Genomic DNA, 105,341 nt, shown 5'->3' with positions numbered 1-105,341 from the left:
CTTTTTCAATTTTAATAGGTAATCAGTTACATTAGCAATAAACAATATGTATATCGTATCATGTTTCAAGTCAAATAATATGCAGTCGATGCACTAAGAAATTTTCCATAGCAACTTATATGTTGAATTGAAAATATATTTCTGAACTGACTTTCACTAGATAATCTATACACAACAAATACAACATATATTTTCAAGGCCAATTTAGCTACGGTCACACCCGAGGGTAATTCAGGTCTTGGTTTTCTTTTGCTGCCAATTTGTTTCTTTTTTTTTAAGAAATCAACCAAAAAAGAATTACCCATTAATATATGATTTCCGTTGCATACGTAAATTTCTCAAAACAGAAATATTTTTAAAGCAAGCTGTTCATTTTTGCAGCTTAGCGATCTTTCCATGCACATTTAAGGATAATTTTGAAAAAATAAATACATTCAAGTTGACATATGATCAAACTGCTCAAAAATTCTAACTACCAAAGATATTATATTCCAAGATTTTGGTATCAGCTGCCATATATCCTCCAAACCACATCCACAATCCTTTGGATTTAAATAATAGTTTATTTCTATACAATGTCATCACACAATCGTTTCGATAGCCATTAATAGGTTAACTCTTATTCTTACGGCGATTTAAATAAAAATATCTAAATTGACTAAATCTTCAAAAAAGAAAGTTCAGCTATGTCTTAGTACTGTCCTTTTCTGTTTCCTTTTGATTAGTCGGACTTTTCTTAGATGAACCAAAAGTAGACTCGGGAGAAAATTTGAGGAACACCAGTGCCGTTGCTACCATAATCAAAAACAGTAATATTTCATTTTGGGTCATGAGTCGTCCATCTTTTTCCTGTTTCTTGGTACGATTATATTTTTCCTTGGCATTTTGGCGTCGTTGAAACGTATTGGCATAATGTATGCGAGACCATTCATCCAGATTGTAGATGGGCGAACGCCCGTCACTGTCGGCGACCGTGGATTTTGTAAAGCGTGATTTGTAGAATTTTGTCGATGGATCATCTTCTTCTTCCGGTTCTGCGCCTCTCATTGATTCCTCGGGTCGTTCGGTTGTTGTGTGTATTACACCTTGGAAATATTAAACAAATTTGTTGTCAGATATTTTCACATGAAAATGTTAGTAATGAAGCGAAAAGATACCTTTGTCGTATAGCCTCCGTAGTTTATAGTTGCCCAACACCTCGTAGGCTTGTGTTATCTCTCTGAATTTCAAAGCTGCCGAATCACTTCCTTGGTTCTTGTCTGGATGGTACAACATCGAGAGACGATAATAAGCAGCTTTGATTTCAGTTTGCGTTGCTTTCCGTGATATACCCAAGACATCGTAGTGATCTGCAAGCAGTGTGCTGCTGGTCGATATCTTCGCCCTTTGAAGAAGCCAACAATGCCTTGAGGAAGTGGACAACATGGTCCATTTAGTTATTTATTTGTTGTGTTGGGCTGGCTTCTCGTAGTTGTTTTGTTTGTTATATCATTTTCATTGCCAAGTTCAAAACAGAAATCAGCTGCTGTGACACGAGCCCCAGCTGATGGATGATAAACATTGGAGAGTTGGCATTTGTCGTAACAGGGTTACCATGGCAATAATTTAGAATATTTTGTAGACTTATAGACGCTCTGGAAAGGGGAATCAACGTTCCGTCGTGGGAGTTGCTTGTGAGGCGATTTTCATCGTTTGCAATGTGTCCCTGTTTCCAACAACTTAGGGCCATGTCGGAGAGACAAAACATATGTACTTTATATTGATATAACTCATAATTAATTTTGTTAGTCAGACATTCAATTATCAGCGCAAAAAACCGTTACAGAAATATTTAGACCCAACGCAATTCGCTCTTTTTTACTAGAATTTTATACCGCCTTTGTTCATTTGTGCCCCTTTTTATAACTTATCGAAGAACTCATGACTCAGACCCAAGATAATAAATATAATCTAAATAAGCGTAAAATTCTAAATTCTGAGGATTAGCGATGGCCGTGTGCCTGTCTTTTGTAATCACCTTATTTTTGGAACGAATTGAGCTAATCTTCGTATAGCCTCTATACAGGGTGAGATAAAAAACTCCAACAAAGTCAAACGCCATAACTTTTAATTTTTTTAAATATTATTGGATGAAGGCAAAAATGTCAGAAATAGCATCAAATTTTACAATAAGTTTAGATTTGTTGAAATTGGTCACCTTTGCCATGAATTATGGAATTCAAACGGACAATGAAACCGTCACACGCTGCTCGAATGTTGCTCTGCGGTCTCGGCGAAGCGCTTGCTTGAGGTGATCGACACTTTGCTATTTTTTAGTGCCAACCTTGTTTTCCAAAATACTCCAGACACAATAGTCCAACGGTTTGGTATCCGGAGATTTTTGTGGCCATTGTGCGCTGGAAATGAAGCGAGCAACTGCATTTTGTAACCATTCTTAGGTGGCGCGTGCTGAGTGCGATGGTGCTGAGTTGTCCAAGGTCTGCGGCCAAAATGTTTGCGTGCCCAAGGCTTTAATACACCCTCCAGATAATTTTTGCGATAATATTCCGTATTTATTCTGATGCCACGGTAGATTTATACGAGCGGAGAGCGACTATCGGCTGTTATGGCGGCCCACACCATCACCATGGCCGGCGCTTGAGTTCTGGTGGCCAAACGAAGGTGCACATTTTCAGCTGGCTTCTTTGGCAAGTAAACACGATCATTTTGTTTGTTTACAAACTTCAGGACAACAAATGTTTTCTCATCGGAGAAAACCAAATTCGGCAATTCAACGCTTTCGGCCAAGCGAAGCAACTCTTTAGTTCTTTTGAGTCAATTTTCTTTCCGTTGCGGTGTAAGTTCTTGCACTTTTTGAAATTTCAATGGAATATTGCGAGCCATCCAGCTCACTAGCCATTTTTCGGCCACTGCGACGTGGGTTTCGATCAAGTCGGTTCTTTACTTCTCGAACCATTTCTGCTGATGTTGCTGTTTTCTTCCTTCCACTTCCTTGACATCGGCCTACGCTACCAGTTTCACGGTAACGAGCGATGGTACGGGACACAAAAGATTTATTCACATTTAAATGCTGAAGTGCTCTAACGATAGCCACTTGTCGTTTTCCAGCCAAATACAACGAAATCACACTATCACGCTTGCATTTCATCACAAATAACTTTTTTTCTGGAAGATTCTCACCAAAATGCTTTTGTACGGTTGTAAACCATATATTTCACTGGAATAATTTTAACAGCTGTCTCCCAATAGTCGGTATTTTTATTGTATTAGAGATATTATAGATCGGAATTGTTTCCAATTTCGTATTTAAAGTTCATAACGGGTACTACTGGCTCTGACAAAAAAAAAATCGTATGCAGACCCACTTCTTCGTATAGCCACCATATAACAATTCCTTCTGCTATTCGGTATATTGATGATATTAGCGATATTATTCAAAGAAATGGGTTTCAGAATGAGCGATAGTTTCAAAATGTTGTGAAGGTTGTGCTCTGGATAAATCGAACCTTGGTCGGGAGTCCCTGATAATTATAATTCTATTTGTAAACCCAACTGCTGTTGAATAGACACATATTTGTGGTTGATGAGGTTCTACTTTCACATTCTGATAAACTTAAATCATGGCAGAAGAATCCAGGTAGATGCATCAACGCTTGGGAGCATTGATATGTCAAAAAAAATTATATGTTTTTTTCAAATATAAGTAGATTTTTATATGTTTTTTTATACTACGTCAGTCGGAGGCTATTATAATTCGCGTTTTTCAAAAATTTTTACATATTAAGACAATTTTTCATTAAACATTTTAAATTCCAAAAGTGGTTTGACAGTTCATTGGTCCAGCAGCTGTGTCGACGCCTCTACCTATATTCTTCTACCATGACTTAAATTTAATATATGCTAAACTTTTTATACCCCCTTCGTAATTTTATTGGCACAATAGAATCTCAGCTGATTAACACCTGCGATTCTCTGTCGCAAGTAAACAATTGTTGCATCTGACATAATAAAAAAATCGCGATTCGCTACCCAGAGGTATTGGGAACGTATTACAGACGAAATAAATAGAAGGGGGAAGTAATAATGGCTTTTAGAATACAAAAAACCGTTGCATTACTCTACGATTCAATTCTACAAAACACAAAACGCCTCTGTCATAAAACCGCCATAAATGCAAGGCAAGAGACCAAAACCGAATATGTCTTTGACGATGAAGTTCTGCTTTCCAAGGAAAATCAGCAGAGGTGTTTGGAAAAAATGAAAGCCTCAGCACCAATAGGTGTTCAATTAAAGGGAAATCAAAATGAAAAGTCCTTCGCCGCAGTACTGATAGCAATTTGTACCGACGAGAATGGGTAGGTTTAGCTAAAAAGTTTTCACCCATATTCCAAATGCAGACAAAGTCCAAAGCTTATTTTTCCCTTTTCTAATTTTCCAGGAGAAATCCTTCGATACTCTACACAAGAAGAGCGCGAACACTGAGAAGGCACATGCGACAAATATCCTTCCCCGGAGGTATACAAGATGAAAATGAAGACTTCATTACATGTGCCCTAAGAGAGACCGAAGAAGAAGTGGGTCTGTGTCGGAGTCGAGTGGAAATCTGGGGTACAGGAAGTTTAATGAAACCTCCCCATACTGCTGCCATAATGCCAGTAATTGGCTCTGTTAGGAATTTCAAGGAAAGTGAACTGAAATTAAATGTTGACGAAGTAGAAGAAGCCTTCACTGTGCCCATTAGTCGTTTGGCCCATCCCCAAACACTGCACTATACACAATTCAAGAGTGGCTACTCTGCGCCGGTGTTTATTGTTGACGATAAGAAAATCTGGGGCATAACAGGTTTTCTAACAAATGCCTTTCTCAATTGCTTCCTTCCACCAGAAATGAACTATTTGAAAAATCGCGTAAAATACATTAGACCTGTAAAAGTAAGTGGCGACAAGAAGTAATGAACAAATTGGAATTGCCATTCAAATTTAGCTAAATTGTTATATAAAGTTTTGTACAAAAAAAGTAGCAAAATATATTTGTTTTAATGTGTTCAATATATAGTACTACCTGACGATTTTTTAGAAGGCAATATGGCAAAAAGTAAAATTCAAGTTGTTACAATACATACATCTATACAATGAAAAAAGTTTAAAAAACCTCATTTCGAAAAATGATGTTTTAAATGTTGTAGATTTAAATGAATCGGATGTGTTTTCTTTTGTTGGGTTCGTGGGATGATATGCTATTTTAAGCTCTGTTCCAGATTCTGCAAAAGTCTACTATTTTTAAAATTATTCTCGATACCATAAAAGGGAAATCGGTTATCGCAGTAAAAATTTGTACTACATTCTTGCAGGTCTGGAACAGACCATTGAATGAAAGCCGTCGAATGAGCAGCTGTGGACATTGTATAACTGATGTATTCTCATATTTCTGATTTGGTTCTTCGACATTACACCAACAAAATTAAATTATTATCGATATTTCCGATGTTATGTAAGAAGGAGTACTTCAAAGTGAAACGTTTTTATTGCATCAGTGGTTTTTTGACAGCATTTTATGTCTCGGTATAACCAAGTTTTGTTAGTCATACGAAATATATCAGATTCATGAAGAATGTATCCAAGACAAAAATATTTAAAACTTTTGAAATGTTACAGCCTTGCGAAAATAGCATTAAAGTTTCACATATGCAGAAATTCTTCTCTTAAGGTACTGAGATAGGTTCCATATCTGCATATTTCCAATTAATATTGAGATCCTAATACCTAGTTGAAACAAACGGAATGGAGTGCATCTGTCTATATATTCAGACCAATACATGTTGCAAGAAGCCGCTTGTGTCGGATTTTACAATGCGGCATTCTTTGCAATGACATTGGGAAAATAGAAAGCAGACTACCTGACAATGATATACCCTCCACCTTGAAAAGGAGGGTATTAACTTTGCCATTCCGTTTGTACGAATTCCGTCCGTCTATCAAATTATTATTTATGTTATTTGACAAAAATTGGGAGAACAATTTGTATTGTGTTTGGGATGATTAGAATTGAAAATGAGATATATATAGCTCCGGTGGCGAAACATTGTATGTATATGTCCAAGATTTTGTATAGCCCCCGTATAAAGGTACCTCCCAATATTTGATTTTGATGATTTTTGCCACATTTTCCCCACGGATTTGGTAAAATTGCTATTTATAGATCAAAATAGGTTGAATCTCCGGTGGCGAAACAGTGTATGTATAGCTCTACGTTTTGGTATAGCACCCAATATCAACGGTATTTTAATGATTTGTGCCACATTTTTCCACGGATTTGTCTAAAAATTGGTATTTGTAGTTCATAATGGGTTCTAGCTTCGATGGCAAAAAAATTATTTTTTTTTATTTTGATAATCCTAATCTCATTTACTCGCGAAACTTTAAAATTTGGTATTTGAGAAGATTTTGCAGATTAAAATTCTTGAAGTATAAAATTGTCTATAGAGGTTCCCGTTTTGATATGTCTCCCATACAACTGCCTCATCCACTTTATGGTTTTTTGATAAGTTTAATTTTATTATCCAAACGGTCTTACTGGTATATGCAGCTTAAGTGGAACGTGCTTGAATTCAGATACTTTTATATAAAAAGTTTTCTTTACCCAATGGTGGAAGGTATTAAAAGTTCGGCCTGGCTGAACTTAATGTTTTTTTACTAGTTTCCAATTCACTGGAGAATTGGTTTAAGTCTTCAAAGAAAAGACCAAGGCGATTTGGTATGACGAATCATTATGCAGGGTAACAAAACTAATTTGAGAGGATATTTGGAACCGATCTCCCCATGTTTGTCTCAATTCAATTATGTGGATAACTTCACGAAAGTTATCAAAGAAATACACGAGACATTGTTGACCTCCGTTTACTATCGTTTAATGGTGTAAACACAGTGATTACTTACGTATGCTGGACCCATACTTTCTTTTAGGTGGTAGTATTTACAATTTAAAAGGGACCGAGAACGAATGCTTAGTGGAATCCATGAGGTGAAATAAAAAAATTTATGAAACGATGTCCCTTTATAAAAAATGCCAATCTACTTGGCCATAAAAAGATCTTTTCCCTCACACTCTTTAAATAATTTGTTAATTGAAATAAATAAATGACAAAAACTTACCGAATAAAAATAACAAATTTATGCCACCGATTCCTTTTTCCTACTTTTTTTTCAAGTATTTCAATATTTTGCACATTTGCAGTCATTATTCGGACACAATGAAACATGATTCGAGGCAGGCAAAGCAATAGTTTTTTTAATCCATAACTTTCCGATTTCACAGACACTAATCATCACACATCGTAACACATTTTTGTTTTATTTTATATTTTTTAGCGGGAAAGCTCCAAATGTCAAGCCTTTCAGCTACAACAACAACGAATTAATACCACCGATTCCACAAAACTTTTTCACAAGTAATTTTGCACTTTTCCAGTCATTATTTCGACAAAATTTATCATGATTCTTATCACACTAATCATCACACACCGAAAAATGTTTTTCTTTTCAATATTTATTTTCTTTTCTTTTTAAGCGGGAAAGCTCCAACTTTACTGGCTTTTCAAATCCGTTGAAAACTAACAACTTGAGCAAACTCCAATGGCAATTTGCAGTATGCATTGCCGCCGTTAATATGGAAGCATTATGAGTTCGATGTCGATGAATTATTAAATTTACGTTTTTATACAGAGTTGCCATTACATTGAGAATGGATAAAGGTAAAGTAGATGCTGCTGGGTTGGCATGAGAATTTAAAAGAATTTTAATATTCGTATACGGGGAAATTAACGGAAAAGGAGCGCTTTTTTTGGAAAACAGGGGAATGAAGGAGAGTAATTACATTTTATGTGCGGCCTCTCTCTCCTGAAAACTTATGACTACTAGATGACTGCATTCTTTATTAACTTATGTATATTTAAAACAACAGCTTAATAAATCAAATACATCCGAGCACAGAATCAATCTGGTACATATCTCCAAAAATGTAACCGAAACTTTGGGATTTTCCAATTTTTGCGCAAATACTTGGTGAGATGAAAAAACCGCAACCAACTTCAGACTGCTGTCATTACCAAGTCACTTGTCCGACAGCTGTTACAATTATTCCAGTGACAGCTCATTATATGGTACAAAAACATTTTAGTGTGAATTTTCCGGAAAAAAATATTGATGGAATTCAAGCGTGATAGTGTGATTTCTTTATATTTGGCTGGAAAACCACAAGTGGCTATCGTTAGAGCACTCCAGCATTTAAATGTGAATAAATTTTTTGTGTCTCGTACCATCGCCCGTCAAGGAAGTGGACGGAAGAAAACAGCAGCAGCAGAAATGGTTCGAAAAGTTCGATCGCGTTGCAGTGGTCAAAAAATGGCTCGTGAACTGTACATATCGCAATATTCCATTCGGCAAATATTGAAAAATGAGCTCGGGGTAAAGCCATTGAAATTCCAAATAGTGCAAGAACTTACACCGCAACAGAAAGAAAATAGACTCAAAAGAACTAAAGAGTTGCTTGGCTTGGCCGAAAGTGGTGAACTGCCGAATTTGGTTTTCTCCGATGTAAACAAACAAAATGATCGTGTTTACTTTCCAAAGAGGTCAGCTGAAAATGTGCACCTTCGGTTTGCCACCAGAACTCAAGAACCGGCAATGGCGATGGTGTGGGCCGCCATAACTGCCGATGGTCGCTCTCCACTCGTATTAATCGACCGTGGCATCAGAATAAATGCCGTATATTATAGCGAAAATATTCTGGAGGGTGTATTAAAGCCTTGGACACACAAACATTTTGACCGCAGACCTTGGACATTGGACAGGACTCAGCACCATCGCACTCAACACGCGCCATCCAAGTATGGTTACAAAATGAGGTTTCTCGCTTCATTTCAAGCGCCAAAAAAGTCCTAAGTGTCGATCACCTCAAACAAGCGCTTCGCCGGGGATGGGCCAAAATACCGCAGAGCAACATTTAGGCAGCGTGTGACGGTTTCATTGGCCATTTGAAGGCCATAATTCTTGCCAAAGTTGACCAATTCGAACAAATCTAAACTTATTCTAAAATTTCATGCTATTTTTTGCTTTCATTCAATAAAATTAAAAAAATATGTAAAAATTATGGCGTTTGACTTTGTTGCAGTTTTTTTATCTCACCCTGTATATGAAGTGTTAATCCAAGCGTAATGAAACAATACCAATTATTTTATTAGTATCAAATATAAGAAATACTTTATTTTTGTTTGTTTTGAAATTGTATGTGTATATACAAAAAAATTATATGCAATTATATTTTTTTCTTTAAATAAATTTATATGAATTAAAAAAAATGTATATGTTAAAAAAACACACTTTTTGTTAGTACAAATGCGAATAGAATGGTCATTGTTATTTAAACTGTTTTAGATACTGTCAAGAGTCCATGTTTCAACTGCCAAATAGGAAAATGTAATTACATATTGAAACTTCATTCAAAATTTATAATCAGCTTATTTATCCATTTGGAAGATTCAGTGAGCTAAGGAGGAACATTATTAGATGTAATAAAAAAACACACTTCAACTTAATACATATTAACAAAAATATTGAAAAAAAAAAAAAACAAAATCAAGGTCGCTTTCTTTCAAAAAATTATTGATATGGACGATACATAGCGCCCGAAAACTAATATCTTGTTCAAAATTAAGATATTTTAAAAAATATATTTATTTATGTAATTGTGATAATCTTGTCAGTTTTGCACTATTCAAAAAGTGGGTGGAGGGGGGAGGATTTTGTAAAAATTAAACAAAATTTTAATTAAATTAAGCAAGAGCAAAAAAATAGAATAGAAATTAAAATAAAACAAATAATTATTAAGAATTTGTAGAATACTCGTAGTTGCAAGAGCAGCACGGCGGTGCGCACTGTTTGGATTGAATAGAGACAAGTAAGTGTGGTATACTACAAAATAACTTCTTATTCAGATATATCGATTGGAATGGATGTGGTGAAGGTGGGTGTTTCCAACTCTTCGTGCTTCTTCATTTTCAACATTTGTTGCAATTTGTAGTGATTGATGATATCCTGATCGGCCGGACACGATTGAGTGAAGGCATCCAATTGATACATATGGTACATGTATCGCCACAGAGCGGTGTAATGAGTCTGAAAAAAAGGTGAAAAGAAGGAAACAAATTTATCAACGAGTACATAATAATATGATTTTAAATATAGTTTTAACTAGTTTTATTGATATGTGTAGATATTGAATGTTGGAGATGAATGAAATAATATGGGTTTTTGGGCACCAAAGTAGACTTTTCCGCTTGTCTTTCAATTACATCCCATTAAGGTCATGGTCAAGAAAAAAATTAAATTCATAATAGTATCGATCGGTTTGAAAAGATTTTGATTTTCTTTGAGCGTGTTGTTTTTCAAAATATTGAAGAAATGGTCCGATATCTCTTATTTTCATAACAGCTCTTGTGTTGATGGAATTATTGAGATGTACCAAGAATGTAATCGGATGTTAATTTTGCGTTTTATGCGCTTCATGGATACTTAAAATGTTGAGCCTTTATGGGAGCGATACCACAAGAAGTGGACCGATATATCCCATATTCACACCAGACCTTGGGCTAATGAAAATATTGTGATGTGTGTAATTTGAAGAGAACCAGATACTTATATCGGATTTTATGATCGTTTTGGTTTTTCAATATTGTAACCCTTTGTGGGGGAGGTACAAGAAGGAATGGTCCGATCTCTACCATCTTTACATGAGATCTTGTGTTGATGGAAATATTGAGATGTGCCAAGTCTGAATGAAATCAGATGGCTATTTCGTGTTTCATGAGCTTCATGAATACTCAAAATGTTGACCCTTTGTGGGGGAGGTACCAGAAGGAGTGGACCGATATATCCCATCTTCACACTAGACCTGGGTTAAAAAAAATATTGAGGTATGTATAGTTTGAAGAGAAATATATGCTTATATCGGATTTTATGATCGTTTTCGTAATTTAAAATGAAAACCCTTTTTGGGCAAGGTACAAGAAGGAATGGTCCGATCTCTACCATCGTTATAACAGATCTTGTGTTAATGGTAATATTGAGATGTTCCAAGCCTGAATGGAATCGGATGTTACTTTCGTCTTTTATGAGCTTCATGAATATTCACAATTTTGGCCCTTTGTGGTGGGAGGAACCAGTAGGAGTGGACCGATATTGCCCACCTCCGAAATCGATCTAAGTTAGACAATAATATTACGATGTACCAACTTTGGACCATATCGGATACTCCCTTCGAGAGTTATCGTGCTAGATCGACTCCAAATGTTCTGAAACGGATTTGGTCCAAAGAGACCTAGGGTCTAAAACCGTTATTTCGACTAGACACGTTTTGACCTATCAAATGGTATATACCCTCTGTAGCCATATGGCTGAGGGTATAAAAACAACGATTAGCTGGATATAGGTTCTCCGACATTGTGTATTTTTTCATGGTCATAGACAGAGAAAGCAAACAAGTACGAAAACAATTTGCAGAATGTTGCTTCTTTTTTCCACTTGATGAGAAATTTCTGAGCTCAGCAATAAGTAATTAAAACAACCTATAATCTATACCGATCCTTCCAGGTACTCTACAAAAATATTTGAACAAAAAATGGAAATAAAATAACCATTTATATTCCTTAAATCGTTGGAAAATTTTAAATAATAATCCAGGAAAAGCATAACAAGTAGAGAAAGATGAAAATGTTTATAAGTGCGGTTGTAAAATTTAGAAGAATTTTAGTTTTATGCAATTCTTTGGCTCCTCTTCAATTAAGCTCTCGTCACTTGGGTAAAAAAGTTTTTGTCATAAAGTTATTTTTAAAATAACTTCTGGGGAGAATATCTCCGACAAAAAACAAGGGAACTGATGAGGATTGGTGGCTCTTTCCAAAATGTAGATATTCCCTACCTTACCCCCTGGTAAACATTACCATCGTTCTCCACAAATAAACAAACGTTGTTTGTATAAAAACAACAATAACAATCCCTTTATCCCTTTAGCCTGACCATTTTGCAACAACAAAATTTTATGGCATCCCGAACAAACAAGCCAACATTGTTCTACCAAAGTATTTGATGCCAAAGATGAAGTTGAACCATTAGATCAAGTAATTCCAGTCTATATACTTTTAGGCGAAAGTGCAAGGCCGTGGTAGCTGCACCACGGAGGAAGCCAATTTTACAACTTGACCTTGCCTTTTGCAAGTTTTTTTGGAAGTTGACATAGAAGCAAATCATTTATTCTCGAAATATGGAGAAGAGAATCTGTCTTTCATGACTCTATGTTCAGTTCAATGACCATGTTAACCTGTACTAGGGGTGAATATCTTTCCCACAAGAAATACTTAATTGCGAATACTTACGGGTATTTCAAAATCTACGAAATATTTTCCAGCCACTCGAATGTGTTGCAGACGTGGCATTAGTTCACAATCGAAACAGCACATGGTGTCGCCAGTTAGGAAACGTGTGTTGCGATTGGCCAGATGATCGTTGATCTTCTTCAAATGTGAAAGTAAGGCATTGTTTTTAGCTTCATCCTTCTTGACCAACATCAGCTTAAGTTTGACATACAGATTTTCAATGAGTGTGGCAACTTCCTTGTCCTGTAAAAATGGGAAAGTAATTCGTTTAGTTTTGAATAAAATTAAAAAATATGATCTGTGTAATATTTACCTGTACAAAAAGATTATATCCACCAGGGATACTTTTCATGATGTGCCTTTCGATTTTGTCATTCTCCAAAATGGCCAAACCGTTGTCAATTAGAATTGGCGGATGAGTTGCCTCGAAATTCGTGCGGAAATCTGGTGGTGGTTTTTGCATATCAACTGTGGTCACTTTTAGGCTGATTGTCTTCAATTCGGCCAACAAATACAGGTCCATAAAGTATTCCTGACAGAACAGACATGCTCCTTTGCGACGTCCGTCGATTGTGGAAGCCTAAAATGAATATTGGAAGCAAGTTAGAAAATATCAGTCGGGGCCAATTTAAAAATTTTTTAGATTTATTTTTTGAATGTTTCACCCTTTAAAGGAAATCATTGATACGTCAATTTTCGCAGTTGAAGTAAGTGTGGGTTAAAATCTGTGTTTAATTTATATGCAATATATTATTTTAGAAATTATCACCATTTTTGTGGTGAGATTATGAGAAAAAGATTTGCACTAGATCTTATATTAGTAGAAAAAGTAAGATGGATAGAAAGAATAAGTTTGAAGAATCGAACAATTATTTCAAAATTTTTGAAGATTGTAATTATTCTTCAAAATGTTTTATTTTTGGTGGGGAAGGTATCAGAAAGAGTGGACTTACATATTCCGTATTCACTCTAGACCAAGAGTTGGTAGAATTAAAATTAGCGAAACGTAATTTTTATACCCTCAGCCATATGGCTTAAGATAGAGCCAAAATGTGCCTCATCGTAATAACGGTTTTAAACCCTAGGTCTCTTGCGTCCAAATCCGTTTCAGAACATTTGGAGTCGATCTAGCGATGTCCGTCCGTCTGTCTGGCTGGTGCGCACAATAAATCTCCAAGGGCGAATCCGATTTAATCCAAACTTGGTACATCGTAATATTATCGTTTTAAACTTAGATCGAGTTCGGAGATGGACAATATCGGTCCACTCCTTCTGGTACCTCCCCCACAAAAGGTCAAACTATTCAAAGAAAATAATTTACTGCACAGAAAGAGAAAGGATAATCCGACTTGGCTCCAACTTTGCAAACCCTAATATTTGCATCAGTGCTAGGTCAGGTGCGAAAATGGACAATGCCGGTCCCCTCTATCAAGTACCTCCCCCACAAAGGGTAAAAGTTTTGAGTAACGAAAACGATCATAAAATCCGTAATAAGCACCCGGTTTTCAAATTACGAACACCAGAATATTTTTATTAAGTCAAGGTCTGGTGTGAAAATGGGATATATCGGTCTACTCTAAGGGTGGAGTACTCTAAGGTGAAGTAACCATGAAGCTCACAAAATGTCGGAAAACCGACAGATAATATTTTACTTGTTTTTATTGTTTTTTTTTTTTACAAAAGTTCTGGTGTTTCAAAATGTAGACTTTTTGTTTCGCTAAAATTGACATATGCCTACTTCCTAGGCTTTATATAAAATTTATATTTTTTCTGAAAATATTGTACTTTTGTGGGGTTGTCACGGAAGGAGTGGGCCAATTTGACTCATCTTCGAACTGGATTTAAGTTTGACAAAAATACTCTAGTATGCCAGGTTTGGACTGAATCGACTTTAAATGTGCTGAAACTGACTTTGTCATGGGTCTAAAATCTATCAAATATGTAGTCAAAAGACTTAAGGTATAATTAGAGTTATAAAATAGGGCGAACAAACCAGAAATTGTACAATGGGGTCAAACTGCACATATGAGTTCACCGATGCAAGCCATTACAAGAAGCCATGCCATGAGTTCCTCTTCTCAACTAAAAAATGGAATAATTGAATTACATTTCCTAAAAACTAGGTGACGGATCTATCAAGTTTTCGAAATGATATTATTGAAATACCAAAATTCAAACTGACTTCGACCCTTACCCAGAGTTAGAAACGGGAAAACAAAACAAAAAGCAAACAAAAATAGGAACTAATAGAAAAAATATTGTTGTACAACAATCGTTGCATAAGTACAACCATTTCAAATGCATACCATCGCTCTAATTATAAACATGATGATGGATGAGTAGTGGCTGAATGGGTGGGTGTGTGGGGGATCAGTCATTGTGGGCATTACTTATAGGTATGGTGGAGGTGGAAAATAACAAAAAATTCAATTATGCACGTGGCATTGGTTATGGGGATTCTAACGATGTACTGATAACTGTTTATTTCAAAACTGTCTCCATATGACCAACAGTGTCAAGGATCGAAATTAGAACTTAAAAAAAATAAATAAATAAATAAATAAAAATAACCCAAAACAAAATTCTATCCTGCAGTCTTTTGACTTTGAATGTCATCCAAACGTGCATATTGTAAAAATAAAAATATTGTAGTTTTTCTTTGCTTTAAATGAACTTCTCAAAAAAATGGCACATTCTTGATGACATCATCATCATCACCATTCATCCATCAGCATAATAACTGTTTGTTTTTTTCTTCGGTTCAATATTGTATTTCAAGTGCCAAGAAATTATTAATAAAGAAGTCAATGGACATATGTGTTGGTGTATGTGTGTTACGCCAGCCACTCCAATGCTGTGCTGGGTTTGAAGTGCGGCGTTGATAAACATTCCATAAAACTTTTCATTTCAATCTTGTTATATAGCTGCTTGCTATATCATCATATATGGGTTTACCTATTTCATATCCATAATTTTGCATTCATCTCATCTAAAAATGATCTTTTCATCAACAAACAAGCCAGCAAATATTGGTCACGTGATTTTGAATATTTATTTTTTGTCCGGTTCATCTCATTTCCTTATTTGTTTGTTTTGCCATTTCTATATTCTTAGTTCGTTGCTTGTTTTGTATCAATGAGAAAAAATATCTGTTGAGTTCGTTTACTTAGCACAACGGTCCCCCCATCGCCACTACCCTCCTTCCTTCCTCCGTCACAGTCACAGTCAATAGTCATCACCACTCGCATCACATTTTAATGATGTCATATGACATTAGCAAAGGGTTAGAAATTCTAAAATGTTTGCATGCCTCGTCTCTACCAACTGGCCATTACCAATACATTCAGCCGTACACACCACATGTGTAACACAATTGTTATTATTTTTTTTTTCAAGTTCTATCTTGAAAATATGGATGGATAAAAACTAATTAATTGAATTACTATCAGCAATGTTTCTGTTTTTTTTTTGTGATTTGCGTGGAAAATAGATTTGAAGAACTATTTGATGTATTACTACAGTGAGGCTCATCAAATTACGAAAAATCAAAAACTGAAAAATATAAAAGTAAACACATGAAAAGAACAATAACTTCTAAATTAATTATAAAGTAAGACATTTCAATCACCTTAGTTTTCAGGATTTCTTTGCTAAATAAAAAAATAAACACTAAACTTTCTTTATAGCTTAGACTTGTTGAAAACATTAAAAACAGATATGTTAGGAGATATGCCTCAAATGTTTCAATACTGCCTCTCTAAAGCCAGCGTTTTCAAAAGTAGTACAACTCAAGCATTTTATGGTGTACCTAACCTATAATAAGAATCCAATGCTCATATTCACAACGGGTTCAACTTCCGAGTTATGACTTCATAAAATGCATATATGCAAGACATATATTAGAAAACCGGTCAAACTGTGCTATTTGACTTCCTGCAATTGTCTGATGTTTTTTCAATTTGTTGATGGAATTTGTGTGTTCACAAAAAAAATTAAAAGACAAAAAGTAAAATAGTATCAGTCGGTTTTGCCGACAGATGTATAGCCCCAGCCTTGAGTTATGATTATTCAAATTGTTGACCCTTTATGGGGGAGGTTCCGAAGCAGTTGGCCAATATTGATCCTTTCATATCTGAATTAAGACTGATATAAATATTACAACCTGCTAGATTTGGACTATAACGACTACTTCCTATACTCTATATAGAAGATATGTGCGATTTTTTGGAATATGTGGAAATATGCGTGAGGTGCCAGATATGGTGGACCGAAGTATGCATACATTATAAATAAATATATTACATATTCATATCAGATTTCTGGTTAAAAGAGAAATATTCAGTTATGACAAGTTGTAAAGAATCGCCGATTTGTTTCGCAAGTTATGACATAAGATATAAGCATATAAGTAAGAAATTGTGACCTTTGGTGATTGAGGTACTAGAAGGGGTTGACAAAAAAATTATTCGTGATGGAATTCAAGCGTGATAGTGTGATTTCTTTATATTGGCTGGAAGACCACAAGTGGCTATCATTAAAGCACTCCAGCATTTAAATGTGAATAAATATTTTGTGTCTCGTATCATAGCTCGTTATCGTGATACTGGTAGCGTAGCTCGAAGTTAAGGAAGTGGACGGAAAACGGAAGACAACGACATCGACAGAAATGGCTCGAAAAGTAAATAAGCGACTTGATCGAAACCCGCGTCGCAGTGGCCGAAAAATGACTCTTGAGCTGAAGATATCGCAATATTCCATTCGGCAAATATTGAAAAATGAGCTCGGGGTAAAGCCATTGAAATTCCTAAAAGTGCAAGAACTTACACCGCAACGGAAAAAGAAGGCTCAAAAGAGCTAAAGAGTTGCTTCGCTTGGCCGAAAACGGTGAACTGCCGAATTTGGTTTGTCCAGCAGTTTAAAAACAAACAAAATGATATTGTTTACTTGCCAAAGAGGTCAGAACTCAAGCGCCGGCCATGTTGATGGTACATCATAATAAATGCCGAATATGCAAAATGAGGTTCCTCGCTTCATTTCCAGCTCACAACGGCCACCAAAATCTTCGGATACCAATCCGTTGGACTATTGTGTCTGTAGTATTTTGAAAAGCGAGGTTAGCACTAAAAAATACCAAAGTGTTGATCACCTCAAGCAAGCGCTTCGCCGGAAATGGGCCAAAATACCGCAAAACAACATTCGGGCAGCGTGTGAAGGCCATAATTCGTGCCAAAGGTGACCAATTCGAACAAATCTAAACTTATTTTAAAATTTGATGATATTTCCAATATTTTTTGCTTTCATTCAATAAAATTTAAAAAAATATAAAAAATATGGCGTTTGACTTTGTTGGAATTTTTTTTATCTCAACCTGTATACCCTCTCTAGCATATGGCTGAAGATATAAAATTGTATTTTGCATATTTTTAGACCGCTATTGCGGAATTTAATGTACTTTTGCGAAAACATATATTTAAAATCAGTTCTATGTTTGGAATTAAGAAATATTGATTTTTTGTCCTGAAATGTAAAAAGCTACTACTCCATAAGATCAAGAGAAGGCTATTTTTAAATAGAAAATATAAATTAAATAGAATACCCTAATACTTATTTTTTAATCGAAGGAGTCTACCCCTTTCCTCTTCTATGTGCCATGGTTTTATGAAAGGTCTAAGGACTGGCATCCATACCTTAACTTTTCCCAATGTGATAAATTTTATTACATTTGCATCAGCTGGTAAAAAAAACCTTTCCTAGCAAGTCGGCCGCATCAACGGATATGTAAGTCAGTCGTCTTGGGAAATATCATATTTTTAGTTTATGCACATGCTGTATCTGTTTCTGTGGCTATGTCTATTTTGGGAATTTGCGTTTTATTTGCTGCAGTCATTATTTTTATGAATGACGAGTGACTCAGGTAAAATAAACAAATCAAAACACAACTAACAAAAAATAAGAAATAATAAAACAAAATAAACACAAATATTAAAAACTTAGTGGATACTTGTCGTTGTGTATGTGTGTGTTTGTGTTCAAGTTTGCAATGTTTATAATTGGCATTTTGCTAAACTTAAAAAGAATTGCAAGATGAGTAACAAGTGTTTGTGACCATACCAGGCGCTTTTTGTATGTCAGTTCAAAATTTTATGCGAATAAATTAAATAGCACTTGTAGTAGACAAGCTTTTGTTGGCTACTTAGCCGCGCACGTTAAATCATTATGACTTAATATTTCTGTTCAGCGCTGATTCGCTAAAATCCGTAAGCAATAATTAGTTGGCCATAAAGCAGTCACATTTTCGTCAAATTTTGAAATTTCAAAAAATTTTAATTGGATGTAGGAGTTTAGGATGCAATAAATATTATTAAAATAAAATTAACTATGTTTAGACGACGTTAATGTAAACGGTCCGACTTTTTTATAAACTACACAATGTAAAAAGTTTACTCATGTCCATTAGGGCTATATATAGCATTATATGAAGGTTATATCATATTTGTACAAGATTTAATGTACCCACAAAGAACCCAGACTTAAAAGTTACAGATGATTTGCTTAGATATTGGGGCTGTAATCTTCGAAATACCGAAAATCAGGAGGTACCGTTATATGAGGAATATACCAAAAAGTGGGTCAGTGCTCTGTATGTGGGTATCCTGCATATCCCTAACGATCCTCAGGTCCGTTCTCATAAACTGCAACTCTTTTCAGTGAGTTTTGATTGATCGCCTTCGACATATTGACAAAAGTAATTTACAGCTTGCCGCCATGTCTTTTTATTTTTTTATTGAATTTCGCGATTTTGGTGCCTAGAGAATTCAACAACACTTCTATTTTATCAATGGAGACAACGCTCTGTCTTCCTTATACCTCAACAGTCACCCAAAGCATGGACTTGTCGGTGTTTACCGACGATGTCGAATTTTTTGGGAGTAACCCGTCACTAGCGGTCGAAGCATGGACTACTTCCTCGTGAGAGAGGGTGATTTCCCAAAGGTTTACAGTGGTACTGTCCTGATTCAGCCTTAAATGTCCCACAGTAATTTGGTGGATTGCTTGCTGCTGTCTGGTCTTACTGTCGTTTATTACGTCCAGTGCCAGAGCATTGCCGGCTTCCAAGCTTCCCGCCCGTTCCGTCCTGCTTGTGGTAGTAGATGATCCTGAATCACTTCCCTAATCTGATATTAAGGATTCTTTGTTGAGATGGAGGTACACTTCACAATGTGAAACCAGCATTAGCTTAAGCAGAATTTTGTTGTTTTTTGGAATGGGTTTAATAATTTGTCTCCCATACATCCCTGTGAAGGAACTGTGATTGACCATGACGTAGCCTCCATATTATGGCATGGCCTCGGAAACTTAACCTGATATTCATTAGGTATCAACGAAGCACCGTTAGGATACACTCGGTACTCTGACTGCAAACATGTAACACTGATAAACAAGTGGTCGTATTTCACGCCAAGGGTTAGGTGGCCCAGGACATAGCAATATAGTGGGGAATGAAGGAACTGGTAGTTAGCTCGATACGGATCCTAGTCCATTGATAAGACTTAAACCAGCTAAACAATAAGCTATCATGTCAGCTGCTTCATAAAATCTCTCATCGAAGAAGCTGGAACTTGGAAACCGGTTGCAGGTTATCTAAGGCCCATCTGACCGATAATCTCTTTGAAAAAACAAAACCCCTTCCATCACTTTATGGGTCTGATCATACAATCAGTACACTGGTAACTGCAGTATCAAATATCTGAACCCAAGATGGGACAAGTGTTCCTAACTTCTGCAGACTATGTGAAGATGAAGAAGAGATAGAGACAATTGAACATCTACTTTACAGATGTCCCATGTTTTCCAAAAAGAGATATAGGCTTTTTGGCAGGTGGGATATCCTTTTTCAAGTTTGCCAAAGGTATTACCTGGCTAAGTAGACCACCACTATGCTAACTAGTATTCCGTCTATTAATCTTTTTTTTTCATTCTCGCTTCTATATCTCTACTATCCCAAAAAATGTCTTTTTTCCTAGGTCTCCGAAAGAAGCAGTTGTCGAATAAGTGTAGCCGCTCATCTTTAAAGCAAACCAAAGATAGGGCCCTCTTCCTTCTATAATATAAATCAACCTCTGTGTGGGGTTCATAGTGAAACAGGAGTTTGGTGAGTAGGTTTGGCTTGGTAGTTAAAGAGGTTTAACGTGTTCTGTAGACCTGTGCCACATGTTGGACAGGTGCTCTGCGGGCGGAGGTTGCCTACCACCAGATGGTGATTGGGATAACACAAAAGCAAGTTCTGTATCGACAGCATTTTATGTTTTCAGTGAATACAAAGTCCTTTTTGATTCCTTTCCACGTCTTTGCCTGAGTTCTCATTATTACCAACCAATTACTTTTCGAGATAAGCTAATGCTGATTAATTTAATTACACTTAATTTAAAAAAGTAAGAAATCGAATGTTTGAAGGATGTTTGAATTAAAATTTGTACACAAAAATCACCCTGTAAGCCCCAAGATTTCTAAATTTTTAATATCAGTACACAGATACTGGATTGCCCTACAATCTAATCACCCAAGTCGTTCTATTTTTAAAACTTTGACAAATTTTCCAAATTTAGCAATGATAAATTCAAATATGCCTTCAATTGTATCATCATCCCACACCACTTCCTCAACTTCTAATAACAGGGTTTAATATAACATCGAGCGGAATAGTTTCGTCTTTTCCAATCAAATTAATTTGAGTTCAAGACAACACATAATTGCATTGTTGTTCTTTTAGTTTGTTTGACTGATAACGAACGGCGAACAATACAAACTCCAATAGATACATGCATATTTTTCTAATATTTTTTTGTAGTTTGTGTTTTTTTTTCATTTCTGGAGCAATCAACAACAAAAACAAACACACTTCTCCCTAGAAATAAGAATGAGGTAAGAAAATATTTCCCATATGTAGCTATGTATGTTCTTCTTTCAAGATTATATTTACTGTACAATAGTGGAGGAACAGCAAATATACTCGAACAATAATGGTAAGTAAGGTGGTGGTATAGCTGCAAATGGGTTGAGATAAGATAGATTTTTTTCTAATAGTATACAAATTATGTATGTGTGAGTGTGTGTGTATGTGAGGAAAGTGTTGATAGTTACGTGCGTGTAGCGTTATTACTTTATGTTGGGTCGATATTTCTTTCGTTCGTTTGTTCAATGTTATTGCCCCGCCAATTGTCGTAGCCATTCATTCGGCAATATGAAATAATTAAAAGCCGCTATTGATAATATGGACGTGAAGTATGCAGAGTATTATGCCCAAAAAGAGTTTATTATATGATATGGGACCAAATAAGGTTTTTATTTTACGATAGTTGCCAGTTTTTTTTTTTTTGGCGCCTCCAACAAAAATTGTGTAATATTTATATATTTGCAAATATTAAAATGTTTTTGTTGGAGGTCTTATATTTGCATGGTCATGGTTCGAGTCAAGGTATATTTAGTAAGGTATAAATGACAATCAGTTGCTTTTCTAGATTTTCTTTGCTGTGATATTAGAATTTCAATTGCAATCTCCCAATATATATAGGAAAACTCGGTTAGCGTAGCAACATTTGCAGTTTCGAGGCATTTCCGAGCTCTATAGATATATGGTACCAAACACCATTGGCGTCGAATGCATATTACGAATGTCGAGGACTTACACACCAAATCGGATGAAACCTATATATGGTGATTTTTTCGAGATTCAATGTACTTGCTTCTAGAATTCGTTCGGATATGCCAAATTTCAGGTCATTTGGACTGATATTGGGTATATGAACCCCGAAATCGGTATATATGGGAGCTATATCCAAATCTGAACCGATCTTAATAAAAATAGGCGGAGGTATTTCTAGGCTGTATCTGTTATGTGGTACCAAATATCATTGTTGTCGAATGCATATTACAAATGTGAGGATTTTCGCCGAATTTGATGTAGTTGCTTCTAGACTAAATTCGCTGGGAGGTGCCAAAATTCAGGTCATTTGGAATGATATTAGCCATTTGGTGCACAATTATCCCAAAATCGGTTGAAGATATATATGGGAGCTCTATCTAAATTTAAACCGATTCTCACCAATTTCAATAGAGTATGTCCTTGGGCCACACAAATATTGTTTGCGAAACTTCATCTCAATCGGATAATAAGTTCGAATTGCATTTTGTTCACAAGAATACAAGGACAGACGGACGAACGAACTGACAAGCATTATTCGACTCCATATAGTGATTCTATGGAGAGCCTCAAAAGTAACTATGGGTCTATCCCCCTTCCCAAACAAATCCCCGTTACAAACAAATGCTCAAAAACATAAAACCCTTACAACTATGAGGTGTAGAATATAAACATCCTGGTTCGAAGTATGGCACATATTAATAAGGTGTTGTTGTAACAGCTTCAATGTTTTTGTTTTGTTTCTGGTAAACCGGTTCTAGCTCTTGGCTTGACAGTGCAAATAAAGAGGTTCAGCGTATTGTGTGGGCCTGTAACACAAGCCAGGCAGAAATTTCGCACGTTTGTTTCAATTCGTGCCTAATACGAAATGAGACGACTGCACCATCCAAAACCTATTTGCGCCCTGGTTTTTCTACGCAACTAACGTTCTTAAGCTGCATGGATGGGGTGGGCTCCGAGAACGGCATTCACACTATAACTATGGATGGTATATGTGACTACATCAATATGCATGTCACTTAGACCTGCCTGATAGGTTTCTTCATCTAAAGGCTCTCTCTTATATCGTTGCACCTCCCTCTCAGGATCATGTATGTCCGTCCTGACATACATGGGTTAGGAAGATCTATGCACCATATGATAGTGTGGATGACTCCCATGATAACACCCAAGTAGCTACTGCAACAAAAGTATATGGTTATGCTGACGTAAGAGAAGGACATTTGCCTCATGTAGATGGTCCAGTGGTGTCAAGAGGAAGTACCCTGTTGCAGTTCTCAGGTTAGCATTCTGGCAGGGCTGGATGTTCTTCCAGATTTATATTTGCAGACTGAGGCCGCACAGCTGACCACAGACCGAATTATAGCGTTATAAGAGGTGAAAAAGATCTACTTATTGCACCGCACGATCTACCAGCCAGTCCCTTGTGAACCTTGTTCCTACTTCGCATTTGATTTGCATATGTTCTCATATCCTCAACCTTTATGGAAAAGTGTGACCGTTGGTAATTATTTAATTTAAATGTTTAGTGGATGATCGAACAAATTTAAATGTTGTCTATATTCTTGGGATATGAACATGACAGGATTAAGAGTCTTAAAAAACCTGTGGAAAACTGTAACATACTTCGAACACCAACAAGGGATTGCTATAGAAGACTATGAGACCAGTTTGAATGGGTATGCAATTTGAGATATTTACAGACCCCTGAATGCATACAGACCCTGAATGCATAATAAAAACTCTAGAATGCTTGAGTGTAAATCAAATGAGCTTCATGTTTTGTTTACGGTTATAAAATTTCCAATTCATAACCTGCATTTGCCATTTCGTCACCCACATCTTTTTTTATAGAACACATTTTAATACACTATTGCAAATAAAAATTGCAAAATCACTGATAACGCTAATACGACGACCGATCAAAAAAAAAAAAATTTTTAATAACTGTGGGACATTGTAGTATACCGACCCAATGATGTTATCAAAACTCTGATAGACAAATATATGCCTTATCGGAAAGAATATTCCAGAAAAAGTTAGTCACGGTTTGAGAATGACTGTTGTCCAGACATATTTTTGGGAATACCCCAATTTGTAATCAATCTTGGTATTTGTAAGCAGTTGTAAAATCACATATTTTCTATTTTTTATGACAATTAAAGATTGCAAACTTTTATTGCCTATTTTTATCAAATTACAGCTGATTTAAAAATTGGAAATAAACCCTTTTGAAATGTGGGAAGCAAGAAGGTATCGTTGTATGGGTATTATATTAAACATTCAATATTTTTGTGCGAGAAATTAATCTAACCACAAGAACCCAGAGATGACAAAGAAAAGCTGAATTGGTTGGAAAATAGGACCAAGAATATTTTAGAAATTGTGAATGATGTTATCTAAAAATATTCATAGCAATTCCTCAAAGATATTCATGATGTTTGAAAAATTAAATATTTTGCGAAAATTTCGAAAGAATTGAGGACATCAAAATCTATAGATTCAAAACCCGCATGAAAAATCTTGTAAATTTTTTAGAATGAAAAATAGCAATTGTAAAGCTAAGTATGCATCATCATATCACCACTGGACTGGAGAGGTGTCAACAATTTATAAGAATATCCCTGCGATGTAAAAAAGATAAATAAGAAATATCCTCCAGTTCAGCACTGCCAGATAATTAATTGTAAATGACATGAAAATCTAAGGACGTGGCCCAATTAACAAAAAATACTGAGGTGAGGTTACAAGGTCTTGGTATAGCAGTTACTTGGTGCAATAAAATCAATTTTTTAGTAGAGATACGATCTAGATTTTTAGCAATATAAACTAAACCGAAAACCAAAGTACTACCAAGCATTCCCGATACAGTGGTGACCCTCTATTCACGTAGTCTTTTTGAAGATTCAGCCACCGAAGCCAATGCGTACTTTTAGTACAACGCAGTGGAAAAATATTCAGTCCTGCCAGAATGCCGCCCTTAGAACTGCAACAGGGTGCCTTCTCATGACACCTGTCGACCATCTACATGGGGAGCCAAAGTTCTTTACAGTGCGGCAACATAATAAAATGTCAATGCAATAACTGCTGGTGGATAGGCAATTCCGCCCAGGCACGTAAGGAAAGACCTTCATTATCTAGAGAGGTACAGAGGTAAGAGAGAGCCTCTAGATCAACAGGTCTATGAAGTTTGACTGAGTAGTATTCACACCGGAGACCATACCCCTCCCATCGCAGCTGAAGAGCGAAAGCTGTCCTGACAAACCCGAGTAGTTTTGGTTCAATTAAGATCCGGATGTTGCAGCCACTTCAATTCCTATTGGGCCCGGATCGACAGCGATGTGGAGAACATCTGCCCAGCTTGTGACACAGGTTCACATGTCAACTAATTCCAGGTCACCTAACTCCAGTCTGGGTGTGGACCCGTACAGGTTGCAGCCTTTTTGAGACTGAACTTAGAGGCAGAACCCGAAATCGAACACAGCAGTATGAGCTACTACAACAACAACTCAGGTGAGGTTATAAGGTCTGGGTGGAGCAGTAACTTGGTGTAACAAAATCAATATTTTAGTAGTGGTACGCTCTAGATCTTTAGCTATATAAAACAAACCGAAACCCAAAGCACTATCAAGTGGACCCCATGCAGTGGTGACCCCCCTATACAGGCAGTCTTTCTGCAGATTCAGCCGCCAAGGCCAATAATGAATCTAAAGGCCGAGACCAGCCACGAAACTAAGAACGTCGTCTGCTTAAACAAAATTTCTTCAGGATATTGTAGTCATAGCACCAAATTGATAAAAAGACAGCAGAGATTTCCAAACATATTTTTTTAATTTCTGATGGAATTTTTGGTATTTTCTAAATTGCCGTTGAAAACTTAAGAATTTGAAATGATGTCTTTTAGGAATTTTTAATAGAATTTCTAAATTTCCGGTTTTACAGTTAACCATGGGGTAGCTCGAATTTTACAATTGGTAAAGAGCTCACAACAGGTATTTAAAATTGGATAAAAACTTGGCAACTTGCGACAGTTAAAGACCTTTCTAACAAAAAAAACTTTTAGCAAAGGTATCCCTTGATAAGCTTTCTATCCAAAAATGGGTATTTTGGAATATTAAATTCTAGGGATGAAATTCATTAAAACATTAAAATCTAACATAAAAATACCCTCGTACGTAGTAACAAACTTCAAACGCCAATGATCATCATCACTGCGCCCTAAAACTTCGGATGTGATGAATGTATCGATTGTCTGTCTTCATAATTGGCAATATTCACATTGAATGATGAACGAACGTCAGCTTCAATTTAAGGTAAATTGTCTTTGTACAGCATAACAAGTTTTATGCTGTGAACTTTCACTTTCTCCTCTCTAACTACAAATGGAAACATAACAGCAGCAGCGGCAGCAACGGACAGCAACAACAACACCATCCACATGAAAACAAAGAAGAGGAATGCAACACGAAAATCTTCATTTGTTGTAGCACACAATAGCTGGCGTACAAACAACAGACAGACGGACGGACGGACAACATCTATGTATGGCTTGACAAATATTGTGATCACGCCGCAAACGCCGTAGAAGATCAACGAAGGAAAGTGGGGTGAGGGAGTGGAGTCGAGGGGGAGGAGGAGGAACAGTAACAAAATATTAAAAGCGTTCAGAAACATGGCCAACAACGAATACTTGTTTATGAAAACACATCAACAACAGCAGAAGTCAAGCGCTGCCAACAGCAACAACAACATGGACTTCTAATGCAGGCCCACGGCACACACAACGACAGAATACTGCTACGTTAATAAATGTTTTCTTCTTTTGCCAGATTGCATTCATGCTCGTAGCTGTCCTCGTTGGCATTTGTAGTTTTTTTTTTTTTCTGTTTCTCTCCAAACGCTTGGTAGGAATTCAAATTTGCATATCTAAATGGAAATCATGTGTCACATGTGAAATGAGAACATCAAATTGAAACGGATATTTACACAGCGTCGTTATTTTCGTTGGTTCGTTCGTTTGTTTGTTTGACGAAATTTCGGGACTTTTGAAGTGTGGAATAGCAAAGCTTCTACTATGACGCATAGCTCAAAACCGTATTCTGCAATGGCCAAAGAATGTGTTAAAACAAGCGTTACATATTTAGCTGAAGAAATACGCCTAAAAGAAAACGATAAATAAGTAAAACAAACATTGGACCTCTCCCCTTCCTGAAAGAAAATAACAGTGACGTTGAAATGGCCGCTATTTGTTTGCTCAGCGTCGTCGTAGTCACCGCCGTCTTCATCGTCGATAAAAAACAATTATCTTGGAATACACATAACGATGTTTGCTATCACTTTTAAAAAGAAAAGACGTGACAGTCAGGTGGCCGTAGGGTGTGCCAGCCAGTCATAGCTGCTTCTGGTGCTGCTGCCGTCGCTACAGCCCATATCATCATCTAATAGGTAATGCCTCTTGATCTGGGCAAAGCAGCCGAAGAGGGGGAGTGCTAAAGAAATGTACAAAGCACACATTTGGGAGATACCACAGGAAACCTGTTTTTCCTACTATTTGCTTAAATTGTTAGACGGTTAGTTGGACATTATGACTGTCATTCAGCAACATCGTCTTTATGATTATCCCAAATCCAAAAAAACTTTTTTCTTTTGGTTCCATCAACATCTTTCGTTGTCGCAATAGATGTCTCCACATATCCACTAGTCTTCACCCAAAGTTGTACCGATAATCCCCCACATACACACACTCACACATAGTCTCTGGCAATTGCAAACGCACCACTGCTAAATTGTGTATAACAATTCTCGCCTCTAAAATGTTAACAACTTTTGCAAATTCAATATTTCTTATTTTTTGAAATGCTGTGTGCGACACGGTATCAGCAAGTAGTAGCAACAACAACTACATGTACAAACCTTAATTATCAATTCAATCTCTGGTACTTCGCTAGTTCCATTGGTCTCTTGAAGTTCTGCCTCCGACATGATTACTTTTGCTCACGTTTCTTGTTTCAAAAATATATTTATATTTAATTAAGCTGGATTTCTTTGCGGTTTTTGTTATTGTTTTCTGACGACGCAATGCAATAGAATTTTTCAAATTATATTAATATTCGACGACGACACGAACCGACCGACGACACATCCAACCACGAAGAAAAGCACAAAAAACAAGTACGACAATAGGGATACGTAAGTCGATTTTCGATAGAACGATTAATCGGATTTATAAATCGTTTAAACGATTAGACATGTAGAAGAATAAGCAGGGATCTGTTATTCGATTTTTTTTTCTCGCTTCAAAAGACATCGATGTTGCACTTATCGAATCAAAAATCTACTATACTTGTAATTTTTGCAAGTTTTTACTATAAAACTGTTTCTGTCCACGAATATATAGTTTTAGACTTACCTGCCAAGCAAATCATTTAGAGATTTTTCTAGTTTGAAGAAAGTGAAATATTTTGCAACGATAACCGATTTTTCCTTTATGATATCGAAAAAAATGCAAAACTAGATTCTTGCAGGTTCTGAAACAGAGCATTTGCTATTATCAAACAAAAAATAATAAATAAATAAAATTTATTAATTCAAGAGGATCAATGAAAAATGTGATTCATTCATGTGAGATTAAATAAATATTCTACCTTAAATTGACTTACTTTTTGAGGGGAAATATTTGAGAATACATAGAACAAATACATCTTAACGACTTTTATATTTTCTTCACATATTTTACTTACTTATATATTTTCGTACAGACAAATCATTGGTTTGTTTTCCAAAAAATTAGTAAAATTCAAATATTTATAATTTCGGTAATTAATAATTTTTTACTCTCAGAGAGGGTATATATCATACGGCCAAAACGTGCTTCATCGAAATAACGTTTATAGACACTAGGTCTCTTTGGACCAAATCCGTTTCAGGAGTCGATCTAGAGATGTCCGTCCGTCCGCCCATCTGTCTGTCAGTATGGCTGGGATAATTCTCGAAGGGAGTATCCGATTTGATCCAAACTTGGTATATCGTAATATTATTGCCAAATTTAGATCGAGTTCGGAGATGGGTAATATGAGTCCACTCCTTCTGGTACTTCCCCCACAAAATGTCCACATTTTCAAAGAAAATAATATACTGCACAGGAAGAGAAAGGATAATCCTCCAATTTTGCAAATCTTACAGCCTGTTCCACGATGTCGAAAGAACACGTTCGCACAACTTTTACACGACAAACAGCTGATTTCTGTTCCACTAAAATCCATCAGAACGAAAATTTGCACGAAAATCAAAGCGAACGAAAACGTAAGCGTTTCAGTGTAATTTTGCGTTCCACTATCTTTTTTCTTTCGTACGCATGCGAACACAAATGTCAAAATCAGTCACTTGTGTGTTTGGTGTCGAATGATAAAAATTAAGGAAAATTGTTTTAACATAAACATTTCTTGATTGAAAATGGAAAGAAAAATGTAAGTAAAAATAATAAATGCAATTTAATCTGTGAACAACAAATATATATTTTTTTATTTTCTCAATTCCAGCACGAAAAAACTACACAGCTGCGGGCAATAGTTGAGTATATGGGGGAGAATCCTAAGTTCGCCAGAGGAGTGCCAATTTTTGGAAGCAGCAGGCAATCCCATGAAGACCACTGGAAGACACAAACCTAGAAAAAATCATTTTTTTATTATTTTAAAAATGTAAAAATACAATCATACTTACTGGTTGTTAGGTACTTCAAATAAATTCGAAGCATCTCTTAAATGCCTCCGTGGGACAATTTGAACCTCCTCCTCATCATCCATAAAAAATAGGGCTACAGAAATATTCATTTTTTTCTTTTTTAAGAACACAAATAATCTGAACACAATCACTAGAAATTTTGTTTTGTTTGTTTATTTACAATTTGTTTGTTTACAACTGAACTGTCAGTTGAGACAGAGCCACTGCTGCATTTTCGCGTTTATATTAGACATTTGGCGCTTTTTTTTGCCTTATTTCGCGATTAATTTTGCCAAAAAATATTTTGCAACACTGAATCACGTAAGGCTATGCGAAAGAAAGAACGAAAGTTAGTGGAACGCATTCTTATGCGAAAGTGAGTGAGTAGCCTTCGTTCGCACAAATTTTCTTTCGAGATCGTGGAACAGGCTGTTAATATTTAAATCAGTTTTAGGTCAGGTGGGAAAATTGGCAATAACGGGCATCTCCATTAAGTACCTCACCCACAAACGGTCATCATCCGATTCCATTCAGACTCGCCACATCTCAATATTTCAATCAACACAAGTTATGTTATAAAGATGGTAGATATCTTACCATTCCTACTGGTACCTCCCCCACAAAGAGTCAAAGTTTTAAATAACCAAAACGATCATAAAATCCAAAAAAAGCATCCTGTTCTCTTCAAATTACACACATCAAAATATTTCTACTAATCCAAGGTCTGGACCATTTCTTCTGGCACCTCCCCCATATAGGGCTCAAAATTTTTGAAAAAAAAAAAAACAAAATTCTCAACGAAAGCGAAATAAGCATCCAACTCTCTTCAAATTTCACACATCCAAAAATTTTTTCTAACGTAAGATCTGTTGGGAAGATGATATATATCTTTAACTTTCCAGTACTTTACAACTTGATATATCCAAATATTTTTCTTTTTTTCTCTGATATGAATATGTACTTTATTGAAATTTATGATTTCGCATAAAATTGGATATAAATATACGATTTCCGTTAATTTTTGCACATACCAATATTTTTACCCATATTAGTTGTGTTCCAGAACCTGCAAATTAGTACTAATTAGCACTAATTCTGCTACAACGCGTTCCCGTACTCAAAAACTAGCAAAACTTGCATCTCTCTCGAGAAAAAAATGGCGCTGAGTGGTGCACATTTCTGCTTGTTTTAGCTACATGAATTTGGCCGAGCAGAAATGTGCATATTGTAAATTTGACATTTAATTGGCAGGGCTAACAAGGTTGAAAAATGTATTGATACATTTCAATAAAGAAAATGATCAACTTGAAAACTAAAAAAAAAAAAATAATATTTGTCGTGCAGAAAACAAAAAGAGAAAATATGGAGCAACTGATGTATTCACTTTTGGATGATTCCAGCAGTGAAGAGGACTGGCTGAATGAGGAATCAGATTATTAATTATTATTATATATTATTAATTTTAACTTATCGTCTTCAATACTCATTTTTTAAATGTTGGCGCTCTTTTCACTAAGGTTTCACCAGTCCGATTTAGTCTGTTTACTTTTGGAATTTTGAATTTTGACATTTTATCGCATTTCTGCTAATTTTCCGTTCCCTTATTTTTTGAACAAACCTAAATGAGAATGACATTTCGAACTGTTCTCTCTTCTGCTAGTTTTACTACTAAACAAGTACTGGAACACAACTATTGTATGAAGTATGAAAATTGTATGCTTTGGTTCGTAAAAAAAACAAAGGAGCTTAGGGTCAAAATCGAACTAAGTCAACCTTAAACTACTTTGTTCTTTTACAAAAAAACCCAGCCGATGATTTAAGCCAGTCAAAAAGTCTTTTATGTACTCTCATCTTTTCTCTCTTATAAAGAAGCTGTTGGATAATTGCTGCAGGAAAAATAACCAGGCAGACATAATCTAGCAGCTGCCAATGGCCTCCCTTTTTGTATTTTTTGTTCATTTACTACTGCCATCTCTTGATTACAAATTTAACTAAAATTATTTGGCATTGTCATATTAAAGGCATTGCCATCTAAAACTTTTGAAATAAATATTTCAAGTAGTTAATAAATACAGTTACATGTGTGTCTAAGAAGAGGTGCACAAAATGGAAAAGAGATAATTTGAAAGAAAACTTATACTGATCAACTTAAAAGTTGGAAAAATGCTAATATCAACTCCAATATTATGCTCAGTAGACATCACTTTTAAAAAAAAAACTATTTTTTATACAAATTGCACCTTTTTCTTTTTTGATAATAAAGATCAGGGTAACTAACACTGCCTTTACACGGTGGCATTTTTATCAATTCTATTTTAAAATTTCTGCGTAAATCTTTGCGCCTTTACACGGTGGCATTTTATGATATTAGTGCTTGACATTTTATTTTATTCAGTATTTCGTATAGAGCTAATTGTTTGTAACAGATATTTATAAAGAAGTGATTTAAAATTAAATGTGTGAATCTAAAGAAGAAATGATGGAAAAAATTATTGAGCTGTTAAATATTGTATTATTAATTTTATTTTAACTTTCTTTTTTACTTTTTAATACTTCCAATTAATTTTCATATAATTCACTATACAATTCAATCACTAAAAACATAACATCACAATAAAAGAAACGCATCAAAAATTACAATAAAGAAACGATATGAAATGTCAAAATCATAAAAAATTCGGAAGAAGCAAAAAGAGAAATGCAAAGAAAATGGCATGTATCCCTGTCTCTCTACACCTTTTACCAACAAAAAAATGGCATGGTTAAAAAATGTCACCGTGTAAAGGCAGTGTAACAGTTAATATATTTCATATGTGTCTATGGTTCACTTAATTATATCTTCAGTAAAAATAATCCCTAGATTATGAAAATTATTATGAAAATAATGCATTCAGAAAGTAGATACTCTAATTATTAAATATAATGACATCGATTTGACCAGTGGCGTGGCTGCCACTTACTCGCTCACTTTGCGGTCCCACTCTATATAGGTCAAAGTACAATAACAAAAACAAAAGTCATGGCTCAGTGCTACCGATTTTATTTCAAGTCATCACACCCCAATAAAACTATCTTCATTAGCCAATCACAAATGATTGTCAAAGTGGCAAAAATAGCAAAAAATTGTTAACAAAAAAACAAAAGAAAAACAATAACACAACAAAATAAAATAAACAAAGTCGTAAAGATATTTTTAGAATAGTATTTTTAAGCGAGAGAATGGAAACAAATTCGCAAAAAAAGACGACAGCAAACATTGCTGACGTCGCTGTTGCTAAATAGGACAGCAAACAGCATATTTATGGAACTTTAATCGGCATGAACATACATACATGTACATACATATGATTATGCATACATACATACACACATCTATTTCATCGAAGGACAGAGACAATACCGGAAGAATGATGGGCCAAATGCTATGGCGACATAATTGGGTGCTGGGGAAATTGGCATAACATGTAAAAATATACACAGAAGGAAAATAAAGTATTTAAATATATACTATAATATGTCTACATATGTACTGGCATATATATTTTTATAATAAATAATTCATTGAGAGAATAACCAATACAAATATTTTGAAATTGGAATAACATATTTTCATTTACACTGACCAACACAAAAATCACCATAAAATATATTTTTGGGTACATTTTTTTTTGAAATTGATACCTTTAACCGGTTCGTATCGGAAAATAAATGGTGATTTTTTTATGAGCAATACAAAGATTTTTCAAAAAAATAAAAAAAAATCAGAAAAATATTCCAAATCTTTTTTGGAATTGCTATTACGGTTCATATAATTTAATGTTTGAACATTATTTCATACAAAGGTTTATCGCGGCTCCACCTCAAATGGTCCATCCGCTCAGTCCTAATTTGGCATAATCTTCCCAACATTTCGGTCGGCATCCCACAAAAAATGCGTCAATTGAAGCGGCCTTGTCTGTATAGACATGAGCTGTAACAAACATGAGCTAACGCCACAAAAATATATCTACAAGCGTTTAATCACATGATCTAAGCGCCGAATTGACCTGGTCCAAATGTGAAATAAAATGTCCTCCGAACTCACCGCTCAATAAGTCCATTCCTACGAGTGCTGGAGGCCATGATATACCGTCTTACATGTTACGCAAGTTAATCGCCTGCATTTTTGGCAAAAAAAAAAAAAAAAAAGAAAAAACAAGTAAAAAAGCTGTAAGTTCGGCCGGGCCGAACTTTGAATACCCTCCACCATTTGGTACAAATTTGGCAAAATTCTGTTAAAATCTTAAAAATACCGAATGTAGCCGTATATTAGGGTCTATACGACGACGTGGACCTACATAGGCAACTTTTGTCATAAGCTATTACAATATTCAAAAGCGAAGCCGTATATTAGGGTCTATACGACGACGTGGACCTGCATAGACAATTTTTTGTCATAGGCAGTAGTATCCATTACGAACTTCATAAACCGCACCAAACTGTGACTTTTTCATTGGTATCTTTTGCAAGGCTAATCTTCAGTCCTAATTCGTCAATTCTTCATATCTACGTACCCATTGAGCCAAAAATGCGCATTGTAGCTTCGTGGAACTATCGCGCTTTGAAATTTCTTAGCAGAGCCTGAATTTTGATAATAAAATTCAATGTTTTGCAAGTGTTGTTCGTTTGTAAGATGATTTATGGTTAAATTATAGACCCAACTGAAGATGTTTTACAGTGAAATAAAACACGAATTGGAAAAACAATCAGAGAGGAAGCAGAATCTTCGAATTTCGAAAACATTAAAGTTGTGCTCGTTTTGAGTGATTTCTCCCACAACCACTTTGAAATCTCCTACAAATTTAGAAAAATCGCTAATTTTAGAATTCCGAATAAACAAATTATGTGCTAAGTTATACTCGAGTTGTGCTAACTTATGGCGTTAAAATTTTTCTCCATATTCTTCAACGTTTAAAAAAAAATTTAGAAAAAAATTGAATTGTTAATTTTTAGGGGAAAATCTATAAACAAATACGAATATGAATTTTTGGAATTAAAAGTTAGATTTTGTTCCTCCTTTCAAATCGAAAATTGAATGTTTTTGGTACATTATCTCTCTGGAAGGGAGTATCAGATTTGACCAAAATTTTGTACATCATAATATTATTGTCAAACTTAGATCGAGTTCGGAGATGGGCAATATCGACCCACTCCTTCTGGTACCTCCCTCACAAAATCTCAATATTTTTTAAAGAAAATAATTTGCTGCACAGAAAGAGAAACGATTATTCGGCTTCGGTCCAACTTTCCAAATGCAAATATTTGAATCCGTGCTAGATCAGGTACGAAAATGGTCAATATCGGTCCACTCAATCCAGTACTTCACCCACAAAGGGTCAACATTTTGAATAATTATAACTCTTATAAAATGTGATGTGAGTGTCCGATTGTCTTCAAATTACACAAATCACAATATTTTTATTAACCCCAAAGTCTGGTGTGAAGATGGGATATATCGGTCCATTCCTTCTGGTACCTCCCCCACAAAGGGTCAACATTTTGAGTGCCCATGAAGTTCATAAAACGCGAAATTAACATCCGATTCCATTCAGATTTGGCACATCTCAATATTTTTCACAAGATCTGTAATAAAGATGGTAAAAATCAGACCATTTCTTCTGGTACCTCCCCCCCCACATGGGGTTCAAGATTTTGAATAACAAATCGCTCAAAAAAGCGAAATAAGCATCCAACTCTCTTCAAATTTCACACATGTAAACATTTTTGCTAACACAAGATCTGTTTTGAAGGTGATATATAACTCCAAATCCCTTCTGGTTCCTCACCCACAATGGATAACAATTGTCACTACTATTATCAGTCATAACTTGCGAAACTAGTCGGCGATTCTTTACAACTTGCAATATCTAAATATTTATCTTAACCAGAAATCTGATATGTGTATGTAAATTTATGATTTCGCATAAATTGGATATATATTTTTGATTTCCCTCAATTTTTTTCCATATTTTCCAAAAATTTGCAAACAGGAAACATTTATATAGGATGAAGTCGATATAGTCCAAATCTGGCACGTTGGAATATTTATCTCAGTCTTAGGTCAGATACGAATTGGTCAATATTGACCAACTGCTTTGGAGGGTCAAAAGTTTGAATAATCATAATTCTATCCGTTCACATAATTTCAAAAGGGTACCAAATGTACTACATTTTAGTACACTTGAAGTTCGCAGTTTTAAAAGCCCTTAGATTAATTTATCCTTCACAACATCGACGACCCTCATACCGAAATTCCGATTTTCAGTTTTATTTCCTCCCTTAAATACAAAATTTAATACAATTTGTACTTTTTTTAACAATAATTTTCAAAACCACTTACAGATTTCAGCCCTACACCGTTACCTTGATGCCAAATTTCAGATTTCAAACAGTAATCGTTTACTCAATATCAAATTTAGTACCTCTTGGTCCTTTTTCGCACACGAATTCCCAAAATCATCTTTTTATTTCAACCCTATTCAGCAGCAGTGACTCCAATACTAAAATTTCAAATTTTCAGCTCTATCTGCTCACCAAAAGACCAACTTATACCAAATAAGGTACAGTTCATGGTAGAACTAAGAAGGTAATATCATGTAATCATATGTTTACAATTTTTTTTTTTTTCAAATTTTTGCATTTGACAACATCTCATTGTCAAAATCTATATTCATAAATCCATTGTATACACACAAAATCAGAGATGGGAACTATTTTTTTGCATTAAAATTTGACAAGGTAAATTACAGAAAATGCAGAGCTGGATATGCTAATTTGAAATGAAGTTACTTTTATTTTATTGTACCATGCTACAGCTTTTACACTTAGTACACATACCCAAATATTCATTCTTATATAAAATCTACTTCCGCAACCTGGCCAAATGTCTAAATTAAAATTTCCAAGAATTCCAAGCAATTTAGTACATTTTAGTGCTTTTGGTAGACTTTTTGTTCGCTTTTTCAAGTCAAAGACGTCAAAATTTCCGATTTTCAGTTCTAACCATAAGTACTTTTCGTAACTATTTACAAATTCACCTCCAAAACCCTAATTTTGTTTCCAACTCTTTTTCTTCCTCCAATACCAATTTTAGTATCATACTTTTCGTACTTTTTGGTACGTATTTCCAAAACCACCTTCAAATTTCAATCCTACACACTAACATTGGCCCTTATGCCAAATTTCAGATTTCAAGAACTGCTCCTCTTCCCAATATCATATTTAGAACCATTTACCACTTTCGAATACTTCATATATCCTCTCTCTCTTCAGATTTCCAGCACTATCCGTCTTTCCAATATCACATTTAGTACTTTTCGTATACTTGTAGTACAGATTTGTAAAATCACCTACTTTTATCAACCAAACGTAATTCACGATTTTAGCCATTTGTTTAGAAATATTAGTATTTTTGGTAATCTCTCCTACACCCCATCAGCGACCCTCATTCCAAATTTCAGAATTGCAATGGATTCAATTTTTAGTACCTTTTAGTACGTTTGTAGTTCGAATTTCTAAAGACCCAGCCCTACCTCACCCCTACACAAGGTTGACCTACAAACAAAATTTCAAGATTTTAGCTTAAGCTGTTTCACCTGGCCGTTGATGAATCAGTATCTAACCTATCACTCTACTCTATTACAATTATAGAGATTATTATGTCTAGATATCCATAAGGCTTCCCCATAAAATAAACAAACATATGTATATGTCATCTATTTTTCATAATTTTGTTGTAGAAGATTTTATTAGTTCCCAAATTATTATACCACTGAAAAGCTTCAAATTTGATAAAAAATAAAACTTAATATAAATCTGATTGAGTATTATAGAAACATTCATTTCACCCCCTTTCGCCAACAATTTGCCGTTTCAATTACAAATTTTAAGTAATTAAATTTTTGTGGAAATTTTCCAAAATACAAAAAAAGTCTGTCTGGCGGTTTTTTTTTTCTGTATGTCTTTTGCTGTATAATTTGCTGGTGGCCAACAAAAAATAAATGTTCCCACTTTATGTACGTGAGAATATTTGAAAATGAATTATCTCGACGATAGCAAAATATATAAAACGTAATAAAATACAGAAATGAATAATAAATTAAATAAAACGGATTTTTTGTTTTGCTTTAAACCGGTCAATTAAATAACCTAGAAACGTCATTTGCCAACGGAGGCAGGCAAAGCGAAATGCATTTTTAGCACACTCGCACAAATACACACACACACAGAGGAAGAGAGCATGCAGCAGACATAACATAAATTTGCTCTCACACATATACGGCCGCACACACAGAGGAATAAGAACAAGATTTCCACACACACACACATACATATATCGCGATTTTATGCTGCAACAATTGGTTTGTTTACAAAAATTTGTTTTTGCAAAAACAAAGCAGCAATAACAGCAAAAACACTTGTGCAGTCAACTGCGCTGCAGGTGACACAAAGTCACGGAGAGAAAGAGAGACCGAGAGTACATACGACGTACGTTCCCATTACTCGTTGGAGAAAATAACAATCATACAACCACTGGCCCTCAATCAGTCTGTTACATTTGCTCGACGTGTTCGGTCGGTCGGTCCGGTTCGTTCGTTTAGTTTGTGCGTGCTTTAATTATTCTCAATTTTGTTGATTTTTTTGATGGAATGAATGGTGATGATGATGACTTCTCTTCCAAATTCCAAATAACAACGACAGCAGCCAATAGTTTATGTATTTTGGTTACTTTTTCGCCATTGTTATTGTTGTTGGCCTGCTTAAATGGTTAGCTAACCAAAAACTAATGAAATAATAAAAAAAGAAACAAAGCCAAAGGAAATACAAAAACAAAAAAGTGATGAAGAAAACCGAACAAAAGTAGGCGGTAGGTGAATGGGGAATTGACAATTTATTGGCCCACAAACCAACCTCTTGGCAATGAATGGATGAATGAAAAACACAGAAAATAAACATCATTAATAAGCGATTTAACGTGGAGTATTACATTGTGATCTGTCTGTCTGTCTGTCGGTCGGTCGGTCGTTTGGTTGGTACGACGCCACAAAAACCAGTGATTTGGGATAATAACAACGATTAGTAGTTGATTTTCGGTGATGAATACGATGATGGTAAAACAAACGGCTTAGGGTCCGACTATGCCATATAATTAGCATATCAATTTCGAATGTGTGCTATGTACATATGTATCAACATCGACAACAACAACAACAGCAGCTAGAACAAGAAGAGATGTTCGAAATCAAATAATATATCAATCATCAATCACTCTCACAAGTGTCAGTCAGTTTGAGATTGCTCTGTAATAACAAAGAAAAAAGAAAAAGAAACAAAAGCAAAGTAAAGAAAAGAAAAGTAGAGTGCAAAAAAGTCCAAAAAAGAGTGCAATAAATATCCTAACAACAACAACAGAAAAGTAGAACAAGTGATTGAGTACAAAGTGGCGTATGATGTACGAGTTATCAACAACAACATAATACGAATAAAAATAATAATACACATCTCGTTGTTGTTTGTGGTTGTCATTATACCACCCGCCGAGCACTTCGTTTTTTGCCCTCTTCATTCGTATCAGTCAGCTGTGCCGTCAGCTGAGGGATGGTGGGGTTTGGCATGCTTAAATAATAGCCCAGTACACTAACGACAACAACGACAACATTAACGCATAATAGAACGTGTTTATTTGTAGATTTATGTATGCCTTCTCGCTCTCGTTCTCTCTCTCTCGACTCAGTTGTTCTTCTTCGCCTGAGTGTGTGTGTGTGCGTGCGTTCCAATGTGTGTGAGCATATGCAAATATGTACCCAGAGTTTATTTTTCTTATTTTCTTCTGCCTCTCATTGAATCCAAATAACAATTAAATTAAAAATAAAATTAGAAAAAAAATACTGCAAAAAACCGCCAATAGAACCTCTAGAAAAGGCGCAAAAAATAGAAAACAACCGATCCCCAAAAATTAAACATAAAAAAGAAGCTGAAAAGAGGAAAACCAAACAGTAGATATCTACATTCGCACAAGTGTTTGTTTGGCCTTCAATAGTTATTAAAATTATTTTGCAAAAAAAAAAAAAAAAAAAAAAAAAAACACAACCAAAAGAGGAGAGAAAATTTTGATTTTTTCCCAAATCTATTTATATCACTTTTAAGCTATGACGTGGAAATTCTCAAAGTGAAAAGCGAACAGAATTTGTTAAGTTTTCTTTTTGTCACTGACAGCAGCAAATGGTAATAAAAACCAAAACATACCTACCAACTTTGGAATAACAACAGTCGCACCAGCCCCTACCAATGAATGTGTCTGTCGCCCCCCAACGTAAGTATATATATATATGTATGTATATTAACTTAATATATGATTTATGTATATGTGAGTGCGCCTGTGTGTGTGCGTGTGTGTCTGTGTGTTATAGAACCATTAGCACCAAAATACCAACGTTAGCTAGATTGCTCCAAGGTTTCTTGCCGCCGCGCATCATTTATACATTTTTTTTGGTTCGTTTGTTTGGACATTTATTTGTTTCATATCTCTGTTTCGTTGCTCTCTTTTTTCCACTGTTGTTTTTTTTTTTTTTTTGCCTTGAGGTGAGAGAAATATTTTACTCCCCCCGTTTGTTTCTCTTGGTAAATAATAGATGAATAGAGTTGCCAATTTATGAAGATTAACAACACCTGTCGATAGAGGGGATTGACATTTTTATTTTATTCTAATGGTTATAAAACTATAAAGGGTGGGAGGATAAGGGCTCACTTTAAAATAAGGGTATATTAATTTCGTCATTTCGTTTGTAACTCATCGAAATAACAATTTTAGACCCAACAAAGTGTATATATTCTTCATCAGCGTAAAATTCAAAGGCGATGTAGACCTGTGCGTCTGTTGTAATCACGCTAGACTCAAAATGAATTAAGATAAGAAGCTAAAATGTTACACAGATTAGTCTCTTGTGAGCAGGCAGGTCAAGTTCGAAGATGGGCTACATCGACACGACATCGAACGGCCCCCATATAACGGAATCCCCCGATATTGGATATTTTTCATGATTGTATCCACACTTTCCAATGGAATTGTCTGAAATTCTACACAAGGAGTTATCTCCTGAAATAGAATTGTCTATATAGTCCATGATATCGTATAGCCCCCATACAATCGTGTCCCTGATATTGAGTGTTTTTATTATGATTCTAGCCACATTCTTCAATGACATTGTCTGAAATTCTACACAAGGAGTTCTCTGTGAGTATTTTATATAGGTCCACGATATCTTATAGCCCCCATACAATTGTACCTCCCGATATTCGGTATTTTGATGATTTTAGCCACATTTTTCAATGGAATAGTCTGAAAATCCACACAAGGAGTTCTCTCAGAGTACTTTACCCCCCGAAGGAGAATTGTCTCTATAGGTCAACGTTTTAGTATAGCAACGCTACCCCGAGATATTCGGTATTTCATGGATTATCGCAACATTATTCACCGGAATTGTGTCAAATTTCGTATTTGAAGTTGGTAATAGGTTCTATAATATATGACGGAAAATTGTCTATGCCGGTCTACGTCTACGTATAGCTCCCATACAACGGTATCTGCGTTTATTCGGTATTTTGATGATATTAGAGACATTATTCACCGGAATTGTCTCGAAGTTCGGAATCGGTACTACAGCCTATGACATAAAATTACTTATCCAGCACAACGTCTTCGTAAAGACCCCATATAAAGGTATTTATTTGAGCGAAATTTTTCGACGGATTTTTTTTTTTGTAAATTTTCAAGATCCTTCCAAATAGTGGAGGGTATAAAAAGTTCGGCCCGGCCGAACTTAGCTGCTTTTTTACTTGTTTTAATATAGCTATCATATGAAAATGGCGCCCAATTCGGAGGTATTCTTAAATTTCAACTCATTTGACCAAAGTGTGCCTTATCGACATAGCGGAATTTCATTTCATCCCATCTGCTACCATTTGGACAAAACTATACACATTGTGACATTTCTATCAAAATTAGATTGAGTCCGAGTTAGACAACGTCGGAAAACATAAGAAAGAGTACGCAAGTGTTTATGTCACGAACGTGAAATAAAATGTTCACCGAACTCACTTCTCAATAAATCCATAGTTACGCGTGCTGGGTGGCATTTTGCACCGTCTTCTTGAATCGGCATGTCATGCAAGTCAAGTTCTTGCATTTTGGGTAATAAAAATACGAATATCATCTCGCGATAGCGCTTAGGCTATGTTACCATTAACAGCGTTTATGAAAATGTACGATATGGGCTGGTGGCATAAATATACCAGTCCATAGACCGCGCCAAACTGTGACTTTTCTGGATGCTTTGGTAGATAAATTGGCAATTGTGCTTATTTACTTACTGGTCGATCCAAAATTGAGTTGAAAATCGAAGAGGACGCTTGTAATTAGTTTACATCCAATGTTTGTAGGTACCAAATCTGCCCCTGGCATCCTCATCATCATTTCTACTGAGCACATCTTCCCATGCAAATGGCAACACTGTTTCGTTCAATATTTTCCGCGTTGATGTCGGTTTTAATAATATTCGCGTCGATACATTTATTATTTGTTTATACCTATATACAAAAAAAAAAAAAAAAAAAAAAAAAACAGAAAAAGAAAACAAGAACAACAAAAGAAAATAACCAGAAAATATACAATTTATACAATTTGTATGTGCATTCTGCCCAACAACAACAACAATACCAAAAGAAAAATGGCAGTGCGATGCCAAACCGCAACAAAAAAAGAGGGAGAAAGTAAACCGCCAAGTAAGGCATTACCCCCAAGAAAACAAAACCGTTCATTATCACCAGATAAAAGAAACGGTGGCTGAAGTTCGAAAACGAAAAACCGAAGACAAAACTACAACTGTTTTGGATTATCATTGGAATGAGCTAATAAAGAACATAAGAACAACAAAAACAAAAAAAAAAAAAAAAACAACGTAGCTAAATAACAAAAAGTGTAAAGTTATTTTTACATTTTATGAATGTTCGAACAAACGAAGGTAGGGGCGAGCGGGCGGGCGGCCGTAGTGGCCAGCGGACGACTGCGCTACAACAAATCAAGCGAGCAAACCGAAAAATAAACTGCTGACGTAGTGGTTGAGACGACGACCGCATTATTTTGTGGCTTTGCATTACTGCTGCCGCTGAGACTGATGATGATGTCGGTGTGGTATAGGTTCGTTTTGTTTTGAACTGACCACCAAACAACCCAACCGAACCGAACCGACAGACAGACAGATAGCTAGACAAAACAAATACAACCAAACACAATTGACACAATCGAAATGAAACAATATCAAAATAAAATAACAAGAAGTAAATTTCGGCAAAACAAAATAACAAAATTTATTTTATTTTATTATTTTTGTGCACCAGCCCCCCACCACCTTCATACCCCCCCACATTCAATTTATTTTGATACACTTGTTTTTGATGAGTTGTCTCGCAGAGAGACTCCGAACAAAACAAGCCCCAGCTGTGTATGGCCAAGTGGGTTGCTTGGTGGCTGACAGGCTCTTCAGTTTCTTCGGCTGCCCCCACATCTTTCATTCAAAAGAAAGTGTAGCAAAGTTCGTACACACACACACACACCTACCTACCTGCCTGCCTACCAACATACATACACACATACATGTAGCTATGTATATTTTGTTTTGTTTTCATACGTTTCTTCTGCTTAATTTAAATGATTCCAAACGACTTGAGTCTTATCAATGTTGTATAATTTAACAAAATAACTCTCTTTCTCTCTCACTCTCCCTCGCCACAAACTGAGAGTCAAACAAAAAAAAGAACACGAAAATCCCATAAAATAGTGGAGCCGAGTGCCGACAAGGGACATCAACAGAATAGTTAAATCACAAAACGTTGGATATTCTTGAGAGTCTCCAAAAAAGAAAGAATGAAATATAAAAACAAAAACAAGAAGAGAGTGAAATTTCAGTTTGTAGACCTCTCCTCATTATTATTTTTTTTTGATAATAAAATAAATTAAGAAAATACCCCCGAAACTAATTTCTAACGGTGGCTGGTTATTTCAGTGCAACGTCAATGTTTCCATAAAAATAAATAAATAAATAAAAATGAAACAACAACACCGACAACTGGAATTGGGTAGATTGAAATCTATGTGGATATATGTATTTTTTGAGAGTACGTACCTACCTAGCTACATTTATTTTAGGTCGAGCAAAAAAAAATAAAACGAAACTGTGGGCAGTCCATTCGAATTTTGGGGAGTAAAAAACAAACGAAAAGAAGAGCATGACTGACTAACTGACGAGTGGAATTGGAAATATTCAAAAAAAAAAAAAATAATAATAATAATATTTTGAATTAATTTGGATTAGTAGGAATTTTGATGGGATGGATAAACAAGTGGATACACAGTTTGTCAACTATATATTTGTAAAACGAAGAAAATTAGAAGACATTCGTTAATATTAGGAAGTGTTAATAGTATAACCTCCACCATAATTTTATTTTTACATTATATTTTAAAATTTATTGAATGAAAGCAAAAAAAGTCGGAAATAGCATCAAACTTTGGAATTTAGACTCTTAGATTTGTTCGAATTGGTCACCTTTGGCACGAGTTATGGCCTTCAAACGGTCAATGAAACCGTCACACGCTGCGCGAATGTTGCTCTGCGGTATTTTGGCCCATTCCCGGCGAAGGGCTTGCTTGGGGTGATCGACACTTTGGTATTTTTTAGTGTCAACCTTGCTTTCCAAAATACTCCAGACACAATGCTCCAACGGATTGGTATCCGGAGATTTTGGTGGCCATTGTGCGTGGAACCTCATTTTGAAAACTTTCTTGAGTGGCGCGTGCGGTGGTACTGAGTCCTGTTGAAATGTCCAAGGTCTACTGCCAAAATGTTGGCGTGTCCAAGGTGTCCAATACACCCTCCAGAATATTTTCGCGATAATATTCGGCATTTATTCTAATGCCACGATCGATTGATATGGGGGGATCACCATGGCCGGCGCCTGAGTTCTGGTGGCCAACCGAAGGTGCACATTTTCAGCTGACCTCTTTGGCAAGTAAACACGATCATTTTGTTTGTTTACAAACTGCTTGACAACGAATGTTTTCTCATCGGAAAACTAAATTCGGCAGTTCACCACTTTCGGCCAAGCGAAGCAACTATTTAGCTCTTTTGTGTCTATTTTCTTCTTTCTATTGCGGTGTAATTTCTTGCACTTTTTGGAATTTAATGGTTAATTTTTCAATATTTGCCGATTGGAATATTGCGATATGTTCAGCGCACGAGCCATTTTTCGGCTCCGACGCGGGTTTCGACCAAGTCGCTTCTTTTACTTTTCCAACCATTTCTGCTGATGTTGTTGTTTTCTTCCGTCTACTTCCATTACGTCGGACTACGCTACCAGTATCACGGTAACGAGCGATGGTACGAGACACAAAAGATTTATTCACATTTATATGCTGGAGTGCTCTACAGATAGCCACTTGTGGTTTTTCAGCCGAATATAAAGAAATCACATTATCACGCTTGAATTCCATCACGAATAACTTTTTTCTGGAAAATTCTCACCAAAATGCTTTTGTACGCTTGTAAACAATATAATGAGCTGTCACTGGAATAATTTTAACAACTGTCGGACGAGTAGCTTAAAATGGCAGCAGTTTGGAGTTGGTTTCAGTTTTTTCATCTCACCCTGTATATTCTTGATCAGCGAAAAATTCTAAGACGATTAAGCCCTGTATTATTGTTGTAGTCATGCTAGAGTCAAAACGAATTTAGATAGGAAGTTAAAATTTATGAATAAAATATGAGGGTGCATCACCCTCCCCCCCCCCACCTTAAATACGGCATTTTGATAAATTCATTCATATTTTTCAATGGAATTGTTTGAAATTATACACAAGGAGTTCTTTTTTAATGACTTTACCGTATCTCCCAATTGTCGGTATTTTCATGATTGCAACAAAATATGTCAATGGAATTGTCTGAAAACCTGCACAAAGAGTTCCTTCGTAGTACTTTATCCTCTACATTTTCTATATAGGTCCACGATATTGAACAGCCCCCATACCCACCGATACTTACCATTTTGACGATTTTAGCGACATTTTTTACCGGAATGGTTTCAAATTTTTTCGTTTTTATTTCGTTTTTAAAGATCGTAATGGGTGCTGCAGTCTATGACAAAAAATTGCGTATGCAGGTCAACGTTTTCGTATTTTGATGATTTTAGGGACTTTTTCTCCGGAATGGTTTCAAATCTCGTATTTCAAGCTCGTAATAGGTATTTCGAACAACTATAACGCAAGGCTGTCGGCAAAACCGACTGATACATTCTAACTAGTTTTTTAAACATATTTCCTGATTATTTTTTAACGAACGTATGAAGACATTTTTAATAGCCTTTTCATGTCTGGCATTCGAGGCATCATAAAAATGAAAAAAAAAAAACCATCACACAGTTTATGCAATGAAAACGCTATTAAAGTCTATTCTAAGAATGTGTACCACGGTATGCGTGGTAGTGCATTCGAGTTGGACCCCTTAGAAATGCAGTGTCAGAATCGTCATATAATTGTGTCTGTCTGCACTTTATTTTTATACCCTCCACCATGGGTAGGAGGGTATATTAACTTTGTCATTCCGTTTGTAACACCTCTAAATATTCGTCGTAGACCCCATAAAGTATATATATTCATAATCAGCATAAAATTCTAAGACGATTTAGCGATGTCCGTCTGTCTGTCTGTCTGTCCGTCTGTCTGTTGAAATCACGATAGAGCCCACATTATTTGACGTAGACCTTTGAAATTTGGCACAAGTGTGTGTATTGTCCCTAGGATGGTTGGTATTGAAAATGAGATATATCGGTCCACGTTCTGGTATAGTCCCCATATAACGGTACCTCCTGATATTCGGTATTTTGATGATTTATGCCACATTTTTTCACGGATTTATCTGAAAATTGGTATTTGTAGGTCACAACGGGTCCCTGAGCGTGTGGCAAAACATTGCATGTATAGGTCCACGTTTTGGTATAGCCCCCATATAACGGTACCTACCGATATTCGGTATTTTGATGATTTATGCCACATTTTTTCACGGATTTGTCTGAAAATTGGTATTTGTAGGTCACAACGGGTCCCTGAGCGTGTGGCAAAACATTGCATGTATAGGTCCACGTTCTGGTATAGTCCCCATATAACGGTACCTCCCGATATTCGGTATTTTGATGATTTATGCCACATTTTTTCACTGATTTGTGTAAAAGTTGGTATTTGTGGGTCATAATGGGTCCTAGTTCGTGTGGCGAAACATTGTAATTATAGGTGCACATGTTGGTGTAGCCCCTATATAACGGTACCTCCCGATATTCGGCATTTTAATGTTTTTTGCCTCATTTCTTCTAATGTTCTTTTACCCTAGGGTGGAGGGTATTAAAAGTTTGGCCTAGCCGAACTTAATGTTTTTTTACATGTTAATACTTGTCTCGCCACAAATCACATGCTTCCTGTTGTTGTTTAGCACAACATTACAAAGTACATGAGTTCATGTGTATGTGTGCGTGTGTATGTCTGTATGTATGCATGCATAAAGTGTAAACAAATTGTGTAAAGAAATGCATACGGAAATATGTTAAGTGCTAATACATACATATATACGTGTACACCTCTTGTTGTAGCCTCTTTAATGGGGGGGTCACAAAAGGTGTTACAACGAAATTCTGTTTAAGAATTAGAATGGTGATGGACATGATTTGTTTCGATTTTGAGAAACACAATTCCAAGACGGACATTATGGAGTTGCCACATTTTTAACTCCCATACAAAGGGTGGTTATCTTGAAAATTTATGTTGAATATAAAGGGTAATTTTTCAGAGCTAAAGGAATGGTTTTCAAAAAAGACAAAAAAATTAAATTCAGAAAAAAATTATTAAACCTTTATTTGAAGATTATTTCTTGCAAATGTTGACCGCAAATGCGCCTCAAATGGTCCATCTGCTTAATCCAATTTTGCATACTCTCAAAATTTCGGCCGTTACCTCACTGTAGCGCACCAAACAGTGATTTTTCTGCATGCTTTTGCAATGCCTCTGGTCGATCTTTAATCTCAAATCGACAATTCTGCTTATTTTGTGTTACTAAAGCGATCATAGCTAAAAAAACACCCTTTACAATTCCTATTGATATCTCTTTTTCTACCCTCCATCATAGTATAGAGGCTAAAGTAAGTTTGTTATTCCGTTCGTAACACCTCGAAATATAAATTTAAGACCCCACAAAGTATATATATTCTTGATCAGCATAAAATTCTTTGCGATTTAGCTATATCTGTCCGTCGATTTGTCTTTCTGTCCGTCTGTGGAAATTACTCTAGCTTCCCAACGAATTGAAGTAGGTTGTTAAAATTTTACTCACATGTATCTTTGGTCTGCAGGACTTTTGGTATTGAAAATGATCTGTACTGGTCCACGTTTGGGTATAACCCCCATATAACTGTACCTCCCTATATTCGGTATTTTGATACTTTTAGTGATATTGTTAATCGGAATTGTTTCAAATCTCGTATTTGCAGTTTGTAACGGGTACTATAGCCTGTAACAGAGAATGGTCGCTGCTGGTCCAGGTCTTCGTATAGCCCCCATATAGCGGTATCTCCCTATATTCGTTATTTTTATGATTTCAACGACATTGTTCATCGGAATTGTTCAAAATTTCGTATTTGCAGTTCGAAACGGGTACTGCAATCTGTGACAGAGAATTTCCTATACAGGTACAGGTCTTCGTGTATCCCCTTTAAAACGGAATGTCCCTATACCGGAATTGTTTCGAATATCGTATGTACACTAAATAATTGGTACTACAGCCTTTGACAGAAATTTGTCTATGCAGGTCCACGTCTTTGCATAGCCCTCATATCTCGGTATTACCCTATATTCGGTATTTTGATGATTTCAGCGACATTTTTAACCGGAATTGTTTCAAATTTCATATTTGCAGTTCCTAACGGATACTGCAGCCTGTGACAGAAAATTGCCTATGCAGGCCCTGGTCTTCGTGTAGCCCCCATATAACGGTAACACCCTGTATTCGGTATTTTTTAAGATTTTAACATAATTTTTAACGGATTCTATTTTTTATACCCTCAGCCATATGGCTAGAGAGGGTATATATTATTTGATACCACCAAAACGTGCCTCATGGAAATAACGTTTTTAGACCCTAGATCTTTGGACCATATCCGTTTCAGGACATTTGGAGTCGACAAAGCGATGTCCGTCCGTCTGTCTGCCTGGTACGCCCGATAACTCTCGAAGGGAGTAAAATGTGATGTAAGTGCCCGATTGTCTTCAAATTACACATATCACAATTTTTATACCCTCCACCATGGGTAGGAGGGTATATTAGCTTTGTCATTCCGTTTGTAACACCTCTAAATATTCGTCGTAGACCCCATAAAGTATATATATTCATAATCAGCATAAAATTCTAAGACGATTTAGCGATGTCCGTCTGTCTGTCTGTCCGTCTGTCTGTCTGTCTGTCTGTCTGTCTGTCTGTCCGTCTGTCTGTTGAAATCACGATAGAGCCCACATTATTTGACGTAGACCTTTGAAATTTGGCACAAGTGTGTGTATTGTCCCTAGGATGGGATATATCGGTCCACGTTCTGGTATAGTCCCCATATAACGGTACCTCCCGATATTCGGTATTTTGATGATTTATGCCACATTTTTTCACTGATTTGTGTAAAAGTTGGTATTTGTGGGTCATAATGGGTCCTAGTTCGTGTGGCGAAACATTGTAATTATAGGTGCACGTGTTGGTGTAGCCCCTATATAACGGTACCTCCCCATATTCGGCATTTTAATGTGTTTTGCCTCATTTCTTCTAATGTTCTTCTACCCTAGGGTGGAGGGTATTAAAAGTTTGGCCCGGCCGAACTTAATGTTTTTTTACTTGTTTTATTTACTCAAGGTCTGGTGTGAAAATGAAATATGTCGGTCCATTCCTTCTGGTACCTCCTCCACAAAGGCTCAATATTTTGAATATTCATGAAGCTCATAAAACACGAAATTAACTTCCAATTCCGTTCAGACTTGATACATCTCAATATTTCCATCGACACAAGATCTGTTATAATGGTGGAAAAGATCGGACCATTATTTCTGGTATCAGGCGCACAAAAGGTCAAAGTTTGGAATAACCAAGACGATCATAAAATCCGAAATCAGCATTCGGTTATCTTCAAAGGAAGTACATTATAATATTTTTATCAACTCAAAGTCCGGAGCGAAGATGGGGTGTATCGGTTCACTCCTTCTGGAACCTCTCCCACAAAGGGTTCAAAATGTTGAGTACCCATAAAGCTCATAAAACGCGAAATTAATATATGTTACCTTACGCATATTTCCAAAGTTTCCAAAAAAACTCAAGGCAAATCCGACTGACACTATTTTGTTTGTTTTTTTTTTTTAGAAAATTTCCATACTCGTTATAAATGGTGGAGAGTATTCCAAGTTCGACCCGGCCGAACCTACTGTTTTTTAACTTATTTTTAGCGCAATGTAACATGTTGATTCATCGAAGAATCTATTTCAGTTTTCCCACCAAAAAGTTTTCCGAAACACAACAAAAACTTACAACACTTGTTTAAAACAAAAAACTGTTCTCATATTTGCTTACATATTCTATTTTTGTTTTACCTCTTCTCTCTAATGAGATGAGAGAATTGTGTTTGAACTTACGCTCATTATCTCAGAGAAGACATGCCGAAGCATGTGATGGGAAAACAATGCCCCCGTACAACCATATCACCTGCTAACATTGCAAACAAACACCAACTATTAACGTTTGCCGTCTACCTGCCTATCATAGCGGCGGCCACTACTTTAGTAGCGGCAACAACTACAAATGCATTTAATTATTATCTCTCGTCTTCTCAATGGTCGAACAGCCCAGCGAGCCGGTCAGCCAGCCAGCCAAACAGTCCCAGCCATAAACGAACGGCAGAGAATGAACCAAAAACGATATCATCAACAATATAAATATTTGGGTAGGTTGGCACCAGAAGTGTAAACAAATATGAATGTGTTTGTTTGGGTGTTTGAGTATGCCAGCATTTATGTATGTATGGCTGTAAGTATGCATCATGCAAACACACATAAATATTTGGATAATATTTGACATTTCTTGGCTATCCATCTATCTATCTTTTGTGGAATGTTTATAGATCATGGATTAATTATTGGCATAGAACTGACAAGTGGACAGCACCAACAACAGCAACAGCAACAACAATAATCAAAAATAAATAATTGTTATCCTTTACCATGACAAATTAACAATCAATTGACAAATGAGATAATTGACATTTGGTGGTAGCATAGAAATAGATATACGAACATTTCTAATGAGAATGAGAAAGAATTTCAAGACATTTTGTTTTTGGTTGATTTAACCCTTTAATGATGACAGGAGATTATTAGATAATTGAGGGTGATATGAATTCAAGCCAGACTTAAGCATTAAATAAAAAAACACTCGCTTTATATAATATTAATAAATTAAAAAAACAATATTGTATGCACATTTAATTGCTTGCACAAAAGACAAAAAAAAAAAAACAACAATTTACATTCCACTCAAATGAGGGTTAAAATTGCATTGACGTTTGCCGATGTTTGGCTTTGTCCAATTGGACTTTGGTGTTTAATGTTTCATTGGTTGTTTTTTTTAATCTTTGCTCTCTTTTGCTCTGTTTGTTCCATGTGCATCGGAATAATGAATGCTAATGCTGGACAAGCGATAATTAAACTTTGCCCTTTAATACATTGGCAAATGGAAACATTAATTTTGTTTTTTTTTTTTTTTCTAAATTCTAATTGGTTATGATAATATTGGAAAGAAAAAAAAAAATACCCAATTACTTATATTTGCATGCAACAAAATTTGGTTTATATTAATTAAAACTAAATATGACACAGATAAAAACGGTTTTTGTACCCTCTGTCGATGGAAAAATTTAATTATAGTCTAATTGCTTGGTCGCAAACATCTACAAATTGGGTTGACCGTTGATATCCCTTTGTGTAGCAATATCGTAAAATCACTACGTTGGTGTGATTGTAACGCATGCGCTTAGAGCCATCAAAAGACCCAACAACAATTTGGGAGCCACATTAAAAGGTAGTGTAAATAATCTAATTTTTACCATAATCTAAAAATTACCAATAGAGTGGAAAGATTGAAGGGTCAACATTGATTGAGACGGCAATGCGAGAAAAGGCTGGCTTTTTCGAAATTTGTATAAGGGTACTAATTTGTACAAAAGGAACTAAATGTTAGAGGGAAATGTTAGAGCTCTAATTGTTTTTGTCTATAAGTCTGAATTTATATTGGGAAAGATTTCAGGCGGTATTCTTGGATTGTAGGCGAGAGGAGGGGTAAGGGGAATGGAAACAAGTAAAAAAGCTGTAAGTTCGGCCGGGCCGAACTTTTAATACCCTCCACCATTTGGTGCAAATTTGGCAATTTCCAAAAAAAAATAAATAAAATCGGTTAAAAATTCTGTTAAAATCTGAAAAATACCGAATGCCTTACGACGACGTGGACCTACATAGGCAACTTTTGTCATAGGTTATTGCAATATGTAAATGCGAAACTTGAAGAAAAATCTGTTTATAATGTAGCTAAAATCATCAAAATACCGAATATCGGGGGGTATCGTTATATGGGGGCTATATGAAGACTTGGACCTACATGGCTCATTTTTTGACTTAGGATGTAGTATCCATTGCGAACTTCAAATACCAAATTTGAAACAATTCCGGTGAATAATGTCGCTACAATCATCAAAATACCGAATATCTGGGGTACCGTTGTATGGGGGCTATGCGAAGACGTGGACCTGCACAGGATCACTGTGAGTGTATAACGTTTAGATAAGGGAGTTGGTTGTAAAAACGTACGAAAAGTAGTAATTGTTTCTAAATTTTGTAGAATTCTGAATATTTGTATATTGATCACTGTAGACCATTAGAAAAGGAGGTAGAAATTCGTACAATATAGTCTATGAATTTGGCTGCAATTGGTAATATCGGTATTAGGATCAATGCGGGTGTGTAGAATTAAGAACCGAACACACCACCCCTAATGGAGGGTATGGGTAGAGCTGGATTTTTGCTAGTAAGCGTGATTAATATATGCAAGTGTGATAGGGCGAGGTGGGGTGGTGTTGAATTTGGGAAGATAACATATATAACATATATTACATTTGTATAGAGCTGTCTCTTTGCAGGGAAATCAAGTTCAGACCCAAATAACGATATATTTCAACTTTGCAAAAATACAAAAATACAAAAACAGCAACAAAGTCAAACGCCATTATTTTTAAATTTTTCTTTAAATTTTATTGAATAGAAGCTAAAAATGTCACAAATAGCATCAAATTTTAGAATGAGTTAAGATTTGTTTGAATTGGTTACCTTTGGCAAATGTCCAATGAATTTGTTCTGCGGTATTTTGGCCCATTCCCGGCGAAGCGCTTGCTTGAGGTGATCGACACTTTGGTATTTTTTAGTACCAACCTTGCTTTCCAAAATACTTCAGACATAATAGTCCAACGGATTGATATCCGGAGATTTGAAGCAAGGAACCTCATTTTGTAACCATTCTTAGGTGGCGCGTGCTATTCTTCCAGACGGATTGAAGAGTGTTGAACATAAAAAATTATATTGTTTGCAGCATAGATTTGTTACATAATTTTTGTTGCAATAAAAATACTCTTTCCTGCCCCATAAAATCATTGTTATTGATTTGATTTAGTTTTCAATTTAAACATTTATATTATTTTTGTCTGTGTTTCAAGAAAGCTCCTTAAAAAAAAATTAAAAATTAAGGATACCTTGACAACATAATTGTCCATAATTAGATGTATTACCATCAACAAGTACTTTGTTGTCAAGAATGTAAGACGCAAAATGTTAAACAAATCTCTGCTGAAAAAAAGGGAATGAATACAGTAGAACCTCTTTCAAAGAATATTGAAAAAATATATGAATTGAATCAAGCCTTGTGTCAGAAATATTAATTTTTATGATTAATTGATACAACAAGAAATTATAGCTCGTTTCGCCTGCAGATATATAACATAATGTCTCTAATTTTCTGAGAGTGTCATTACCCAAAAATAAATTCTCTGAGTTACCAATTTATATTTTTTCCCCGAATATTACTTTATCACTCTAGCAAATGTTCGTGTTAATATCTATAGGACTCAAGGAATGACACTTTTTATACCCTCAGACATATGGCTAGAGAGGTTATATATGATTTGATACGGCCCAAAACGTGCCTCATCGAAATAACAGTTTTAGACCCTAGGTCTTATTTGGCCAAATCCGTTTCAGGACATTAGGAGTCGATCTGGCGATGTCCATCCGTTCGTATGTCTGTCTGGTGCGCCCGATAACTCTCGAAGGGAGTATTTTCGTAATGTTATTATCAAACTTAGATCGAGTGCGGAGATGGGCAATATCGGTCCACTCCTTCTGGTAATTCCCTTACAAAAGAACGAAATTTTCAAAAAACATGTTATATTGCGCAGAAAGAGGAAGGATAATCCGATTTTGCTCTAACTTTGCATATTCTAATATTTGCATCAGTGCTAGGTCAGGTGCGAAAATGGGCAAGTACCCATCAAGTATTTGAATAACTATAACTCATATAAAATGAGATTTAAGAGTTCGATTGTCTCCAAATTACACATATTTTTTTTATTAACCCCAGATCTGGTGTGAAGATGGAATGTATCGGCCCACTCCTTCTGCTACCTTCCTCACAAAGGGTTGAAATTATGAATATCCATGAAGCTCATAAAAGGCGAAATTAATATCCGATTCCATTCAGACTTGGCACATCTCAATATTTCTATGAACACAAGATCTGTTATAAACATGGTAGAGATCGCACCATTTCTTCTTGTACCTCCCCCTACCTACATATTAAATGCCATATATCAGGTGTTCTTTGTAATAGAGTAAATAGACAGAGTAAATCGTCCAGGGAGACATCTGGGACTCAATTCTTGTTCCATGAAAATGAGAGATTATAGCTCGTATCAGGGAAATATTTTTCATTTCAGAATTCAGCCTCTGATCGAAAACAATTATTTCGTCTAATATTCTCCTATGGAATATATGATTTCCTGAAATGTTAGTGATCAGGTATTAGAGCAAGGTTTCACTGTAATTCTCTTAAAAAAAAAAAACAACATTTTGTGAACTTTGATTATTTTGATGGGCAAACTGCAACCACATCCAAGCCAACCGCACAGCCAACCGCAACAGCTCATCAAGAAATGCACATAGCTAGGTACTACCGATGTCAGACAACTTTTACCGCATCGAAGAACAACACAAAAGAACAAGAACAACACGATGTTGTTGTGGTTGTTGTTTTTAAATTAGCATTTGCATTGTTTTATTCTTCGTTGCTTCGTTTTGTTAATTTAAATTTCTTTCGTGTACAGTTGCCTGTTTTTACGTGTCCCGGGGCCGGAATATTATGTGGCTATTGAAAACAATCGGGTCCACTCGGAAACCGGTTGCAACAATAACAAATTGTAAAGGCATTTCTAGGGCGGACAGAGTTTTTTTGTTGGATACATTGTCATAAACACCTGTACTGATTTACTGTCTACCCATATTTTGCTCTCCCTCTCTCTCTCTCGCTTGCTCTTTCACATTTGTTCTCTGCAATTAATAAAATGTGATGAACAACATTGCTAATTGAATGATCGATCGCCTGACACAAATAAACATTTCACATCGCAGAAATTTCTCCTCACCAAAAAAACATCATTTCAATTGGGGCATCCATCTTCCTCCTCATCTCCTGCTCCCGCTCCTCCTCCTCATCGGATTGACTCGCGGCCTGTTATTAAATCAAACAAATTTATTTGTTTGTTGGTCCGTCGCCGTGGAGAATCACTGCCCCCGGATCAGAATTATGAAATTGACTTGGTCAGGTTTTCAAGTGTAACGGAAAGAAAAAACTTTTCGATGATTGTCTGTCTGTCTCTCTATCTGCCTGTCTGTTGGTTTGTTCGTTCCTTCGTTCGTTTGCTTGCTCAGCCAAGTATGGCGCATCAAATTCTTTGGCATTGCTGTTGTTTTTTTCGCCCTATATATGAAATGTTTTCGTTACGATCATTCGTCAAGAGAAGAGAGAGGGGGGAAGAGAGATAGATCACAGCCGATTGACTTTTTAGTTGGGTCTGTTTTCATATTTTTTTTTATTGTTTTTGTGAGTTCTCAATTTATTCCCATAGCCGTTGTCTGGACGTGCAATGTAGGACATGGCAAAATTTGTTGCAAGCACAGCAGTTTGTTTGTTTTTTGCCAGACAATGTACTTTTTTACATGGTATGCAGTTCCTATATGTCTGCACACACACAAAAACAAATACATAGGTATGTAAGCGAAAATTATAAATGTCGAATTTTTGAAATTAAAAAAATGACGGACTTTTAAAGATCGTAACTTTATTTTGAAAAAAAAAAAATCAACTTGATTTAACAAGTCATACAGGACGTTAAAATTTAAAATTATGCAGTAAATGATTAAATGCTTTGAAGTCCCATATTTATAGAATTATGTAGATAATTTGACATTTCATGACAACCCAAGAAAAACTTGTGTAACGATATGATCCACCTCCTGCAATACAAGAACACGTAATGCAAAGGTTATAGTCAGATGGGGACGACAGTGTGATGCCCCCGTAGTTCCATTCCGAGAAAAAATTGCACAGAAATGTTGTGGTCTACTTACCCACCACACATTACCCGAAGGCCATACAAAATGCTAGGCTTTTACTCTTTCCGAAATTCTAGCCTCAGTTTGTCGGCAAAGAAGCCTTTTTATCACTTCCAAGCATATCAGCCAACAACTTGGAAGGTAATACTCGGCCAGGCGATAAATATATACTCTTATAGTCTGGTTTGTAGTATTGAGTTTAAAAAAATCCTTAATCTTTTGTCTGGAAGTCATTAAATAGTCTTTGTTTATAAATCCATTTTTGTGAAGAAAAATCAACTGCACTCCCGCATTACCAATAGATTGTTATCGGCAATCCCTTAGAAAATAAAAAATACTAGTGTTTTGAAAAATTAGAGTGGGATTGATTGATTGTGGCGTGCCAGACCATATTGGAATTTCCTTCACCTTACATGAGATATGTGATATTTCTTAGAAAATGTTAAAATGTGCGTAGAATACCAGATATAGTCGACCGAAGTATTCAATCTTCATACTTCATCTAATACAGATAAAAATACTGGTATGGGCAAAATTACAAGAAAATCGAAAATTTATATCCAATTTCATGCGAAATCATAAATTCCATATTCATTTTAGGTTTCTGGTTCAGAGAAATATTAAGATATAGCAATCTGTAAAGAATCGCTGTCTTTTTTCGTAAGTTATGGTAGAAAGTTATTGAAAGTTGTGACTCTTTTTGGGTGAAGTACCAGAAAGGGAAAGCAGATAAATGTCATCTTCACAACAGATCTTGGGTTAGCATGGATCCTTATTTCGCTTTTCTTAGCGTTTTGTTTTTCTAAATCTTGAACTTAATGTTATCTTTAAAATCGATCTTGTGAAGATGGAATACTTATTTCGGATTTGATAATTGTTTTGGTTATTCAAAACGTTGACCCTTTGTGGGGGAGATACTAAAAGTAGTGGTCCGATATATTCCATCTTCACAGCAGACTTTGGTTTAATAAAAAATTGTGATCTGTGTAATTTGGAGACAACCGGACTCTTATATCACATTTTATAAGAGTTATAATTATTCAAAATTTTGACCCTTTGTGGGGAAGGTACTTGATGGAGTGGACCGATATTGTCCATTTCCGCACCTGACCGAGGACTGACGCAAATATTAGGATTTGCAAAGTTGGAGCAAAATCGCCTTTTGTGCAGAAAATATATTTATTGAAAATTTCGACCTTTGGTGGGGGAGGTACCAGAAAGAGTGGACTGATATTGTTTAAGTTTGATAATAATATTACGATGTACCAAGTTTAGAACAAATCGGATACTCTCTTCGAGAGTTATCGAGCGCACCAGGCAAACAGACCAACGGATATCGCTAGATCGACTTCAAATGTTCTGAAACGGATTTTGTCCCAGAGTCTAAAACAGCAATTTCGATGAGGCACGTTTTGGCCGTATCAAATGATATACCCTATCTAGCCAAATAACTGAGGGTATAAGGTAGGTATAATCAAAAGACCGAATGTATAACCTATCAATATATGGCTTTGGTAAAAAGATTACCTATGTAGCCAATTGTCTGCTGCAGTTTTAATACCCTTAGCCAAATGTAGGCATATCTCTTCGAAATAACGGATTTGGATTCTAGGTCTCTTTGGACCAAATCCGTTTCAGGGCAGTTGGAGTCAATCGAAGGATTCTGAATAGCAATGAAGCTCGTAAACGGCGAAATGAACATCAGATTTCTTTCAAACTCGGCACATCTCAATACCTTTATCAATATAAAATCTGTTGTAAAAATGGTATTAAAATCGAATATTCGAAGTTCGGATTACGTATCCCTTAACTTGACTGTGCCACTATCATTACTGCCAGTAAAAGGCAGACAGGAGAACGATCAATACGTTGCCCCGTTTTACTCATATCGGTACCAATGTTGCACCACTTTAGAAGACTCGCTTTGTCAGAATCATTAGTTTTGGGCCGCCGATAGTCATAGCGATTGTTAGCTAGACCTAGGGCTTAATTCTTGTTCTATGAAAATAAGAAATGAAAAATATTTTCTTTTTAAAAAAATTTCACTTGACATTTCTTTATAAATGTTTTCATTTCACATTTTCGCAGAACAGGAGTGGAGACCCTGCTGCTTTTCTGGAGCGAAGAATTTTGAATTTTTTAGTTTGCGGTCAATTTGGTTTCCCTGATTTTGTTCGCTACGATCAAATACCTAAGCCCAAAATCTCTATTTTACAGTATGGTGGTGTAGGGTATTAAAAATATCGAGTCTATGCATATTTCTCACATCAACAGACACACACACGTCCTCCAATCTGTGTATGCGGCACGACATGCAAAACATGGAGTATTAACAATTTAACACAACAACCTAAAACGACAAATCAGTCATTATAATTAAAATATATTCTCAGAATAAGGATTTCGAAACAAGTCAGACGGTCTGTCTGACTGTCAGTCAGTCGTCATGACAAGATACACTAAAAGCGAACAGCACGTCAAAGATTTAGTCTGGCGACATCCTACCTTTGAATGCACACTGCCATACTTGTATGCATGTGTAAGTGAGTGTGTGTGTGTGTGTTGGTGCGTGCGTGTGAGCGTGTGTAAAGTTCATTTGAAGTCACTGACGAAGTAAATCGGAGTTCACAGAGCGAAAGAGACAATTTGTTGTTGTTCTGGGTTGATGACAGAACATTTTTAAACTTCAATAAAGATTAAATCTGAACAAATAAAAATTAAATTAAATAAAACAAGAGTAAAACAATAACAGCAACAGCAACAACAACAACAACAATTATAACAATAAAAATAATGTTAATGACATCTTCTGTTTTGTGACCAGCCAGGCCGTTGTTTAAATCCTTAAAGAAATACTGAATTGTTTGCTGTTGCTGTTGTTGTTGTCGTTGTTCAGCTGATATCTGTTTTAAAAAATCTGATGATGATAATAATGAATATATGACTGGGTTTATTTTATTGTTGTTGGTGTTGTTTTTTTTTTTTTTGGTACAATGTTAAAAGGGATTGTTGGCAATTTGTTTTAGAGTTTTAATCACAGACAGGACATCAAATTAAAGGAAAATGTTACGACATGTGTTCAATTAACTATTAACAACAAGTTGGGAAATATCTGTTGGGTAATCAGATAATCTCAATGTGTGGCATGGATCAAAAATATCAAATTTTTGATTTTTTGATAGAAAATTTTTCTAAAAATTCTTAAAAACATAATTTTTTTCGGAGAATTAAAAAAAAATAACAAAATAAAAGATCCTAGATTTTCAGCCATCAAGTCATTAAAAAACGCTTTTGAAAAATATCAGAAAAAGGGCATGAAATCTAAAAATATATATTTTTTTAAATCACATAAGAAATTTTGAAAATATTCCTTAAACATTTACGGTTTTCAGTTAGGAAGCCCCGATAAAAATCGTACAAAAACATTGTTGTACGAAAACATATTAAACAAGTGAAGTAGTATCAGTTGGGTTTGCCGACAGCCTTGAGTTATGATTAATGAAACTGTAGCCCTTTAAGGTAAAGTTTCCGAAGCAGTTGGCCAATCTTGATCAATTCGCATCTGACCTAAGACTGAAATAAATATCACACTGCACCAAATTTGAACTATATGAGATATGTGATAGTTTTTGAAAATGTGGAAATATGCGTGAGGTAACAGATATAGCGGACCGAATCATTCCATTTTCATACTTCATCTAATACAGATAAAAATATTAATATGCGAAATTTGATGGAAATCGAACATTTATATCCAATTTTATGCGAAATTATAGATTCCGAAAAATTCCATATTCATATCAGTTTTCTGGTTAAGAGAAATATTTAGATACATAATATTGAGATGTACCAAGTCTGAATGGAATCGGATGTTCATTTGTGTTTTATAAGCTTCATGAATATTCAAAATTTTGACCCTTTGTGGGGGAGGTACCAGAAAGAGTAGGCCGATATATTCGATCTTCCAACCAGACTTTGGGTTAACAATAATATTGAGATGTGTCAAATTTGAAGATAATCGAACTCTTACATCACATTTCATAAGAGTTATAATTATTCCAAATGTTTAACCTTTGTGGGGGAGGAGTGGATCGATATTTACCATTTTCGCACTTGACTTCGCACTAACGCAGACACTAATATTTACAAAGTTGGAGCAAAATTGAATATTTTTTTTTGAAGAAAAAGTGGACCGATATATTCAATTTTAACGCCAGACCTTGGGAAAATAAAAATATCGGGATTTGTAAAATTTGAAAATAAAATGAGAGTTGGAGCAAAATCGGATATTTTCTTTGAAACTTTCGACATTTTTGGGAGAGGTACCAGAGGAGTAGACTCATATCTGAACTTCGATCTAACTCCGTTGGAGAGTTATCGTGCGCACCAGCCAGACAGACGGACGGACGGACATCGCTAGATCGTCTCCAAATGTTCTGAAACGTATTCGATCCAAAGAGGGTCTTAAACCTTTATTTCGATGAGGCACGTTTTGGCCGTATCAAATGATATACATCCTCTCTGTAGCCATATGACTAAGGATATAAAAAGTTCAAAAGTGAAAAATAGTAATATGGACAATATTGGTCCTCTCATTCATGTATACAAAAAATACAAATCTTAAATAAAAGTCAATCTCTTAAAGTGAGATATTATTATCCGAATTTCTTCAAAATTTGCACTGACTTCTATTTTTGCCTAGTACTTCCCCCACAAAACTTCAAATTTTCAAAAAAAAAAAAAAAATCTTCTTCTATAAAATGTATCGATCTATAAGATTGGTAATTAGATGAAAAGCGAACATGGAAAATATTCGCCCACTCCCCCCAAAAAGGTTAATATTGTGAGTGATTAATATACGTCCAATTTTCTTCGAGCTTCGCCTATACCAATAAGATACAATTAGATCTCACATGAAAATGTGTCGGTTCAATTCTTCTAGCACCTGCTCCACACTGAATAAAAATGTTATGTAAAACAAAATTCAATAAAAACCTGAAAAATTTCAACAAATTCCGAACAATACTGTTTAAAGAAAAAAAGTTATACGTGGGCTACACAAAGACGCGGACCTTGTCATAGGCTATAGTACCCATTAATATCTTCGAATACGAAATTCGAAACAATTCCGGCCAATAATGTCGCTAAAATCATCAAAATACCGAACATCGGGAACCATTATATGGGGGCTATACGAAGACGTGAATTCGAAATTTTTAGGCATAGGCTCTAGTACCCATCACAAACTTCGAAAACGAAATTTAAAAAAAAATATGGGGAAAATAATGTCGCTAAAATCATCAAAATAGCGAATATCGCCCCTAAATGGGGCTATATGAAAACGAGGGCCGACATGGCTCATTTACGAACTTAACTTACTTACTGGCAAAATACACATATGTGTAAAATTTTAACACCCTATCTCAATTCGTTCGAAAGATAGCGTTATTACAACAGGCAGATGGACATTGCTAAATCGTATTAGAATTTAACGGTGATCCTGGATATATATTCTTCATAGGGTTTATCATGAATATTTCGAGGAGTTACAAATGGAATGACAAAGCTAATATACCCTCCATAGAATGGTGAGGGGTATAATAACTCACATAAGTTGCATAATTTTCCCCCGTTTTAAGTCTTACGGCTTCAAATGGGTTAGTGTTGGTAACATGGAAAATTTCCAATACCAAATTGAGAATAAACAATGAAATTAACAAAAACAAAGCAAAAAAAAAAAAAAAACAAAAAACAACACATTCATGCGAATCCTTCAAAATACACCTACAAACTCTTCATCTTCCTGGAATTTACCAAAATACCAACATTTCATGGACACTCAAACACACGAACACCCAAATATCACGGCTCCGCTCAATTTATCAATTCAAGCCGTTTTCATTTAATTCGTGGAAATTGTATTTGGATGTCTACGTGTGTGTGTGTCCGTATCTATCCATCTATACAAATACAATATTAAACATTGAGGGAATAAATTTGATAACGAATACATTTAGAGGCAACTGTACGAGGACTGAAGCTAGATTCGTTTTTTTTTTTTTTACCGAATAGATATTCTTGGAAATGCAATTTTCACAAAAGGAAAATTTCAGTTGGTTTTTGTCTTTCTTTCGTTCTCTCGCTCTCTCTCCCCCCCTCTCTCTAGTTTCTCTGAAAAAGACTTCTGCTAATAGGATCTCTCTTACCCTTCGAAATCCTATTTGGATTGAATCATTCCTCGAAAATCCAAAGAAAACACGTCAATACGAATTCAATATCATTTGGAAAAACAATTAATTGAAATTAACTGAAAAACATAAAACAGCAGCAGTAACAGCAACAACAACAATGACAACCACAAATTAATATTAGCAAATGAACTTTTCGTAATGGAGTAAATGAGCAAAAAAGCAAAAACAAAAACAAACGCTAATAACGTTAATGCAACTAATTAAAATTTAATAGCTTTCAATATTTCTAAATATACACTGCGAGCGCCATTATTGTTGTAAATGTCAAGAACAATCAGGCATTTCAATAGTTTTTCAATAAAGAACGTAGTAGGTAAGGTTAGGTTTGGGAGAAAGTTGTTAGATGTTTATTGTTTACTTTTTTTTATAGAACTATGCAACCTCATTGAGATAATTACACGGAGCAACGCAAAATATAATTAAAAGGAAACCCCTGAGACACGTGTATCGGCGTATTGAAAGTTTACATCGGTAGGTAACCACAAAAGGGCAGGAAGCTGCGCCCATTTTTGACTTTTTCGAAAATATTTAAGTTCTTTACATTTCAGATACATAGCATCTTCGGTAATATTACAAAAATATGAGGATTATTGGTTTTAGACCCTAGGTCTCTTTGGAGAACATTTGGAGTCGATCTAGCGATGCCGTCCGTCCGTCTGTCTGGCTGGTGCGCACAATAACTCTCAAAGAGTGTCCGAGTTGATACAAACTTGGTATATCGTAATATTATTGTCAAACTTAGATCGATTTCGGTGATGGGCAATATCGGTCCACTCCTTCTGGTACCACCCCCACAAAATGTCAACTTTTTCAAAGAAATAATTTACTGCACGGAAAGAGAGCATAATCCGATTTTGCTGCAACTTTACAAATCCTAATATATGCATGAGTTCTAGGTCAGGTGCGAACATGGAAATTATCGGTCCACTCTATTAAGTACCTCCCCACAAAGGATCAAAATTTTTAATAATTACAACGCTTATAAAATTTTATGTAAGAGTCCGATTGCAATATTTTTATTAGCCCTAAGTCTGGTGTGAATATGGAATATATCGGTCCACTCAACCTTGTACCTCTTCACCAAACCCACACCCTTTGGGGTGAATATTTATGCTCATTTAAGCTCATAAAACACCAAATTAACATGCGATTCCCTTCAGACTTGGCACATCTCAGTATTTCTATCAACGCAAGATCTTTTATAAATACAGTAGAGATCGGACCATTCGTTCTGGTACGTCCCCCCAAAGGGTCAATGTTTTGAACAACCAAAACGATCATAAAATCCGAAAGAAGCATCCGTTTCTCTTCATATTTCACACATCCCATTATTTCTACTAACACAGGTTCTTGTGTTAAGATGGGTTATAATGGTCTACTCCTTCTGGCGTCTTCCCCACAAAAGGCCAACATTTTGAATACCTTGAAGCTCATAAAACACGAAATTTACATTCGATTCCATTCAGACTTGGTACATCTCAATATTTTCATCCACACAAGATCTGTTATAAAGATGGGACAACACCTTCAAGTGCCTCCTCCACAACGGTTCAGAATTTTAAATAATTGTAACTCTCATAAAATACCAAATAAGCATCCGACTCTCTTAAAATTTCACACATCCCAATATTCTTAATAACACAAGATCTGGTATGAAGATGGGATATATCGATCTACTCCTTCTGGTACCTCCTCCTCCACAGAGCAATCAAATTTTCAATAACGAAACGCCCTAAAAATACGAAGAAAGCGACCGATTCTATTCAAACTTCCCACATCTCAGTATTTCTATTAGTACAATATCTGGTGTGAGGATGATACATGTCGGCCTACCCCTTGTAATACCTTCTCCACAAACGATCACAATTTTAAATACTAATTTTGCAAGTCCCAATATTTTTATTTATAGCATTAGATGAAATATAAAAATGGAATGTTTCTGTTCGCTATATCTGGCATCTCACGCACATTCTCTAAAACAACATTCTCTAAAAATTATCACATATCTCATATCAAGTGATATAGTCCAAATATGGCACCTTGTAATGATTATATTAGGCATATATCAGAGAGAGGGGACGTCCAATGGACAATATTGGCCAACTCCTTCGGAACCTCCCCCATAAAAACTTATCATGATAAGTAATAAATACAGATACCAAAATATGTTACAATTAACGGACAAAAGCTGAGGGTAAACATCCGTCGGCAAAAACCGACTGATATTTTTTAACTTCTAACTTATTTATTTGATGTGATATTTTTGTACATCTCAGTTTATTTTTATTCATTATCCGATAACCAAATCAATCTTTACTTCAGGGCTTGGCAGAGAGCCGCACATTTATGTTCTCCCACTTTTGTGACTCTCTGATGACAATGTTTTTAAAAGGGGCCTGATTGTGAGAATGGTGTAAATTACGCTCAGAAGGGCCCACACTTGCCTGATCCTATTTTACTTATACCCTTCCAGCAATGCCCCGAAATTTGTCTTCTTCCCTCTATTAGTAGTTTTAGAAGAATATACCCTCAGGCTAGGCGAAGTTATATTTTTAAACTGTTTTTCAATAACAAAATTTACAGATGAACATCTGCTGCCCATTTGTCAAATATGTTATTAATTCAATAGCATAATTTTCAAAACACAGGTGATTCAAGAACACAGAAGGTTCATTAAAAAAACAAAGCCAACAAAATTTCAAATCCGACCGGTTTGCTATTCAAGCGATTAATCGATTTGTGGCGATAGTTTTGTTTACTAATCTTGTGGCTACTAAAAGTCTAACGGTGCTCGCTTACAAAAAAAAAAAAAAGCTCTTCGCTGGTGTTTACAATGGTTTGTTGTTGGATTCTTTAAACTGTGCAAATCTGCGGTAAGCCAGAAGTAAGTCCAGTGTTAGAAATCTTGTTAGAATCGATGTTTTTACGTCGTTTATTTAACCAGTCTTGTCTAACTGGAATTTTTTTATCGATGTTTTTTTCCTCAAATGGACTACATAAAAAAACTCATGTAGCTCTGGCGAAAAGGTGAATAATCTGTTTGAAGCTTTGTTGGGGGGGAAAAGATAATAGAATTTTAAAAAATCATTAAAATTAAAAATCACATCAGGTGGGAGAGATAAAATCTAGCCATGCGAAACGTTTAGTATGCCATAAGTTTATAACACGACAAAATTTATCAAAATTCATGAAACCGAACTTTGACTTGAGTCGGAAATGAAAAAAACAAACAAAACATTAGGTTAGAGTATTTTGAAAATGTATACCTTATACTAGTTTCGATTTGGCAGTTTAGCCGCTAATGTTATACTTATTTTAAAAAATATATATAAAAAATATCAGTCGGGTTTTAGCCGTCGGATGTATACCCTCAGCTATTGTCCGTTTATTTAAACATATTTTGGCATTCGTATTTATTATTCATCATGCTGAGCATTTATGGGGGGGGGGAGTTCCGAAGGCTCTAGTTGGCAAATATTGTCCATTGAACCTCCCCTCTCTCTGATATATGCCTAATATAAATATTACAACGTGGCATATTTAGACTATATCACTTGATATGAAATATATGATAATTTTTAGAGGATGTTGAAATGTGCGTGAGGTGTCAGGTGGATCAAAGCATTCCACTTTATCTAATACTAACAAAAATATTGGGACCTGCAAAAGGTAAAGAAAATCAAACATTTTTTTTTTCAATTTTATGCTAAAATTTGTAAATCAAAATATTATCTTTTTGTGGTGCAGGAGGTATCAGGGAGGGGGTGGACAGAAAAAATCAATCACTTTAGATCTCTTGTTGAGGGGAATATTAAGATATACCAGGTTTGAATGGAATTGCTGATTGTTTCGCAAGTTGTGAGACATTTAAGTATTTAAAATCGCGATCGTTTGTGGGGAGGTACTACACGGGGTAGGCCGACATCTATCATATTCCTACCACAACTTGTGTTAGTAGAGATATAGAGACATGTGAAGTTTGAAACGAATCGGACGTTTATTTCGCATTTGGGATGTGTGAAATTTTAAGAGGGTCGAATGCTTATTTCACGTTATATGTGAAATATAAAAATTTTGACCCATTGTGGGGAGGTACCAGAATAAATAGGCCGATCACTGTCATTTTTATAACAGATCTTGTGTTAATTAAAAAAATTGTGATGTACCAAGTCTGAATAGAATGTTAATTGCGCGTTTTATAAGTTCCATGAATATTCAAAATGTTGACCCTTTATGGAGGAGGTAGAAGAAGGAGTGGACCGATATACCCCATCATACCTGACCTTGTGTTAATAGAAATATTGGGATGTGAGAAATTTTGATAGGGTCGGATGCTTATTTCACATTTTATAAGAGTTAAAATTATTCAAAATTTTGACTCTCTTTTGAGGGACGCAGTGGACCGCTATTGTCAATTTTCTCACCTGAGCTAGCACTAATCCCAAAAATTAGGATTTGAACAGTTGGAGCAAAATTGGACTATCCTTTCTATTTATGTGTAATAATACAGGGTGAGATGAAAAAACTGCAACCAACTTCAGACTGCTGTCATTTCTAAGCAACTCGACCGACAGCTGTTAAAGTTATTCCAGTGACAGTTCATTATATTGTTTACAAGCGTTCAAAAGCATTTTGGTGAGAACTTTCCAGAAAAAAAGGTATTCGTGATGGAATTCAAGCGTGATAGTGTGATTTCTTTATATTTGGCTGGAAAACACAAGTGGCACTCCAGCATTTAAATGTGAATAAATCTTTTGTGCCTCGTGGCATCGCTTGCTACCGTAATACTGGTAGCGTAGGCCTACGTCAAGGAAGTGGACGGAAGACGGAAGAAAACACCAACATCAGCAGAAATGGTTCGAAAAGTAGACTGATCGAAACCCGCGTCGCAGTGGTTGTGAACTGAACATATCCCAATATTCCATTCGACAAATATTTAAAAATGAGCTCGGGGTAAAGCCATTGAAATTCCAAAAAGTGCAATAACTTACACCGCAATAGAAAGAAAATAGACTCAAAAGAGCTAAAGAGTTGCTTCGCTTGGCCGAATGTGGTGAACTGCCGAATTTGATTATCTCCGATGAGAAAACATTCCTTGTCCAGCAGTTTGTAAACAAACAAAATGATCGTGTTTACTTGCTAAAGAGGTCAGCTGAAAATGTGCACCTTCGATTGGTCACCATAACTCAAGGGCCGGCCATGATGATGGTGTGGGCCACCATAACAGCCCATGGTCGCTCTCCGTTCGTATTAATTGATCGTGGCATCAGAATAAATGCCGAATATTATCGCAAAAATATTATGGAGGGCGTATTAAAACCTTGGGCTCGCAACATTTTGGCCGCAGAATTTGGACATTCCAATAGGACTCAGCACGCGCCACCCAAGAATAGTTACAAAATGAGGTTCCTCACTTCATTTCCAGCGCACAATGGCCACCAAAATCTCCGGATACCAATCCGTTGGACTATTGTTTCTGGAGTATTTTGGAAAGCAAGGTTGGCACTAAAAAATATCAAAGTGTCGATCACCTGAAGCAAGCGCTTCACCGGGAATGGACCAAAATACCGCAGAGCAACATTCGGGGAGCGTGTGACGGTTTCATTGGCCGTTTGAAGGCCATAATTAGTGCCAAAGGTGACCAATTCGAACAAATCTAAACTTATTCGAAAATTTGATGCTATTTCTGACATTATTTGCTTTCATTCAATAAAATTAAAAAAAAATGTAAAAATTATGGCGTTATACTTTGTTGCAGTTTTTTTTTATCTCACCCTGTCTAACTTCTGCCTGTAACTGCGCTATTGCTGTATTAATATTTCGAATTTGCAAAATCAAGATCATATCAGGTATTCTATTTTAGAGGTACCCTACTCATTAGAACTGAAATGCTCTGCAACTGATTTCAGTCGAACATATGTGGGGTTGAACAATCTTTGGAAGATATTGATTCTGACCATATAAAATATACCTTCTTTTGCCCAAGAAATTCCTAAAAGTAAATATTAATATTATTTCTGGAATTAATCTTGGTGGGGACAACCAAATGTCATACCATTTCGCGATTATTTGTTGAATTTCAAATAATTTGTATAACCTTGATGGGCATTATACGATTTTTGATAAGTAGACGACAAATACACACACACACACAACAAAAATAATACACAAATAAATAATGACGATATTTATTATTGTCGTTTTGTCGATTAATTTATTGTTCATTGTTGGCATTTAAACAAAATATAATTTCGGAGTATAAAACGAATAGATCATCAAAGAAGAGTATCATCAATATTTTTTGAAAAAAAAAAAAAAAAAATAAAACGAATTTAATGCAACAATGATTCAAATGGAATTTCTAAATTACAAAAATGAGGTTTTAAACACCGTCATAATTAAAATATATTTATCTCCAGGGATGCACGTGTCCAGCCAAAAGTCGCCAGTAATTAACTTGCAGGGCAGGATTTTAAATATTATATATATTTGCTTTTTTTAAAATAATATATTAACCCGGTTTTGCCAGAAAATATCTATAGATTTTAAATTAAAAATATATTTTTTCTTTCATTTGGATTCTATTGAAATTACAAAAAGCCATTGTTTACAAATCAAAACCGGAGGCATTGAAATTTTAGAACAAAGGCAGACATTGTGTTTAAGACAAATAAAAATTAGGAATTTATGGAAATTTATACAAGGCCAAGAAGTTGTTATATATAATAGCCCATTATTTACACATGTATTGCTAAATACTTTGGATACAAATAATAAACAAAATCCAATGATTTTCATATACTCTTAAATATTTTGGATACTAAACTACTAAACAAAACATATTCTAAAAAAAATATATATTCCAAAAATATTCCTCGAAATCCCATGATGAAATTTAAAAAAATAATAATAATTCTTAAAATTCATCATCGGCACAACTAAAATTCATTAATATTTGTAGAAATCTATAAAAATACTCGATATTTAGCGATATAATAATAATAATAATAATAATAATAATAATAATAATAATAATAATAATAATAATAATAATAATAATAATAATAATAATAATAATAATAATAATAATAATAATAATAATAATAATAATAATAATAATAATAATAATAATAATAATAATAATAATAATAATAATAATAATAATAATAATAATAATAAAAATAATAAAAAATAATAATTTTTACATTTTTTAAAACATCAAATTTTAGAATAAGTTTAGATTTTTCGATTTGGTCACCTTTGGCACGAATTATGGCTTTCAAACGGCCAATGAAACCGTCATCGCTGCCCGAATGTTGCTCTGCGATTAGTATTCGAAGATTTTAGTGGCTCTTTTGCGCTGGAAATTAAGCGATTAATGTCATTTTGTAACCATTCTTGGGTGGTTGGCATGCTGAGTGTGGTGGTGCTGAGTCCTGTTAGAATGTCCAAGGTCTGCGGCCAAAATGTTTGCGTGTCCAAGGCTTTGATACACCCTTCAGATAATATTCGGCATTTATTTATTAATACGAGCGGAGAGCGATCATCGGCTGTTATGGCGGCCCACACCATCACCATGGCCGGCGCTTGAGTTCTGGTGGCCAACCGCTGACTTTTTCGCAACTAAACACGATCATTTTGTTTGTTTACAAACTGCTGGACAACGAATGTTTTATCATCGGAGAAAACCAAATCGGCAGTTCACCACTTTCGGCCAAACAGAGCAACTTGTGTTTGAGTCTATTTTCTTACCGATGCAGTGTAAGTTCTAGCACTGTTTGGAATTTCAATGGCTTTACCCCGAGCTCATTTTTTATACCATCAGCCATATGGCTACAGAGGGTATATACAATTTGATACGGTCAAAACGTGCCTAGTCGAAATAATGGTTTTAGACCCTAGATCTCTTTGGACCAAATCCGTTTCAGGAGATTTGGAGTCGATCTACCGATGTCCGTCCGTCCGTCTATCTGTCTGTCTGGCTGGTGCGCACGATAACTCTCGAAGGGAGTATCCGATTTGATCCAAACTTGGTACATCGTAATATTTTTGTCAAACTTAGATCGAGTTCGGAGATGGGCAATATCGGTCCACTCCTTCTGGTACCTCCCACACAAAATGTCAAAATTTTCAAAGAAAATAATTTATTGCACAGAAAGAGAAAGGATAATCCGATGTTGCTCCAACTTTGCAAATCCTAATATTTTCGTCAGTGCTAGGTCAGGTGTGAAAATGGACAATAACTGTCCACTCCATCAAGTACCTCCCCCAAATGATCAAAATTTTGAATAATTACAATTCTTATAAAATGTGATGTAAGAATCCTATTGTCTTAAAATTTTACACATCCCAATATTTTTATAAACTCAAGATCTGGTGTTAAGAAGGAATATATCGGTCAACTGCTTCTGATACCTCCCCCACAAAAGGCTCCAACTTTTAAATATTCATGAAGCTCATAAAAAGTTAAATTAACATCCGATTCCATTCCAGGCTTGGTACATCTTAATATTTCCATCAACACGAGATATGTTATAAAGATGGTAGAGCTCGGACCATTTCTTTTGCTATCTGCCCCATATAAGGTTCAATATTTTGAAAAACGTTCAAAGAATACCATGCACATCTCTTCAAATTTCATACATTTTTGCTAACACAAGATCTGTTGTGAAGATGATATATATCTGTGAATCCCTTGTGGTACCTCACCCACATAGGGTCACAATTTTCAATACTTTTATCTGTCATAACTTGTGAAACAAGTTAGCGATTCGTTACAGCTTGTTTTATCTAAATATTTTCTTCTACCAGAAACCTGATATGAATATGGAATTTATGATTTCGCATAAAATTGGATGTAAATGTTCGACTTGCTTGTCAATTTGCACATACCAATATTTGTATCTCCATTAGATGAAATATGAAAAACCTACTTCATAGAGGGTCGACAATTTGTATAATCATAACAGAAGTCCAAAAATATTTTAATAATCGAACTTTGGCTAAGGGTATACATCTGTCGGTAAATCTGACTAATACTTTTTAACTTGTTTTGTACAAAAAAAAAAAAAAAAAAAAAATACGGCCGGTCCCTATCTTTTGCTGCTGTTTGCACGATCTCTGGTATATATCAGTTGATAGGTTAATCATGGTATTCAAATTTGATACATTGTAATATTCCTATCTTCCTCAAGTCTGGTACAATATCGTGGCTCTACTTTGTGAGATGTTTTAAAAAAAAAAATAAATATATGATTGCCCACACAGATAACTTCCTAACTCTACTATGCAAAACCCTTTTGGACAACAAAAATTTACAATTTGCAAAAATCCGATCTTACCGAAATCGATCAAACAGTTGAGATGCAGTGTCTTTCAGACATTTTTAGCCTTGCGAACTTTGTTGTCAATTTGCAAACCAGAGCGAAAAATGGGATTAATTTGACGTACATTTTGAGATACAGTATTCATGTGTAGTGCATGTGCCATTACCTCTGTTTTCATATAAAAATGATGTGGATGACCGCAACGTCTGTGGTCTATAACCATTTCAAGGTAGACATACCCCATAAAACATTGCAAACCTTTTTAGAAAATCCCTTTCAAACGTGCCAAATAAAAAGCCTAACCATTTTTGTTTCGTTCGGTTGCTTTTTTTTGTGAAATCCTTGTGGTTTTCGAAATCTTTATTTTTTTTTGTTTCATCTAAAGATTATTCTTTAGATTATCGTTGTTTTACCGCTTGTTGTTCAATGAACTGTTTATTGGTATTAACGGGTGTGTACGTGTGTGTACATGACACATTTCAATACTTGACTGCATCTGGTAGTAGTCTCCAGTCGTATCGGCGAAATGATGATGCGGTTTTTGTGTGTCTCAGAATTTTAACAGATATTTCCCACACATTTTGAGACAGATGTGTGAGTGTGTGTGTGTGTGTGTTTGTGTCTGTGTTTTTTGTTGGTTAGTCAGCTAATTTACAACCAGATAAAAGTTACGCATGCGAAGAATTTCATCGTGTTAATTACAGATAATTTGATTTGTATTTTTGTTGCTGTTCAGTCTTAACATTACATCCAAAAAACAAAAAACATGTAATTGCAATTCGACCAGATGACTTAATTATCAAATGGAAATCATTGACGAAAGTTCAACAAAATATGGAAGTTTTAAATAAGAAGCTAAAAATATCTTTTAAAAATACATGATTTTTTTACAAAGATTTCAAGGACATCTCATCAAAAGAACTACGTTTAAAAAATACTCAAACTATCCAAGGTTTAATACGTAAAAGCCTTGTAAAAAAACTTTCTCGGAAAATTATTTTAAAGAAAGTTTTGATAAATATTTTTAAAAATTCAGAATTTATATTGAGCTAAAAATACTTAAAAAAAAACTTCTATTAAAAATTCATATTTCTTGACCCGAACATTTGAGCAGTTGAAAATTTTGATCATTTGCACTGAAGGTATAGGACAACGTTGACCTCCTTGGCATACCTGAAGAGCTAACATCAATGAGGTTTTGTATTCTCACATTAATTTTTATACCCTCCAGCATACATAGTATGGAGGGTATATTAAGTTCGTCATTCCGAAATAACGAAATAATAATTTTAAACATAGCAAAGTATATTCTAAACGATTTAGCCCTGTCCCTCTGTCCGTCCGTTGTACTCACGCTAGATTCAAAACGAATAAAAATAGGAAGCCTGCGAGCAGGTCAAGTTCGAAGATGGGTTACATCAGACCACGATACCGTATAGCCCCCGCATAACGGTACCCCCCTATATTTTTGATGATTGTAGACAAAATTTTTCAATGGAATTGTCTAAAAATCCACAAAAGGAGTTCCTTCTGAGTACTACTTTACCCCCTGAGGCTCATAACGAGTACAACAGACGATAACAAAAAATCGCGTATACAACTCCACGTCTTCGAATAGCCCCCATATAACGAAACCTCCCAATAATCGGTATTTTGATGTGTATACCCTCTGGCATATGGCTAGATTTGGTAAAAAACATGCCTTAGACCCTAGGCCTCTTTGGTCCAAATCCGTTTCAGGACATTTGGAGTCAATCTAGCGCACGATAACTCTCGAAGGGAGTATCTGATTTGATCCAAACTCGGTACATCGTAATATTATTGTCAAACTTAGATCGAGTTCGGAGATGGGCAATATCGGTCCACTCCTTCTGGTACGTTCCAAACAAAATGTCAAAATTGTCAAGAAAATAATTTATTGCACAGAAAAAGAAAGGATTATCCGAGTTTGCCCGAACTTTGCGAATCCCAATATTTGCATTAGTGCTAGGTTAGGTGCGAAAATGGACAGTATCGGTCAGGAGGAGAGGTACCCTCAAAGGGTCAAAAATTTGAACAATTACAACTCTTATAAAATGTGATGAAAAGTGTCCGGTTGTCCAAATTACGCACATAACAATATTTTTATTAACCCAAGGTCTGGTGTGAAGATGGAATATATCGGCGCACTCTTTCTGGTACCTCCCCACAAAGGGTAAAAAATTTGAATATTCATGAAACTCATAAAACACGAAATTAAGATCCGATTCCATTCAGATATGGTATGGTATTCCATTCCTTCTGGTATCTCCCCCACAAAGGGTCAAAGTTGTGAATAGCCAAAACGATCATAAAATAAACATCCGGTTCTCTTCAAAGTGCACACATCACTTTATTTTTATTAACCCAGGTTCTGGTGTGAAATTGGGATATATCGGTCCACTCCTTCGGGCACCTCACCCACATACTTTTGTAAAACAAAACGGTCAAAGAAAGCGAAGTAAGCATCCAACTCAGTTTTAGGTCAGATACGAATTGGTCAATATTGGCCAAATTCCAAAATGCCAAACCCGGAAGCTCCCCCATAAAGGGTCAACTAAAGGCTGGGGGTATAAATCTGTCGGCAAAACCGACTGATACTAATTTTTTTGTTTTATATATATTTTTTACCTGAATTTTTTCAAATGTCCTATATAAACTTCAGAATCGGTACTAGATCCTATGACAAAAAAATTACTTATCAAGTAAAATGTCTTCGTATATCCCCATTGAAATTTTTGACATTTTTCAAGTTCCTTCCAAAGTTCTCTCCCAAATGCCAAAGCTCTATTTTAAATCTTTCGAAGCATGGAGTAAAATATTGGAGACCATTACATATAAAAGGCCCTGGAAACCTTAAACCTTCATGGGGGTTTGTCCTACTGCACACATATTATCACATCCACTTACAACTTACTATGCTCATGGTCTGAGCCGAAATTTGTTATATAAAGATATTCCTCAGCAAAAACTTCCTTTATATATACATTGAGACGTTCGAGATTTGATGAAAATCGGTGAATTTGTTTGGATCTAGTTGTGGAGCTTGTGGATAGTCAAATGGAGAGATAGGAATATTATTTTTAATTTTTGAACCAAAAACAGAAATCTCATGGCACAATCGGAAAATCGGTTCAACCCCAAAGTAAATAGAAAAAAAGTAATAATCTTAATCTGTCAAATATTTCTAGTCAAAAATTTGAACAGAAAATGAAAGAAAATTTTGTTTCTAAATATAAATTTCCAAAATATATTCCCCATTTTTACCGAAAATTGTTGCAACTGGAATTGAAAAAATCGATATTTTTCGTTCCATTTCTTAAGAATAACTATCGTTTCATTTCGCTCTGCCTATTCCTTTCGTGTCGTATTTCTATTGCTGTTCTAAAGTATTCAAATTAAAACATATCGCCCCTTCCGCTGAATAGTTTTTTTGAAGCAGTTAATTCCATAACGACTTAACTCTATCGTTTTGTAAACAACTAACAAATTGCTACTCAATTTCTTCATTGGAATTTATGTGATTAAAACCAAAAACTATTTTTTTTTTTTCAAAATTCAATCCAATTTTGAATATCTCTCCTCATCAAGCATCTATAAATAGTTTTATTTTTTGTTTTTTTTTTTCGTCCAAATAAATGTCTATTTTTAGTTTAATTTATTTATATATTTAATCGTTAATTTTTTTCTCGCCGACTTTTTATTTATCTATGGCCAAACTATTTTGAATTCGCAAAGTGGGATAATTATGGAACGAGCGGGTGATAAAGCACAATTTATTTACGGGGAAAGAGTTGAATGTTCGCTCATTGGTGGATAGGTGCCAAAAACCCATAAACAGCATTCCAAACAAAAACCCACAACACCACCTCCGCCCCCCACCCCTCTTCATTAATCGATAAAATAAACGTTGCGGTGAATTGACAATAACCACACAGACACGATTATGTCTTAGCAAATAGTTCAAATTAACAAAAAAAAAAAAACGCAAATAGCAGAAACAACATTCGATTTTTGAATGAATTGTATATTCGTAAATCAATTTATTTGTTATTTGTTAACAATTAAAGTTGTGCGGCACCAACACCTCCAACCACCACTTCAAGCAGCGGCAGCAGCAACCGCAACTGTCGCCAAACACCGCTAAATGCCGTGCCAATCAATTGGCCGGCATTCGATAATTGTCAATTAAAAGTCACAATAACACTGCCACACTTAATGTCGCCCGGCCGTCTGCCTTCCCCATCCCCTCCTGCATCGTGGGGTGGGCCATCGCTTCAAATAGTTGTAGAAATTATAGTAAGAGATTCCAAATACAATGTGCATAAATTACTTTGGAGCACGAAAAGAGTTCAGTGTACAGCATTTAAACGTTTGGAATGGAAATGAATGAAAAAAAAGAGGCAAAAATTGCTCTCCGGCCAGAGATGGGAAGTTTGTATTTGCGAGATGGTAGCCAAAGGGTAAAATATGATTTTTTATTTGACGGTTTGATCAAAACTTGGTACATCGTAATGTTATTATAAAACATAGATCGAGTTCGGAGATGGGCAATATCGGTTTACTCCTTCTGCCACCTCCTCCACAAAATATCGACATTTTCAAAGAAAATAATTTACTGCACAGAAAGGGTAAAGATTATCCGATTTTTCTTCAACTTTTCGAATCCTAATATTTGCATCAGTGCTAGGTCAGGTGCGAAAATGGACAATATCGGTCCACTCCATCAAGTACCTCCACCACAAAGGTGTCAAAATTTTTAAGGGATTAAAATTTTGAGTATCCACGAAGTTCATAAAACGCGAAAATAACATCCGATTCCATTCAGACTTTGCACGTCTCAATATTTCCATCAACGCAAGATCTGTTATAAAGTTGGTAGAGATTGGACCATTCCTTCTTGTACCTCCCACACAAAGGGTCGGAAAGAAAATAGATTTAAAGGAGCTAAAAAGTTGCTTCGCTTGGCCGAAAGTGGTGAACTGCCGAATTTGGTTTTCTCCGATGAGAAAACATTCGTTTTCCAGCAGTTTGTAAACAAAATGATCGTATTTACTGGCCAAAGAGGTCAGCTGAAAATGTGCACCTTCGGTTGGCCATCCGAACTCAAGCGCCGGTCATGGTGATGGTGTGGGCCCCCTTAACAGCCGACAGTCGCTCTCCGTTCGTATTAATCGACCATGGCATCAGAATAAATGTCGAATATTGTCGCGAAAATATTCTGGAGGGTGTTTTAAAGCCTTGGACACGCAAACTTTTTGGCCGCAGACCTTGGATATTCCAACAGGACTCAGCAGCATCACACTCAGCACGCGCCAGCCAAGAATGATTACAAAATGAGATTCCTCGCTTCATTTCTAGCACACAATGGCCACCAAAATTTCCGGATACCAATCCGTTGGACTTTTGTGTCTGGAGTATTTGGCACTAAAAATACCAAAGTGTCGATTACCTCAAGCAAGTGCTTCGCCCGGAATGGGCCAAAATACCACAGAGCAATATTCGGGCAGCGTGTGATGGTTTCATTGGCAGTTTGGAGACCATAATTCGTTCCAAAGGTCACCAATTCGAAAAAATCTAAACCTATTCTAAAGCCTGATGCTATTTCCGACATCTTTGCATTCATTCAATAAAATTTAGAAAAAAAAATGTAAAAATTATGGCTTTTGACTTGGTTGTAGTTTTTTATGTCACCCTGTAATGATGTAGGCCATTATAGAAATATTAAATTTCCAAATACTGGTTTAACCCTTTTGTTTTTGGGCATTAATTGTCAGTCAGTGGGTTATAATACCACTCAAAAATATAGATTCCATATTTCCATCCCTGGAATTTTGCCGACAATATTTACTCATTTAAAGTGCGCATACTTGTTGTAATAGTATAGTACCGATTTGTTGTTTATAGTTTTTAACCACGAACTCACACATATATATACATACGTGCAAACAAATACACATAGCAAAGTCTCATGCATATGCAATACAAGCTTATTCAGGGGAATTCAAAAGGGGGCAGAGTCATTTTGGTATTCGCTTTAGTTTGATCAGACATGGATTTCTGTTTGAATGTGTTTTTGCAGTGTACAAAACAGCAAAAAACAACAACATTAACAACAACTATTTTTGTATTCATTTCAGGGCATTCTGGTAAACACCTGTACAATACAACAACAACAACTACAGCCACAGCCACAACAACAATAAAAACAGCAACAACAATAGAAACAACACAAATCGCTGTGCGGAAAAACTTGATAGTTTACAACAAATACAATACAAACTAGCGCCAAACACATTAAACCAAAACAATAACAGCAGCAGCAGCAGTAGCAGCAACAACAACAACGCCACCTGATTTAGTTTGCTTTGCAATGCAGTCGTCGTTATTTTCCACATCAAGAATTCGTGTCTGGAGCAAAGCCGCCGTCACATTCAGTCCCGTCTAGGCCCAGTCAAGGATTTTTTTGTTGAGCATTTTTTATTTTCAAGTTCAGTGTCATCGTATAATTAAATAAAAAAAAAATTGAAACAATAACAACAAATAATTGTTAGATTGGTAAGTAATGGATATTTGAAAATAGGTACAAATTTTTAGAAACGGTAATTAAAAAATATTTTTTAAGCACTGCACGAGCCAGGCAAATTATTTATTGTTGTGAGTGTTTCACCTTTAAAGAAGATTAAGATAATTAAAGAAAGTATACTCAAATTACGGCGCTTCAATATCTATACCGAAAAAAAAAACGATTCATTCTCTGCACTGACTTCTGCACATTAAATGGCCAAGTTTAAGGCACCCTTAAAGTAGGACATTTCATCTAATCGACTAAAAACAGCTAATGTTCCGATTCTGCTTTGTGGGTGCTCACAAAAAATTGACTTTATGATGTTAAGTATTGAGCGATGTTTCGTATGTCTGTCTGTCCGTCTGTCTTTTGTAATCCCCCTATCTTTCAAACAAATTAACGATAGAAGGCCGAAAACTTGCACACATGTGTATTTTGCCAGTAGGCAGCTTAAGTTCGTAAATGGGCCATGTCGTTGGCCCTTTGTGGAAGAGGTTCGAGAAGGAGTGGGCCAATAAATTCCATATTGGCATCAAACCTATGGTTGAAAGAAATATTTAGATAAACTAAGTTTGAAAAGAAATGTTGACTTGTCTCGCAAGTTATCAGAGATATAAGTATGGACAATTGTGACCCATTTTGGGCGAGGTACTGGAAGGGGTGTGCCGATATTCATCATTCCAACGGCAGATTTTGTGTTAGTGGAAATATGGGGAAGTGTGAAGTTTATAAAAGAATCAGATATTTACTTCGCATTTCATAAGTATTATGGTTTTTCAAAATTCTAAACATTTCGTTAGGGGAGGCACTAGCAACGGTTTACCGATATCTACCACCTTCCTAACCAGATCTTGTGTTACTAGAAATATTGGGACTTGAGAAATTCAAAGAGAATCGGTTTGTTATTCAAATTTTTGAATCCTTTGTGTGGGAGGTTTCAGATCGAATTGACCCATATATTCCATCTTCTCAGCAGATCTTGTGTTAGCAGAAATAAAATGTCAAACGTCATAATTTTTACATTTTTTTTTTAATTTCATTGAATGAAAGCAAAAAAAATGTCGAAGATAGCATCAAATTTTAGAATAAGTTTAGATTTGTTCGAATTGGTCACCTTTGACACAAACTATGGCCTTCATACGGCCGATGAAACCGTCACACGCTGCCTGAATGTTGCTTTGCGGTATTTTGACCCATTCCCGGCGAAGCGCTTGCTTGAGGTGATCGACACTTTGGTATTTTTTAGTGCCAACCTTGCTATCCAAAATACTCGCGACACAATAGTCCAACGGATTGGTATCCGGAGATTTTGGTGGCCATTTGGGCTGGAAATGAAGCGAGAAACGTCATTTTGTAATCATTCTTGGGTGGCGTGTGCTGAGTGCGATGGTGCTGAGTCCTGTTGGAATGTCCAAGGTCTGCGGCAATATGTTTGCGTGCCCAAGGCTTTAATACAACCTCCAGAATATTTTCGCGATCATATTCGGCTTTTGTTCTGATGCCACGGTCGATTAATACGAGTGGAGTGCGACCATCGGCTGTTATGGCGGCCCACACTATCACCATGGCCGGTGCTTGAGTTTTGGTGTCCAACCAAAGGTGCACATTTTCAGCTGACCTCTTTGGCAAGTAAACACGATCATTTTGTTTGTTTACAAACTGCTGGACAACGAATGTTTTCTCATCATCACTTTCGCCAAGCGAAGATATTGCGATATATTCATCTAACCAGCCATTTTTCGGCCACTACGACGCAGGTATCGATCAAGTCGCTTTTTTACTTTTCGAGCCATTTCTGCTGATGTTGCTGTTTTCTTCCGTCTTCCGTCCACTTCCTTGGCGTCGGGCTACGCTACCAGTATCACGGTAACGAGCGATGGTACGAGACACAAAATATTTATTCACATTTAAATGCTGGAGTGCCCTAACGATAGCCACTTGAGGTTTTCCAGCCAAATATAAAGAAATCACACTATCACGCTTGTGTTCCATCACGAATAACTGTTATTCTGGAAAATTCTCACCAAAGTGCTTTTGTACGCTTGTAGACAATATAATAAGTTGTCACTGGAACAATTTTAACAGCTGTCGGACGAGTGGCTTAGAAATGACAGCATACTGAATTTGGTTTCAGTTTTTTCATCTCACCCTATATATAAGGGATATATAGAGTGGATGGATCTGAACAATAAGAACTTCAAATACCAATTTTATTGAGAAGATGGCTAAAATGATCAAAATATCGATTTTATAGCACAACATTGACGACTTGAGTTTCGTTGAGTTTTGTTCCACAAAAAGTGGGATATCATCTCACGTAGCGCTCACGGATTACAATGACGTTACGATTCTCAGCATCTTTGAAGAAGTACGTTCCAGTGATGCCACCAACCTATGACCGCACCAAAGTGTGATTTTTTCAGAATACATTGTCAGCCTTTGCAATGCTTCTGGCTGATCTTCGCTCCAAAATCGACAATTCTGATTTTTAGGTACCCATTGAGCCAAAAATTTGCTTCGTCTTTTTCGTTTTTTTTTTTTACTTTCCCAACAGAGCATAAATTTCGATCATAAAATTCAATAGTTTGCAAGTGTTGTTCGTTTGTAAGACGATTCATGGTTAAATTATGGAACAAACTGAAGAAGTTTAACAGTGAAACAAAACACTTGCCAAAAATATAATACCTAAAAAGTCACCCTTTATATACTTACTGGGGTATAAAATCCTTATTTCCAAAAGTTACAAACGGAATGGCAAACTTAATGTGCCCTTCATAATATTTTAGAGGGTTTATACCCTCTAAGATAATAATTTCTGCTCTTCCCGGTGTCTTAAAGCAATGTTTATACATTTAGTACATTTTAATAAAAGAAAAAACTACCGAAACCCTGCCTCCTTAACACACCAAAAATGACACCCATTTAATCTAAAAGTAGGTTATCATCCAGTTACTTATCTTGACATTGTTCTATATATATATAGTATATTGACCGCCAAAACAGTTTTGAATAATCTATTTTCAAAAACGCCCACTTGGAGACAAACAAAAACTCTTTGCACCCAAATTATTTGATAATAACCAAAGAAAAAAAATATAATGTTGGCCAACACGAATGCTACAGTAGGCTCTAAAAAAGTTGAAGTAACTGGGTTTGATAATAAAAAATAAAGAATATAAATTATGTAAGGAATATTTATTTCACCACTGAACATTTGTTTACTTAAAAAAAACTCCAGACCTTCATCAATGGGTGAACACGCAAAAGTAGTCACGAGTAGTAGTGTTGTGAAAAAGTCCACTTTTGTTTCAATATCAAAAGCGATAACATATTTTGACGCGTATCACCTCAATATTGATGAAATTCTGACAATGACTTTGTATTGGTTATCCGTATTTAATTGATCTTTTGACATGCATTAATGAATTGACAAATTGTCAAACATTTAATAGCTCTCCTATTATTAATAAATACACACGCACACATCTATTCGAACATAAACAGCTTTTGTTTCATTTTTGTTTTGTTTCTTATCGGTGCAAATAACAAATTATAATAGACTCTTCATATTCATAATCATGTTGAGTTGAGTTGAGCTGTTTTGTTTTGTTTTGCCAGAGAGACCTTGAAATATGCCAACTCTTCGCGGAGAGCTGCAAGTGAGAACAAGTTTTTATTTATTTGTTTTTGCATTCTATTTCATATAAATATTACAATACTCTCACAACAAATACGGTTATGGCCAAACGGTAAACAACAACGAGAACTACAACAGGCATGGAGATCATTACATTGTATCAAATTGTTATCAGCACTTGCTATGGCTCAGTGAGTGAGTGAGTGTGTGTGTGCGTTGTATTTGTCCTTGAGTACTCAAAATTGAATTTGTGCGCAATATGTTTTACATTTGTAAAATGAAAACAACTTTGTGTAAATGCGACGGGGGAGAGGGAGTAGGGAAATGTGTGCGAGTGAGTGCGTTGTTTTATTTGTCGATTTACTTTTGGAGACTTCAAAAACGCAGGGGTGGATACGAAATACCGGTACTTAACACCAAAGCACACTTTGTTGCAAATGACTGACATTTTTTATTTGTATTTGAGGAGAGTGGTAGTGGGAGAGCGAGAGAAAGAAAATATCACTTGAAGTTAATAACAGTGTTAATGTGTATTAAATTTGTATTTAAAGCAATTTAAACAAATAGAAAACAGTAATGACAGCAACGACAACAATCACACCAATAAATCAAGTCGGCGGCAACTCAGTTTTGTTGTTGCCCAGCCGGCCAATCACACAGATATTGAAATACTATTGAAAAAAACCGAGTGCACTCCAAATGACGTAGTACTTCCAGACCTTGACTAGGTTAAATTGCTGCTCCTTAATGGCCACGAAGTAAAAAAGGCGTTAATTGCATTATAAACTATGGCTGTCGAACTACCCACCAGGCGGCTACTTAACTCATAGCTCAACTTATCCACCAGTTAACTGCGTAGCTATCCATTTAATATGCATTAATTCATAACTAAATAACAAAATTTTACTATTTTTGCTGCGCTTCTGGGTGAAAGGGTAACGGCAAAATGAGTTTTGTTTATGAATCTTATTCATATTTTAGTTATTTTTTGTTGGTTGATTATTCGCCTCGTCGTCGGCGTTTGTCTTTATTTGTCCATAAAATCAGCAGACTGGTTTTTGTATTTATTTATTTATTTTTTTTTTTGTTTTGTAGGTAACATGAATTTTTTAAAATCGAAATGAACTTGAATTAAAAATCTATAAAATATTTTATTTATTTGTTTTTGCTTGATTTTGTGTGATTTAATTTTAATAATAAACGAAATTTGTTAATTTTAATTAAAAACTAGTACCTTGTGAATGATCGTAAAAAAGTTATTTTTAATCGGGGCAAATGCAAATAAAGTTAAAGAAAAAGATTAATGGAAGAAAATCAATCAAAACAACTTTAATGTCCGAAAACAAGACAATTAATTTTTAAAAATAACTTTAGAAGTCGGATTCTTAGTAGAATTTTAGAAACATTTGTTTAAAGACCATCTTAAAATTATAGAAAAAGCTTTAAGAAAATAAAAATATATTTTTCGTTATTTATTCCCCTCAGCCACATGGCTACAGAGGGTATCTATCATTTGATACGACCAAAGCGTGCCCCATCGAAATAACGGTTTTAGACCACAAATCCATCCATTTCAGGACATTCAGGGCGATCTAGGGGTGTCTGTCTGGCTTGTGGACACGATAGCTCTCGAAGGGAATATCCGATTATGATATCAAACTCTAGCTTCCGAACGAAATGAAGTAGGTTGATAAAATTTTACTGAAATGTATATTATGTCTGCAGGACTTTTGGTATTGAAAATGGGCCATGTAGGTCTACGTTTTGGTATAGCACCCATATAATGGTACCTCCCGATATTCGGCAATTTGAAGATTTTAGCGACATTATTCACCGGAAATGTTGCAAATTTGGTATTTGAAGTTCGTAATGGATATTACAGCCTGTGTCGCGTATTTTGACTATGTATGTCTTCGTATATTTTTTTATATTTTTAAAAATTATAACAGTATTTTTCAACGTTTTTTTATTTAATTTCCAAATTTCTTCCAGATGTTGGAGGGTATTCAAAGTTCGGCCCGTTCGAACTTACTGCTTTTTTACTTATTTTAACTCTGCTTGCATAATCTGTTGTATTTCCCCATATATATATTTTTTGGTTGCACTGTGCAATTATAACTCTATGAAAAAATCATCTGATTCTTTCTCAACTCCACACATTACAAAATGGATTCTGGTGTGAAGATCATTGATATCGGTCTACCGCTTCTGGTACCTCACCCACATAAGGTTACAATTGTCAATGTCTCTTGTCTCCGATAATTTGCAAAACAAGTCTGCGATTATTTTCAAACATGATATATCTCAGTATTTCTCTCAACCAAAGATTAGATATGAATATGGAATTTATAGGCCTTCCAGTAACTTCACCAAAAATGTTTTTGTATTTGCAAAATTGTTAGGCTTAATCCCATTATTGTCGTTTTTATAAAAACAGCGTTTATTTATTAGTGGAGAAAGGAGGTAATGTTTACCAGGGGGTAAGACAGGGAATACCTGGGTTTCGAAAAGAGGTTTCAGTTCTCTTTGTTTTTTTGTCGGGGATATTCTTCCCAGGAGTTGTTTTAAAATAGCTCCTTTGACAAAAAAAACTTTTTTACCCAAGTGACAACTGATGAGGATTGTTGGCTCTTTCCGAATCCTAGGCATTCCCAGCCTTACCCCTTGGTAAACATTACCACGTTTCTCCACTAATAAAAAACGTACTTTTCATAAAAACAACAATAATTGGATTAAATTTTGCAACAACAAAATACTACGGTATCCCAAACAAAAATGCCAACATTTTTCGACTATAATTTTGATAAAGTTGGAAAAAAGTTTGATTTTGTAATTCCAATATTTTCATCAGTATTACATAAATATGAATACTTCGGTCCACTATATCTAGTACCTCACGTGCATTTCAATATTTTCCAAGAAATATTACACATCTCAAATAAAGTGATGGAAGTAGTCGATATAGTCCAAATCTGGTACATTGTAATATTTATATCAGATTTGGATCAGATACGAAACGGGCAATATTGGCCCACTTCTTTGGAACGCCATCCATAAAGGAACAACAGTAAAAATAATCATAAAATCAATATTTAATCATATCATCATATTTAAATATACGGCTATAAGGGATATAAATCTGTCGGAAACCCGTATTGATACTTTACGTTTAAACGTGAGACTTGACCCTTAGTTTAGATATAATAGATTTGTGAATTATTTTACAAATACTTTTTTAATAAACAATACATTTTACAAAATCTGATTTTTTTTTTTTTTTTTGAAATTCATGCAGGTAGTCTAAGAAATTTGTGAATGTTAGGTACCTATAAGTGCACTTTCAAAATACCCATAATTTGCATAACCAATAGGTCATGATTTCTTCGAAAAAAATCTCATATTTTATTTTTTTCAAAAATTGTCTTTGTAATGATATTGAATGTGTTAATTGTCTCAAAAAAAAACATGTTATTTATATTAATTTATTAAAGAAAAAATGCCCACACAACAACAGAGCAAGCTGAGAGATTTCCCATAACAAATTGTTATTCTATCAAATCGAAATTTGTACATTTGGGATGGATGTGTTTGTGTGTGTGTGTGAGGGTATGATTTATGTGTTGTTCAAAACAACAATCATACGCTCCAATGTCCATCAGTGAATTCAAGGAAATTGTTTTATTCAATGACGTATACTTAATATATTGTTGGGCGTCCAGTTGGGCAGTTTTTAAAGAAAAATATAGAGAGGGAGAGAGACATAGCTGGAGAGGAGGAGAGAGCTAGAGAAATGCTACAGTTGTTGCTATTTTTAAATTTCATTCGGGAAATTTTAGAATGTTTTAATATATTAAAATTTATTTATTAAATAGACTTCCAACTTGACAAAATTAGTAATGGTTTTTGTTTATTTTGTTATTGTTTGTTGATTGCTTAAATTTGGAGAATTTCCCCACTGGCTTAACTTCGTATTACTCTTTATTACAGAGAGTAATTTTATTCAAAACGAAACTGACAGCTTTGCAATATTTGCTGATAGCATGATTTTATCCAGGCAAAGGAGATGGGCATTTGACTCTTTCAGCTTTTTGATATGACGACTTTGGTGAAAATTAAGCTCGATAAGTGATGAGTGAATGAGAATCACACCCACTTCTTGCCTTTCCCAAAAAATTCGAAGAAATAATTGGTCTGTTCCAGAGTTGCGAGAATGTAAGAGTTTTTACTACTACAGGGTGAGAAAAAAAACTGCAAAAAAGTGAAACGCCATAATTTTTACAATTTTTTTAATTTTTTTTTTTTTTAATGAAAGCTAAAAATGTCGGAAATGCCAAATTTTACAATAAGTTTAGATTTGTTAGAATTTATCACCTTTGACACGAATTATGACCTTCAAACGGCCAATGTAACCGTTACACGCTGCCTGAATGTTGCTCTGCGGTATTTTGGCCCATTCCCGGCGAAGCGCTTGTTTAAGGTGATCGACACTTTGGTATTGTTTAGTGCCAACCTTGCTTTCCAAAATATTCCAGAGGCAATAGTCCAACAGATTGGTATCCGGAGATTTTGGTGGCCATTGTGAGCTAGAAATAAAGCGAGAAACCTCATTTTGTAACCATTCTTGGGTGGCGCGTGCTGAGTGCGATGGTGTTGAGTCTTGTTGGAATGTCAAAGATCTGCGGCTAAAATGTTTGCGTGCCCAAGGCTTTAATACACCTTCCAGAATATTTTCGCGATAATATTCGGCATTTATTCTGATGCCAAAGTTGATTAATACGAGCGGAGAGCGACAATCGGCTGTTATGGCGGCCCAATCCATCATGATGGCCGGCGCTTGAGTTCTGGTGGCCAAACGAAGAGGCACATTTTCAGCTGACCTCTTTGGCAATTAAACACGATCATTTTGTTTTTTTACAAACTGGGCAACGAATGTTTTCTCATCGGAGAAAACCAAATTCGGCAGTTCACCATTTTTGGCCAAGCGAAGCAGCTCTTTAGCTATTTTGAGCCTATTTTCTTTCTATTGCGGTGTCAGTTCTTGCACTTTTTGCAATTTCAATGGCTTTACCCCGAGCTTATTTTTCAATATTTGCCGAATGGAATATTGCGAAATGTTCACCTCACGAGCCATTTTTCGGCCACTGCGGCGCGGGTTCGCGTCGCTTCGTTACTTTTCGAACCTTTCTTCCGTCCACTTTCTTGACGTCGGTCTACGCTACCAGTACCAGTATCACGGTAACGAGCGATGGTACGAGACACAAAAGATTTATTCACATTTAAATGCTGGAGTGCTCTAACGAAAGCCACTTGTGGTTTTCCAGCCAAATATAAAGAAATCACACTATCACGCTTCCATCGCTAATAACTTTTTTTCTGGAAAATTCTCACCAAAATGCCTTTGGACGCTTGTAAACAATAGAATGATCTGTCACTCGGATAACTTCAACCGCTATCGGACGAGTGGCTTAGAAATGACAGCAGTCTGAAGTTAGTGGCAGTTTTTTCATCTCACCAAAAAAATTGAAAAAATAGTGAATTTTTGCAGGTTCTGGAATAGAGCAAATAACAGCCTAATACAAATATTTGACTACCGATTTACATTAGCATATATGTAGGCCTTGATACACATTTTTACCTTTTGTTGCCGTCTCTAAATGGAGTTTCATTAATTTTAAATTTCTTTCCGATTTCATTCCAGCATTTCCACAAAAAAAACCTTGTGTCTTAAACCATATGTGTAACTAATTAACTAATTTAATACGTCCAGAAGAAATGCAATTTCTCAGGGTGAAATGGGACCAGAAAGCATTCCCCTTATGAATGAAATCAATATTTTTGCAATGAATACCCTCGATGGTCAGCACACCATTACCAATATGGATATTGGCAATCTGAAAAGCGATGAAGATACTCTCAAACTGCACGCCATCTCAGCATGGAAACAGGACAACGATGATGGCACCGATGGCGGCTGTGATGACAGCGGTGCCATGTTGGATGACAATATATCTCAAGTCGGCTCAGACTATTCGGAATTTCCCGCTAACGAGATATTCAGCAATGCCATGCCCTCGGAAAGCTATGCTGAAGATATAAAATATCATCCGGCTGAGATGATGTTGAGGCCGACATCATCGTCGGCCATACAATTTAATTATAACTTCCCTCCCCTGCATACCCTAACGCCACAACAACAGCAGCAGCAACAACATCAGAGTAATTCGTTGCACCAGCCACATCATCAGCAACAGCAGCAACAACATCCCTCACAATGCTCACATCCGGCTCCGTTGTTTGGTGGTGGTGGAGGTGGTGATCATCATCACCACTCGCATCGTCATGTCCCATTGCCTGATCGTCATCCGTATCATCGGAATTCTCGTGATATGTGCGATTCCCCAACCACGGATTACAACCAAAATTCTCACCCTAGTCAAAATTATTTCCCTTCGAATATGTGGTATCCCAATGCCCCGATTGGTGGTTATCGATCCTATGGATCGCATGCCTATGGTCGGCCATATGGATCGCAGTTTCCCCACGATCACATGATGGACATGTTCCAGCTGTCAAATAGGTGAGTAGGAGAAATTTTAGATGTGACCTGCAGATTTTAAAATTTTGTCGTGGGGATAAATGTATCTTCATTTCAATACCCTCCACCATAGTGTGGAGTATATATATTCTTGATCAACATAAAATTATATGTCGATTTAGGGACGTCTGTCCGTCCATCCGTCTGTGGAAATCACTCTAGCTTCCGAACAAATTGAAGTAGATTGATAAAATTGTACTCAAATGTATGTTATGTCTGCCAAACTTTTGGTCAAATGGGTCATGTAGGTCCACGTTTTGGTATAGCCCCAAATAACGGTACCTTCCGATATTCGGTATTTTGATGATTGTAGCGACATTATTAACCGGAATTGTTTCAAATTTGGCATTTGAAGTTCGTAATGGAGACTACAGCTTAAGACAGAAAATCGTCTGTACAGGTCCACGTCTTCGTATAGCCCTTATATAACGGTACCTCCCGATATACGGTATTTTGTTGATTTTAGCGACAATATTCACTGGGATTCTTTCAAATTTGGTATTTGAGGTTCGTAATGGATACTACAGCCTAAGACAGAAAATTATCTGCGCCGGAACACGTTTTCGTATAGCCCCCATATAACGGTACCTCCCGATATTCGGTATTTTGTTGATTTTAGAGACTTTATTCACCGGAATTGTTTCAAATTTGGTATTTTAGGTTCGTAATGGATACTGCAGCCTAAGACAGAAAATTGTCTGTGCCGGTCCACGTCTTCGTATAGCCCCCATATAACGGTACCTCCCGATATTCGGTAATTTGATGATTTTAGCGACAATATTCACTGGAATTCTTTCAAATTTGGTATTTGAGGTTCGTAATGGATACTACAGCCTAAGACAGAAAATTGTCTGTGCCGGTCCCCGTCTTCATATAGCCCCCATATAACGGTATCTCCCGATATTCGCTGTTTTGATGATTTAAGCTACATTGTTACCGATTTTCTTTAAGTTTCGGATTTGAATATTGTAATGGCTTATGACAAATGTTACCTATGCAGGTCCATGTCGTCGTATAGACCCTAATATAACAGCTACATTCGGCATTTTTAATTGTATTTAATTTTTTTTGTGATTTTAACAGAATTTTTAACGGATTTTATTGTTTTTAAGAATTGCCAAATTCGTTACAAATGTTGGAGAGTATTCAAAGCTCGGCAAGGCCAGCTTTTTTACTTGTAATTATTTTGAATTGTGGACAAAATAATTTTATATTACCTATGTGGCCAATACTCCGCAGTGAGACTCAGAAAATACGTTTGTAAGGGAACTGAGTTTCTGACAAAGGGAGAAGATAAACGAATTTATTAGTGTTTCTCTCTCTCTCTCTCTCTCTCTCTCTCTCTCTCAATTTACCATGAATAAACAAAGATCTCTTTCAAAAAACTATTAGCGGCCATTCAAAATTTCTTTAAGTCCAAATTGCATTGAAAAAAAAATCTATTCAAAATCGCCATCCCTACGAACTCAGTACATGTCTCATACAACTTACATCCCAGTCCATCATTCAAGTGCTGCGTAAAATACGCCGAAGACAGAAATCTGGGAAAACAACAGGTTTCCAATTTTTTTTCTCTCATCTGGCCCTGGTTAAACAAAAATAGTTTCATTTCATCTCCTCTTCGTGGTGTGGTGGTGGTGTTTTTCTCTAGCCCCGCACAAACAAATGAATACGCGTGGCCATGTCATTTCATTCCATTCCCAACTTAAAGACAACTACGCAAAAACCAAAGAAGGACAAAAACAGCAGCAGCAGCAGCCACAACAGCAACGGCAGCTCCTTTCGAAGCATTTCCTTATAATTCGTTCACAAATAGAAAAAAATCCATGGACAAGGACTCGAAATGAACTCGAATGTGTACACAAGCAATAAAACAGCATCAAAATCAGAATCAAATATCCCGCAGGAAACCGCACACTCACACACATACGCTCACACGTACACAAATGAAATTAAAGAAAAGCGGGGGCGGTACTTTTCGAATACCGTTGCTGTCGAAGACAATCTTGATGTTTTTGCCAGACATTAAATAAATTAATAACTTGTTCATATATGCACACATACATGGATATATGACGAATGTATTTCTGTCTTCATATGTGTATGAATGTGTGTGCGTGTGTGTGTGTGCGAATGTCCTTTAACTTAAAAAGTTACCATTTCAGCTTGGTCATATTCAATTTCAAGTTTATTTGTTTAGGTTATAGATCGGCTTATATCGTTTGATCCCTTTTCTGTGATTTTTTCTTTCGACGGGGGCTTAAAATCACCCTCCCATCATCGTCAGCATCATCATGGGATGGACCAAGGAATAAAAGAAAAGTTTTTCGTTGAAAATGCCTTGTCTTCCAGGAATCGAATACATTTGATGGGAATTCTATAGATTTTCCCCCCATCGACAAGTAAATGCTGTGAAATTTTTTCCAGGAAAATTTTTTCAGTGGAATGGGAAATTCCATATGGGGATGACGGCTACAAAGGAGTAGTGGAAAATCCATCTCAAAGTCTATTATATATTCTAATTTTATTCTGAGAAGCCAAAACCTTAACTCCTATCGCTCTGCGGGCTGTTTGACAAAATATTAGCAATGAGTGAGGGGGTGTTTCGGATTGTTTGGCGACATTTTACTATGGAAAACGCATAATTTTAAATGGAGTTATTGAATTTTTCAGATAAATTTAAGCTACTTCAATTATATTCCAAAATTCCATTATTGTCCATAATACTATACGTCACATTTACAAACTTATTTGACCGAAATTCATATATTTTAGATTAGATGGGTTCGGGAGCCATCTACTTTAGAGTAGATGGGCTCAGGGGTCAACTACCGTAGATTATATGTGTTCAGGGGCCATCTACGGTATAGTACATGAGTTGGGGGGTCATCTGCGGTGGAGTAGATGGGTTCAGGGACCATCTACGGTGGAAAAGATGGGTTCAGGGACCATTTACGGTGGAAAAGATGGACCATATACGGTTAAGGTTAATACCTTGATGTGAACTACAAAGGGCTTAGCCCTTTGTTGGCGAAATCTACAGGGTAAGATAAAAAACTGCAACAAAATTAAGCTTCATAATTTTTACATTTTTTTTTCAATTTTATTGAATGAAAGCAAAAAAAAAATCGGAAATGGCATCAAATTTTAGAATAAGTTTAGATTTGTTCGAATTAGTCACCTTTGGCACGAATTATGGCCTTCAAACGGTCAATGAAACCATCACACTCTGCCGGAATGTTGCTCTGCGGTATTTCGGCCCTTTCCCGGCGAAGCGCTTGCTTGAAGTGATCGATATTTTGGTATTTTTTAGTGCCAACCTTGCTTTCCAAAATACTCCAGACAGAATAGTCCAACGGATTGGTATCCGGAGATTTTGGTGGCCATTGTGAGATGGAAATGAAGCGAGGCACCTCATTTTGTGCTGAGTGCCATGGTGCTGAGTCCTGTTGGAGTGTCCAAGGTCTGTGGCCAAAATGTTTGCGTGCCCAAGGCTTTAATACACCCTCCAGAATATTTTCGCGATAATATACAGCATTTATTCTGATGCCACGGTCGATTAATACGAGCGGAGAGTGAGCATCGGCTGTTATGGGGGCCCACACCATCACCATGGCCGGCGCTTGAGTTCTGGTGTTTACAAACAAAACCAAATTCGGCAGTTCACCACTTTCGGCCAAGCGAAGCAACTCTTTAGCTCCTTTGAGTCTATTTTCTTTCCGTTGCGACGTAAGTTCTTGCACTTTTTGGAATTTTAATGGATTTACCCCAAGCTCATTTTTCAACATTTTCCGAATGGAATATTGCGATATGTTCAACCCACAAGCCAATTTTCGGCCACAGCGACGCGGGTTTCGATCAAGTCGCTTTTTTACTTTTCGAACCATTTCTGCTGATGTTGCCGTTTTCTTCTGTCCATTTCCTTGACGTCGGGTTACGCTACCTGTAGCACGACAACGAGAGATGGTACGAGACACAAAAGATTTATTCACATTTAAATACTGGAGTGCTCTAACAATAGCCACTTGTGGTTTTCCAGCCAAAAATAAAGAAATCACACCATCGCGCTTGAATTCCATCACGAATAACTTTTTTTCTGGAAAATTCTCAGCAAAATGCTTTTGTACGCTTGTAAACAATTTAATGACCTGTCACTGGAATAATTTTTACAGCGGTCGGACAAGTGGCTTAGAAATGACAGCAGTCTGAAGTTGGTTGCAGTTTTTTTATCTCACCCTGTATTTGCCAATCCCTTCTGGTACTTCACCCACAAAGAATCATAATTTTCAATATTTATATCTGTCATAACTTGCGAAACAAGTAATATTGTAATATTTTTATCAGTCTCAGGTCAGACATGGATTGGTCAATATTATCCAACTGATTCGGAACATCCCTCATAACTCGATAGGGGTATACATGTGTCGGATAAACCGACTGATACTATTTTACTTGTTTTAAGAGAAGATTTATCGTTACTGACTGGAAAACCAACAACAGCTGTTCAACCTCCAACTCGCATTATCAAATGTAAATCTTTCTAACTCAGTCCTGAAATCATTGCTAAAATCTTTTGTTTTTCTTTCGCCTCGCCAATGTGATGAGGGTCGTGTGTTTTGTAAAATGTTAAAATCTGCTCCAACAGAATTCACAGAAAAACGAAGCAAAATATTTCAATATTCTAGAAATTTTCAAGAAATGACATTTTATACTGTTTCGATTCCAATTAGGCTATTCATTTCGGCGAACAAGATGCTTAACCTTAAAGTTTTTCACATGAATTTAGAGATTTTTGCAGAGGGGACTTTCTCTTTGATGTTTTGCGAGCGTTGGAGGCCCATTTTTCCACTTGAATTTGAATTCCAGCTGCAAAATGTCAAACGCATTTAATATTTGTTCAGACGAAAATACGTAGATGTCATCTGGTTGGGGTTATTAAATTTCTAATATACATTCTGTTTTTTTATTAATAATAGTTAATAACAGATTAGCTCAAAGGTCTAGCCGTAATTATTGTGTGTCACATTATGACGTACGTCCTTCACTTAATGTGAGAGGGAGACGAAGAGAGTGAGAGCGAGCTAGACATCTCAGATTTGGTTACATTCATTCCCATCATTTCATATTGACATTAAAATGACTGAATCATGTTTGATTTCGATTGATAAATAATATTTCGCTTTTTTGTTGGTATTTCATTTTTATTTACGTCGCAAAATAACATTTCACGTGAATGAAAGTGATTTGGAATGTCCTTGGCAACAGCAACAAATCAAAAAGTTAACAACCTTGCAGCATTAAGACGGGTTACCGAACAGCAACAAAAAAAAAAGAACAACAACAACAATTTAAATTCATGCCAATGTCATTTGGGTGGTGGACAGAGAGAGAGAGAGAGAGAGAGAGAGGAGAGAGATGGCAACTTTGAAATAATCATCCCGACTGGTGGATAAATAAAATATTAGCGAAAATATTTAGCAATTCCCCAAAGCTGCTGTCACATTTTGGTAGACAATTTTTAAAAATTACTGCTTCGCAGACAACAGCAAAAATTCCTTGGGGTTCGAAGTGGAAAGTCGTTAGACAGACAGTATTAGTACTTGGAAAATTAAGAGCTACAGACGAAGAATATTAATGGACTCGAAATGGCTTTTTTTTGCGAATACGAATTGACTATCAAAAATCTCAAAGGCCTAGAGGATATTATCAGATAATGTATTTTACACGTCTGACGTGAAAAAGGTTAAATAATGTATAAGTTGACATTGTTATATGGAGTAAAGCGCAAATTGCTAGTGCAAAGACACAAATCACGTGTAGTTCGACTTTGCTTCTCAACGGGTTGAATGACAATTTACATATTCATATAAAAATTAAGGGATGCAGTATGAATGCTCCCACTCAAATTATATGTCTGAAGAAGTCCTTCAATAACACTTAAACGTTATGGGTCAAGGAGTACAGGGTTTCAATCAGTGTTAAATGGAAATATTAATTCAAATGTTTTTTAGAGGGAAAATGCAAATAACAAAATATAAGAAAATATATTTCAATTCTATGTTCAATGATGGTTCGGCAGCAGGTCAATAAAAAAATTTTATTTAGTTATCTCCTTTTTTTCTCTTTATTATATCCAATATTTCGATTGTCATCCACAATCAGCTTCAAGGATCTGTTACAAATAACACTAATTTTCATAGAACACGAGAACTAACCGCGAATTGAAACTTAAATGGATCTTTCTGCAGGTGGAAGAGAAAGAGAGAGAGAGGGAGAGTTGTTCAGAATTCTCATAGTCCGATTTTTCGATATTTCGAAAGTACTCTTCGCAAGCTTTATTTTATTTCCTTCTCCGAAAAAATGGTACGGCATACAAAATATGTCGTTCCGTTTGCAACCCCTCAAAATAATCCTTGAAGACCCCAAAAATCATGTAAGCATAAAAAAAGTTTATTTCGATGTAGTCATGTTTGTGTATCTGTCCATCTGACTAACCATAGAGCTGTGAAATTTCGCATAGAAATACTACGGTCGACGTGTACAGGGCGAGATGAAAAAACTGCAACCAACTTCAGACTGCTGTCATTTCTAAGCCACTAGTCCGACATCTGTTAAAATTATTCCAGCGACAGGTCATTAAATTGTACAAGTTATTCCTGCTGGAATTCAAGCGTGATAGTGTGATTTCTTTATATTTGGCTGGAAACCCACACGTGGCTATCGTTAGAGCACTCCAGCAGCATTCAAATATGAATAAATCTTTTGTGCCTCGTACCATCTCTCGTTACCGTGACGTTACGAGTAACGTAGCCCAACGTCTAGGAAGTGGACGGAAGAATATAGCAACATCAGCAGAAATGGTTCGAAAAGTAAAGAAGCGACTTGATCGAAACCCGAGTCGTAGTGGCCGAAAAATGGCTCGCGAGCTGAATATATCGCAATGTTCCATTCGGCAAATATTCAAAAATAAGCTCGGGGTAAAGCCATTGAAATTCCAAAAAGTGCAGGAACTTACACCGCAAAAGAAAGAAAATAGACTAAAAAGAGCTAAAGAGTTGGAGTTGCCTAATTTGGTTTTCTCCGATGAGAAAACATTCGTTGTCCAGCAGTTTGTAAACAATCAAAATTATCCGCTTGTGTTTTCTTGCCGAAAAGTTCAGCTGAAAATGTGCACCTTCGTTTGGCTACCAGAACTCATGGGCCTGCCATGGTGATGCTGTGGGCCGCCATAACAGCCGATGGTCGCTCTCCGATCGCATTAATCGACCGTGGCATCAGAATAAATGCCGAATATTATCGCGAAAATATTCTGGAGGGTGTATTAAAGCCTTAGATATGCAAACATTTTTACCGCAAGCCTTGGACATTCCAACAGGACTCAGTACCATCACACTCAACACTCGCCAACCAAGAATGGTTACAAAATGCGGTTCCTCGCTTCATTTCCAGCACACAATGGCCACCAAAATCTCCGGATACCAATCTGTTGGACTATTGTGTCTGGAGTATTTTGGAAAGCAAGGTTGGCAGTAAACACCTCAAGCAAGCGCTTCGCCGGGAATGGGCCAGAATACCGCAGAACAACATTCGGGCAGAGTGTAACATAGGCCATGTTTCAGAGGCCGTTTGAGGCCATAGATCGTGCTAAAGGTAACCAATTCGATCAAATCTAAACTTATTCCAAAATTTGATGCTATTTCCGACATTTTTAACTTTCATTCAATAAAATTTAAATAAAAATGTAAAAATTATGGCGTTTGACTTTGTTGCTGGTTTTTTATCTCACCCTGTATAAGAGGGGAGAATAAACTTCATATAAAACTCGTACTCCTCGAGCACTCGCGAATAAAATCAAGCAAATCTCAACTCTAATAAAAACAAAGAACTAATTACAAAACTAGTATTTTTGAGTTACATGTAGCATTAACGAAGTTGTGGTAATTGCAGGTGAATTGTTAAATATATTTTCCATGTAAATCTCTCCTCCTAGAAGTATTATCAAATGATAAGATTTCTGCAATGAATCACGCGGTCATGGAAAATGAAACGCCAAACTTATGTTTTCTTTTTTTTTTTTTTTTCAATTTCAACCTCTCCTAATTTATTTGCAGAATAACATTTCAAGGATTCGCAGAAGCGGCAAATTAGACTTTTTGCCACAAATATTTCGCAGAAGCAGACCCAAGTAAACAATTACCAGAAATTGTGTTCACGGTTAGGAACCATGCCCCATTGCCATCAAATCGATGAGTTTTTTGAATTATTCTAATTAATTTATTTTTAGAAATGCTTTACAAGCTTGTTTTTGGTATTAACAATCAGTCAATCAGTCAGTCAGGCAGGCAGGCAGGCGGTTGTTACATTAATGACTAGGGGCAGGTGCGTGGGAATATGGTACTAATCCAAAAACGAAATATTAACAGGAATACCTCAAGGCAATTATGTCGAAGTAAAAAGTACTTGTTTGCATTTATATGTCTGTCGTGTAACTACAGAATCAATATTGAAAAAGAAGAAGAATTTGAGGTAAATATTTAACATACAGAAATGTAAAATGGGGAAGGTGGCATTACGAGCATAAAAACCGATTGACAAAAATCCTAGCAAAACACTTATTACAAATCGGCTTGGAAATCCATTATTTTATCAAGGCAAAATTAAACAAAATATTTATTTCTTGGCCAATAAAAGAGATAAAGGCGTACTCAATTAATAGACTTTAAGTGGGCCAAAATTACTACTTCTTTCCTGCAACATTCGCCGATTAAAAGCATGGGGTTATAATCCGATTCGTAGTGGATATTTTGTTAAGACAAAAGCAAAATAAGTTATTTTGACATGATTTTTATAACCTCCACCTTGGGAAGGAGCACCCAAAATTTCGTCGTAGACCCCATAAAGTATGTGTATTCATAATCGGCATAAAATTCTAAGCCGATGTCCGTCTGTGGAAATCACTCTAGCTTCCGAACGAAATGAAGCAGATTCATAAAATTTTACTCAAATGTATATTATGTCTGCAAGACTTTTGGTATTGAAAATGGGCCATGTAGGTCCACGTTTTGGTATAGCCCCCATATAACGGTACCTCCCGATATTCGGTATTTTGACGATTTTAGCGACATTATTCACCGGAATTGTTTGAAAATTGGTATTTGAAGTTCGTAAGCAATACTACAGCCTATGACAGAAAATTGTCTGTGCAGGTCCACGTCTTAGTATAGGCCCCATATAGAGATACCTTCCGATATTTGGTATTTTGATGATTTTAGCGACATTATTCGCCGGAATTCTTTGAAACTTGGTATTTGAAGTTCGTAACGAATACTACAGCCTATGACAGAAAATTGTCTGTGCAGGTCCACCTTTTTGTATAGCCCCCATATAATAGAACTTCCCTATATTGATGATTTTAGCTACATTATTCACCGATTTTTTTTTTCATGTTCCGCATTTGGATATTGACCCCAATATGACGGCTACATTTGGTATTTTTAAGATTTTAACAGAATTTTTAACGGATTTTTTTTTTTTTTTTTTTTTTTTGAAAATTGTCAAATTCGTTCCAAAAGGTGGAGGGTATTCAAAGATCGGCCCGGTCGAACTTTCAGCTTTTTTACTGGTTTTCATTTACCAAGTCATTTACACTTTTAAAATCGAGTATTCATTTTTTATGAATTAGTTTGGAGTTAATGTTTTCACATTTTCTTGTTTTCCTCCCTTCCTTCTAGCGGACGTGAAGCTCGCAATCGTGCCGAAAAGAACAGACGTGACAAGCTGAATGGCTCAATACAAGAACTCTCAACAATGGTGCCGCATGTTGCAGAATCTCCACGGCGAGTCGACAAAACGGCCGTTCTTCGATTTTCCACCCATGGTTTACGTCTTCAATATGGTAAGGGGAACGAAGGAACTCCACATTTATTCTTAAATTAAATATTTCTATTTTTTCTCGATTTCTAGTATTTGGTAAAAGCCTTAATAATGAATCCGTACAAACAACCGATACTCTCATGAAGTTATTGCAAAGTTTCTTCCTGACAATAACGTGTAGCGGTCAAATTGTTTTGGTCTCATCAAGTATAGAGGAACATTTGGGGCATTGTCAGGTGGGTAAATAAAAAATATTTTAAAGAAAAAAATAAATATTCAATCGTCATTGAATTCAGATTTTACAAATTCAACTGCAATTACAATTCTATTTTCCAGACTGACTTGTATGGCCAGAATATCCTCCACATAACCCACCCCGAAGATCATCAGATGTTGAAACAAAAACTCATACCCACAGATCTGGATACTCTATTCGATATACAACCCGAAGATGAGAACGGTGAACCCCGACAACGGACTAAGGCTGAAGAAGATGAAATCGATCGGCGATTAAGAGAAGATCGACGTAGTTTTACTGTGAGGTATGTCATTTAAAACTATTTCTTTTTCAAAAAAAAAGAAAACGAGTTAAGCTTCGAAATGGCGCCCAACGTGCCCCTCTCTAGATGACTTTAAGTTGTCTCTTCAAAAGACAATATTTTATTCTTATGGAAAACTAGAGTAAAATTGTGCAAAAAATATTTAAATTTTTCACTGGCGCCCAACGTGGAACCTAGTGTATTTATATAAAAATACGGGTCCTTTAAAAAATTTAACTGTCCATTTTTTTTCAATAAAATTCTTTAAATTACAGGTTGGCAAGAGCTGGACCACGTTCAGAGGCTACCACGTATGAGCTGGTGAAGATTGATGGCAGTTTTCGGCGCAGTGATATGGCTCCCAGAGGTCTGAAAACCAGTACATTTCCCTCAACACTACAGCTGATGCGTCGAAGTCGTGGTCGGGAGGATATAATGCCGTTTCATACGATAAGTGGAAATGATATTGTGAGTTAAATTCACTTTCCAGTCTGACAATGTTACTGAAATAATTCTCAATTTTTCTTTTGGAATAGGTTCTCATTGCCATTGCCAGAATAGTGCGACCTCCGGTCATCAATCCCTTGATAGAGGCCAATCGTTTGGAGTACAAAACAAGACATTTGATTGATGGTCGCATCATTGACTGTGATCAACGCATAAGTCTGGTGGCCGGTTATATGACCGGTGAAGTTCGAAATCTAAGTCCGTTCACGTTCATGCATCAGGACGATGTGCGGTGGGTCATAGTGGCTCTCAGGCAAAGTAAGTAGACCAATCACTCAAACCAAGACATTGAACAAACTAACCTTTTCCTCTCTGCCTTGCAGTGTACGACTGCAACAGCTCATATGGCGAATCCACGTATCGTCTCTTTACCCGCAATGGCAAAATCATTTACCTCCATACCAAAGGATTCCTCGAGATCGACAAGAGCACCAACAAGGTGCACTCCTTCATCTGTGTAAATACTCTGCTGGGCGAGGAGGAGGGCAAGAAACGTATTGAACATATGAAAAATAAATTCTCTGTGATTATCGACACAAAAATACCGCAATCCTTCTCGGAGGTGCCGACATTGGAAAACCCGTTGCAGCTGGAAAAGGCAGTCTTGTGTCTGATACAAAATCTACAACATCCAGCAACGGATGAAGATGGTGACAGCGATCAGAATTCGCAGACGGCTCAACGGTCCAATTATCACCAACATTATCAGCATTCAAATTCCCACCACTCAATGTCGGCTCATCACATGGGTCGTTCGTCGAAATCTCCCCCCTTGGCTTTGGTACCGCCGGGAGCTGATTCCATTAAACATTCAATAAATAAAAGTGTTTCGGTTGTCAAGACAATCGGTTGCATAACACAGACAAATGATTCGGCGTACTGTCATCGAGGCAGTGTCGAGGACAATGGTTGTGGGGGCAGCTCGACTAGCGGTGAGAGTCGCCGTTATTCCAGCAACATTGATAGTGATGAATACTCGCCAAATGGTGATCACCAGCAAACCATGTTGTCATACGCGAGTGGGAGCAATGGAACCAAGAGAAAATGTAATTATTCCACATCGGAGAATGATGACGATGAGGATTACGGTCCGCCACCAATGCAACGAAGAGGTAAGGTATTTAAAAAATGGATTTTGGATTTTTTACAAATTAGGTGTTTTTTGGTGTTAGCTCCCGAAAACCTTGTAGAAGACCATGCCAACCGAATCGACAATGAATTCAACGAGCAGCTCTGTGGAGCTATGAATCTACAGGAAGACAATGAAATACCGTATAGTGTTCCACAAACTGAGGATTGCCAAGCTGGGGTAATGGTAAGTTCAAAGAGAGATGAAATGAAACAAATAATAAAGGCATCAGAGTCGATCGGTTAACAATTCAAATGCTCGTGAAGGGGTTATGCACATCCAAATATCGAGAGTTGAGTGCTTATTTCGCTTGAATCCTATGTGGAGGAGCTACCAGAAGATATTATCTTTATAACAGATCTTGTGTTGATGGAAATCTGAATGTAATCTGATGTTATTACGCGTTTTATGAGCTTCATATATATTCAAAATTTTAACCCTTTGTGAGGAAGGTACCAGAAGGAATGGACAGATAATTCCCATTTTCACACCAGAACTTGGGTTTATAAAAATATTGTGAAAATTTGACCCTTTGTGGGGGAGGTACCAGAAGGAATAGTCTGATCTCTACCATCTTGATGGAGTGGACCGATATTGTCCATTTTCGCACCTGACCCAGCACTGATGCAAATATTAGGATTTGCAAAGTTGGGGCAAAGTCGGATTATCTTTTCTCTCTGTGCAGTAAAATATTTTCTTTGAATATTTCGATCTTTGTGGGGGAGGTACCATAAGGAGTGGTATTGCCCATCTCCGAACTCGATCTAAGTTTGACAATAAGTTTACGATGTACCAAGTTTGGATCAAATCGGATACTCCCTTCGAGAGTTATCGTGAGCACCAGCCAGACAAACGGATAGACGGACATCGCTAGAGCGACTCCAAATGGACTCCTGAAATGGATTAGGTCCAACGAGACCTAAGGTGAATCGATGAGGCACGTTTTGGCCGTATCAAATGATATACAGGGTGAGATAAAAAAACTGCAACAAAATCAAATGCCATAATTTTTAAATTTAGTGCTGAGTCCTGTTGGAATATCCTCCTGCACCCTCCAGAATATTTTAGCGATAATATTCGGCATTTATTCTGATGCCACGGTCGATTAATACGAGCGGAGTTACTATCGGTTGTTATGGCGGCCCATACCATCACCGGCCGGCGCTTGAGTTCTGGTGTGCAACCGAAGGTGCACATATTCAGCTGACCTCTTTGGCAAGTAAATCAATTAATTTTTTTGTTTACAAACTGCTGGACAACGAATGTTTTCTCATTGGAGAAAACAAAATTTGGCAGTTCACCGCTTTCGGCCAAGCGATGCAACTCTTTAGCTCTTTTGAGTCTATTTCATGTGTTTTGCGGTGGAAGTTCTTGCACTTTTTGGAATTTCAATGGCTTTACCCCGAGCTAATTTTTCAATATTTGCCGAATGGAATATTGCGAAATGTTCAGCTCACGGCCACTGCGGCACGGGTTTCGATCAAGTCGGTTCTTTACTTTTCGAACCATTTCTGCTGATGTTGCTGTTTTCTTCCATACACTTCCTTGTCGTCGGGCTACGCTACCAGTATCACGGTAACGAAAGATTTATTTACATTTAAATGCTGGAGTGCTCTACAGATAGCCACTTGGGGTTTTCCAGCCAAATATAAAAAAATCACACTACCACGCTTGAATTCCATTACGAATTACTTTTTTTCTGGAAAATTCTCGCCAAAATGCTTTTGTACGCTTGTAAACAATATAATGAGCTGTCACTGGAATAATTTTAACAGTTATCGGACGAGTGGCTTAGAAATGACAGCGGTCTGAAGTTGGTTGCAGTTTTTTTCATTTCACCCTGTATACCCTTCACTATTGTAAGGAGGGTATACAGGGTGAAATGAAAAAAACTGCAACCAACTTCAGACCGCTGTCATTTCTAAGCCACTCGTCCGATAACTGAATGTTTTGATGGCTTCATTTTTTGCTTGCAAATAATCTAATGCACTTATTTTGATGCTAACGATACAGTTGTGTCCATATGGCGCCCAACATGTGGCACTATCTGTAAATTATTTCATATTGTCTGTTCAATAAACTATATTTTATTCTTTTAAAGAAAATAGAGATAAATTGAGAATATTTTAACTTTTCACTGGCGCCCAACGTTGAACCACGCGTATTTATAGATACAAGTGTATTTTAGATTTTAGCTTTTAGTCAGCTGATCCAATCAAATACTTACAAATCTAACATTTTCTGTTGAAAAATTTCAAAAAATTTGAAGAAGGTTATTTTAGAGACAAATGCTGCGCTGTTTTTTATAGAAATTGTCTTAAAATTATTGCAAAAATATTTTAAAATTTTATTGTTGTTTTCCCAGAATTCCAATGATCCACAAGATGACCTTTATACCTTAATATCAGATGACTTGGAATGTGAGTATCGAAATGAAGAGCGATTTACCAATGACAAAGGACTGCCAAAAGATTGTCAGAATGGTGATGAAATCAATATCAACAATTCAATAACACCAAATCAAACATCGCCCATCCCGCCCCAGACCTGTTATAAATCAAGCCGAGAGAAATCTGCGGAAAGGAGTGAAGAGAATAATTCAAACCCATATGATTAGACAAGTACAAAAAACAACAACAACAACAAAAAACACCAGCCACAACAGCTGGCTAAGTAATTATCAAAACTAGATGAGACTACAAAACAGAATAGCAGCAACCTGCCGAAATAACAACAGCAACAACAACAACAAATATATCATCCACTGCCTTAGAGGATGATTATTTTTTGCAAAATACAAACAAAAAACAAACAGGTTTCATAAAAATACTGCTAATTTTTATTTACCTATGTGTATGGACATTTTTTTAAATTAATATTAATGTATGTCATAAATATTGAAAATACAATAACAAATAGATAAATATTCAATGTTTTATATATGAAATTATGTGAAAAAAAGAGAAAAGAATTAGAATTGTTTGCCATAATTTTAAAGAAATTGTCATAAGATCACCGCAAAACAAAATACTAAATGTTTTTAAACAAATTATATAAATTAATTTGACTGGGTCAGAGTCGAAAACAAAACTAGGAAAAAAGACTAACTAAAGGCCAGATTGGAAAGATTTCAATAGTTGTGGCTTGGATTCAAAGTTTTCAGTTTTAAATAATTAAGATGATTAAAAATTTTACTATTATTATCATATTGTTAATAAACCGCATTCAATAAAAAAGGAAATTATTTGAATTTTTATTTTAGAAAATTTTAAATTATATTTTAAAGGAATTATTAGACTTGTATAACGAATTAAGGAATAAAATTATATTTTAAACTTTTTTGCTTTTAAAATTCAAAAAAGAAAAAGTTTCCAAATTTAAATGCTGAAAACTATGGACTACGTAACTAAAATCCAGGCCCATGACTAGTATGAACTTGCATTAACGGCCCTAATTCTATATAGTTGTTGCAATAATTTTAAAATTGTAAATAAAAACAAAACAATTACAACAACAAACATTAGTTATGAATAATTAAGTACTATAATAAGAAATGTATTCTTAATATTATTTTAAAAATAAATAAATATGTATATAGTTAGTTTTATATACATACATATACTACAATAACAATTAATATGTTAATGAACGATATAGTTACTAATGGTGCAATTTACACTTAATTTTTACAAACCTGAACAAGAAGAGAAAAATACACAATAATAATGGCATTTAAGAAAAACAAAACAGAAAGAAGAATTATATTATGAAAAAAAAAAACAACAATTATGTAAAATATCCAGAATAGCAGCCAATGTAAACACATGCTACAAATGACACTGTGCTACAAAATGTAGAATGTTGAGGACTCTCTATGGGAGACATTTGAAAAAAAATTGAAAGTATAAAAGAAAGACCATACAACTTCCATTTCACATAAATAATCAATTTCCAAAAAGTGATTTTCAAATCGATAAGAGAAATCTTTTAGCACCCAAGGGAGTAATGGGCGACCATGGCCTAAATGCCCGTTCTATGAAAATTTGAAATTATAACTTTTATAAAGAAAAGGAAATGTCAAATGAAAAAATTTAAAAATAAATAATTTCTCAATCTGTATTTTCTTATAACAAGTATCCAGCCCGAAATGTCGCTTCATATTTATGCAAATGACTTAAATATT

General features: G+C 35.8%; 4 protein-coding genes and 3 long non-coding RNA genes across 8 annotated transcripts; 3 read left to right on the top strand and 4 right to left on the bottom strand.

Annotated features, from left to right (window-relative positions):
- Positions 1-543: 543 nt before the first annotated feature.
- On the bottom strand, positions 544-1,532 carry LOC101892453 (dnaJ homolog subfamily C member 30, mitochondrial). Its single transcript, XM_059121672.1, has 2 exons — positions 1,158-1,532; positions 544-1,085 (listed from the first exon to the last, which is right to left on the bottom strand). Exons 1-2 carry the CDS (start codon positions 1,423-1,425, stop codon positions 685-687), a joined length of 669 nt encoding a protein of 222 aa, XP_058977655.1. The 5' UTR covers positions 1,426-1,532; the 3' UTR covers positions 544-684.
- A 2,420-nt stretch (positions 1,533-3,952) lies between these two features.
- On the top strand, positions 3,953-5,048 carry LOC101892116 (mitochondrial coenzyme A diphosphatase NUDT8). The gene is made up of 2 exons (XM_005186332.4): positions 3,953-4,355; positions 4,439-5,048. Exons 1-2 carry the CDS (start codon positions 4,084-4,086, stop codon positions 4,950-4,952), a joined length of 786 nt encoding a protein of 261 aa, XP_005186389.2. The 5' UTR covers positions 3,953-4,083; the 3' UTR covers positions 4,953-5,048.
- A 4,178-nt stretch (positions 5,049-9,226) lies between these two features.
- LOC101891941 (chloride intracellular channel Clic) lies at positions 9,227-28,301 on the bottom strand. Its single transcript, XM_059121670.1, has 4 exons — positions 28,041-28,301; positions 12,741-13,007; positions 12,428-12,670; positions 9,227-10,172 (listed from the first exon to the last, which is right to left on the bottom strand). Exons 1-4 carry the CDS (start codon positions 28,107-28,109, stop codon positions 9,984-9,986), a joined length of 768 nt encoding a protein of 255 aa, XP_058977653.1. The 5' UTR covers positions 28,110-28,301; the 3' UTR covers positions 9,227-9,983.
- Positions 28,302-29,323: 1,022 nt separating this feature from the next.
- Positions 29,324-29,888, top strand: LOC131802116 (uncharacterized). The gene is made up of 2 exons (XR_009342049.1): positions 29,324-29,593; positions 29,666-29,888. It is a non-coding gene; the product is annotated as an uncharacterized LOC131802116 (long non-coding RNA).
- Positions 29,617-30,005, bottom strand: LOC131802117 (uncharacterized). Its single transcript, XR_009342050.1, has 2 exons — positions 29,847-30,005; positions 29,617-29,790 (listed from the first exon to the last, which is right to left on the bottom strand). It is a non-coding gene; the product is annotated as an uncharacterized LOC131802117 (long non-coding RNA).
- A 6,091-nt stretch (positions 30,006-36,096) lies between these two features.
- On the bottom strand, positions 36,097-36,525 carry LOC109613191 (uncharacterized). Its single transcript, XR_002194855.2, has 2 exons — positions 36,226-36,525; positions 36,097-36,163 (listed from the first exon to the last, which is right to left on the bottom strand). It is a non-coding gene; the product is annotated as an uncharacterized LOC109613191 (long non-coding RNA).
- A 1,903-nt stretch (positions 36,526-38,428) lies between these two features.
- On the top strand, positions 38,429-104,911 carry LOC101891769 (uncharacterized). 2 transcript variants are annotated; one of them, XM_059121669.1, is made up of 12 exons: positions 38,429-38,751; positions 39,763-40,197; positions 78,451-78,868; positions 88,214-89,092; positions 98,842-99,005; positions 99,074-99,219; positions 99,320-99,525; positions 99,798-99,990; positions 100,059-100,287; positions 100,353-101,141; positions 101,202-101,344; positions 103,524-104,911. In XM_059121669.1, exons 4-12 carry the CDS (start codon positions 88,308-88,310, stop codon positions 103,773-103,775), a joined length of 2,907 nt encoding a protein of 968 aa, XP_058977652.1. In that variant the 5' UTR covers positions 38,429-38,751; positions 39,763-40,197; positions 78,451-78,868; positions 88,214-88,307; the 3' UTR covers positions 103,776-104,911. The 2 variants fall into 2 exon arrangements, with proteins under 2 accessions (XP_058977652.1, XP_005186387.2); XM_005186330.4 differs by having other exon boundaries at positions 38,429-40,197.
- The last annotated feature ends 430 nt before the right edge of the window (positions 104,912-105,341 follow it).

The sequence above is a fragment of the Musca domestica genome, unplaced genomic scaffold (genome assembly GCF_030504385.1).
Source record: "Musca domestica strain aabys unplaced genomic scaffold, Musca_domestica.polishedcontigs.V.1.1 2, whole genome shotgun sequence".
Taxonomy (NCBI): Eukaryota; Metazoa; Arthropoda; class Insecta; order Diptera; family Muscidae; genus Musca; species Musca domestica.
Note: the sequence above shows the minus strand (reverse complement) of the source record. Positions and strands in the feature narration are given on the sequence as shown.

What these genes read in the sequence shown, in the direction of transcription:
- LOC101891769 (XM_059121669.1), top strand. Translation starts at nt 88,308, where the DNA reads ATGGGACCAGAAAGCATTCCCCTTATGAATGAAATCAATATTTTTGCA. An exon ending in ATGTTCCAGCTGTCAAATAG is followed by an intron (nt 89,093 to 98,841) that starts GTGAGTAGGAGA and finishes CCTTCCTTCTAG; the next exon opens with CGGACGTGAAGCTCGCAATC. An exon ending in ATTGCCAAGCTGGGGTAATG is followed by an intron (nt 101,345 to 103,523) that starts GTAAGTTCAAAG and finishes TTGTTTTCCCAG; the next exon opens with AATTCCAATGATCCACAAGA.
- LOC101892116 (XM_005186332.4), top strand. Translation starts at nt 4,084, where the DNA reads ATGGCTTTTAGAATACAAAAAACCGTTGCATTACTCTACGATTCAATT. An exon ending in ATTTGTACCGACGAGAATGG is followed by an intron (nt 4,356 to 4,438) that starts GTAGGTTTAGCT and finishes CTAATTTTCCAG; the next exon opens with GAGAAATCCTTCGATACTCT.
- LOC101891941 (XM_059121670.1), bottom strand. Translation starts at nt 28,109, where the DNA reads ATGTCGGAGGCAGAACTTCAAGAGACCAATGGAACTAGCGAAGTACCA. An exon ending in AGATTGAATTGATAATTAAG is followed by an intron (nt 13,008 to 28,040) that starts GTTTGTACATGT and finishes TATTCATTTTAG; the next exon opens with GCTTCCACAATCGACGGACG. An exon ending in TCGTAGATTTTGAAATACCC is followed by an intron (nt 10,173 to 12,427) that starts GTAAGTATTCGC and finishes CCTTTTTTTCAG; the next exon opens with ACTCATTACACCGCTCTGTG.
- LOC101892453 (XM_059121672.1), bottom strand. Translation starts at nt 1,425, where the DNA reads ATGTTGTCCACTTCCTCAAGGCATTGTTGGCTTCTTCAAAGGGCGAAG. An exon ending in ACGGAGGCTATACGACAAAG is followed by an intron (nt 1,086 to 1,157) that starts GTATCTTTTCGC and finishes AATATTTCCAAG; the next exon opens with GTGTAATACACACAACAACC.